This window comes from Mytilus trossulus, chromosome 7 (genome assembly GCF_036588685.1).
Source record: "Mytilus trossulus isolate FHL-02 chromosome 7, PNRI_Mtr1.1.1.hap1, whole genome shotgun sequence".
Taxonomy (NCBI): Eukaryota; Metazoa; Mollusca; class Bivalvia; order Mytilida; family Mytilidae; genus Mytilus; species Mytilus trossulus.
The window spans coordinates 82,067,037-82,211,215 of NC_086379.1; the positions used below are offsets into that span (position 1 = coordinate 82,067,037).

At 31.9% G+C, this 144,179-nt stretch overlaps 4 protein-coding genes, 1 long non-coding RNA gene and 1 pseudogene across 9 annotated transcripts; 5 read left to right on the forward strand and 1 right to left on the reverse strand.

Annotated features, from left to right (window-relative positions):
• The first annotated feature begins 371 nt into the window (after positions 1–371).
• Positions 372–28,294, forward strand: LOC134725980 (inositol polyphosphate multikinase-like). Of its 5 annotated transcripts, none has more exons than XM_063590324.1 (7): positions 372–488; positions 6,310–6,358; positions 15,492–15,605; positions 21,754–21,942; positions 23,002–23,174; positions 23,677–23,761; positions 24,809–28,294. In XM_063590324.1, exons 3-7 carry the CDS (start codon positions 15,512–15,514, stop codon positions 25,270–25,272), a joined length of 1,005 nt encoding a protein of 334 aa, XP_063446394.1. In that variant the 5' UTR covers positions 372–488; positions 6,310–6,358; positions 15,492–15,511; the 3' UTR covers positions 25,273–28,294. The 5 variants fall into 5 exon arrangements, with proteins under 5 accessions (XP_063446394.1, XP_063446393.1, XP_063446396.1 ...); XM_063590323.1 differs by lacking the exon at positions 372–488 and adding an exon at positions 705–771; XM_063590326.1 differs by lacking the exons at positions 372–488; positions 6,310–6,358 and adding an exon at positions 7,388–7,457.
• Positions 28,295–38,480: 10,186 nt separating this feature from the next.
• LOC134727292 (inositol polyphosphate multikinase-like) lies at positions 38,481–44,318 on the forward strand (annotated as a pseudogene).
• A 1,854-nt stretch (positions 44,319–46,172) lies between these two features.
• On the reverse strand, positions 46,173–65,175 carry LOC134725981 (synaptogyrin-2-like). The gene is made up of 4 exons (XM_063590328.1): positions 65,037–65,175; positions 59,222–59,441; positions 50,952–51,106; positions 46,173–49,396 (listed from the first exon to the last, which is right to left on the reverse strand). Exons 1-4 carry the CDS (start codon positions 65,148–65,150, stop codon positions 49,205–49,207), a joined length of 681 nt encoding a protein of 226 aa, XP_063446398.1. The 5' UTR covers positions 65,151–65,175; the 3' UTR covers positions 46,173–49,204.
• A 9,358-nt stretch (positions 65,176–74,533) lies between these two features.
• Positions 74,534–82,415, forward strand: LOC134725982 (E3 ubiquitin-protein ligase ZNF598-like). Its single transcript, XM_063590329.1, has 6 exons — positions 74,534–74,896; positions 76,531–76,773; positions 77,502–77,713; positions 77,998–78,233; positions 78,849–78,975; positions 79,527–82,415. Exons 1-6 carry the CDS (start codon positions 74,738–74,740, stop codon positions 81,508–81,510), a joined length of 2,961 nt encoding a protein of 986 aa, XP_063446399.1. The 5' UTR covers positions 74,534–74,737; the 3' UTR covers positions 81,511–82,415.
• Positions 82,416–92,824: 10,409 nt separating this feature from the next.
• Positions 92,825–93,259, forward strand: LOC134726717 (uncharacterized). The gene has a single exon (XM_063591133.1). The coding sequence runs from the start codon at positions 92,825–92,827 to the stop codon at positions 93,257–93,259; it is 435 nt and encodes a 144-aa protein (XP_063447203.1).
• A 30,414-nt stretch (positions 93,260–123,673) lies between these two features.
• On the forward strand, positions 123,674–125,890 carry LOC134725984 (uncharacterized). The gene is made up of 2 exons (XR_010108616.1): positions 123,674–123,822; positions 125,417–125,890. It is a non-coding gene; the product is annotated as an uncharacterized LOC134725984 (long non-coding RNA).
• Positions 125,891–144,179: the final 18,289 nt, after the last annotated feature.

The window sequence follows — 144,179 nt, forward strand, 5'->3', positions numbered from 1 at the left end:
TTTGTTATATAGTGTGACGGTCCGTTTTTATTTTGGATGAGGAAACCGGCCGGAGTTTGTTCAGCTTAAAAAAACCGACTTCTATTGAAAACTTATTCTATATAGAAATAGGAATATGTGGTAAGATGATCTATGATTGCCAATGAGACAACTATCCACCAAAGTTCAAATGAAGTGGATGTAAGCACTGAACCGATAGATAACTTTATTCAGTACATTATATAAAAAAGAAGATGTTGTATGATTGCCAGTGAGACAACTCTCTACAAGAAACCAGATGACACAGGAACTAACAACTATATGTCACCTTCAACAATTGTAGGCTAGTCATTCATGTAAGATTGAGTCGAGCGCACCTGTCACGTGCGGGAAGCGGCCCGAGTAAACTCACCACTGCTCACTTGTGCCCTAACAGGCTATAATATTGACCGTCACACAGTAGATCTGGGACATAATTTTTGCTTTCCCAGAGTAGATGAGACCACTCGGTCACTATTTAATTACTCTTTCTTAGCTATTTATATATTATCGCATTTTTTTCTTATAGAATAAAATAAAATATACAATATCCCAGTTTGTAGAACAAAGTTGTAAATAGATTAAACCGACGACCAAATCCCCACCATCCCATCTCCCAAATAAGTAACTGAACGAAATCAACATAAGAAACACTCTACTTATGATAAAAAAATCCATGCACTTGGATAGCAAAACCACCGGTTATTGGTCAGATCATGCACGAGTTACTTCCCATGTCCAATGTTCCCGTTGGTAAGCAAGCATTTTCTTTCTGTCAATCTGTGTGATCTTTATTTAATTTATTTATATACATGCATCCTGTTTAATAGATTGAAAGGTTAACAAAAGTAGTTGAATATTATGCACAACTGTAGCACTCCAACTTGTGCCTTAGGTAGATCGCAGGCACTTGTTTCTATCATGGGAAGACCTAGTCCAAATAATTATTACGTCTTGAAAGGCTACTATAATTTTTTTCTTTGACGCCTCACTTCGACGATGTAAGGCGTCAAAGAAAAAAATTATAATAGACTTTCAAGACGTCATAATTATTTGGACTAGGGAAGACCCACTAATAAAAAAAGCACTATCAACGTACATGTACGAGTTGGTCTTCCCACGGATAGAAACTAGTGCCTGTGAATCTTCTTTTCTTCGTAAATTCCTCCGCAACGGAGCACCCGTGTCACACGGTAGTTAAAAAAATAATAGTTCCTATATTCTAATGTTAAAAGAGTATTAGGTGAAGGGATATATTTACAGGCCATTATTTATCTTTTTATTTAAAATTTAAAACACTAAAAAACAAAACATTTGCTATGTTAAATGAGTTTTAAATAGGATGTTGATTAGATAAAAGATTTAAAATGAATACGATTGGTGCTCAAGAATTTACAGTGATAATGTTTACATCAGTTTAAATAATAATTATTGCATTATTTACATGTATATGGTAACTCATAAAATTTAAAGGTGATTTATTTTAATTGGCTATATCCTTAAAAATGGTTACGAATGGTTGTAAAAGATAAAAAAGAAAATAAATAATAATAAAAGCTTCCACAGGTTTGGTCTTGATATATGTAAGTGTCCTTAATCTGTGGTCCTTATCAAGCCTTATATTACATGATTTAAACTTTTAATGCTTAAATTCATTAAAATTTAAAATATAAAATTTAGTATAAAAAAAATTTACAACCATTAGAGTTTGTGTCCATTGGGTGATTACCATTTTATAAAGTCTTAATCCTCTTTTGTAGCAGTATTCTGTTTGTATGAGGTCCATAGCATAGATCTCTGCTAATATTTTCAATTTGCACAGTTGTCTCTGGACTAAAGTTCATTTCATTGGCTACTTTTGTGCAGTCGATAATTATTTGAATTATTAAGGACTGGTTCCCTTTGAAAGTATCATTCCATTTGTTATCTCCAACAGACTGTATAATGATTTTTTTCAAATCAGGGAAAATGTTTTGCCTTTTTTCGTGCAGAGCTGGGCACTTGAGTAGGAAGTGTTCTAATGTTTCAGTTTCAAGCTGACACAGAGTACAGTGTGCTTTTTCTTGTTCCCTTTTGAATTTCTGTATGTCACATTCTAAAAGGTATGTACCAGTCAGTAATCTGGCTTTGATTTGTGCCTTTTTTTACCTCAAATGTTACTGATGGTAGAGAGTTCCATACTGGGTGAGTCTGGTATATTTTGAGATCTGTTGTATTGCAGAATTTCAAAGTGGATTTTTCCTTCATATCGGTTTGTAGCTTACTTGTCCATTTATCGGCTATGGCTATATTAATTTGTTTTTTCCATTGAAATTTGGTTGGAAGTTTTTCTTTTAGCTCGTGAATTGGAGTTAAGCTGTAGTACTGTAAGATTTCTTGCACCCTTTGAAAGAAACTATCTGGATTTTCTGAGTTAACAATCAGTTGTCTTTCCATTAGATTCCTCAGTTTGGTGTTTTCACTTGCTAGGATAGAATATAGCAGGCTAAGATTCAGTTTTCGTATCCCAAATTTACATAAATTTCGAATAATTTTTTTCAGGATAAAATAAATTTTACTTTAGTTTCTAAATGTTCCAATATCACTTCACAATCTGTTATGATAGTTATTAATCTTCATCAGAATTTTTGTATAGATCTCTGCTGTATCTATTTTGCTGGTGATGATCTCTGGTAGTAGATGTTTAAACTTCCTAGTCCAAATAATCATGACGTCTTGAAAGGCTATTATAACTTTTGCTTTGACGCCTTACCATGCTTACAGTGACGCTTATTATTTCAACTATAATCTTCCTCACCCACCTGAGCTGCCAATTAAGTTCAGACTTAGTGAGGGAATGTGTAAAATTTTTGGTGGACACTAAAAATGTGAAAGGCTTTATATACTTAATGCAATAATTAAGGCTGCCGCATGAAAAAAAACTATAGGCAGTGTATATTTATTATTGATATAAATTGTATAAAAAAGTGGATGTACAATTGACTAAAGGTGATCACACTTGTTTAAAAGTTCTGAATCTTGACCGACTGATAATATTCAGACGTTACACAATATGTGCTGCACATTGACAACCTCTTTATGATCTAGACCTAGTGTCCCGTTTTAAATGATTTCATCCTTTTGGTCGAGCAAAAGTCGCAGAAAGTTGACATAGGGATCGTAATCTGGCAGCAGTGGTGGTGACTACAGTTTTTGACCTCCACCTTTTTGCGTATTTGACTAATTACTTAAAAAATTATAATAGATATAAATATAGCTCAACATGCAGACTTTTTATACGTTCAGGTATTTCACATCCAATTTTTTATGGAAATATTCTTTATAAAGCACAAAGGTGTCAGTATTCACCTCAGAAACTTACAAAACCTTTAAATAGACTGATTAAGAAGGGATATAATTACGATACTGTTGTCAAGTCATTAAAGATTGCATATTTTGGCGTTAATATTGAGTCACTGATAAGGGATTTGCGTCGGAACTAAAAACATTTATTCTAAAAACAGTTGTTGGCATGACACGGGTAATGTTCTTCTCATATATGCTATGATGGTAAGATACTAAACCCCTAACGGGAAGGATTGTGCCTGATGTTCATATGATGAAATCAATATCTTTCAGTCAGTTTAATTGAAGTCTGGAGCTGGCATGTCAGTTAACTGCTAGTAGTCTGTTGTTATTTATGTATTATTGTCATTTTGTTTATTTTCTTTAGTTGCATCTTCTGACATCAGACTCGGACTTCTCTTGAACAGAATTTTAATGTGCGTATTGTTATGCGTTTATTTTTCTACATTGGTTAGAGGTATAGGGGGAGGGTTGAGATCTCACAAACATGTTTAACCCCGCAGCATTTTTGCGCCTGTCCCAAGTCAGGAGCCTCTGGCCTTTGTTAGTCTTGTATTATTTTTATATTAGTTTCTTGTGTACAATTTGGAAATTAGTATGGCGTTCATTATCACTGAACTAGTATATATTTGTTTAGGGGCCAGCTGAAGGACGCCTCCGGGTGCGGGAATTTCTCGCTACATTGAAGACCTGTTGGTGACCTTCTGCTGTTGTTTTTTATTTGGTCGGGTTGTTGTCTCTTTGACACATTCCCCATTTCCATTCTCAATTTTATAAACTTAAATAAGCAATGATTAAGACTAATGGAGGAAATTGTCTTAAAACTCTATATTGGAGTTATTGCTTGTTAATGTCAATTAATGAATTTTTATAAATATTTTTGCATGTTGCCTTAAATGAAAAAGTTATAACAGTTAAATAAAACTTTTTAATAATGTAAATGATCAGCAAATCAAGATGTAAAAACAAATAAAATTTTGGCAATATAGTTTATAGTAGTCTAGGCCATGGAAAATTAATTGTTGGTTTCCCCTAACATGGGAAAATTTTAAAGACCTAGCTGGCAGGCAGGCTTTTTTTTTTTTTTTTTGTAACCATGCATAATTTTATATCTATATGTATTTTTTTTTACAGTGGAACTTTATTCTTGCATATTTCCAACACTTTTTAGTTGTCTCTGCTTCTTTTTTTAAAAAAAATTTTCACAAAAAAATTGAATGACCCAGCAGTAAAACAGTGAGCCGGTCGGGTTAGAGGAAACCTATTTTCCATATTTCCATGGCCCTTCCACTCTTCATTGGAGTGATTGCACTTAAATGAGGGTTTTTTTTACACACTTTTGTGTTTTGAGCAAAATCTAGAAAAGTCTAGATAAAAACAAAACAAACAAAACAATCAGCAGTAGACATGGTAAAAGATCAAGTTCAACATAAAATTGAAAGAGATTTTTGTCATGAATTCTCTACAATGAGAGTGTTTTTTTGTTGAATATGTACAAAGACCAATTTTTAGTGAAAGGCTCTAGATTATTTATATATCTTAGTCATTTTAAGTCACATTACAATTGGGTTTAATTTGCTATTGTAACATATATATATACATTTATTTTTATCAAGGTTATTGAAATAATATGTAAGTGTACATGGTGTATAATATCCTAATACATGTACATGAAGGCTGTACGGTGACCTATAATTGTTAATGTTTGTGTCATTTTGGTCTTTTGTGGATAGTTGTCTCATTGGCAATCATACCACATCTTCTTTTTTATACTTGGTGCCAACCAAACATTCGTTGTTTCGGTTTCGTTTAAAATTTAAACTAAAAACTTCTTCAGAATTATTTTAAACATGTGAAAAACAATGGAAAAGGGAAATCAGATTTTTTGACTCAGTTTTAAACTGTGAAATAATTAAACTCAAAGTTTTATACAGTTTTTTGTCTGGATGTGTTTCATGATGTTTTGAATTTGATTCAATGTTTTTACCCCATTAGATATATTTTATAAAGCAGTGAATCTTATAAATTATTTGGTCTGATTATTTCTTTCATGTAACTGAAATTAAATAAAATGAACTAACATTTTTAAAACATTTAATGTACCTTGCTATTTCTAAATTAGTAAAGAAGAATATGAAAGCAAATAATTTTATCAAAAATATAAGGAATAACATTTGCATTTAGTTTTGAGTTTTGGTCTTTATTTAATTCAATATAGTACTGCAGAACTCAAATCACGATATTGCCAAATCAATAGTCAAAACTCAACTAAAAAAAAATATGCATAAAAAAGAATGAAAAAGGTAAAGCTCACAAACGAAGAAAAATTACTTTTTCGATCTATGAGTTTGAATGTTCCTCTGGTATCTTTCGCCCCTCTTTCACTAGCTGCTATACACATGATATACATGTGCATGATGAATCAATTAAGTCGAAAATATTTGATAAATGAAAGAGTCCATGTAATATCATATATTTGACCAGGAGATATACATGTAATGAAAACAACTGCATGTTTTTCTGTTAGGATGAGGGGTGTATGTATCACGATTTATCCCCTAAGTCACAAATTATACATTGTCATATGATACTACCAGATAGTCATAATAGTTAATTATATCCCATATTAATTAAGGATTGACTAATTTAGGTCTCAAAAAAGTCCTAGGGTTACTTTTTGATAATTAATATGTCATTTGTCATGTTTTGCGTGCTAGTTTGAAATTGAAAAGAAAGCAAGCAGAGAAAGAGCGTCATGTTATATTGAGTTATCCACGGTATCTGTTCTAGAACTCTTGTGATATTTGTTTCTGTGACAGAATTAATCATAATCTTATAAACTTGAAGGTAGAAGGTTGTCTTGTTTAATCAGCCTGTCAGTAGGGTACAGAGGGTCCATCAGATAGACTTGTCACTAATTAATTAGCGTTATGTATATTTCAACAGGTGTGGGAGTACCAATGTAATTGTAGAGTCATTTGTAGGATAATAACAGGTATGTGAAATTATGTTTATAACATCCAAAACAATTGTTTATAATATATATATATAAAATCAATATTTATAAATGTAGCTATGTGAAGTATTTGAAGAATGTAAATTGTTACTAAGTTTTATTACTCTATATATACATGTAGGATGTCTGATTTTACTTACAAACTGGAACAGGATCGTTATGACTAGAAGTGAACTTAACAATAAAGAAATTTTGATCAAGAAAAAAGCTGAAAAAGCAAAGGTTCTTTTTTCGTATAGTTTTTAAAATTTTGTTTGGTGTGCCTTGTGTATATATGTTATAAAAAAAAAAGTATTTACAATAGACTTTGGATACTTAAATAGCTTACATGTGAATCATTTACATGATGACTTTTACACGTAAGAAATAATACGAAATGTTTATAAGTTAATAAATTATGTCAAAATTGGCTTTTCTCTTAAATAAATAAAGAAAAAAGTTCAATGAATCACAGAAAAAATTGTCTTGTGATGGTACAATGGAAGTTTATTTCTCCCGGAAATATGTAGGTTTACAATATATTTGTTAAATTGTGTATCTACATTCAGTCTTATTGTTGTTTACAAGTTTCATATTTATCACTAATCCTTAATCCTCCTTCTACACTGACTTTTAGTTTTAGATATCCTTCAAATAAGTTTGTCTTGTATTAAATATACTGAGATAGGTTATTGATATAAATTGTAATTGTACAACATACAAACAAGGATTTGTATAGTTCGATCTATTTTGACAAGACCTACCTATTGTATTTATTGTGAACTTAATCTCGTCCTGAATATGCATGAAATATTTGCCACTGGACGTTAAGCAACCAACAATCAATCAATATAATTATATGATAATATTGAAGAAAACTTTTAGATTACAGTCATGTTTTTTTACAGAATTTGAAGAAAGTATATAGTTGTCAATAATAGTTCAATTTAAAATTTCCTTATAAAAACCAATTTAAAGTCAACTGATTTGCACTTCATATGATAAAAATCCCATAGATGTGTTAAAATAAACCAGGAACTACTTGTGAGATTGAACACCAGGATACTATATTAGTATTTATAGGATAAAGTATATGAATGTAAGTTAAAGTTAATATATATATAATTATATCAATTTCAGCATTACAGGAAGATTCACATGATCGAGCACATTATAGTCCAAGTAATATTTCCACTTGATTTGTGTATTATATTAATATTAGTCAATCAAATTGTAATGTTCTCCAGGTGAAAATACTCTGTTTATTTGGCTGTCACCAGGTCAACTTTTAGGTAACACAATTTTAAATGACTGATTATTTTTCATTGTTCGTAAGTGGTTTACACATTACACAGGGATTTTAATGTTTATACATATATAAGAGGTAATATCTTACAAAATTATAACGCAATAGTCCAGATAAAAGTGGCAATTTTTACAGTGAAAATTTGCAAAGAAGAAAATTTATATTTCTTATTCATTGTTAATTATAATATAACAGTTATGATGTAAAATTGTATAACTAGACTTAAAACTGTTGATCTTTAAAATTGGCCTGAGTGCCTATTTTATAACACTGCATGGTCTACAATTTGCACATAAAAAGTTTAAGATGCATAGATGTTGAAAGTGCATTAAGTAATTGGTTGGTATAAATAATGATTTATAGCATATTTAGTTAACATTGTCTGGAAATATAAAAATATATTTGTATATGAGTTGGATAAGCTGCAATCTTGTTCTCTGTTTCATAGCTGTTACTAATATATTTGTTATGTATCATTCTGATCGTGCTAGACCCTCACAAACAGTAATTGCCGTAAAACACCCCCTTGTTGTTATAATTTATCATTCTGACGGTGCAAGAACTTCACGGTTAGTCAAGGATGTTTAACACCCCCTAGTAGTTATACTTATCAATTTATCATTCTGACCGTGCTAGCCCCTCATGGATAGTCAGTGTCATTAAACACCCCATTAGAAGTTGTTTATTCTGTATTTTCTCAAGGTTTATGGAGATATATAAAGGAGATGAGATATACATACATGTATTAGTTATTTGTCGACTTTGCAAATTAAAGTTTAGTATATGGTTTGATTTGAAGTCTTTTTTTCCATAGAAAATGGGAATGTTAAAGAAACCAACTATCAATCAATCCATAGACAATGACTTTGTATGAACATGGAATTGTGACCTAAATAATTGGAATAATACACTTTGCTCATTTTGAAATACCTAAAAACCTCAATATTTGTATTCTATACCTTAGTAAAGCTATATTTGTATTCTATACCTAAGCTATATTTGTATTTTATACAAATATAGCTTAGGTTTGTTTGTTCACCTTTATTTGTATAGAAGAATAGTAAAACAGATGATTGCAGGATAAAATGGTGTATAAGGTTTATGTTTAAGTTGAAATTTCATGGTTTTTCATTGATAAGAGAGCTGATGCTAAGAAATGAATAATCAATCAATGTTTGATAAGATCCCTTTTTCAGATAAATAAAACATGTAAATCTCTCTATATTTACTGTTGGTTAATCAGGAAGTTTTGACTGGGGGATAACACTTTTTATATCAATTAAAAGAAGAGAAAATACTTCCTTTAAATGAAGGAATAAGATTATGATACTTTATTAAATGTTTATAATTCTATCCAATGAAATATTGATTTGAACTATGAAATTGTATAAAGTGCTATTGATTTGATATTATTGCCTTCCGTAACTTAGTACAACATATATATGTATATTATTATTCTATGGACTATGTACACTCAGTGAAGTAAGTACAAGCCTAGGTAAAGTCCAATGAATAGTTTGGGTTTAGGGGTTCTTTATTTTGTTGTCCTTAGTAAATTTCATATAAATTGTTTGGTTTGCACTTAGACATGTAAGACTAGGGTGTAAGAGATAAATTATAATGAGATTTCATGCTAAGGATATTTAGCTTGTAAGAAATTGTTGACTTTGATTCAGTGATTTAGTTTATATTATGGACTTATAATGGAGACAGAAGACATGAGCTGACTCTAGGAAGTTGTTATTTGAAGTAATATAATGATTGGGCAATTTTACTTTGAAAAAAATATTTTGCTAGTGGAAAGATAACCATTTACTTGTTAAAGGTTCTACTTCCTTCCTTGGAATTAAAAAAAGTTCAAGACTTTTTAAAATTCTTTGTCATATAAGGAATTAGAAACAAATAGACTTTAATAGTTTTGTTTTGGGACTGTACTACAATATAATTAACAAATGATTAAGCAATATGTTAAAACTAAAAGACAGATGGAAATTGGTCATTGCCCCTAAGCCAAAACAAACTTATAAATTTATTTTACATGTTTATAGGATGTTTATTTAATTATAGATACGTTTCATGACAAAGTGAAATCCAGCTTGTTGATTGATATTGTAAAATATAATGAAAACTATATTATGTGTAACAGGTAAAAAAAACTTATTTCACCCTGTACATAATAGTACTTGGAGTGTTTTTATGCACCTCCATTTCTAAAAGTAACTCTAATATTCATATGATATATGTTAAAATGATGCACTGGGCAAATATTACTTCCATGGTGTAACTGACTTTTCTAATTTAAGATTTGGTAAAAAATCAATTCCAGATTAATAAAGAAATTTTAATTCATTAATATTTGACATTAGCCCAGTGCATCATTTTAACATATATCATATGAATATTAGAGTTACTTTTAGAAATGGGGGTGCATAAAAACACTCCAAGTACTATTATGTACAGGGTGAAATAAGTTTTTTTTACCTGTCTGTTGATCATATCACTGACTATTAGCGTGATTATTGTAAAGGTCCAGTATTGAATCAGTGTTTCCTGTAAAGTCTGTGCTAGACTAGAGGTTAAAGTCTTTTTAACACAGGGGCGAATCCAGCCATTTTCAAAATAGTGTGTTACCAACCCAGGATAAAGGGGGAAGGGTTTCCAATCCCTTGACCCCCACCCTGGATCTGTCACTGTAAGAAATTTAAAGAGACACTTGAGCCAAAAATTCAGTGATATGTGTTTTTTTGTCACACCTGTGACAATGCAGGACAGGGATAACCATCCTGTGGCAATGTCAGCAGTGTAAACTTATTGTATAATGCTATATATTTCAGATGGTAGAAAAACCTAGATGATTCACATAGTGTACACTAATGCCTTATGTTAAAAAGTTTCCATCTTCCATATGTATGAGTCCTAGATTTTTAAGTAAGGAAATGTGGTATAATTGCCAGTAAAAATGAAGGCCAAATGACAAAGATAAAAGCAATTACAAAAATGTATTGGTCACCCTCAACAATCTTTAAGACCCACACTTATAGTCAGTTATAATAGACTTTGAAATGAAAACATTGTGAAACAATTCAAACCAGAAAACTAATGGCCTAATACAGCACAATAAAAATGACAGACATGAACCAAAGACAACCTATGAATTACAGGCTCCTGACTCGGGAAAGGGCACATAAAGGTGGGTTTCTCAGACCTACAAGCAATAGGCTTATATATATAATTACTATACTTGATGTATGGTATGATTGGATAGTATTTTTTCCTTTCATGCTAATTTGCTAAGACCATGACCTTATTAACATGGATCATTGATTACAGACATTCAAAACAAGTTCAATCATGATAAATAAAGCAAGGGTTGTGTGAACACTTTTGTATTTTTACTTGACCAGATGTAAAAGTGCAGTAATTTATTGGTAGATGAGAATTGATTTTTAAGAGCCTTGAAGAAAAACCTTTATTGGCGTCATTGATTAGCTAGTACCCGTCTATCTGTAGTTCAATTAATATGAACTTTTTTCCTCCATAAATATTTTCCACTCTCTTTGAAAGCTGATCAGAGATTTGATTGAGACTATGGGGATTGATCAGTGGAGCATCATTAATGTATTTCTTATATACAAGCTATAAACCAATGAAATAACAAGTATTTCTGTTAAAATTGTTCCAGAATCTATTGGAGCTGCTGTGAAGATTTCAATTATTAAATATATCGTCTATTAACTGATTTTGTTATCAAATCCACCAGGAGGTACACTAACTGATTTGTTGAATCTGTTGAAATGTAAAAAAAAATATTTTATTTACCCGTAAGAAAATGTTTGTTTTGTCATGTTTTAAATTCAATAAATTTAATATGTTTACTATATTTCAGCCGATACAAAATATATATAGGAATAATATGTTTTAAATGTAGATTTATTTTTGTCAACCCTTTTTAAATTTTTAATGATTTTAATGACGCATTAGGATATGGTATTCATAATCTCAAGTTTTATTTCATTGATTTGTTTTAAAAATAACACACTGAGTTTAAGTCGTAGTAGATTTTGCCTATGGACTATCAAAATGAATCCTCCAATTTGCTGCAAGCACTTTACTAGATCATCAAGAATGCTCTGAGAGGCTAAAAGACGTATAAATACAAGTAAACAAACATGTACTTGTAGGAGTAGCCAGTTATTGTTTAATATGATTAATAGTGTTTTCAGTTCAAGAACAAAATGTACTTGCTGAGATTTCTTCAATGTTCTCAGCCAGCTTTTTAAAGAAATATTGATTCTGATTTCTGATTGAATTGAGGCCAATTAATTTGAAATTTTGTTAAAAAAAAGTATTTTCCAAAGGGTTATTTCGTAGAGGGTATATTGTACAAATTTGTGATGCACCAGTAAACCAGAAACTCCAGTAAACCAGAATAAAAACCAGGTCAAATGGTTTCAAGCTAATTGTTATAGAAATAAAATATAAATTAAAACCCCTCTGTCAATCATAGCAGATCAGTTTCACTAATTTGAGTCTAGCACTATGACAACATATTAAGGACAGTCTAGGCATAAAATAAACATTGATAATTATAAAGCTTGCATAGACATTTGATGGAACGCTTTAAAAGTAGGAGAAGATTATGTATCATGAGCATGTTGAGTAAGACAAAGAAATTATTGCATCTAAATTCAAAAGATTGAAATTAGTTTGCCTACATAAAATCTAAAATCATTAGAGAAACAGATTTCATCACCATTTCTCCTGCAATTCAATATTTTTTCCAATATCAACATTTAAATTCTAATTTTTTAAAAGCTTTAAACAATCACTGCATTAGATATTGAACATATATCTGTCAAAAATGGAGGAATATTGTATAATATTTGAATCGAGAAATTATTTCGGCATTTATAAATGAAAATGTGAATTAATCTGCATAAATGTCAGTTGAATTAATGGACATTTCAGGAAATGCTATCTACCACCAATACCATATAATACTTTTAGAATTGAAAAAAATAATTAATCATCAGAACTAACAATACATCACTATAAATACAGATAAATAAATCTCATGCTATGAAAATTAGTATCTGTACAGTATTTAAATATAAAATATGTTCATTTTATAAGCAAGAAGAAAAACATCACAAAATTTTCTAAATTCAGAGTACTTATTCAAACATGGGCATAATTCCAATGTGTACTTCTATAGGTACAATGAACTGTTATTATGATTATTGATTGGTCAATAATATTATTGATTATAAATACAAAAATATTTATCTTCAGGATTACAGAATTACTTGTTTATCCTCTGTTATGGTATGGCATAGTAATAATTGTTACTTCAAATATATATTGATAGATAATTCCAGAATTAATTTCTTCTACTTTAATTTGTAGCTACAAAGGGGTCAGATAAAATAGAATAAATATAATACTGTGACACCTCGAACATGAATACAAATAATTGTTGTGACAAATTGCATGCCATGGAAATTTGTATCTATTTATATATCAGATATTTGACTAAACTTTCTATATATAGAAGGCAACCACTGGTCGAATATGTCTGTAGATTGTCTTTAAAGCTACAACAAAAGCCAAGAGCGATGATAAAATTCAATAAAATTGAGAAAGGAAATGGGGAATGTGTCAAAGTGAAAACAACTCTACCATAGAGCACAATGTTTTGTTTCCTAGATGTGTTTTTTTTCATTAACTATTGAGTAAGTTTCCCAGATTAATAAAGAACTGTTTATCTGAATTCTGTATCTAATCAAATTACAGATCTTGTGTCCAAAAATTAGTAAAATCACATAAATACTACACTCTAAGGAAATTTCAAAACGGAAGGTCCTTTATCAAATGAATGGAATCAGTGGCGGATCTAGAAATTTTCATAAGTAGGGACCTACTGACTGCTTAAGAGGGGACAGGATTCTGTCATGCTTCAGTGATTCCCTATATAACCAACCAATTTTTTTCTGAAAAAGGGGGGGGGCCTCCTGAGCCTCCCCCTAAATCCGCCTCTGGGAATATTACAACTGTCATATTCACAACTTTGAACAGGCATTTTCTTATGTAGAAAATAGTGGATTTAACCTGGTTTTATAGCTAGCTGAACCTCTTACTTGTATTACAGTCACATAAAATTCCATTATATTGAATACAATGTTAATTCAAGGAGATTATAATTCAGAGTTCATTTTGACATTCATTATGAACTAGTATACATATTTGTTAAGGGGCCAGCTGAAGGACGCCTCCAGATGCGGAGGTTTTTCACTGGATTAAAGACCCATTGTTTGTCTGCTCTATAGTCACGTTGTTGTCTCTTTGACACATACACCATTTCCAGTCTCAATTTTATCTATTTTGCTTTGCATAAGAAGACATTTTCTTGGTCCTTAGATTTTGTATAAGATATAATACTTGCCTTTAATGAACTTGAATACAGAACTTTTATTTCTAAGCATAATTAGATATCAATATAGAAATAAGAATGGAACTCTGTGAGATCTTGGTCAGTAGAACATAATAAATATAGCTGTATTTATATCATAGTTTTCATTCTAAACTGGAAGTAGATTTTAAAGAAAATATTTGTTTCGTTGCTAAATTAATGCTTTACTAGTATTGCAAATTAAGATTTTATTGACATTGTATATCAGCAAAAATCTTGTTTGGGAATTACTGTCTTTTGGTTTTATGATTTTACTACATGTATTTGATTTCTGTTTTTGTACATACTTTTAAATCTCTTTGGTAATTAGTTTTAATTCATACCATACAATAAAGAGAGGAATCAATGAGCAATATTAATTCCTATATATGCGGGAACTCCTGAAATAGTGTTATGAAGGAGACAGGAAATTACACTTTTTAAGGTAAGGGTGTTTGGAGACTGGATTTGAAAAGTTTAGAACTTCTTATAGAAGAGGTTAAAAGTTTTATACTGTGAAATTACTGCTTAATTGTACTTGTGACACAATCAATAGACTGAAACTAACCACTAAAATGGATTATAAAATTGACTGATTTGGATATAATTTCACATATATAAGTTTACAGTGCCAAAAAATCTTAATTATGAATTTGTGAAAATATTTAAGTTTTCAACCAATCACAACGTTTTGGTGTACGTTTTGAAAATTTTACCTAGAATGCTTTAGATTCTGAAACGTCGAATTGAATATATTGCTTAAATTTAACATAACAAATTGTCACAATAGAATATTTCATTGAGTCCTCTTAAGCCGACCTGACCAAAAAGGCAATTATCATCTGTTGCGATCAAAAACATTTGTTGTTGTCTTTCATTGTAATATTAAAAAAATCTTCTTCTTTCTGTTGATATTGATATGTGACACTAAACAACTAAATTCTTCTGTGTTATTATTAAAATACTATTACTGGGAACACATTGGAGCCTTAATGTTGTTAAAATACATGGATAACACATGAACTGCGTTTGTTCCTTTATCATGTTTATGTTGTTATTGACATACATTGTTACACGTGAATCACATACATGTTATGGACATACATGGTTATACATGAAACTAATATTTTCTTATGTAGTTATTGACCCAGACTGACACATGAGTGTTTTCTTATAGACAAGTTTGTTGATCACATTGCATTACCTGTTTTGCTGACACTCAAAAACAAGGTTATTTTATAACTAGGTAGGAACATTTAGGTTAATAGTCATTGCAAGTTTTATGATTTACAGAAAAGAATATAATGCAGACTACTTATATGGCTAGCAGGTTCAAAGGAAAATTCTGTATACACTGCATGTTTTGATTTCTTTTTCAGACAAATAAAGAAATGCACTGATGTCTAAGTTTCTTAACTCTCCACAGTTGCCTCCTGGGACAAAACCTCTGCCTACTCAAGTAGCAGGACACAAGTATGGAGATGGTAAAATAGGTATGTACATTTATATTAATGTCTCCACATAGTTACTCCATCTGGTATATGTATATTAGTGAATTATTTACTCTGAAATTGCTGTAATAGTATTCTGATTGTTACCTTTTACATGTTTAAGTAAGACTAAGCCAAAAATACTGTATATGCAATAACATGTAACTCCTCAGAACAAAACAAACAGAAACAACAATGAACAACACATGGTCCAAATAACCTGATTTGGTACATGCATCGAATGTGATGGGGTTGACCCAGTTGAACTAATATACATGACCTCCCATTTTGCTCATCTAGAGGATAGATTGTAAAAGTATTAAAAGTATGCCTTTAGAAGCCTTCCCAGTGCACCTATATCTACAGGATCAGGGGCGGATGCAGGAATTTTCGAAAGGGGGGGTGCTAACCCAGGGCAAAGGGGGTGCAAAACATATGTCCCGATACAAATGCATTGATCGGCAAAAATAAAGGGGGGGTGCGCACCCCCGGAACCCCCCCTCTGGATCCGCCACTGAGGATGACACTTTCATTATATCAAAACTGTTCAAGGACCAAAAAAAGAATAACCAGTTTTTTTAAAGGATGCCAGGTGGAATTTCCCTTTAAATTACTTGTGGGTGTAAAGTTAGTTTTAGTTAAAGGTAAAATCTGCAATAACTTTTAGATTAAAAGATTTTGGATCACGAACTAGAACTAGAAAGTCCATTGATTCTGGGACAGACAAACTTAATGAAACTTGACCCCTAGGTTTAGAGATCTTGATTAATGATCCTTTTACTTTATGTTGTAAAATCTTATATGAGAAAGCTTAACATTACTTCTAAGTAATAAATGTGGTGACCTAACAGGTTTTTCACTTAATTGACTAGACTTCATGACAGTTATTCAGTGACTAGACAACCTGTATGTTTAAAAGGTCTAGCATCCTGCTAGACAGAAGCATCCGTGTTAAGCTGAGATATACATCTTTATGGTTGATTAGTAAACCATACACTGCACATTAATTTCAACATTAAAAAAGAATTAACATATTTAGAACATATAATGGAGACATAGACTTAAATGCTTTTACTGCATTAAGTACCAAAACTTTTTATAGAATAATTATAGAAAGTAGATTTAGTTTTGGGTTGAATCTAAAATGGAAGATGTGGTATTATTGCCAATGAGACAACTCTCCACAAGAGACCAAAATGACAAAGAAATTAACAGCTATAGGTCACAGTTCTGCCTCCAACAATTGAGCAAAGCCATACCACATAGTCCGCTATAAAGGACACTGTGGGAGAGTTGTCTAACAGTATAACATAAGAAGAATGTATAAGAATCAGTTGAAAAAGGCTTAACTCATCAGATGGATAAAAATACAAATAATACAAATACAATTGGACGTGGGTGGGTACTTGTGCATCCCAACAAGTTCGTAACACATGAATTAATTTGCCAAACCTTCATATAATTCATGAAATGTTAACAATGCTATTTATGATTAAGAGATAATGTCTGATACAAAATAAGTGATGTTTTAATAACTTTTATGCTGTATCAATTACATATTGGGTTATACTCTTTTCTTTAGAATTTAGAGTTCATTTAGGGATGCAGTTTTATTTTCTTGTAAACTTTGTCAGAACTATTACTAGCTGCCTTATAAAATCAGTAAAAGGTCAATGTAAAAAAAAATTAACTATTGGTGTTACCAACAAATCTGACCAAGGATTTAGTAAACCTACAGTTTATGAGCTTCAGACAATTTTGTTTTTACATAGACTTGATATTGGTTATTATTGGTGGTCCAAACCCCGGGGGGATACTTCCTAAATTTTAGTGGTAAGAGAGTGCTGCAAAACAGGGTTAATTTTTCATGCTCTGCTGGTGAGAACAGTGTCTTTTTTAAACAAAATATTTGTCTAGAACAGCATGGCTTGTTTAACTGTTGAAGTTGCAGTCTAGAACCCAGATGTAGAACAGCATTTATTTTATTTGGTCTAGAACAGGTTAGACATTTTCTGAGCTTTTCTAGATGAGGGTATGTTTTTCTTTATATCTGTTTAGAACAGGGTATGTTTTTCAATATTTTCTGGTTAGAACAGGATATGATTTGGCAAGTGCTGTCAGCACAGTTATACCCAAAACGATAGTCAGTAACCCCCCAGGTTTCGACCCTCTTTTTCACTTTGCTCAGGTCATGATAAAATTTCAAAAATGTTATATAGATAATAAGGATGTAAAATTTGCCAATACCTCAGTCAGGAAATATGATTATCGAAATTAACACTACAAGTCATATATTAATCATAGGATTTATAATTTAATTGGAGTGTTATTTAATTATTTGATTATAATCTAAAGTATTTGCTGATCTTGATATAGTTTTTCATTTCCGGTTATACATAAATGTTGGATTAGTTATGTTAAAATTATTAAATGTTTTAAGTTATTCACTACTTGTAGACAGAAGATATTTAGAGAAATAAAACAATGTGTAATTCTTTAATCAGATTAAAAAAGTGTATATTTTTAATCAAGCTTTGTCAGATACCAATATTTTATATCCCCTAAAAGTATAAATTGCATATATCCCTTGAAATAATATGAAAAGTATTTAATTTAACCCGACACATTATTTATGTATGTGCCAGTCCCAAGTCCGGAGCCTGTAATTCAGTGGTTGTCGTTTGGTTATGTGTTACATATTTGTTTTTCGTTCACTTTCTTATATAAATAAAGCCATTAGTTTTCTGGTTTGAATTGTTTTACATTGTTATATCTTGGCCTTTTATAGCTGACAATGTGGTATGGGCTTTGCTCATTGTTGAAGGCTGTACGGTGACCTATAGTTGTTAATATCTGTGTCATTTTGGTCTCATCTGGACAGTTGTATCATTGGCAATCATACCACATCTTCTTTTTCATATTCAGCACTTTTAATTTTTTTTAATACATTTACATGCAATTCATTTTTACCAGGCTTTGTCAGATAACTTTTATATTACATATCCTTATAAAGTATATATTGTATTTATACATGGAAATAATATAAAAAGTATTTAAATCTTAACAGTAATGGTTGCAATAGATTGCTGTGATTTTTCAGTCAAATAGAATAAATATTTTCACATGACCCAAAAATCTTGTAATTTAATACCACAATTATTGTAGACAAGGACTTGTCAGTTGCTTTGCAACAAAACAAAGTTGGTACTCAACATACCAAAAATATGATACAGTCTCTTGCATTTCTGCATTATTTACATTAATAGTCAATGTGATAAAAAGACTTACTGATCCCAGGTTTTAAATATTGTAAATGTATAACTCAGTACTTAACAACAGTTATAATTCAGTCATGTGTTAATGTACATTCATGAATTAACGTGTTCAGTCACAATTTCAATCTTTTTTTTACTACTGACTAGACACTCTTTAATTTAAACAAGAACAAAACATGCAAAATATTCTTCATCCCTGAAACAATTTACTCCCTTCACAAGGGTTTATAAAAAAATTGATGGGGTATGATTGCACTTGTATGATTGCCAATGAGACAATTCTTCACCAGAACCATTTTAAAAAATGACATGGAAGTTATCTTTAGAAATCCATTAAAATGAATAGCACAATATTAAATAGAGTATAAACTAAATTAATTTTGAATTATTCTCAATACATGATGATTTTTTTGTAGATTGTTAAATGTTCTAAATACATTATAGTGTTATCACTGTAAAACTTTCATTTCTGACCTTGTTAAAGTACATTTTTAAACCAAAATAAGTATTCTAAAAAATATATTTTAAAAACATCAGATTCAATTCCTATTATTTCAACTTGAAATTATTATTAAATTTATCTAATTCTTTCTTTTTTTAGTATTTCTATGACCTCTGAATTTGTAAGAAGAAGATGACATTTAAGATGGTCTTCTTTAAAAGATATAAATTGTCAGGCTAAACATTTTATTTAACAGGGGGGTTGTAGTAACCTCCAGAATGTATTGACGTCATACAGTAAACATTGTCTTAAATAGGTTATCTCTATAATAAACCATGTTATATTTTGTAAACCCTTCAAAACTGATCATGTATTTCACTTCAAATTCTAAATATATACCTCTATATGGTGTCATTAAATAGTGCCATTGTTATTTATAAGCTGTCTTAGATATGGTTTCTTTATCAAAAACTTCTTGTACACAATAAAAGAGCACTCTGAATTGCCTTATAGATTTATAGTCTACTTTTTGTTTGCTGAAAGTCAAATGAAATCGTGGTATATCTACAAATTATTTACTCTTATATAAAACCGTCTGGTTATAGATCTAAGCTCTTCATGGGAGACAATCACAGATAAATGAGCACTTGAATGAATGTTTGTTTTCCCATAATTTTACATATGGTGTTTACTGAAGTGAATATATTATAATTTTTTGAAAAATAAATTTGACTAAAAATAAGAGACAAATTGCTTTTCTGACAGATCAAAAGTTTTTAGGAATTAATTACATGCAATATCTGAAGTGAGAGTTGAGGGTGTTAGCACTAATGAACACATGAACTAAATGTGTAATTTAATTCAAAGATAGAAGTATGTTTTTTTTCTACAAAAGACTTGCAGTGGCGGATCCAGAACTTTTCCTAAAAGGGGGGGGGCCTCTGACTGACCTAAGAGGGGCCCGCTCTAGTCATGCTTCAATGAATCCCTATATAATCAACCAAATTTTTCCCACAAAAAGAGACCCCCCTGGATCCGCCTATGACTTACAAGTGACACTCAAATAAAAAAATAAACTGGTCATGAAATAGTAGTTATTTGAAAACTGAAATGAAAGATTTGTGGTTCATGTTATAGTGAATAAAATAATAATAAACAAAAACAATGTAGTACAAACAATGTTACAAATCCAATATCAACTAACATTAAACCCTTCAGAAAGTGCTCTTGAAGGTAAAACATAGTCTATTTTGTTTTGTATAAAATAAAACATTTGAAGTGGCCTGTTTTCATGTTGCAAAGTTTCACATTTTGCTGAAACCTGTTAAAACTTTTTAAAATCATTAAATATGCACAAACATCATGAAAATTTACTGAATACTTGGCATGCTTTGTGGGAATAGGTTTCAAATCATGACAAACACTTATAGTTTCTAAATCAAATTGATCTTCCAAAAACTGTTCAAGAAACATTTTAAAAAAATGCCATAGAATTAATGGATTTAATTATTAATGTTTTTTGCGTCTTATTCTTTCTTTTTGTTTTTTTCCAAAACAAATATAGCATATGCATATTTTCTTAAAAGGACTATAATTACATTGGGAAAATTAAACAGACCAGGAAATAAAAACATTGATTTTACAAAATTTGTTAAAAATTCATAATACGTTTAACAATGCTCATTTGAATAAATTTTTACAAATACTGTTAAAATCTTTTTTAGTATCTGTTAAAGGTATCAGATCATTTAAAAGCTTTGTCTAAAGGTGTCTGGTTAACCACCATTGTATATTGGTTGAATTGTGTCAAACTCAAAATCATTTGATATATCTTGTTTATTTGTCTGTTATTGTATGAAATGACATGTTATTGAAGAGATCAATAGGGTTATGGTAAAAGATTTAGATCACATATTGTGGTGGCAAAAGAAGAATTACCTTGATTGTAAGAGGTATCAAGGGATCAGAATGTTTATGTTTACATAAGATTCTATCAACACTCTTATGAGTCCCCCAAAATTATTGAAAGATTTGCAGTCCAACCTTCTCTCTGTAAGAAATTTGTGTATCTTTTTATGTACCTGTGACAAAATGTTGAGGGGGCATAATTATTAAACTTTGCAATTCTGTCTGTCTTTTTCAACTGTCCGTCTGTCCTGATTTGGATACATTTTTTGTCTGGCTATCTCCTCCTACAGTTTGAGGGACATCATTTGTCTTACAGACAGAGTAACAATTTCAAGTTGTATGTTAATGTCACTGTTTGTCAAATCTAAACATGTGGAACTCTACTCATGCATACGACAGAACATACAAAGGGGGGAATTGTCCATATCTAGTTTGACATTGTATTATAGTTTTTGACTAAAGAAAATCAGTTTTATTAACCTGTGATATTTGCATGTTGTATACCATATTAATTTATATTTTTCAGGATGTTTAGAGGTTGATGATGGTACCATACTTAAACATGTGCAGCGTCCACCTAAAGGTCAGAGAGAGTTAGACTTTTATGATGAAGTCTTCAAATCAACCGACGACAACACATTGATAGAACTTAGACCATTTGTACCAGAATTTCATGGTGTTATCAATGGTGAAAAAAATGGGGGTGTAGCCAAACGTAAGAAAGAAGACCTTTTTTATTATCTGTTGTGCAGTCTTTCTTGTTTGTCTGAAAGTTACAGGATTTAATATTCTTCTGCTACCATAATTTGATCTGTTTTCTGTATGTTAAACTAATCTTGATTGATATATAAGTCATAGTTAAAGGACTATCATGTGTTATCAAGCTTATAAGTTTTAAATTACTGTCATGTTTAAGTTCATTTAAATTATAAAGTCTGTTTTATACATGATATATATACCGACTTAAATGTAAATGAATTCAATTACAGCGAGTTAATCAGTTTAAGTTCAGAAATTAGGGCTGTTCTATATCTCATCTCTGATATAACTCCCTGAATGAAAGTTTTGAAAAATATAATTATTTATTTGGTAAATATCAAAAGAATAATCATTTACACTGATGTTAATTATGGTAACTGTAAGTTATGTTAAATGTTGACCATGGTAATATCCTGTGACATTTAAAGTAGATCATGATATATATTTATATAGATAAGAAGATCTTTCTAACTTATGTAAATGACAAACTTCTAGATATGTTTAATCTTACAAAAAAAATCGAACCTATTCCTGACAATCATGAAATATTTGCCACTGGAAATAACAAGTATATACCAATCATTAACAATCAATTTATTAATGGAATAACACAAGAGTTTTTTTATTGGGTTTTGTTTAAAAACCCTCCTCTTAATACTATATATAGCCCTGAACTTACTTGAAATATTTGCCACTGGATGTAAACTTAATAACAATCAATCAATCAGTTTCTGTGTAGATTAGATATGTTTGTAATTTTTCCCAACACCAGAAAGGGGTCATTAAAAATTGTGCTCATATAGCTAGCAATTAACATAAGCTATTGAATTTCTTGTCCCTAAATAAACTGATGAGATAAACTTTCTTGTTACATACACTTACCATTAAGTTAAAAAAAAGACTCGGCAAGTGTGCCAAGCATCAACGAATTAATGTATTTTGGAATTCTTTTATTTTTTATGTTTTCCATGCCAATGTAATAATTGTGAAATAAGTCTTTACCTTTATATTTTAGACCAGTACTTGAAGTTAGAGAACTTGATAAAGAAACTTTCCAAGCCATGTGTTTTGGACATAAAGATGGGGAGGAAGACATATGATCCGGAAGCTTCACCAGAGAAAGTAGCTTTAGAAATAGCCAAATTCCCTCCTGTTATGCAGCTTGGCTATCAGTTCTCAGGAATGCTGGTAAAATACCATTGACTGTATAATTATATATCATCAGCTCAGTAGTGAGGGCTTCAATACCTACATGATATAAAACATATTATCATAAACTTTCACATGGATAAATTGAGAAATTACTAGATATAAAGCTGACCTTTTGAGATTTAGGCTTTTCTTTGTAGGTCCATTTTGGTTATTAAGCTTCCAGCGTTTCTACATATTGATACATCCCTTTCCTACAAGTGCTTAGGTTAGATTGTTCAAAATGAAAGTAAATCAAGGATGTGGCCTCAGGTGAAAACGAATTATAAAGCGTTATTTTCATTTGTATATCAAGTACCCAAAAGGACATTAGGATGTTACTGACTCTATCTACAAGTTGAGCCTTACATTACTTTTCAAAAGAGGAGATCCATTGCTTGTATTTAAAGAAAACTATAAGATTTGATCCTAATTTAAAAGACAAAAAAATCATAAAAACTATTAATAAATGCTTATATATATATATATATACATTTTTCAGAAATTTGATATAGACAAAAACAAAATGGTGAAATATGATAAATATTTCTGTAAAAAGTTAACAGAGAAAACAATGACTGTTGAAGGTGAGTGGTTTACTCTTGTTTTATATGTGACAGATTGAGTGAGATGTATACATATAGTGTCTACATGTGCTGGATGTACTATTTTCTGGTCTTAGTTAAAGTCAGGTTTAGGACCCAGATACTTAAGGTGTAAAACTAGGGATATAACATTCTCTTGCCTTGCTAAAAATCATAAAACAGGAGGTCCCAGACATAAAAAAAGATAAAACGGTTCAAACCTATAAACCAAATGGATTATTTAAATACAATACAAATTATAACAAAAATCAATAGGAAAAATACAGCAACCAACACCCTCTGAGGCTTCTAAGATTGGAAGGGCACATGTGGGTGGGATTAATAAAGGCACCAGTAGTATACCGCTGTTCAAAACTCATAAATCCAGGGATTAAACATGCTAAATTTCAACCCTCATCTTAAGTTTTGCATAAAGGCAGAAGCAGATTGGTGTTCAACAGTCATAAATTGATTGAGTGAAAACAAATCCAAGTTACATGTACAAAGCAAAACTGAGGGAAACACATATAAAAGGAACCAAAGGAACACTGAAGTGCAGCAAAAACAAACCGCCATCATACATAGAAATGAACGATTTAATAACAACTGCCATATTCCTGGCTTGGTACAGCACATTTTAAGAAAAATGGTGGGTTGAACCTGGTTTTATGGCTTGCCAAACCTCTCTGTTATATGACAATGTTTAAAAATATAGCTAAATGACTACATTATCTGACAGTACTCTAGTGGCGTTCAAACTGGATTTAAGTTATAAAATTAGAACTAAACTTGAGTATCAGTACTACTTAAGTGATCAGTCATCTATCATTCAAAGTGTGTGTTATAACCAGGAACTTTAGATCAGAATGGTTGATGTTTAAAATTTCTCTAGTCATAGTCTGAAGCTTTTTCAACTGGAAATTAAGCAAACAAAAATCAATAAGTCTTAAAAAGCTGTGTTTTATAATATTGTGTATGCATCTGACTTATTAAATCATACCAATGCCCCACCATTCTTCATATTAAGTAATAAAGATATTTCTTTTTTAGGATTAGGTGAATTTTTTCGTCAAGGAAAACATTACAGAAAAGACTATATTCAAACAGTTATAGACAAATTAAAATCAATAGAAACCTGGTTTTTAAATCAGAAGAAATATGCATTTTATGCAAGTTCATTGCTGTTTGTGTACAATGCATCTGTGGACAGTACTGAAGGACAAGATATAGTGTTGTGTTCCGAAGGAAAGGAAGAAAAACTGGACAGTAAGGATGACAAAACAATAGACAAAGAAAGTGAATCAGACAATAATAAAACTGACGATCGGCTCAGGGAGGAAGGAAGTGATGAAACTAAAAATACGTCTAGTAACCATAGCAATCCAGAACGAAGTTTTGTAGATGTACGCATGATTGATTTTACCCATGTGTTTCCGTCAGAAGACCGAGATGAGAATTATATATTTGGATTACAAAACTTGATAAAACATTTACAATCTCTACTCGAGCTGTAATTGTTTTTTTTACCAGAAATGTGCAAATTTGTGAGAGTGCCTTAATGTTTTCAGGTCAACACTATGTGTAGCTTTTTATTTTGACTTGCACTAGATATTTTATAAGAGGTGTATTTTTTTGTACAAGAAGAATTCTTAACATGCTTCAAAGATCTCTGACATTATAATTCATAAGGCATTGAGAAAAAGGTATAAATTTTTCAATAACCTAGTCAACCCTATTATATGCACCTGTCTCAAATAATGAAATAATCTCTATTTTTTTCCCTGGCATATTTTTTTCAAAAGATCTTTCAACTTTAATATAGACTTCAAGAAAGTTTTGATTTGCACTGCCATTTGTTGATACCCTGGCAAATTCATATATCCATGTTAGATCTGATTTGTCTTTCTCTGCATTTGACAGTTGTTGTACTGTAGTTTTATTTTTTTAAAACTTTTAATGGCCAATTTTCAATTTTTCCGTCTTTCGTGAAGACTTTTACTAAATCTGTTTTAATGGGTCATTCTCTGAAGACTTGAATGCCTGTAAAGTAGAACTTCGGAGGAGTTATTTCCCTTTTTTAGTGTTTTATTAATTTCTCATCTTAGCTACCCATACATAGAAAAAAGCTTCCTGGAATGGACAGTCAATCAAATTATAATGATTTTTCTCAGGTGATAGTAAACCGCATTGTTCAAAATATTAACATAAATGTAACATTTTCAAGCTGATGTGTTCATAGGTATATTTAAGGTGTCTAAAATCTCTTCATATTGTTTGGAATTCAAAGATGGTATTCAGGGATTACAGTTTTTCAAGAAGACTGTGCTTGAATGAACTACCATGAGCCCAAGGATAAGATATATACCGAATGATTAAGTCTAAGGGACAAAAATTGATTTCTGATAAAATAGCAAATTGTTTTTGAGGGGTGAAACTTGATGCAAGTTATCCAACCTTGATTTGTTTTGTTGAAAAAATATGTATCAAAGTATAAAAGACATAGTTTTTGACCTTTCAAACAAATAAAAGCCATCATATATTATGTAAAGATCTGTGTAAACATTCCTTTTTGTCATCTGTAAAATATTCATTTAAATTTTTGTCACATAGGGAATAATATTTTGCTATTGTATGTGTTTGCTTGAGTATTGTATTGAGTATTGCTGTATAGGATAACCTGAAACAAAGTACTGTGTTTCTATAGAAGGATGCATTCCTATGATAATGTCTAGAAGACTGATCTTTTGTGCAGACAATATTAGATCAATATCTTTGTGGTAGCTATGAAAGTTGGATAGATAATGCTTTGGAAAAATTAGAAAGAAAATTTAATTGAGTAATGGAACATGTGAAATATTATACAAACCTTGATCAACTGATGTTGTAACAAACAAAACCACAAACGGTGCATTAAGTGTGAAACACTTTGGAGTTATATCATTAAAACATCATTAGTGTATATTTCATGTGAAATGAACTAAATCACCTTTTGTTTGTTGTGGTGTAGCAGTTTGACACATTGGTAATTACATATATAGTTATAAAAGGCTCCTTACAATAAAACTGTATGTAATGTAAACTGTGGTTTAGGAAAAAGGATTTTTGCACCTCACTGACAATCCAATAATAATCAGAATTAGTGTAACTTCTAATTTGAAACCAAGTCAAAAACACACACCCCAGTAATAGTGTACAATTACCAGTCAAACCAGTTCTATGTGCCACAACCCCTTCTCCTTTTACAGAATGAATTCCTTCTCTTTATTTTTTATCTGTTTTAAAAGACACAAAATATAAAATACAAAGAGGTCATAGTTGAGAAATGTAATGAATTAATGTTTTCATACATATTCATTGCTTTCAAAGGTAAGCAGTGTTTTTAAATGTTTTCCAAAGTTTTATAAACAATTACTTTCATTTAGTAAGATACATGGATTAAAACCACCATGCATTTTATATTTACCTATAGAATATCAATCAGTGATCTCTTTGATTTCTCTTAGGTCAAGTTGAACCTGGTATCCTATAAAAATGATTACTTATATTGACAGTTTCCTCGGTCTGTCTGGAATATTTTTTAAATTTTAAATGTTTAACATAGGTAGAAAATAAAGGTAGATAGGAAGACATAACTAGCAAGCAAATATTGTTCTGTAGACAGTATTTATTTACATTTTCCATGTGGTTTTAGGTGTACATAAAGTAAAAGGTTATCTCCCCTTATTATAATTCAACATAGTGAATTATTTAGACTCATCTTAAAATTCATGGGAAACAAATGAATCTTGGGAATTTTAGTGGTGATTAAAACCATTGCACTAGTAATCAGTAACAAGCAACACAGAAAATGACATTTTGTTCCAATCTGCACTAACTAATTTTTGTTTGTGTGTGTTTTTATTGGAAAATCAGTGGCATTATTCCTTTATAAATTAAAAGATTTAAGAAAAAACAATTACATGCTGAATTGTTTTTTTTTGACAAATGAAAGTTTATATGTCTGAAGGGACGGTACATTGGATCAACTGAAATGCTAAAACAACAGTTTACTACGTCGAGGGCAGTTTGGACCAACATTTATCAAATTATACCAAATTGACTTTCTGGTTAGGTTTTTACATCTTTGACAATCTCTTTTCACAAGGTTGTTAATCAAATGTTCCCTTTTCAGGTGATTTTTTATCTTCCATTCAGTTTTTAAGGGAGTTTCTTTTTATTTTTTATAAAAAGATGAAATTCTGAATCAATTTGAGTTGCAAGGGAGATAATAACCAACACTTTTAACCACCAATCAAAAGTAATTGTTAACCATATTTATAGAAGATTTCAGAGTAATATTAACTGGTGGTACAATCAGTTTGTCTATTTTCTATAGAAAATTGAAATTGTTATATTTTATATTGTATCTATTTTGTAATATTGTGCATGCTCTATGAATAACGTATGAATAATAACTGTGATAAATTATAATTTATATGAATATATATTTATATTTTGTCAAAATTCTTGTTAATGCATAAAATATCTTTCAAGCTGTCACAGACTTATTGTTTTGTCATGCTGACCACAGACTTATTGTTTTGTCAAGCTGACAACAGACTTATTGTTTTGTCAAGCTGACCACAGACTTATTGTTTTGTCAATCTGACCACAGAGTTATTGTTTTGTCAAGCTGACCACAGACTTATTGTTTTGTCAAGCTGACCACATACTTATTGTTTTGTCAAGCTGACCACATACTTATTGTTTTGTCAAGCTGACCACCGACTTATTGCATTGACAAGCTGACCACAGACCTATTGTTTTGTCAAGCTGACCACAGACTTATTGTTTTGTCAAGCTGTCACAGACTTATTGTTTTGTCAAGCTGACAACAGACTTATTGTTTTGTCAAGCTGACCACAGACTTATTGTTTTGTCAAGCTGACCACAGACCTATTGTTTTGTCAAGCTGACCACAGACTTATTGTTTTGTCAAGCTGACCACAGAGTTATTGTTTTGTCAAGCTGACCACAGACTTATTGTTTTGTCAAGCTGTCACAGACTTATTGTTTTGTCAATCTGACCACAGACTTATTGTTTTGTCAAGCTGACCACAGACTGTTTTGTTTTGTCAAGCTGACCACATACTTATTGTTTTGTCAAGCTGACAACAGACTTATTGCATTGTCAAGCTGACCACAGACTTATTGTTTTGTCAAGCTGACCACAGACTTATTGTTTTGTCAATCTGACCACAGAGTTATTGTTTTGTCAAGCTGACCACAGACTGTTTTGTTTTGTCAAGCTGACCACATACTTATTGTTTTGTCAAGCTGACCACAGACTGTTTTGTTTTGTCAAGCTGACCACAGACTGTTTTGTTTTGTCAAGCTGACCACATACTTATTGTTTTGTCAAGCTGACCACAGACTGTTTTGTTTTGTCAAGCTGACCACATACTTATTGTTTTGTCAAGCTGACCACAGACTTATTGTTTTGTCAAGCTGACCACAGACTTATTGCATTGTCAAGCTGACCACAGACCTATTGTTTTGTCAAGCTGACCACAGACTTATTGTTTTGTCAAGCTGACCACAGACTTATTGTTTTGTCAAGCTGACCACATACTTATTGTTTTGTCAAGCTGACAACAGACATTTATTGTTTTGTCAAGCTGACCACAGACTTATTGCATTGTCAAGCTGACCACAGACTGTTTTGTCTTGATTCATCTAAAGGCTAAGCTGACCAAAGACTTTGTGTTTTGTCTTTAATGGTTTGGTTTTGGTGTTGCTATAATTCTGTTTTGCTCTGGTTAAACAGTATTACTACATTGGACAATAAAAGATAAGTTCACCAAGAATTATCTGTATTAACTAGTGTCACAGTTTTAGTTACATTCAAATGGTAATCAAGTGGTGGCTTTCTGTTTTGTTGAAAGCTTATATTACAGAGGGGAATTTAATTTAAAGATGCATAAAGGTCATTATGTTTCATCTGATACATGTTCTTGGCCTCTTTTTCATGGTCCATTGACAACATAAAAATTCGCAGACGATGTTGCTATCCTCGCAGAGTAGCTTAAACTGTTTGTATAAAACTTAATATTTTAGAAAGGAGAAGAGCTGGATAATTCCTATATTTTGCATATTCTTTATTTTGTTGATACATAAAGGCAACAGTAGTATACAGCTGTTCAAAACTCATAAATCCATGGACAAAAAACAAAATCGGGGTAACAAACTAAAACCGAGGGAAACGCATTAAATATAAGAGAAGAACAACGACACAACACTGAAATGTAACACACACAGAAACGGACCAAGCATCAGACAAAATGCCACAAGAATAACAAACATAACATCAAAACCAAATACATGAATTTGGGATAGACAGGTACTGTGACACGTCTTATCGTAATGTGAATTTACACTCAAAAATAAGAGAAAACAAACGACGCAACGTTAAAATGTAACACACACAGAAACGAATAATAATATAACAATGGCCATCTTCCTGACTTGGTACAGGACATTTTTAAAGGAAAAAATGGTGGGTTGAACCTAGTTTTGTGGTATCCGAAACCTCGCACTTTAATGGCCATGTTAAATATAACATTGAAATGACAACATGATATTACAGGACTACAATACAAATCAATAGGAGAACATATTAGACAAAGAAACATATGATTAATAGATAACAAAAAGCATCAGGTCTATAATTCAATACGCCAAAAAACGCGTCTCGTCCACACAGTGACGCCCAGATATAAAAGATCTAAAGTGAAAAAAAGTACAAAGTTGTACAGCACTGAAGATCAAAAGTGGAAAAAAGATTGTGTCAAATACGGCTATTTTTTTATGCTTGGGATAAGAACATCCTTATTATTTAGAACAATTAATGCTATTGTAAACAGTAAATTTTAACAAATGAATATAAAAGAGATATACATAATGAAACTAAAGTATTAACTAATTACAGAAAACTAAACCCGAATACATAATGCTAAGACCCACACAGAATATACACACCCGACACAGTCCTGGCCTCAACGCAATAAATCATAAAAATGACGTCACATACGATGGCGAAAAGGCACAAAAAAAACCATCTGGTGCATATTTCCAAGGTTCTTACTTCTTTATCAGGAATTTTGACTGGTTAAGTAAAACTTTTTTCTGATGAATGAAGAATACCACAAGATACAAGAGAAATTGATGTAATCCGCTTGAGGTGAAGTAACTGTGTAACAGAATGTCTTGATAATATTGGGAATGTGTCAAAGCAACAACAACCCGACCATAGAGCAGACAACAGCCGAATAAACTTGTATGAATAGAGATAAAATTTTCCTTTGGCATGTGTTAGTAGTGTTTGATCCCATTTTCATGGTTTTTCAGTTGCTTTTTATACCCCTGCTTTAAACCATACCTTAAAAATGTGGAGTTATACTGAATTTCTGAAATTTGGCTTCAGGGTTCATTTAAGTCAGCTATACCTTGTAATGCGTTTGTAGATTCATTCCTCATGCTGGAACTGTGATAACTCAGTAGTTGCCGATGGTGCAAATTTTTAAGTCAATGACTTGTAGAAACTTTATACACCATTTCGTTGGATGTGCTTTATCATTTGATTAGGAAATTCATTTTGAATTTTCCTCGGAGTTCAGTATTTTTGTGATTTTACTTTTTAATTATCAACTGCACTTTTGTTTATTGTTCTTAAATTAATCAAAAAATTTGGGGAACAACTTATTTATATACTTGTTATATAGTTCCTTTGTAAATCAAAACTTACATTACAATTGTTATTATAGAATAATTAAAAAAATATATTATATATCAAATTTAAGAAGCTAATAAAAATCTTCAAAGTGTTTTATCATTGTCTTATGATCCTGTAAGCCATTGAACAAAAAAAGGTTAAAATGTATGTTGATATCAATTGATTCCTACACTTTGGCCAAAATCATTATTAGGGTATCCATTTTAAAAGATGTGTCTGGTGTGTCGGCAAACCAACCAAAATGGTCGCCATGGCTAAAAATAGAACATTGGGGTAAAATGCAGTTTTTGGCTTATATCTCAAAAAAAGAGCATTTAGAGCAAATCTAACATGGGGGTAAAATTGTTTTGCAGGTCAAGATCTATCGGCCCTGAAATTTTCAGATAAATCGGACAACCCGTTGTTAGGCTGCTGCCCCTGAATTGGCAATTTTAAGGACATTATGCTGTTTCTGGTTATTATCTTGAACATTATTATAGACAGAGATAAACTGTAAGCAGCAATAATGTTCAGCAAAGTAAGACTTACAAAAAAGTCAGCATGACCAAACTGATCAGTTGACTTCTTTATGAGTTATTGCCCTTTAGAGTCAATTTTTAATCATTTTTCGTAAATCTTAGTAATCTTTTACAACAATCTTCTCCTCTGAAACTACAGGGCAAAATTAAACCAGACTTGGCCACAATTATCATTGAGGTATATAGTTTTAAAAATTTGTCCGGTGACCCGGCCAACCAATCAAGATGGCTACCATGTCATAAAATAGAATATAAGGTTAAAATGCAGTTTTAGGCTTTTAACTCAAAAACCAAAGCATTAAGAGCAAATCCAACGGGGTTAAATTGTTTATCAGGTAGATATTTATCTGCCCTGAAATTTTCAAATGAATCAGAGAACTGGTTGTTGGGTTGCTTCCCCTGAATTGGTAATTTTGCCGTTTTTTGTTATTATCTTGAATAATATTATAAATAGAGATAAACTGTAAACAGCAATAATTTACAGCAAAGTAAGACCTAAAAATAAGTCAACATTACCAAAATGGTTAATTGACCCCCTAAGGAGTTATTGCCCTTTATAGTTAATTTTTAACAATTTTCATAAAATTTGTAAATTTTTACTAACATTTTCCATTGAAACTACTGGGTCAAGTTCATTATAGATAGAGATAATTTATGAGCAGCAAGAATGTTCAGTAAAGTAAGATGTACAAACACATCACCATCACCAAAATCATCATATATTTGGTAAATTTATGTAAATTTTTACCAAATGTTTTTCTCTGTTACTAATGTGCAAAGTTCATTATAAAATATAATTGTAAGAAGCCAGAACGGTCAGTAAAGTAAGAACTTCAAACACATCACCATCACCAAAATACAATTTTGTCATGAATCCATTTGTGTCCTTTGTAGAATATTCACATAGACCAAGGTGAGCGACACAGGCTCTTTATAGCCTCTAGTGTCTAGTTTGATATGCTATTATACCCAGTTTTTCATGAGGCAAATGAGACTATTGCTAAAAGACTAGGATGAAAAAACTACCACGATTTTCAAACAATTACTCGAAATCGAAAGTGTGAGTATTGATTAGATTAAACTCAGCACAAAAGTAGTCTCGATTGACCACACTTATTTTCATACAATATGTCATAACAGTTTATAATCATATTGGTATAGATTTAAAATAAATTGTGCATTAATTTTGTTACACATCGTACTAGATACACAAAATCTTTACCTCAATAGTTATAAGTTAAAATAAGTGTCATAATCATCTGACATAAATTAGTTACAATTATCAGTAAATTGGTTGAAGATATAAAGCACAATTGCATAACTGAGCATTTTCTGCAATAAGTATATTTGTAATTCCTCTTTATAATTCTATTTAATGATAATTGGAACTATCTCAGCATTAGGTAAGTATACAGGTATATCGGATATGTTCCTTACGTCGTAACTACAATCCCCTTCCCTTTCATGAATGTGACCTACCGAATTAGACTATTTACCGGATTTGATATCACATAAGCAACACGACGGGTGCCACATGTGGAGCAGGATCTGCTGACCCTTCCGGAGCACCTAAGATCACCCCTAGTTTTTGGTGGGGTTCGTGTTGTTTATTCTTTAGTTTTCTATGTTGTGTCATATATAATATTGTTTGTCTTTTTGATTTTTAGCCATGGCATTGTCAGTTTGTTTTAGATTTATGAGTTTGACTGTCCCTTTGGTATTTTTCGTCCCTCTTTTTTAACCCTCTAGTATACCACAATACCACAATACACAATGAGAAATTGAAAAAATCGTCAAAAAGAAACACCCACTATAGTCTTTTCAACATAAAAATGGAAACATTAATGCTATAAATTTGATATCAGACTCGGACTTCTCTTGAACTAGATTTTAATGTGCGTATTGTAATGCGTTTACTTTTCTACATTGGCTAGAGGTATAGGGGGAGGGTTCAGATCTCATAAACATGTTTAACCCCGCCGCATTTTTGAACCTGTCCCAAGTCAGGAGTCTCTGGCCTTCGTTAGTCTTGTATTATTTTAATTTTCGTTTTTTGTGTACAATTTGGAATTAGTATGGCGTTCATTATCACTGAAATAGTATATATTTGTTTAGGGGCCAGCTGAAGGACGCCTCCGGGTGCGGGAATTTCTCGCTACATTGAAGACCTGTTGGTGACCTTCTGCTGTTGTTTTTTTATTTGGTCGGGTTGTTGTCTCTTTGCCCCATTTCCATTCACAATTTTATTACTTATTTATAATAGATAATGAGCTTTTTTAAAATGACGATGTGTACTTTCTTGTCCTAGATACTTGTGTAGATGGATGTTCGTCTGTTAAACAACAATGTAAAATTGTACGTTTGTTTGTGTATCGCACGATAAAACTAGATTATTATTAAAGATTAGTAAGAATTCGCCGAGTTGACATCCCTAAATATATGCATACGTATGAGTTTGACTGTCCCTCTGGTATCTTTCGTCCCTCTTTTAATTGTACTAGATAGATTCTTTTCAAGAAAACCTTTTGTTTTAAGTCCTGTTTTACTGAATTGAAAGAAAGCACATAGAACAATTTAAAGGTTCATTTTAAAACATGTAATTATAAGTTATATTCATATGATTTCCCCTAAGTGTCATATGATTCCTAGAATTATGCTAAGATAAACCAGGAACTACTTTTGAGATTAACCTGGGTAATGTGAGTTATATTAATATTTGTTTGATAAAGTTTAGGTAAGTAAATATGCATATATATCAATCGCAACATTACGTGTATGTATATGATTACATTAAGATTTACTGTATGTACCACCAAACTTTCCACTTCATTTGATTTGCGAATTGATGAAAGTCAATCAAAGTAAACTATTCTACAGGTGAAAATATTATATCACCACGTCAACTTTTAGGTAAACCATAAACCACTTTTTTAAATAACCGATTATTTTTCATTTTCATAAGTGATTTACACAGGGGATTTTGATTTTCATACATACTATCGTAGTTTTTGCCGATAAAAAAAGGCAACAGTAGTATACCGGTGTTCGAAAGTCATAAATCGATTGAGAGAAAACAAATCCAGGTAACAAACTTAAACTGAGGGAAACGCATCAACCATAAGAGAAATTCAAAAACAACAAAACAAACGAAACACTGAGGTGCAACAAAAGCAAAAACAATGCAACATACATAGCTAAATCTGTCTGTTTTCATTTTTCATAAATGATTTACACAGGTAATTTTGATTGTCATACATTCTATCGTAATTTTTGCTGCTAAATAAAGGCAGCAGTAGTATACCGCTGTTCGAAAGTCATAAATCGATTGAGAGAAAATAAACTTAAACCGAGAAAAAAACATCAACCATAAGTAAAAACAACGAAACAAATGAAACACTGAATGCAACAAAAGAAAATGACAATGCAACACACATAGCTAACTCTGTCTGTCTAGCAAAGCAATGCAAAATTATTAGATCCAACCTAAATGCGCGTCTGGCGCAAATACAAAATTTCAGTCCGGTATATATGATGAGTATATTCAAAACGGCCGTCAATTTTGATGTCTCCTGCCTACACCATAGGTATTGTCTATTTGACTTCCATATATTTGCAGAAAAAAATCTATATAAAAATTCATTTTTATGAATTAATATTTTTCTCAATGTATGTCAATATATGATATATACGAACTCTAACTTTTAATTTCATAATTTTTGGTCAATAATTAAAAAAGTTTCCCATTAGGTCTCTATGTTAAATTTTTTTTTGAAGTGTTGATTACCAGATGGAGTACGTATAAGTAGTGCAACGGCCTTCAAACCAGAACAAAAACAACAAGCATTTGCTTTTAATGGTTGTTTGTTCGTACCATGTGACTTATATTAAATATTAAGATGACCTCTACTGACCATCAACAAAACTTAGATTTCATGTCATATGATTGTCATAATTGTTCTATATATGAAAGGCATTTTCTGTTTAAAAAAAAATATTAGATATAGTATAAACTAGTGAAATAGTACTTTATAGGAAAGGATATGAAAATGAACATTGATTTATATGTTTTCTTCATATATAAAAAAGAAGATGTGGTATGATTGCAAAAGAGACAACTATTCACAAAAGACCGAAATGACACAGACATTAACAGTTATTGGTCACCGTACAGCCTTTAACAATAAGCACAGCCCATGCCGCATAGTCATCTATAAAAGGCCCTGATAAGACAATGTAAAACAATTAAAACGAAAACTAATGGCCTTATTTATGTAAAAAAAAATGAACGAAAAAAAAAATGTAACACATGTTATGTAAGTGGACATGAGTTATGATAGAATTTACCAACTATAAAAAAAAAAAATATTTTCCAAAATTGTTTGCTTCCAAGCAAGATGTGCATTTTGCACATTAATAAATAACTGAATGTACATTAATTTAATAAACTTTTCAGTGCCTCTTTGCATTGTTATACAACTCACCATGCTAAAATCATCCAAAGCTTGTGTATGGTAAGTTAAAAAAAAAGAGGGACGAAAGATACCAAAGGGACAGTCAAACTCATAAATCTAAAACAAACTGACAACGCCATGGCTAGAAATGAAAAAGACAAACAGAAAAACAATAGTACACATGACACAACATATAAAAATAAAAAATAAACAACACGAACCCCACTAAAAACTAGGGGTGATCTCAGGTGCTCCGGAAGGGTAAGCAGATCCTGCTCCACATGCGGCACCCGTCGTGTTGCTTATGTGACTACAAATCCGGTAAATAGTCTAATTCGGTAGGTCAAATTCATGAAAGGGAAGGGGGTTGTAGTTACGACGTAAGAAACATATCCGATATCATTTGCGAAACGGTCATTCCATAACGGTCAACCAACTCGTGATGGCGTCCGTAAAATTTACGAAGGGATGATTTCAACTTCACCATTTGGAACTCTTGGTTTAATAGCTTCCTTGTGAGCAGTAACCCTCTATCAAGAAAATCATGATAGGAAACGCAAGCACGGGAATATCGTATCAATTGGGAGATATATACCCCGTATGCAGGTGCTGCTGGAATGTTGCTACTTAGAAATGGAAAGTTCACAATTGGAAAGCTGAAATCATCACTTTTGTCGTAAAGTTTTGTCTTCAACCGTATAAAATTTTGTATAAAATCAATAATAAAAACTATAAAGTGATGATCATTTTCATTGGTGTCCTTTAATATTCAAATCGGTATAGTCACATGGTACAAATAAACAAACATTAAACGCACATGTGTGTTGTTTTTGTTTTGGTTTGAAGGCCGTTACACTACTTGTACTTACTCCATCAGGTAATCAACACTTCAAAATATAAAATTAACATAGAGACCTAATGGGAATTTTTTTTTAATTATTGACCAAAAATTATGAAATAAATAGTCAGAGTTCGTATATATCATATATTAAGATACATCAAGGAAAACAATATAAATTTATAAAAATGAATTTTTAAGAATTTTTTTCTGCAAATATAAAGAAGTCAAATGGACAATAGTGTGGAGTGAATAACCCATATACAAAACTATATGTTTAGTAAACTTCTGGAACAACTGATATCTTTACATATAGATAAGTGATTTTCTCACTGCAATGAAGATCCATTTGTGGCCTTCGGCTGTTGTCGGCCTTATGATCGGGTTGTTGTCTCCTTGAATCATTCCCCATTTCCATTTTCAATTTGAATGTTCTGACAACTATATAATTCAAATGAGAACGGTGCTACTAAAATACCATTATTTCTTGTCCTGAATTCTACAATACAAATAAATCCAAGAGATGCCAGATTAACAGTTAAATGCACTGATTATTACCTCTTGTTACGTACCCTGGAATCCTTCTTGTAGATCAAATGTAAGTACAGCAAAGACTGACGAACTTGACCAGGCTTTGGAATTTATTCATATTTTATCGGAGTAATCATTCTAAGCAGGAAGAAACAGTTTATCATGTATATCTCTTATTGAAAAAAAGTGTTACAATAAATTAATATCCCAAATGGTCTTTAAAATTTAGCTTAAACTAAAAAACCAAGTGATCTATTGCAATAAATTGCCATCTCTTGTTATCAGTGATCGTAAACTTCAAACTAAAATATCTTTCGTCTGTGTTAATATCGAAGCACATTACATGGACAAGTTAGACTCATTTATGTTGTAATTGAAAAACATGGATACACAGGAACAACATATGTTTCTATATCATGTATAAAAGAGGGACGAAAAATACCAAAGGGACAGTCAAACTCGTAATGTATATGTTGTCATTGATTTGGAATATTGCATGATGGTTTTTTTTTATACACATACACAACTTTGGTGCTCAAATAACATAATCTGTTTTGATAAAACACAGACATAGGGGAATCTTTTAATGCTTACTTTTGTTATTAACAGAAAAGAAGATGACCAAAAACTTAATGGCTATTGGTATGGCTAGCAGATTCTAAAAACAAGTTTTGTCTTATTTCAGACCAATAAGATAAAGGCATTGATGTCTAAGTCTCTTAACTCATCCAAATTGCCCCCTGGGACAAAACCTCTGCCTACCCAAGTAGAAGGACACAAGCATGGAGATGGACATATAGGTATGTAAATAAAAAAATATATATTGATGTATCTCCATAAATGAGAACCTCATCTGATATGTTTGTGAATTGAATATCAAAATGTTGAAGTCATTTTTTTTTTTAGACAGACTGAGTGCCTTGTGCCTATTTGCTTTTCCCCTTGAGATTCTGCAATGAGTGCCATTGCCATTTTTTCTAGCAAGCATGTCGTTTATCTATAGTTGATTGGACATGTTTTATACTACACACCTGTATAGAATATCTTTAAATGATGATCATTTGATGCAGTTTGTGTTGATATTTCCAATGGTCTAAACATATCATAATGTTATAAAAGTAAATCTATTAATCCCAACATATACGTACATTATATAATAAAATTAACGGTACCAATTTTCTTGCATCAGATGCGCATTTCGACAATACATGTCTCTTCAGTGATGCTCGTGGCCAAAATATTTGAAATCCAAAGCTTATATAAAAGATGAAAAGCTATAATCCAAAACCTTTATACATAATATTTGATTTGAAGAAAGTCTTAAGTGTCTTATATTAATGGCCAATTAATTCGACTTGAAGTGTATTTAACTCATTATTATTTTTTCTGATATACCTTGAACCTACAGTTATTGAGATAAGCGATGCAAAGTATAGAAATCATCTCTTAGTTTCACGGATACACTAACTTACAAAATAAGTTATGATCAGTTTTTCAAGTTAAGGTGTTGAACTAAATGTATATTGAAACTCATAGAAAAATATCTGGCGCATAATTTTGTATGCCAGACACGCCTTCTTGTGATATTTGATAATAGTTTATTTGTTTATTTTCAGGATGTTTAGAGGTAAATGATGGTACTATACTTAAACATGTGCAGCGTCCTCCTTATGGCCAGAGAGAGTTAGACTTTTATGATCAAATCTTCAAATCAACCGACGACACATTGATAGAACTTAGGTCATTTGTACCAAAATTCCATGGTGTAATCCAAGGTGAAACAAATTGTGGTGTAGCTAAACGTAAGAAAGCAGACCTTTTGTATTATTTGTTGCAAAATGTTTTTTAGTCTGCATGATAAAGGATTTTATGTCATTTTCTATTACCATTTTATCTTTTGAAGTTAGTTTTTCATATTTTATATTCTGACTTTGTAAAATGAATTCATATTGCAAGTAGATCGGTTAAGGTTACAATTGTACAATTCTATATCTGTAATCCAACTTACTAAAAAAGGTTAAAAATAATGAATTGGATTAATCGCTGTCTCATTGGAACTTATACTACATCTTCTGTTATCTATAAACAATAGCACACAAACACAGCATAAAAAATAAATATTAAGTAACAAGAACTCTACCAAATTTTATGAGTTGATCCAGGTGCTACATAACGGTAAGCACATCCTTCTCCACAAGTGGCATCCGTCGTGTTGATAATTTTAGTACAAACCCAGTTACAAGTCTAATTCGGTGGGTAACATTTACGAAAAGGAGACGGGATTGTTGTTACGACATTAGGAACGCATCCACTTTCATCCTTTGAAACGGATATTCAATAACGGTCAACAAACTCATGATGGTTTCCATAAAGTTTACGAAATAATGATTTAAACTTTACCTTTGTTTACTTACTAAATAAATCCTCTTCGTGCATTGATGCACATATATAAAACCTTTTTTAACTCCTGGTTTAATAGCGTCTTAGTGAGTATAAAAAAATCATTTATTAAAAGCCCGGAGTATCGTATCAATTGGAAGATGTATACTCCGTATGCAGGCGCTGCTGAAATGTTGCTACATAGAAATGGAAAGTTAAAACCTTTATCTCGAGGTTGACGGGATGCGTTCAACATAGTCACCACATTTTAGTTTATTCAATGAGAGAACATAATATATATAGCGGAATTGTAATTTATCCCATCAGTAAATGGTCATAGCAAGATTGTATATATAGATATATCATTAAATAAAAGGTCTTGAAATCGGACAGATGATATAATCGTTCATGTTTAATAATGTTAAAGTTTGCCACCACAGACACTAGTCTCAGAATTTGTTTTCCTATATAAAATTGAGAATGGAAATGGGGAATGTGTCAAAGAGACAACAACCCGACCAAAATAAAAAAACAAAAAACCCACAACAGCAGAAGGTCACCAACAGGTCTTCAATGTAGCGAGAAATTCCCGCACCCGACGGCGTCCTTCAGCTGGCCCCTAAACAAATATATACTAGTTCAGTGATAATGAACGCCATACTAATTTCCAAATTGTACACAAGAAACTAAAATTTAAATAATACAAGACTAACAAAGGCCAGAGGCTCCTGACTTGGGACAGGCGCAAAAATGCGGCGGGGTTAAACATGTTTGTGAGATCTCAACCCTCCCCCTATACCTCTAACCAGTGTATATATTATGGTATATAGGATATCTTTCTGACACAAGTGCCTGTGTTTGCCATGCATCAGTAAAATAAGTTTTTTTTTATATCTAAATGGCAATGTAATAATTGTGAAATACATCTTTACCTTTATTTTTTAGACCAGTACTTGAAGTTAGAAAACTTGATAAAGAGACTTTCCAAGCCATGTGTTTTGGACATAAAAATGGGGAGAAAAACATATGACCCAGAAGCTTCACCAGAAAAAGTAGCGTCACAAACAGCCAAATTCCCCCCTACTCTGCATCTCGGGTATCAGTTCACAGGAATGTTGGTAAGATAATGTTGACTGTATAGTTATGTATCATCAGCTCGGTAGTCAGGGCTTCAATGCTGAAATAATTTACACAATTTCCTAAACTTCCACATTGATAAATTATGGAAATTACTGCATTGAAACAGAAAGAAAGATTCAAACTAATTCGGGTCTGGTCAGACCGAAAAAAATCAAGAAAATACTAAGTGTTTTAAAGAAAATATTACCCATAGCTGTAACTTTGTCAATAAGAAAAATATATCTGGGGAATTGTAGAATCAAATAGAAACTTAATAACTTGGGATAACTATAGAACCCTTGTTGACATTTTCCAATGTAATATATTTAACAATATGAAACTATAACTATATGTCCCATACGTCATGTTATTTAGATCAAAAGTACCTGTCTTATACTACCGAACTTCTGTGAGCAGTGCTCAGTAATTTGTAGTGGCATTATGCGATTTTTAGTATAAATTGCAGAAAGCATTGGGGCTATTCGTTTTCTTCCATAGAAGTAAAAACAAAATACAAAGGACTTCATCTTATAAATCTACTGTAGTCTTATCATATAACTCACTCTACCAACAATTGAACTCATTCTTTTTATTTTACAAATGTAGGAGATCAAGCCTTTTGATTAAAAAAATAATATTTCATATTTTAATATGGAACAGATTTTTTCTTAAATAATACATATCCATTTTTAGAAATTTGATATAGACACAAACAATATGGTGTATAATGATAAACATTTCTGTAGAAAGTTAACAGAAAAAACAATGGTGGTTGAAGGTGAGTATCACACTTTTCTTTTATATGATAACATACAGATAAATGTAGCGGATTTATACATATATATATATGCATGTGCTTGATGTACCCTTTTCTAGTATTACTTTAGTGAGATGTCCTGATTTGGTTTTTAATTGTAAAACTCAATTATCCTCTTCTTGTAAAAGTCGTGAAATAGAAAAGGCATCAGCGTCACAAAATGGGAAACAATTCAAAGAGAAAACAAACGGTATTAGTTTTGACAAAACAATAATTTAAAGCAAAAAACAAATATAAAGACTACAACCAATGGCAACCAGTTAATTACTTGCTACTAGTTGGTACAGGCATTTTCAGATTGATGTTGGGTCACTCAAACTTATAAGTAAAAATTAAACATGATTAAAAAGCAACAACAGTATCCCATACAATACACAGAAAACTAACGACCAAGCAACACGAACCCAATAAAAACACCTCAAGATACTCCGGAAGGATAAGCATTGTGAAAAGTTTTATAGAATATAGGCATAGTGCATAAAAAAAATTACGCTTTTCAATATCACTGAACTAGTATAGATATTTGTTTAGGGACCAGTTGAGGACGCCTCCGGGAGCTTTTCGCTGCATTAAAACCTATTGGTGATCTTCTGCTGTTGTCTGTTCTATGGTCGGGTTGTTGTCTCTTAAACACACTCCCCATTTCTATCCTCAATTTTATACTGCAGATCAATCATCTATCATTTCAGGGAAAATTCCACATCTTTTTAATGGGTTACAATTTAACATTTTAGAACAGTAGCGAATTTATCAAACTTTTCAGTTTTTAAAGAATAACACAGCGGTGTCAAATTATGTCGGTGATGATTACAAAATTACAACTTTTTCAGCTTAATATACTTAGCATTCTGCAAGTCACGTTTGTCAAACTTGGGTTTTAGTTAGGAAAATTAGATCATGTTATGTTTATCTATAATTTTGCTAAAACTTACCTCTTTCATAATAATCGCTGAAACAGATGACGGACTAATCAATGAAAATGCAAAATTATTCATTTTATTTTGAAATTGTTACTGTGCTGCCCAAAAAGATATATTCGAATTATACCTGCATTACAAATTATCCATGAATCTAACGGACCAGAAAATGCAAGACATTTCTCTACATGTAACAATGCAGATAGACAGTTGCCGAACTCAGAACGATTTGTGTCAGCTTATTAGCAGAGTGCATACTTGTTCTGAATATGTATGAAACGTTTCAAACTAGATATCAAGGATTAAGAGTAAACAAAAATCAATCAATCAATCGAAAAGAATGATCATTTTGACACTTGCATCTAATATTTTACAACAGTAATATGCTAAATAAAATTACAATTGATTTGTATGCATTTGACTTACAAATCATACCAATGTCCAACATTCTTTATAATATAACCATGATTTGCTAAATGTAATTTCATTTTTAGGGTTAGGTGAATTTTTTCGTCAAGGAAAACATCACAGAAAAGACTATATTCAAACAGTTATTGACAAATTAAAATCGATAGAAACCTGGTTTTTAAATCAGAAGAAATATGCATTTATGCCAGTTCATTGCTGTTTGTGTACAATGCATCAGTAGAAAGTACTGAAGGGCAAGTTATAGTGTTGTGTTCTGAAGGAAAGGAAGAAAAACTGGACAGTATGGAAGACAAATCAATAGACAAAGAAAGTGAATCAGACATTAATAAAACTGACGATCGGCCCAGTGAAGAAGGAAGTGACGAAACTGAAAATACGTCTTGTAACCATAGCAATCCAGACCGAAGTTTTGTAGATGTACACATGATTGATTTTCCCCATGTGTTTCCGTCAGAAGATCGAGATGAGAATTATATTTTTGGATTACAAAACTTGATAAAACATTTACAATCTCTACTTGTGCTCTAATTTCCTATTTTTTTTACCCAGAAATGTGCAAATAATGTGTGAGTACCTTAATGTTTCCAGGTCAACACTATGAGTTTTGAAACTTATTTTTTTGGATTATCACTAAACAAATATAATATGGAGTGGAACTTTTTGTACAAGAAGAACTGTTATTTTACATTAAAGGTATTACAATCAGGATTCAACTTCATCAAAACAATCTCTGACACTATTACCAAAATGATTTTTAAAAATCGAAAAAAAGGAAGCCTTTGTAGAAATAATGTGCTGTTGATTTAGCTGTTGAAAACCGATTGATTTATCCTCATAGCATCATTACAATCCTTATAATTATGTCAGTTGTATTCTAACATGTTTAACCCCACCACATTCTGTATGTATGTGCCTGTCCAAAGTCTGGAACCTGCATATTGTTAAGGTCTCTTGTAAAGAGCTGTCTGATTGTTTTCTGCACTGGTACAATGAAAAACTATATTAATAGATATAGGAAGATGTGGTGTGAGTGCCAATGAGACAACTCTCCATCCAAATAACAATTTAAAAATTAAACCATTATAGGTTAAAGTACGGCCTTCAACACGGAGCCTTGGCTCACACCGAACAACAAGCTATAAAGGGCCCCAAAATTACTAGTGTAAAACCATTCAAACGGGAAAACCAACGGTTTAATCTATATAAACAAAACGAGAAACGAGAAACACGTATATATTACATAAACAAACGACAACTACTGTACATAGTATTAGTTGTGTATTAATATAACAAACAGTAAGAAAACAACATGTACTACCATTATAATCACACAATACAAAGTTAATTGGTGTCTATCAAGGGGAACTCATTCTCCTCGAGTTTCTCAAAAAGTTACTGTGAATGTATAATCTGTTGTATAAAGTTTTTCAGATAGTAAAACAAACAAATAAATCTAGATAACAGTCAGTATGTGTCAATGAAATCGTAACAGATTTAACAACTGAAACTGTATAACAAATATGCTCTTGTTGTTCAATTTTCTAGAAAAGATATTAAGTCATTTTCATTGTGTATGTGAACATGTTATTCTACTTTAATATGACATTTGTATAGGGAAAGAATAAGATGTATGTGTGAACTAATCTTAACAGTGTGCTCTGAGATGTCTCAATAAAAGTCAATATTAACAAGTTGCCTAACCATATTTGGCTTCAAAACTTTTGGCTATCAACCCTTATGAAGGTTATTCTAAAGATATTTCAAATCTTGACAATGTAAAATATTTTATATCAATTTTGACACGTTTAGGTCTCTAACTTTTTATATCTGTCTCAGAAAAGTAATATACTTTAAAACCTTTTTCTAACAAAAACTAAACATAAAATATAAAACAAGGTGCACAGCAGGGTGCAGCTTCATTCAACTCAGAGGTCGAACCCTGGACAATTGGGGCAAGCATGTACACAACATTCAAGCTTGATACAGCTCTGAATTTGAATGGTGATCAAATTTTTGACATAATATGAGTTTCTGACACAAAATAAATGTTTAGATCTTACAAATCTATGGTGCAATATTGTGCAATTGAAGATTTCTTCTTCAAACTTTTGAAAAATTTGGAATTTAATAAATTTGGGTAAATAATTTGAAAAAAGCTACCCTTCTGCCCTCCCTTTTTTCTTCTTCAATTAGTCCAAAACTTGACATTTCTTTATACATGATTTACAAGTGTAAGGGAGGTAAATCAGAACATACCAAACATTGTAATGTAAAATGTTTTTGAGTTACCTCTCTTAAACTTAAAATTGTCTAACCAACCCTTCATGATATGGAAACTTGTGGTATAATTTCAACGAGATTCATACACTTAAACACAAGTTATTGTTTGAAAACTACAAAAATGCTTATAGTTTTGGCCCCCTTTTTGGCCAACTTATTCCTAAACTATTGGGACAATAACCCCAAAAACCAATCCCAAGCTTCCTTTAGTGTTATTGAACCTTCTGGTAAATTTTTTTAGAGATTCATTCACTTAAACAAAATTTATTGTCCGTAAACAAAATGTGTCTTCGGACAACAATGCAGACAACGACGACATGATACCATTATATGACGCAAAAATTGTATAAAATCAAAACAAAACTGAAAGAAAGCAACTTTTATTACCAAACTGAGTAGACATAAAAACATTATAAATGTAACTTCTATTTAACAAAATAAACAAAGGTAAATAAGATTGGAATTACAATATCTATAATAGTCCATTAGTCTTCAGAATTAAAAAAAATAAAACAAAACAAAACAAAAAGCCATTAAGCACAAAATGTATCAGCAAAAATAACATAACACGAAAAGAAATGTTCATAAATTTGCAGCTAAGTTTAGTCTGATTTTAGACAAAAATGAAGCATTAGAATAAAATAAAATATAACTACATAAATATACCATTACCATTAATCAGGCATACACCTGAATGTCATTTGAAGCTTACAATCATTTAATTTTAACACTCAAGCAAACTTTTGGTAAAATGCATGGATTTCTTTGAACAATACAAAATCTATTTATAGAGGTGACAGGACCTTTGACTTTTATATATCACATTAGTCAGTGTACTTTCACTAACATTTTAATTCTTCTTATATAATGCTTAAGACCAAACCCAAGAGATCAGTAACACATGTTAGTACATTTAACAGTTTTTTTGGCAAATAGATTTTTTTATGCAATACTTAAATATAATATTATGCAATGAAAACATCAACAAAAAGTGTTAATCTTTAATTTTAACCCTGACACAGATACAATTGACTTATCATGAGTCCTTTAAACCTCAGCTACATCCCTTTACTAACCCAACTAAATAGAGCATGTATTCACTACTATCTAAGGCTTTTGAAATATCCCGTTACTTTCCTGTAAGTCTAAAGCTTCTTAGCAATAAATTAATTTTGACATCAGATTTAAATAACAGAAATTCAAGAAATTATTGAGAACAAAAGTATATTGGAAAATATCACATTTTTTCTGAAGAAATATAAGGACTGGATAATATCAAAATTGACAATCAAAAAATGTTTTTTCAGCATAAATTTTGGCATTTCACTTCTTATTAAATTGAATAAGTAACCATTTGAAATCTTTTTCTAAAGTCTGAAGCTATAAAAGAATTCATGGCCAAATTTTCTTTTTTTTTGGTTTTACATTGAATAAGTATTTTTTTTAAATGTATACCAAATCTTGAGACCTGAACAGGAACAGAGGATTTCTGACACCCTTAGTAATTCAATAAACTTTAATAGCATACAAAAGCACTTGTATATATATATCATTCACATGTAAATGAAAACAAACCAGCTGGAATGTGTAGTGACAAAACAAAATATGGAATGATGATTTATATACAAAAGTATGAATCACTCATTTATAACCAAGTAACAAAATATTCCCTTTCAATTAAAATCTCTAACAATCAGAACAAAATTTGATTATCACATTAATGGTAATATCAACTATATATACATAGAAAATAACTGTAGACAGACTTGGTAATATAGAAGAACCTAAATGCTTGGCAATAATCCAAAGCACCCAGTGTATTATATCTCTAAAATAATGGCATTATTAGCAGTTAGACATGGTGTTTTTTTTGTCATATTAAAATATTTGTCATACAATAAGTTTATCACAAAAACATTGTGACAAATATTATCTATAGTGGTTTAAATAAGGTGAGCATTATTCTACTTTGCACAACTTTCCTCTCAGTATTACTTATAAGAGCAATGACTCTTCACATTACACTGACTATCTTTCACATCTTAATATTTATTTCTGATTAAAAAAACATTCAGCATATCATTTATATTTTGTTTAGACTGCAAGCATATGTTATTGTTTTATTTTGTACTTAATCCCTTTCTGTTATTTCAAGGGAAGAATCCCTGTTTTTAGTTAGATCTGATGAATGAGTATCTGTCATTTAATACCAATAAAGTTGTATATGGTGTAAAATAAAGTGATAACAATGCTTCTTACAACAGATTACCTTAAACATTTATTGCACTATCTAGGACATTTATCTCAGGAATATAGGAACTATTTTGTTACTATTCTCTATAATTCTCTCCATTTATATATACCTAAAGTATATTTTCTACAGTGGTGTTTTTTGTAAACGTCAATTACAGTGATGTATCTAAATGTAATGTAAAAAAATCTCTATGTATACAATATTCAATATATTTTAAACTCAAAATATAAAAGAACAACTAAAAAATAGCCTTGCAAATGTCCCCACCTGAAGCACATATATTTTATCAGCAATTACTCCAATAATTTTGTTTTGATCTTTTGAACTCTTTCTCAAGAATCTAGTGTCATGATAATTCCAGCAGTACAATTTTCAATATATCTGACATTTCAAAGGATAAATCTTTGATAAAAAGTCATCAAAATTCACGAAGAAATGTACTTGTAGGTTTGAGAGTTCTAATACTGAAAAGTTACATAGATTTTCATTGGCAATAATGGGCATAACTCCTTAAACAATAGTAATTAGGTGTTGGATTTGTTAAAACATTGCTAGTATATCCCATCGAAATAAATTTCTTAAAATTTCTTAAAATGTGATATCACTTATAACACTGACAAATGCTTATGTCCATGGCTTCACATGCAACAGAGTACCAATAATCTGAATGGTACCAGACAAAAAATGAAGCATTTGTATTCTATGTATCTCCTGATAGTTCAGTCTATTTGTATCAATAAGATTTGAATTTATATTATATGCTGGTTTAACTATTTATCAAAGTTCCTTTTTGCTTCCTTACAAGACATATTTAAATTAAGTACAAAAGAAAACAAGTTCAGAGATATATTTTTTGTGCATGTGCAACTGTGAACAAATCTGATATGAAGCTTGCCATTCTGCACAATTCTACATGAAAATTCAGCAGATAATACACAATATCCATTCTTTGTTAATTTTGATAAATTTGATAAATAAATTAATAATGCACAACCTCTATACTCATACATACAATAAATAAGTACGCTAGTGACAGCACCAAATCATTGATAAGGTTCCTTGCATACATACACAGTTATATTTGGTGCTATTGTCACAGACCTAATGTATCTAACACATATATCTCTAAGTTATACAGCTGATCAGTATGTCGGAGGTTGATATTCAGGAGCCTCTTTCTGGCCTCCAAAAGGTGCCTGGTAAGGATCCCCAGTGTCACTTCCTGGGAATGATGAGTATGGTGATGAGGCATTCTGCTCAGGATTGTATCCCTCTTGGAAGGTTTCTGTCACACCCTCACGGTATCTTCTTACAGCAAAGAAAGTCAGTCCTCCCTACAAGGCACAATAAAAGCAACTCAATCAAAAATGTATCTCTTTAATGAGAGTAATAAAATTAAACTATAATGCACATTATTTATTCTGGTACTTTAAATCAATTTATTTTATTTTCAAATGCCAAAGAATGTCACTGAATCATAATGCCAATTTTTTCATTTAGATAATTTGTTCAGTTCTATTCATTTCAAAAATTCAATATTATACTTTTGGTTACCATGGTTATTGTCTGAATACATTGGTTGGTCAACATGGTTAATCAACAGGCTAGTATACACTGGTAAATTTCAATCAATTGAAATTCCCACTTTTCCCACTAATACCACATGCTCTTTGTAGAATACTTATTGTAATACAAATTTATGAAATTGACCCATCACATTATCTACTTTGACCTTATAAAAAATTTTCTGAGCCAGCCGGACATTTCATATCTGATCCGAATTTTAATCCCTAAGACAAAGTCACAAAAGGCAATTATGGTAATCAGATGGCCATCCCATTGACATTAAATTAAAATCGATATTAAACTTTACTTTGATATGAATTTGATGTTCTGACATAAAATGTTAAAATTGACATTGCATCATTCAAAGTGTGCACATCAACGTGCTCATATCTGCATAAGACTCTTTATTTGTGCAAAATGAAGTTGTCTAGAACTTTATTTTCGTTTTTAAAGTCAAATTTTTCAAAACCGGATGTTGACTTGACAATGGTAAAACATGGACCATAAACGGATACTTAAAATCTGTGTACGTTAACATAGAACTACTGAGCGAAGAAGCTCTTTCCATGTTATTTCTTCAACAAAACACTTGAAATGAACATTAGATACAGGCATTAATGATAGTTTTAGCATTTTTGAAGAAATGTAGGATGCATAATTGAATTTCCCACCTGTGCACATGCGCACACGTGTTCTTGTTCATACAACGTAGTTCTGACGATTTTTCATTTAAAACCTATTTTAATGATTTATCAAATCATGTTTATAAATGTATTTATTATATATTTTAAATCAATTAGATACAAGCTGCTGAAATGTACGAAAATAATTGGGAATGGACCGATTAATTTATACAATGTACGGTACTGAAAATAGTTTACCTGTCACCTGAACAGGTAGTTTTCAGCTGTCCAACAACTAATTAGCCTTGATTAAAATTAGAAAGTACTAAAGTAGGGGTTGTTTTGATAGTAATTAATCATCATGTCACTTTTATGACCGGAAATGTATGGCTGTTAAAGGCAAATTGTTGGGTCAAAAAGATCGTGAATTTATATGTTAAAATGACCGAAAAAGCCTTTGAAACTAAAAAGTATATGACCGTTTCATGCTTTGCCCAGCCGGTCTTTTACCGGACATTATACAAATGACCGGAATATATGACCGTTTTGGAAGCCTTGGTCCATCTGACTTATAATGCTTATATATTTTGTGTCTTTACTTATATTTCATGAACAACAAGTTTCCCTTTAGTAAGTTTACAATTGAGCTTAAAATCCAATTTATCTAAAATGATATAATTTGCACTTAACCTAAACATACCCAAGTTATTATAGAGAAGAATGAAAATGCTATTGCAGCTTGAACATGGTCCTTGCCATAACCATTGGGGGCTAAATAGGGAGCACCTTCTTCAGTTCTCCTCCATGCATCAGTCATATAACAGAATCCAACAAACCATAGGAAGGTCCATAGTGCTGAAAATATAATATCAGTATAAACATAGAGCTCTCAAAACAGTCATATAACAGAATCCAACAAACCATAGGAAGGTCCATAGTGCTGAAAAAATAATATCAGTATAAACATAGAGCTATCAAAACAGTCATATAACAGAATCCAACAAACCATAGGAAGGTCCATAGTGCTGAAAATATAATATCAGTATAAACATAGAGCTCTCAAAACAGTCATATAACAGAATCCAACAAACCATAGGAAGGTCCATAGTGCTGAAAAAATAATATCAGTATAAACATAGAGCTATCAAAACAGTCATATAACAGAATCCAACAAACCATAGGAAGGTCCATAGTGCTGAAAAAATAATATCAGTATAAACATAGAGCTATCAAAACAGTCATATAACAGAATCCAACAAACCATAGGAAGGTCCATAGTGCTGAAAATATAATATCAGTATAAACATAGAGCTCTCAAAACAGTCATATAACAGAATCCAACAAACCATAGGAAGGTCCATAGTGCTGAAAAAATAATATCAGTATAAACATAGAGCTATCAAAACAGTCATATAACAGAATCCAACAAACCATAGGAAGGTCCATAGTGCTGAAATAATAATATCAGTATAAACATAGAGCTCTCAAAACAGTCATATAACAGAATCCAACAAACCATAGGAAGGTCCATAGTGCTGAAAAATAATATCAGTATAAACATAAAGATCTCAAAACAGTCATATAACAGAATCCAACAAACCATAGGAAGGTCCATAGTGCTGAAAAATAATATCAGTATAAACATAAAGCTCTCAAAACAGTCATATAACAGAATCCAACAAACCATAGGAAGGTCCATAGTGCTGAAAAATAATATCAGTATAAACATAAAGCTCTCAAAACAGTCATATAACAGAATCCAACAAACCATAGGAAGGTCCATAGTGCTGAAAAAATAATATCAGTATAAACATAGAGCTCTCAAAACAGTCATATAACAGAATCCAACAAACCATAGGAAGGTCCATAGTGCTGAAAAAATAATATCAGTATAAACATAGAGCTATCAAAACAGTCATATAACAGAATCCAACAAACCATAGGAAGGTCCATAGTGCTGAAAAAATAATATCAGTATAAACATAAAGAATCCAACAAACCATAGGAAGGTCCATAGTGCTGAAAATATAATATCAGTATAAACATAGAGCTCTCAAAACAGTCATATAACAGAATCCAACAAACCATAGGAAGGTCCATAGTGCTGAAAAAATAATATCAGTATAAACATAAAGAATCCAACAAACCATAGGAAGGTCCATAGTGCTGAAAATATAATATCAGTATAAACATAGAGCTCTCAAAACAGTCATATAACAGAATCCAACAAACCATAGGAAGGTCCATAGTGCTGAAAAAATAATATCAGTATAAACATAAAGAATCCAACAAACCATAGGAAGGTCCATAGTGCTGAAAATATAATATCAGTATAAACATAGAGCTCTCAAAACAGTCATATAACAGAATCCAACAAACCATAGGAAGGTCCATAGTGCTGAAAAAATAATATCAGTATAAACATAAAGAATCCAACAAACCATAGGAAGGTCCATAGTGCTGAAAATATAATATCAGTATAAACATAGAGCTCTCAAAACAGTCATATAACAGAATCCAACAAACCATAGGAAGGTCCATAGTGCTGAAAAAATAATATCAGTATAAACATAGAGCTCTCAAAACAGTCATATAACAGAATCCAACAAACCATAGGAAGGTCCATAGTGCTGAAAAATAATATCAGTATAAACATAAAGAATCCAACAAACCATAGGAAGGTCCATAGTGCTGAAAAAATAATATCAGTATAAACATAAAGAATCCAACAAACCATAGGAAGGTCCATAGTGCTGAAAAAATAATATCAGTATAAACATAAAGAATCCAACAAACCATAGGAAGGTCCATAGTGCTGAAAAAATAATATCAGTATAAACATAGAGCTCTCAAAACAGTCATATAACAGAATCCAACAAACCATAGGAAGGTCCATAGTGCTGAAAAAATAATATCAGTATAAACATAAAGAATCCAACAAACCATAGGAAGGTCCATAGTGCTGAAAAAATAATATCAGTATAAACATAAAGCTCTCAAAACAGTCATATAACAGAATCCAACAAACCATAGGAAGGTCCATAGTGCTGAAAAAATAATATCAGTATAAACATAGAGCTCTCAAAACAGTCATATAACAGAATCCAACAAACCATAGGAAGGTCCATAGTGCTGAAAAAATAATATCAGTATAAACATAGAGCTCTCAAAACAGTCATATAACAGAATCCAACAAACCATAGGAAGGTCCATAGTGCTGAAAAAATAATATCAGTATAAACATAGAGCTCTCAAAACAGTCATATAACAGAATCCAACAAACCATAGGAAGGTCCATAGTGCTGAAAAAATAATATCAGTATAAACATAGAGCTCTCAAAACAGTCATATAACAGAATCCAACAAACCATAGGAAGGTCCATAGTGCTGAAAAAATAATATCAGTAGAAACATAAAGCTCTCAAAACAGTCATATAACAGAATCCAACAAACCATAGGAAGGTCCATAGTGCTGAAAAAATAATATCAGTATAAACATAGAGCTCTCAAAACAGTCATATAACAGAATCCAACAAACCATAGGAAGGTCCATAGTGCTGAAAATATAATATCAGTATAAACATAGAGCTCTCAAAACAGTCATATAACAGAATCCAACAAACCATAGGAAGGTCCATAGTGCTGAAAAAATAATATCAGTATAAACATAAAGAATCCAACAAACCATAGGAAGGTCCATAGTGCTGAAAATATAATATCAGTATAAACATAGAGCTCTCAAAACAGTCATATAACAGAATCCAACAAACCATAGGAAGGTCCATAGTGCTGAAAAAATAATATCAGTATAAACATAAAGAATCCAACAAACCATAGGAAGGTCCATAGTGCTGAAAAAATAATATCAGTATAAACATAAAGAATCCAACAAACCATAGGAAGGTCCATAGTGCTGAAAAAATAATATCAGTATAAACATAAAGAATCCAACAAACCATAGGAAGGTCCATAGTGCTGAAAAAATAATATCAGTATAAACATAAAGCTCTCAAAACAGTCATATAACAGAATCCAACAAACCATAGGAAGGTCCATAGTGCTGAAAAATAATATCAGTATAAACATAAACCTCTCAAAACAGTCATATAACAGAATCCAACAAACCATAGGAAGGTCCATAGTGCTGAAAAATAATATCAGTATAAACATAAACCTCTCAAAACAGTCATATAACAGAATCCAACAAACCATAGGAAGGTCCATAGTGCTGAAAAATAATATCAGTATAAACATAGAGCTCTCAAAACAGTCATATAACAGAATCCAACAAACCATAGGAAGGTCCATAGTGCTGAAAAAATAATATCAGTATAAACATAGAGCTCTCAAAACAGTCATATAACAGAATCCAACAAACCATAGGAAGGTCCATAGTGCTGAAAAAATAATATCAGTATAAACATAAAGCTCTCAAAACAGTCATATAACAGAATCCAACAAACCATAGGAAGGTCCATAGTGCTGAAAAAATAATATCAGTATAAACATAAAGCTCTCAAAACAGTCATATAACAGAATCCAACAAACCATAGGAAGGTCCATAGTGCTGAAAAAATAATATCAGTATAAACATAAAGCTCTCAAAACAGTCATATAACAGAATCCAACAAACCATAGGAAGGTCCATAGTGCTGAAAAAATAATATCAGTATAAACATAAAGATCTCAAAAACCATAATAATTTGTTTATAGATATCAATGTTAAAAAAATATATGGGGAATATGTCTATGATGGGACTCAGATGATGCTCCTTCTTGTACATACATTGTAACTTTATAAAGGAGCATAACACTAGAGAGGTTAAATTAACGCCATCCAAATTCAAACTTGAAATGTATTTTTTGAAAATAATCACAATGTATAAGTTTCATAACATTTGGTTGATGCAAACTAAAATTAGAGAACAAAATCAATTGTGGGAGGTACAGACTAACAAGGCTAAAACTTAATGCCCCCTCCTATACAGTAGGGGCATAAAAGAACTTACTTCAAACAGACTGTTACAGAGAAAAGGAAGATCAATAAAGCTGTAAAACATATAAATAATCAGTTCAGAAGTCTATAATGTAGGACAGATTTAACAAACCATAGAAAACTTCACAGTCCTGGCAAATACAAAATCATTTTTAAGGACTGTCATGACTTAGAGACTATTGAGAAATGACAGGAATTTTATTTAACTTTTGACATCTTACTGTCACTAACATACACCAATAAACCATATATATATAGATAAGGTTGGCAAACCAATATTTTATTAATATTGTATTTGGGTGATGCAAAGTTTCTTAACATTTAATCCAGGCAAACTTAAGTTAGAGAACAGAAAAACAAATCTGCAATTTTTGTTGTTGTTACAATGGGTAAAGGGACACAACTCTAGAACAGTAGAAGTCATACCACCAAAAATTCAAAATTTATCTGTGATTTGTGTAATAAGCAGTGTGTATAAGATTCATAACATTTGTTGAGGCAAACTTAAAATAAGAGAATGGAAAGAAAAAAATCAGCATTTTTTCTTTGTAAAGGGGGCATAACTCTTGAAAGGTAATAGTGACACCACCGAAATTTGAACTTGATCAGTCTTTTGTGAAAAATAAGCATGTAGTGTTACATTTGGTTGAGGCAAACCTATAAGTTAGGGAACAAAAAAAACTTTCAGGCTGGACATACATACAAGGGTAAAACTCAATGCCCCCTTTCAATAGACAGAACCTAAAACATGACACAATACAGAAAAAGACAGTGAAATGTTTTACTTCCCACCAGAAATGCACAGGCTTGACGAAAATGTTAAGAAATTATTTATTCATCAGCTGTTAAATAAAACGCAACTATAAGAAGTTACATTTATGGTCAAGAAACAGTTATGATCATTTATAAATCTGAAATATTTTGACTCCTTGTACTGGTATCAGTCATTTATCAAAACTGGAAAGTCATGGTACTGTTGATTCATTATTATTTGAGATAAATATTTTTATTGAACCATCAATTTACATATTCAAATAATTACAAGTTTTCCATGGCCTGTATGCTGACTTGAGCAAAACTACACCTTTTATAGCTGACTATATGCGGTATGGGCTTTGCTCATTGTTGAAGGCCGTACAGTGACCTATAATTGTTAATGTTTGTGTCATTTTGGTATTTTGTGGATAGTTGTCTCATTGGCAATCATACCACATCTTCTTTTTTATATATAATGTATGAAATCAAATATCCATGAAAAATCAATGTATCCTTAATCCAAGAAAAAATTGAAAATAGGAACAAAAATCATTTTTGGTTCAGTCCATTGTTTTGTAAAAAATTATCTTTTCAGATTCTAACTACTAAAAAAGTCTAAAATGTTTCAAGCATTTAATTGACCAAAATGTTGGAATATGTACAAAAGGTGTAATTCACTAATTGGTCAATTATACTATCCTTAAAAATAAAGTCCAGCTTCCTTTTGTGACAAGATCATTTAATATATCTGATTTTATTTCACAGCCTTAATTCAAAAGAAGGATAACAAACCATCAATCAATGACGAAATCCATTCCTAACAAAATCAATGTTGCTCTACTATAACATTGTACAAACTCTTGTGAATCAACTTAATCAATAGGGAATTCTAGAAGATATATAGTACACAGATTAGCTACTCAGCTTTCACTCAGATATATTTGATTTTTCAGATTTTCTTAGCATTATACACTAAAATATAATGATGAATATACATGTACAATGTACATTTTGTATGTATGTCAATAATTCTATCATGTCTACATGCATGGCTAACATTTTAAAATGTGTTAGTCTTTAGATGCAAACAAGCCTCTTTTTAACCTTAAACTATGTAGAAACCCAAACACATGTGTACATGTTGCTTAACCTTATTAATCATGCAGAAAACAATTTATCTAATCAATATACAAGTAAATAGTTTGGTGAAAGTTGATTGGAGATATTCTTGTAATACAGTATACATATAGATTCTTACATTGATACCAGTGGATTATCGGATTTATCCAATCTCGATAGTTAAATTATCAATTTTAAAGTCCGAGCCGCCTCGGCGAGGACTTTAAAATTGATAATTTAACTATCGAGATTGGATAAATCCGATAATACACGAGTAACTATGTAAGAATCTGTTTCTCTAATGATTAAAAAGACATTTTCTCTTTTTGTTAACCGAAAAATCCCCTTCGAGTGCCTTTCACATTGCACGAAGTTGTCAATTTCATTAACACCTGTTATCGTATTTTCATTCATTCAGTTAGCTAAAAAGGTCATGACCCTCAAAATCATCCAATGATCTTTTGAGATCACCAGCAACCACACGTTGATTAAATTTTTTTATACAATGGGTTAGGAAAGGGATAAATTTCCATAGAGTTAGAGAAATGTATATATACCATTTGATAAACTCTATAAATGCTTTACAAATGCTTTACGAGACAAGTTACAAAATAGACCACTATGCAAGTATGAACAAGAAATGAATTGTCAAATGGGGTTTCCTGTATTTAAAAAGTAACCATGGTAACAACTGCTGAACAAAACAAGGGTAGCTAGTCATGCTAGTTTGTATAAAACTAATAACTAGGATAAATCTTGAATTGTTTGTGTCATTTGATTTCATATACATTTTTTTGCTTTTGTGCAGTACAATATGCAGTTGCAAATTGAGCTTCCCCCCAAAAAAAATGTTTTAACCCTCCCCCTTTTCTTTAAATTTTGAATAAGATTTGAAGAAATTTTCTTTTTAGTGTCTGAAATCTTGAGAACAAATGAACAAATCCCCCAATCTGTTTTAACCCCCCCCCCCCCCTATTCTTTTTTTCTTTCTTTCCCTCAAGATATGGTCATAATGAATCTAAAATGCTGTGTTTGAATAACTTCCCTTACACCGTTTTAAAATTATGTTTATTGTCCATTAACCAGGACACTCTTGTTTCACCCCTTTTTTTGCCACTAATTCCTTAACAGTTTGAGTTATAAAGCTCCAAAGATAATTTTTATCATTCATTTGTGGTATAATTTCAGAAAGATCCATACACCATTCCACAAGTTTTTGTCTGGAAACTAGTAAAATGCTTATTTAAGCCCCTTTTTGGCTCCTAATTATCTAAACTGTTGGGACAAAAATCAATCCCAAACTTGTGTTTAAATTTCAAAGATTTTTTGTTTTTTTATACTTAAGTTATCGTGCGAAAACAAAATGACTTATGACAAATACAAAGATGTGATACCAATATCATGAATGTATACAAACGCAAAATTATCATACAAAAAATGAAGTATTTCTTTATTTGAAAAAAAGATAAATTCTGCACAATTTTCAATTTGTTTAGCAACAGTGCAAATTTAACAAAGACTTTCTGCTGTTTTCAGCTCTTTGGTTGGGTTGTTGTCTCTTTGACACATTCCATATTTCCATTCTAAATTTAAATAGGGGAAAAGCAATGGTGGTATAACACCTTTTACTTGCATGTGACATCACTTATATGCCCAACATCATACATGTACATTATTTTGTAGGTGCCACTATGGAGCAGATTCTTGTCACCCTATCTTACCTTACATATCTTTAGTAGAGATTTCACCTGGTTTTGATGGGGTTTGAGTTGCTCAAAGATTAGTTTCTGCTGTTTACAAACATGCTGGTATTTTTTTTTTAATGTACACCCATCCATGAAAATTGGGATCCCATAAAATAAAAAGTGGAATTCCAATTTTACAAATCTTCTTTTTATGCCACAGACCCAAAGCTAAGATCGATGCTAATTTTGTACAGATTTTAGTTACCTGTATGACAGCAATTATACAAACTCTGCAGGTTGGTATATCATTGCTTGTACCTGCATGTAACATAAAGTAATAGATGATCATGACTGCATATTCATAAATCTACTTTGAAAACCTATTTCGTACAAAATGAACAACGTTATATTTACCTGATAATCCTAAGTCACCTATGACCACATATTTCCTATGTTGTACACTGCTAATGTTTTCAAACATGGCATCTATTACAAGGAATATTAAACAGATTAAAAATGCTATGATGCCGATTCCTGTCCCATATCCACATGCATTATTGTCACCATGCATTTGACACATATCTCCGTGCCATCCTTCTGCTATGATACAACCAAATACTATAATGGACCATATCTATAAAGTAATAATAATTTTGGTCAGACAAGAGCTTTATATATGCATGTGCTTTAACTTTTGGTGAGACTATTTTTAGGTTTCTATATGAATAAATACACATTTCAGAATGAGGCACTTTGGAAGCCTTGCATGGTCATGAATACACATTCATGTTTTTGTTAAATACTTTGGTTAATGCAATGTGAAGCGAGGTTGGTGAGTTTTGTCTTAATTTCCACTAACAAACTGTTTTTTTCTGTAAATAAAAATTAACTGATATTTCATTTTTTCGGTAAAAGCTGTAAGGACCATACATATTTCGGTATTCAAATTAACTAACCATCTGACAGTCATGTGACTTAATGACATTGAAGTTAACTTTACATGCAGAAAGACATCTGCCATTAGTTTAGAAAATTTGTTTACTTTAAACCGATTCTTTTGGAAGGTAAAACTAGTATTAGCAGTCAGAGCTCAGACATAAATAAGTCTGAATCTGCTTTTGACTCATAGAGGTCTAAATTTGTAAGTTTTAGGATTTGTCTCCCTTTAATGTAAGACAAAATACGACTTCAATAAGTCCAATATTGTTAAACAAGAAATGATTGACCAGAATCAACAAGTTGTAAATATCCACTCCTACAAGTCGATGAGTGATCAAAATTGGTTAACTTCAAGACCCATGCATATTTATAAGGAGGTCATGCATCTAAATCAAATAATGACAACATTGAAAGCCTATGCTTTGTCTTCTAAAGAAAAATATGAATGAGAGTCTTAAAAATCGGAGATAATTTTAATTAACCTTACAATGCAACCACCTGGATTAATGGAGTAAAACATCTGTGTTTAGTAAGGATGTTCAATTATATAATTAAATATAGATACATCAGGGTTTCCCCTGTGTCAATTATTTTTTTCGCCACCTCTTTCGCCAAAACAATTTATTTTTCGCCACTTTATTATTTTTTTCGCCAAGAAACACAATTATATTTTTTTTCACATTTTCCTTTTTTCCAGCCCCCCCCCCCCCCCTAAATAGGAAGTGTTTTTTACAACAAAACAAAGAATTTCATCACTAGGAATTGATCGCTCGTGTAAGGTGTAGTCATTACATTGAAGGGTTACTCTCATGCCAACCTTTTGAATAGATTTCTTCATAACGACAGTTTTCTTCTCTAGACCGGCATCGTAAATAAGTAAAAAAAAATGCTTGAAACACGTGTGTTACTGAAACGACTTTGAAGTTCCAATTCAAATCAATGACCTATATGAAAGTTAAATGAAAGAGTTTTAAATCAGAGACCTTTCTTGCTTTTGAACATTTTTCGTCATAACAACAATTTTCTTTGCTAGACTATGAAGCGTAAAAATTTTGCTTCAAACACGTGTGTCGCAAAGTGGTTAATAAATCCCTTTTGTGACATGTGACAGAAGCCATTTAACAATATCGTTTTGTCATATCATACAATCAACACCTTTATTAATTAGTCCTTTGATGTCGATAGCTATAAATGCAATCAGCTGATTATTGATTTTCTGTCAAAATCTTAACAAGTTCAAGGTTAATTCCGAGTATTGTCTGATCGGTAAAGTCAGAGAAACCCGAAAAGAAGTAGATAAACAAGATGGCTGAAAATAAATCGTTATATATTTCTTTCGCCAAATTCTTTCACCAATGACGAATTTTAATCGCCACAATTATAATTTTTTCGCAATTTGCGAAAATGGCGACCGCCAGCGGAAACCCTGATACATGTAGCTCAAGTCCTTGCAGTGTTCTCCCCAGGCCCTTAAAGGACCACGGGCCCGCGATGTATAATTTTCTACCGCGGTGGTATCGTTCTTGCCGCGATGTATAATTTTTCTCCGTGGTGCTAAAGTTTTCGGTAAAAAAATTGTATCAAAATCGGTAAAGTTTCAGATGACTTCAACTTTCAGTCAGGGTTAAATTTACATGAAAATTGACCAGTTCTAACCAGTTTAATCCAGTAATTGACAAGTAGATTGTTTACACCACGTGATCGATTTACCTGTTGGGGGGTCTCATTGGGGGGTTCCGATCCCGGATCCTGCTTAGTGTTTTGTCAGATTCCCGTATCCCGGTTACACTATGTCCGTAAGCAATTCTCATTTTTTTTGTCATTTCCCGGGTCACGCAAGACCTCATTTCCCGTTTTCACGACACAGTAATTTGACTTTCACGTTTCACGCTTACAAAAAATTGGCAATCCCGCGTCACACTTAGACCCCAATGAGACCCACCTGTTGAGGTTAACCTTGATGATTGGATTTAATCGATGTACTACATAATTCTCTTGTGTTTTAATAAATTAAGAGATCATAATTTTAAAAACAGACTTGTAATAGGGGACAAGCAGACATTTGTTAATGAACTCTATTACGCCAGTCTTTTGTCAAAATAATTTGCCGGTTAGAAATTAATTGTAGAGTTACTTCCCCTGATTTTGCTTGCTCCTCACATATCATTTCTCATTGAAAATTAAATAAAGTATAAATTGAATACAAAACTATATTAGAATGTTACATTAAGGATAAAAACTTTCTTAGAACATACCAACAAAAATGTTTTGCAAATTATTTTAGAGAATCATACCTTTATTGATACACAGACATTTGATATTAAACTAGTAGTATATTTAAACAGAATTAGAATATTTAAAGCTCACCAAACGCCTTCGGGCACCGAGCCGACCGTGCGAGGGCTGAAAAGCCAGTCAAGGGCGTTAAACACTTCCATATATACAGAACCGCCACTACTTGTTCCTGACCCATGGCACAAAATATTGCAATGCTCACCAATCGTCTTCGGGCACCGAGCTGACCGAGCGAGGGCTGAAAAGCCAGTCAAGATCGTTAAACACTTCCATATATATATACAGAAATTGGTTGAAAAGCTTAATGCCTAAATTTATTAAGAATGTAAAATTGAAAATTACTTTTACAATTAAATTTGTTGATGTTAAAAAGAATGGAAAATAGTTTTTAATTTACTGAAGGTTCTGTATCAAAAATTAATCTTGTTCAAAGTTCATTGTTATGGTCAAATCTAACATGGGGAATGTGTAGTGTAACTACAAGTATTGGGACAAAATGGCTTGATCAAAATATAAGAAGTGACTTTATTTTAAAGACTAATTGTGCATTCTTTTCTTTTTCAAAGATATTAAAGTATACAAACTGTTTTATTGATTTACTTTTTCTACCAATAATGTTCTGACCCAAAGTCTATATAACACAGTACCACAGTTAACAAAACAAAGGCAAAAAGGTAATGACAAAAACTAACAAGAAAAAAATAAGCGACGCAACGCGACACAAAATATTGTAAATTTCATTTCGTCACGCGTTACTCTGGTGCTATCCAAAAATCCTTGGGAGAACACTGCCTTGTGAACTCTCATACATGTTTTGCTGTCATGGGTGCTGTAGTTTGGCCACAAAGTAACATTAAGTTTTTTCACCAACATAAATAGACCTAAACAAGTCTGTCATTTTCTGACTTAGATAAGGCCATGGAAAATTAATTGTTGGTTTCCCCTAACATGGGAAAAATTTAAAGACCCGGCAGGCAGGCTTTTTTTTTTTTTTTTTTGTAACCATGGGTAATTTTATATCTAAATGGTTTTTTTTCTACAGTGGAACTTTAATCTTGCATATTTCCAACACTTTTTGTTGTCTGCAAACAATTTTTTTTTTTCTTTGTCCAGAAAAATTAAATGACCTGGTCGGGTTAGGGGAAACCAAGAATTATTTTCCCATGGCCTAAGTCTAAAATTGAAACTACATTTTTATAATAAATACATGTTTCGACTTATTTTAGTTAAAAACAGAAATTGACTTGTTTATGTCTGAACTCTGACTGATTAGCAAAAGGGTACAAAAATGTGATATCAAATAAAAAAATGTAAATACTTAATATTATCGCTATTATCTGTAATTTTCCTTTGATGTTTTTTTGTGATAATTTTCATATCACTCGTGTAGAGTGAGAATGAAAATTATCGCTAGTTTCTAAGGTCCTTAGCAACAGCGAATTAATCTAATGCATGCCCTAGAGTGTCGGCCAATCAGAAAAGATAAGCCGGAACTATACAAAAAATGTTATTGGATGGCTGCGCGCTAAAATATCAACTACAAAAGTAACCCGAATAATTCAGTCGTTTTAATCCGCACATCTACGAGGGCTACATATTTTACCGTGAATTTCACCGTTAAATAATTTATTGGAAGTTAATAAAAGTAATCAAATCATGTTTTTAACAAGTAAAAACGTCCTTTTTTACAAATGTCGACAAATCATCGTAGGTCTGTCTGCGTGTACATTTCTTCATACATGTATATTTCTTCGTCTGCTTTGAAAATACATTATATATTCAACCTTTCGCTTCATTTTGATACGTAGAAACACCAAATTACAGCTTATCAACAGTGAAAATGGTCTTCGCAATATTTGAACACGCCGGATGGTCAGATGAGACATCTTTTTTCAAATGAATGAAATACCTGAGCGACTACATATTTATATCAAATAAGCCTCCGCCAAAAAAAATAGTACCACAAAAGAAAATGCATTTTCATCGTATAAGATACATTTTTTTTACTGAAATTTAAATTAAGTGATATTCGAAAATACAAATAATAGCGATAAATAGATTATTTATGTTTTTTTTAAACTCGATGCATTTTCTCATTCACATCTCATCTCAGGGCTCCGCCCTTCGATGAGATAAGAATGAGAAAATGCATCTCGTTTAAAAAAACATATATAATCTATAAATAGTAACTTTATTTGAAAAATCTTCACCACACGTGGTATCATTTGCTATTGTTACTAAGTATAGCTGCCGAATATGACATCATGCGGGTATGTGCAGCGTAGTGAAAGTAGAATTATGTTGAAAACATGAGACGGTCTAAAACACAATATGAGACGATATAGCCATAGTTAAGCCTGCCAACTGATATTTTATTGTGTTTTTTTTCTATGTTGTGATGTTAAGCTAATGTTTCAGAAAAAGGAACAAGGTTTGGTACCATTAAAACGTTTAATCCCGCTGCATATGTTTGCAACTGTCCTAAGTCAGGAATCTGATGTACAGTAGTTGTCGTTTGTTTATGTAATTTATGTGTCTCATTTTTTTTATATAGATTATACCGTTGGTTTTCCCATTTGAATGGTTTTACACTAATTTTGGGGCCCTTTATAGCTTGTTGTTAGGCATGTTCGGTATGAGCCCAGGCTCCGTGTTGAAGGCCGTACATTGACCTATAATGGTTAAAGGTTTACTTTTACAAATTGTTATTTGGATGGAGAGTTGTCTCATTGGCACTCACACCACATCTTCCTTGATATCTATATCGACTATAATGATCTACCAAAACAGCTTAGTCTTAAAAACAAACACTGAAACAGAACAGTTCATATTCAACGGGCTACGGACTTTCTGTCTGTCTTTATCCTTGAAAATGAAAATGTATTGTTTATACATTCTTCTTATTGACAAGGAATTTTTACAGGGTTGAGATTGTGGGTTGTACTACCGTGTTTATACTGATTATCAATTTAAAAAAGTTGGAATACAATCGTACCAAACTGACAGCTCGCAATATGACTTGTGGTTTCTTGATAAATTCTAATGGATCAAAGGGGGTACCAGCTTTACCAGCACCGTACGCACCCCCACTACCCTGTGCCGTCGACATTTTACGAATACAAAAATCACGAGGAAATGACGTCACGAACATAAACAGGGGTCTTAGGGGTTACACTAATGACTGGACCGAATGACAGGACCGAATGACAGGACCAAATGAAAAATGCTAATAACTTTTTCGTTTCTTGAAGGATTGATCTCAAATTTGAAATATAATAAGGTTTCATCATTTGATATATAGATTTAAGAATAAAAAATTAAAAAATTGTAAGAAACTTTAGAAAACGTGACATGGCCAATTCTGATAATGACAGGACCAACATCGAGAATGACAGGACCAAATAAAAATGCTAATAACTTTTTTATTTTTCAAAGAAATTATCTCAGATTTGAAATATAAAATGGTATGCCATATTTTGAAACAAAAATGTTATAAAAAATATAGGTTTATTTTCAAAAACTTTCAAAAACGTGACATGACCATCGCTGGCTGACAGGACCAACCTCGACAATGACCGGACCAGATAAAATTGCTAATTTCTCTTTTATTTCTCAAAGTATTTATCTGAAATTTGAAATATAATAAGATTTTATCATTTGATAAATAGATTTAAGAAATATTTTTTTTAAAATATGTAAAAAACTTTAGAAAACGTGTATGACCAACTCTGATAATGACATGACAAACTTTGACAATGCCAGGACCAAGTAAAAATGCTAATATTTTTTTTATTTTTCAAGAGAATTATCTCAGATTTGAAACATAAAATGATATGTCCCATTTTGAAATATTTATGTCATAAAAAGTATAGATTTATTTTCAAAAACTTTTAAAAACGTAACATGACCATCGCTGACTGACAGGACCAACCTCGACAATGACCGAACCAGATGAAATTGCTAATTTCTCTTTTATTTCTCAAAATATTTCTATGAAATTTAAAATATGTGAAGAATAGATTATACCATTTTATACATACATATAAGAAAAGGGTATAAAAAGCTTGCTGAACTGTGACCTGGTTAATGTTGTCAATGACAGGACAATCCTCGCAATTAATGACAGGACAACATAAAAATGTTAATTATGCATAACATTTGTCAGAATATTCCCCTCAAATTTGAAATAATGACAATTTAGACCATTTTCCACATCATATAAGAAAACTATAGAAAAAAAACGTATTGAAAGCTTGTGGTTGTGTGACCTGACTAACATCAGCTATGATCTGGCCGAAGATGTCTTGCTTAATCGAAAATGAATCTTAATTAAATTGGTATCGTCTCTGAAAAGTTATAGGTAACTTTTTTTCTACTGTTTTTGTTGTCCAAGAAAAACAATATCTGCTGTACATTTTTCATGTGAATGGTAGTGAGTAATGCCATGACATTGAGTTCCATCTGAGTCACATTCATCATTAAAATTAATTTGAATAGCCTTAATTTGTTGTCGTTGATTGTGTGCCATTTTAATAGCCACAGATGATAAAAAATCGTTTGGAATTGCTTTGCAACCCATAGGTACCAACATGTTCTAAAACAAAACCTATAGGTAGCCCGTGGGTTGTCTAAGTTTTAACCAAGGTTTACTTATTTTCTGTCTATAGGTTACCTATAGGTAGATATCCAAACACACCCATAGTTAGATAAATAAACATATAGTTGTGCTAACCAGTAGGATAGACTTTCACAGAAATATATAAATCTACAAAGTTTCTCAAGCTCAACAATTTACCAATAAAAAGTTCAAATAACGCGTTGGGCGTTCGCAGACCTAACATTTCCCTTATTTTCTTAAAACTTATTCATTCAATTTCGATCAATGTGTGCTTTTTTTTATTATAATAATAAATTTCAACCAGGATTTCTATAGAAAAACTTTAGTCATTTCACGTTTTCGCAAAATTGATGTATTAAAAGATGAGATCTTATTATATTTTAAATCTGACATAATTTCTTTTCAAAATTAAAAAGTGAATAGCATATTTATTTGGTCCTGTCCTTGTCGAGGTCACATTACAGCAAACGTTTAATATTTTTTTCCTTTATTATTCCTATCTTTATCTATAAAATGCTTAAATCTGATTATATCTCTAATTTCAGAGAGAAAAAATTTAGAAATAAAAAGTAATTAGCAATTTCATCTGGTCCTGTCAATGTCGAGGTTTGTTATGTAAGTCAGCGATAGTCATGCCACGTTTAAACTTTTTATATTTTTTATAACATTTTTGTTTCAAAATATGACATATCATTTTATATTTCAAATCTGAGAGAATTCCTTTGAAAAATAAAAAAAGTTATTAGCATTTTGATTTAGTCCTGTCATTGTCGATGTTGGTCATGTCATTATCAGAGTTGGTCATGTCACGTTTTCTAAAGTTTCTTACAATGTTTTTTATTTTCCTTTGTCTCCTTTTTTATTTATTTTGACCGTTGAACTGCTGGCAATAAATATTCGTAAGAACAACCATATATCAGGTATAAAAATTGGGGATACTGAAATAAAAATTTCACAGTTGGCTGATGATACCACTTGTTTTTTGAAAGATGTATTTTCTGCGCAAATTTTATTAGATTCCTTTAATGATTTTGAGAAGTGTTCAGGGTTAAAAGTCAATTTTTCGAAAACCGAAGCAACATGGATTGGAAGAAATAAATTTAACAAAGAAGGTTCCCTTCCTATTAAATGGACAGATGGTTTTAAAACCTTAGGTTTAAAATTTAACGCATTTGATGAAATGGTTTGTTCTAACTTAGATACATGCATAGAAAAAATGGAATCAATTATTAAAATGTGGAGGATCAGAAACCTTTCCTTGATCGGTAAAATCGTAATTCTTAAATCACTTGCAATATCGAAGCTTATTTATGTCATTTCATCTACACATGTACCAAGATCTTATGTAATTAAAATACAAAGGGACATTAATAACTTTTTATGGAATGATAGTACTCCGAAAGTTAAATCGGAAGTTATTCAAAAGTCTCCTAGCGAGGGGGGACTGAAAGCACCAAATTTTGAAGTACAGCTGTTATCCTTTCGTATCATGTGGGTAAAACGATTTTTGTCAGAACATGACTCTAAATGGAAACATGTTTCCAAAGCATTCTTCTCCCTTTTTGATTTAGAGGATTTATTTATGAGCAGATGTGAATTTGAGTTTTTAAATTTAAAAGCACCTCTTTTTTATATAGAAGTGCTATCTGCTTGGAAACGTTTCAAGGGTATTTTCATCCCGTTAAATGCATTTCATGTTAGAAAAGAATTTATTTGGTTCAATCCGTTTATCAAGGTTAACAGAACGAGTATTTTTTACAGATCTTGGTACACGAAAGGCATAAGGTTCATTAATGATATTGTAGATGATAAAGGCGAATTTTTGTCTCATGACGCTATTAACAAAAAATATAATTTAAATGTTACTTTTGTAGACATTCTTTCTATTAAACTTGCTATACCACGTGACTGGAAAGATTTGTTATTACAACAACACATGTCACCTAAGAGCAACTCTTTTGGATTCGTTTTTGAGCATGAGAATAAAAAAATGCCTATTAGCAAATTATATACTAAAGATGTATATTCACTTTTTATCGATCGGGTAAGTGTTTCTCCCATTTCACAACAAAGGTGGGAAGAAAGTTTTAATATAGAAATTAGTGACGAAAAGTGGAACAATATTTATTCACTAGCTTTTAAATGTACTATTGAAAGCAAACTACAAGCTTTTCAATATAAAGTGTTACACAGAATAGTCTCACATAATTATCTCCTTGAAAAATATAAACTTTCTTTAACTAATGAGTGTGCCAGTTGTAAAGAAATAGAAACTATAGAGCATAAATTTTTTGAATGTATAGAAATAAAACGATTTTGGAGAGAATTTTCTAATTGGTGGCATTTAGTTTTTGGAGTAAAAATATTTTTAAATAAAGACAGTGTCATTTTTGGTATATTGAATTCTGATAACTTAGTGTTAAACTATTGTATTTTACAGGCAAAATATTACATTCATTATGTAAAGTACACACAATTAGACAGATTGTTTATATCTGTGCAAGCTTTTCTCAAATTTTTGAAAAGACGTCTGGAGATATTAGAATATTTATATCTTTCTAAAGACAAGCACGAGTCATTTGTCGACAGATGGGGGGAATTTATGGAAGTTATTAATTAATTAAATTTTATTCTCGATATGATCATGTATATTTAATGTATTCCAAAGTATCTTTTACTTGTATCATATACCGATTATTCAAATCATTTACTTGTATTTGTTTTTACTATGTCTTATTCGTAAAATATCAATAGTATGACTATGCCATATGTCAATCACTTATATATTGCAAAAATGTATGTATGTATGTATGCACTGTAGCTTGAACACCAAAAAGATCAATAAAAAATAAAAAAAAGAAATACTTTGAGAAATAAAAGAGAAATTAGCAATTTTATCTGGTCCGGTCATTGTCGAGGTTGGTCCTGTCAGCCAGCGATGGTCATGTCACGTTTTTGAAAGTTTTTGAAAATAAACCTATATTTTTTATAACATTTTTGTTTCAAAATATGGCATACTATTTTATATTTCAAATCTGAGATAATTTCTTTGAAAAATAAAAAAGTTATTAGCATTTTTATTTGGTCCTGTCATTCTCGATGTTGGTCCTGTCATTATCAGAATTGGTCATGTCACGTTTTCTACAGTTTCTTACAATTTTTTTAATTTTTTTTTCTTAAATCTATATATCAAATGATGAAACCTTATTATATTTCAAATTTGAGATCAATCCTTCAAGAACCGAAAAAGTTATTAGCATTTCTCATTTGGTCCTGTCATTCGGTCCTGTCATTCGGTCCAGTCATTAGTGTAACCCCATAAACAGGGAAACATCAAAATACGGTTAGCGATCCCGGTCACAATTTTTTTAACGGTTTTATCTAAATCTTTGATTACACTTGCTCGAAAACTAGCTATAGTACACATTGTTTTCTATTCATTTGTCAAGATGAGATCAGAAAACTTGAGTTTGATTCGAAGTGTTTTAAAAGTACAAACAGAGACCTGGGAACTATATATAGTAGTCTCAGATATAACATAATTATATAATCTTAAATTATAACTTCAATTTACATATTTCAAATATTTGCTGGGACTATACTTACCACTATGATTATTATAATAGTCCCAGATATTTGTAAAAAGGCTGCAAGGCAATTCAATTTTTGAAAAGAATGGGGAAAAACCTCTAATCCAACTCCTAGCTTGTACAATAGGCGTTGACCAGTGTTGAACTTGTGACTTCTTCGAAAGCTTTGCAAAATCCAATAATATGATATCAATCTGAGCTCTCTTTGATTTCAGTTTTTCTTCTACTCCTTGGCTTTTTGATATCAGCTGTGATTCCCATGATCGTTTGGAGCGGAATCCATCACGTTGGCAATCTGTCAGAATATTGAAGTTATCTATAGATGTCTCATGATGAACGAACGAATAACATGTTTAAGAACTTTACTAATAACTGATGTGAGGGACACTGGCCGGTAATATGATGAGACATTGCGCTCTCATTTCTTTAAAAAAAATATGGTGCAATGACTCTCTACAGTGTGTGTGTGATGGTACTATCTCTGAGTTTATGGAGTACTGATTTTATATAGGTCCTGTATTATTCTTAATATTTATTAATGATTTGCCTTTATGGAATCCTAATCATAATACTGATCTTTTTGCTGATGATAGCACTATTTCTATATTTGATAAAGATAAGTCAGACACTCAATGTTGTATTAGAAAATATTTGTCATTGGCAGGCCTGGGGTAATGGTAATTTGTAATTGTAATGCATTGTAATATTACTTTTTTAGGATGTAATGCCAAGTCATTTGTAATGCACATTATCTGCATAACAATTACATGTAATGTAATGATTACTTTAGTTAAAAATTGATGTAATGCCTCCATTACAGTACATTACTTTTTATTACAAATTGGTAAAATATATAAAATTGAAAAATATTGTATAATAAAAATAAAATATTAACAAAAACAAAAGAAAGTATGGAATAACATTTTTGTCACATGACTCATTGTGTTGATAAAAACAAAATTTTAGCTATAGTTAATGTGTCAAAAACTAAAACAATGTGTATAGGTTCAAAACATTGCAATAACACATTAAATGTATCCATTAATGGCCAACAAATTACTGAAAGTCAATGTGAAAAAGTCCTTGGTATTTTAATTGACGCCACTCTTTCCTAGAATGATCAAATTAATCATATAATCAAACCAGAGGCTCTAAAGAGCCTGTGTCGCTCACCTTGGTATATGAGCATATTAAGCAAAGAACACAGATGAATTCATGACAAAATTGTGTTTTGGTGATGGTGATGTGTTTGTAGATATAACTTTACAGAACACTCTTGCTATTAACAATATATATATCTATAATGCACTTTTTTTGCCCAGTAGTTATAGGGAAAACATTTTGTAAAAATATACCAAAATTTACAAAATTTAGAAAAATTGTTAAAATTGACTATAAAGGTAAATAAATCCTTAAGGGGTCAATTGACCATTTTGGTCATGTTGACTCATGTGTAGATCTTACTTTGGTGAACATTGTTGCTGTTTTAAGTTTATCTCTATTTATTATAATATTCAAGATAAAACCCAAAACGGCAAAATTTCCTTAAAATTACAAATTCAGGGGCGACAACCAAACAACCGATTGTCCTATTCATTTGATAATATCAGGGCAGATAGATCTTGACATTTTTACCCTGTAGATTTGCTCTATATGCTTTGGTTTCAGAGTAATAAGCCAAACTGACATTTTACCCCTTTGTTCTATTTTGAGCCATGGCGGCCATCTTGGTTGGTTGGCCGGGTCATCGAACACATATTTTTACCTAGACACCCCAGTGGTGATTGTGGCCAAGTTTGGTTGAATTTTATCCATAAGTTTAAGAGGAGAACATTTTGTAAAAGTTAACAGAAGACGACGACGGACGACGGACGACGGACTCCAAGTGATGAGAAAAGCTCACTTGGCCCTTCGCGCCAGATAGGTGTGCTAAAAATTCAATTCTTCATTAGCGTTATAAAAAAGAAGCATGCAAATATACTTGAAGCACCATGAACGAATTCTATTTTACAATGCGTATACGTATATTCTTCCACATTTGGATTCACTGTTGTTCAGTATGGGGAAACTGTAACAAGATTTTAGTTGACAGTTGACTAAAATTGCAAAAAAGGTCAGCTAGAATTATTCTTAAAGAACACGATATTAGTAACCATCTATTGAACTATTTAAGAATTTCGGAATTATTCCAATTACTAAGTGAGTACTTTACCGCAGGTCATTATTAATGTATAAATCAAAACATGAAGTGGCACCAAAATATTTTTTTAAACTGCATTTTTTAACGATAATAAAAAGACTACAAAAAACTCTAGACCATAGAAAATGACTGATTGCTGTAATTTTATTGGGTCATTTCCATGTAATTTTAATAGATCATTTCAAGGATACCTTGTTCCTGTTAACGCGGCATTCGATTTTTACTTTACTAAAATTTACAAGTATATGCCCTGAATGGCACCAATATAAAAAAAAAGTGGTATGATTGCCAAATATAAGACAACTCTCCACAAGAGACCAAAATGGCACAGAAATTAACAACTATAGGTCACCGTACGGCTATTAAACGAGAAAACTAACGGCCTTATTTATTTACAAAAAATGAACGAAAAACAAGTATGTAACACATATACACAAACGACAACAACTGAATTACAGGATCCCGATTGAAGAAAGGCACATATATACATAATGTGACGGGATCAGACATGTTAGTGGGACCCCAACCCTCCCTCTAACCTTGGATAGTGGTATAACAATACATAAGAACGAACTATAAAATCAAAAACTATAGACAAAAAAGTGGACGTGGCCGGGTACTTGTAGATCCCAACATAAAAAAAACACTCAGGTACTGATCTGAAAGTACTCGCAGTTAACTGACATATATAGTTCAAAGCCCAAGACGGTTAAACATTCTCAAATAGATAGAGAGGTTTCTAAATACGCTTGGAAGGTTAATGTCTTTCTAATCAAGTAAACTCTTTCTAATTTTAACAATGGTCACTCGTGCAAGTTGGCACTACCAAACTCGGTACCGATACAAAAATAATCTTTTCAAGTAAAATTGAAATAAGAAAATGGTCGCATGTTATCGTCAAAGACTATCATTTGTTTGTTTTGGTCAAAATCTAGCTACTAGCAAAAACAAAACATCAAAACATTCTTTAAAAATATGGAGAATAAAAACGTTGTCCATTAGCGTATAAATTTCATCGTGAAAAACAGTCGTTAATGATTTAATCAACCCAAAAGGCACTGTCTGAGGCACAAATCAAAACCAACAAACATTAGATAAATGTTATTCAAGACACCGATAATAGAGTACTCCCAGTTACTGAAAACAAGTGTTTTAAAAGCCAAGTACAACCAATAAAAAACGAACAATGCTATAACAGTCGGTATCAATCATTACACATCCTACGGATTTAGGTTGACGGACTTCGTAAAAAGTCTAAGAAATACATAACATTGTGCAATGCCAAAAATACATGTATATAAAACCGTTATCAGATGGATGTGAATCATGGTAACTCATAGCACATATATAGCAAAAAATATATACGTATTTTTGGGTGGAAAACAAAACCAATTATATTACAAAAACTAAAAGAAAACGTTATTTAAAGTTTTTTTCAACAGTGTAAAATTGATTATCTTTAAGAATAAATTTCTTCTTAGTTGGTATGATCTGTTGTGTTTAATTATTTTTATTTTTTATTTTACGATATTTATATTATGTGTTCTAGCATGCTTTGACACCATTTTCGTCATTAGAACATGCATTGTATGTTGAAACATGTTTTGTTTACATCACTTTTGTAAACAAACGTATGTAAGGGACGACATCAAAAGTTCAATGAAGGAAAAAAAACTTAATTCACATAGTGTTTTCACTGACTTCTAGACCCCCTCTTAACTTAATTTGGGAAAATTGATTGAACCATACAGATATATGTAAAAATCAATGTCAGATAATCAAATATTGCAGCAGTTCAACCGCCACCCCCAAACTATTTGAATGATTTTTTTTTTGTCTTACATTGATCTTTTGATCTTTGATGTCGTCCCTATAAAGATCATGTAATATTATCTTTCAATTAAGGACCATGTACGGGATACGAGACATAATTTAATTTATAATTTTCGAAAGAAGAGAAAATATGTTATTTATCAATATGTATATGATTATAGTTGTTTAAAACTTTATTTTCCGTTCCAATGAAGTTATTCACTTTTAATGTTTAAATAAAAAATAAAAGGAAAAAGAAAAAAGAACACAGCAACTGATGACGTAGTAAGATATTGCACAATCAAACCGAAAGCTGGGTCACTGCTTCTATTTTTGGTATCAATTTTCTATAAAAGACTTTACAAGTTGCACAACCCTATTAGTTTACACAACTTAGATTGTTCAGAATTGAAAGAGAAACTTAATTAGTTTAACTTTAATCTAGTAACATCACCTGATTGACAAACTTTGAAGAAATGGAGTCCCGTATGTCCTCCTGTCCTGTTTGCCACGAGGGCATCGATGTGTTTGCTGTTGGTTGCTGTGATCATGTCATCTGCTTTAAGTGTTCATGTCGAATGCGTGTACTCTGTGAACAGTTCTATTGTCCTATATGTCGTACAGACCTACCACAGGTTAGTCTCTCTAAAAGTAAAATCAACCAGATGGTGAAGGGTGAGATTTCATTTTGACATTTATATAATATCAGTTTTCTTACACAGGCTCTGTGTATCTCTTTCATTATATTTGTGTGTATGTTCTTTTACATTATTTTACAATAACAGTCAGTCAGGGGTACTACTTGTACAAGTTAATTTTATTAACTAGAAGAATTAAAAAAATATATAAGTACATATAATGTGTGGATAATCTCCCCTTTTTTCTCTCAAAAATTTACTTGTACAAGTAAATTTTTCTTACAATCCCACAAAATCCTAAAGTTTTTAGATATAAAATCATGCTTTTACTGATTTTTCCCAGGTTTGCTCATTTTTTTTATATTATTTAATGTTCAACGGATAGCTACTACAATGTAGCTACATGTATATAGTCTGATGCCCCAGACTAGTAAAATTTCATTTGGACAAGTAATTATATAAGTTTTTGCAAAACTTAGTTTGGACCAACCAAAAAATTGTCAGGATATTGGTCTTCGGTCTAGTAGTTGAAAAAGTTTTTGGTGCAGACTGTCTTATTAATTCAACAAACATTCACAAAGAATCTGATTAAGCAAAGATCTTGCATATTTGCGCAAGCCCTTCAAAAATTGCTCCTTTGGGACTTGTAAATGAGCAGTGTTATGAAGATAACCATGATAACAGACAAATGGGAACCCCACCAAAAACTAGGGGTTATCTCTGGTGCTCAGGAAGTGTAAGCAGATCCTGCTCCACATGTGGCACCCGTTGTGCTACTTATGAGATAACGAACACGGTAAATAGTCTAATTCGGTAGGTCACATTTATGAAAGGGAAGGGAATTGTATTTACGTATGGAACATATCTGATAACATTTGTGAAACAGTTATTCCATAAAGGTCAACCAACTCGTGATGTCAGCCATAAAATTTACGAAGAGATGATTTCACCTTTACCATTTGGAACTCATGCTTTAATAGCTTCGTTGTGAGCAACAAACAACCATCTATCAAGAAAGTCAACTTGCACCATACTAGCAAACATGCATGTATTATGTCAACTCTTAACACTGCAAATTTGTATCATTATGAACATGTACACCTCTGTAAACATGTGCGATTAAAAATATATACAATATACACATGTTTTATTAATTGTTTTCACAAATCTCATTAAACAATTATTGTCTTTCTCCATATTCAACATTGCTCATAGACTTATATTGTTTGTATCTTTATATACATGTAACCTTCTGTTACCATACTAGTTAATCATTTAATTTAGGATGTAACACATCTTTTGATTGACTGACGTTATGTTTATCAGCTCATAAACCTATTTTTTTTCATATGACCATGACGTCATCAACATTTTTTCATGGTTTACTCTGGTTTAAAATGGAATTTACAAGTAGAATTGAATTATAAGAAATAACTGTAATAAATTATATTCTTTTATTGTGTGCATGATTATGTGCTTAATCAACATGATTAATTTTACATCTTTGATCCAATTATTAAATTGTGATTGGTATCATATTGTCTAACACATTTAACATCTTGAAATTCATTGCATATATACATTTTCAAATGTACAATGTTGTTACTAAGTCGTTATGTTTTCTATTGTAGGTTTATCTGATAAAGGAGGCATTAAAATTTAGTGAAATTCCTAGATATGGATATATTCCAAATAGGAGGAACAAGATCTTTTTCCAAAATGAGGATATTAAACACTCCTTTGATAATATTCTGGAGAATCGCTGTCAGATCTGTGCCCATGCCAGGCCTGAAAGATCCTTCAAAGATTTACAGAATCATTTAAGAAAACAACACACTTTGTTCTATTGTAACCTTTGTGTGGATCATTTAACGGTAAACATTTACAAGTTTTGAAACTTTAGACAACTATAAGAAAGGAGCAGTAATAGGATAGTCTATATGACAACTTTCCACAAGAGTCCTGACGATGTAAGCAACTAATAAGTATGGCCTTCAACAATGAGCAAAATCCATACTGCCCTACTATCATGACTTTATCGCACCACAGGAAAATTATCACGCTTTGAGTGGTTTAATGTGCCACGTGGTGACCCCCTATGACACTGTAGGGGTTAGTAAATTTCATAGGGGGTTCATGATGCGTTAATGGTGACGTCATCTATTAATGTTGTTGTGTTTCATTGTTTATTTTCCAACAAAACTCAGCAGAAAAAGTGTAGCGTGCGATAAATTTGTTATAATGCCTCACCCCCTTTGGATTTTACTAACCCTCTATGGATTCGTAGGGGGTCAGTAGCGAACCACAAAACTTATAATAGTCTTCCATAAAAAGCCCTGAAATAAGATTTCTGTACAAACAAACATTGGTGTAAAAATTACCATGAAATCAACATTACACTTACTGATAAAATGTACACAAGTTATTTTAATTGATGGATTGAAACATGTATAGGCTATTTTCTATTAGTTTAACAGTTACTTATGTTTAACATGTTTAAGGAATAAAGTGATCAACATCTGTTCAGGTTAAATGAAAGTAGTGCTAAACAAATAATCAATTAAAATCTCTGTTTTAATTTAATTTTTGAACTCTATTTCAGTTATTGCCATCGGAGAGAAAGTTTTATAATCGTCAAGATTTAGCCACTCATCGTCGTCAAGGAGACAAAGATGATAAATCTTATAAAGGTCATCCTAATTGTGAATTTTGTGATGAAAGATACTTTGATAAAGACGAGTTGTATAGACATTTACGTAAAGATCATTATTTCTGTCACTTCTGTGACCCAGAGGGATGTAGTGAATTTTATAAGTAAGTCAAACATTTTTTGTAATCTCCTATAATTCATTCAAAAGTTTCTAGATTTCAGAATGTGTCTAGTTCACACATACCCTATTACTTTATAAAACATGCATGTATAACTATAGTGTTTTCTGTAGATATTTCATATAGTATCCTGGCAACAAAAAAATATATACTTGAAGCTTTGTTATTGTTATGTTGCAAAGAAAAAAAAACACTTTTCTTTTTGATGTGGATTTACAATGATTAACTGAAACTTTGACCATTGATCTATTTATATACCATCTTTTCAGTGACTATCAATCGTTGAGGAATCATTTTGGAGAGAAGCATTATTTATGTCAGGATGGAGACTGCGCTGGTGTAGAGGTGCGTCTGACTCATGCTTTCCGTTCCAAGATAGATTTCCAGGCTCATACAACAGCAGAACATGCTAATAACCTAACCAAAGCTCAGGCTAAACAGTTACGTACCATAGACATAGATTATCAGTTACCAAGGAGGGAAACTCAGAGAAGGAGAGATAGGGGTAAGTCATCATCAAATCAATTATTAGAATTATGATAGATCTATCTGACAACATGTTAATTTTTTAAGGCATTTACATTCTTTCAACATTATATTATGCTCTATAACATGTCTAACAAATTTTAGTATCCTTTAATTGATGATTTCTTTAAACTGATTATAAAATTTGTTATAATGTGTAAAACGTATAAATTTAATTATTTCTGAGCTATTTGTTATTTGGGATACTTTTACAGATCTATCACATTTATTAAAACTGTTAATTTAATTCTTCTTAGTAATAATTCTTTTACAAGTTTACAAAATCACAAATACCAATCTCTTGTTGTTAGTTGTAAATATTCACAATAATAAATACTTGATATGAATTATTGATATGATTACACAGAAAACACATAGATTTTTTGGACAGGGTCTATTATAGCTGACTATGCAGTATGGGCTGTGCTCATTGTTGAAGGCCGTACAGTGACCTATAGTTATTAATGTCTGTGTCATTTTGGTCTTTTGTGGATAGTTGTCTCATTGGCAATCATACCATATCTTCTCTTTTATATTGTCTCTTTTAAATATTCCCCATTTTATTCTCAATCTTATATTTTATTGATAATTTTAGGTGGTGTAAATACTGGTGATTATGAAGATGTTCGACCTGTACAGACACAAGTATTCCATAATAATAGAGGCTCCAGGGGGAGACAAAGATATGAGGAACCTAGAGGGTATAGAAGAGGAAACTTCAGGTAATACACACATGTAAATAACAGGTAGATATATAACCTAGAAAACAATACACAAAACAAGATAACTTAAAAGAAATGAGACAGATACATCCAATAAAAGATACCAACTAAGACAACACATATTTAGCTTTTGTCAATACAAACTTACAACCTAATCAAAATGTAGAGTGAAACTGACCCCAAAAAAAATGAATTGGAACACATTTTCAATAAAACAGAAGTTTCAGTTGCAAGAATATATTATTTTTCTTAGGAAGTTTTGAGGAATCAATTCTTTTAGCCTTACATAAAAGTTTTGGGCTTTTTTTGTGTAGTATATATACATAAACATTCTACTGATTAATAGTATAAAAACTTAACAATCATTATGACAATTCTCTTGTTGCATGCAAAATATCATGATTGTCTGGGAGATTGCTCTAGATGTACCTGGTACCTCAAATAAAAGGGAAATTAAATATATGACAGCATCTTAAAACACATTTATGTTTTTATTCTACTATCAGTTAGATTTTAGTGAGGTTTAATTATATTTTATTTCTTTTTAACAGTGAAGAAGATGTTCAGAAAGCTATTCATGCTTCTTTAGATGTCATGAAAGAAAAAGAAAAAGTGGAAGAACAACCAGAAAAGGAAGAAGAAGAAGAAGTCAAAGTTTTACGTAATACTAAGAACTTCCCTGTTCTAGGTAACAAAGATTTACGTGTGGACTCGCCTGATGATTCAGATCATAAGGATTCTGACTCTGAAGCGTTAGACTTCTCTATGGCACAACAAATAGCACTGAAAAACAAAAGATCTGTTCAAGTTGGTAGACTTATATCAGAAGAATTTCCCTCGTTATCTGGAGAACCATCTACCAAAGATAAAACTGCTGAGACATTAGAAAAGAAACCAGCAAATGTTAAAACATCAAAACCAGAACCTATTGTTAAATCACAACCTGTTTCTAAATCTGTATCCAAACCTGTATCTAAGTTCACAGTTTCTAAAGGACCGGTGGTGGATGATTTTCCTGGACTGCCCACTAAATCATCCAGTATCAACAGTGCTTTAGGTTCAGCCAAGTGGGTTCCTAAACAGACTGCCAAAGAAACAAAACAAGCTGCTGCCATGCCTGTACAAGTTACTATGAATGTCTCCGCTAATAACCAAAAATCATCAAAAAACAAAACAAAATCATCTAATAAGGCATTTCAAGATGAAAAAGACTTTCCATCTTTAGGAGGACAGCCTAAGTCAACAAGTGCATCAGATATGAACTGGTTACAAAAATCTGCCAAAGTGAAGAGTAAGCCTTTACAAGAAAGGAAACCTATCGACTGGTTTGATGCAGATAATGACTTTGATTTTAGTATTGAAAATGTAACAAAATTATCTAAACCTATTCTTACTGATGATAAAAATTCTAATACTAGTGATTCTAAAAAGAAAAAGAAGAAGAAAGACAAATCTAAACCGTCCGATAATGATATTATTAATGATTCAAAGCCTATTGGTGGTTCCAGTTTAGATAGTATTGCAAGTAGTCTATTTAGTTCTAAAGAAGTTACAAACAAGGAACCAGTCAAAGTTGAAAGTCCAAAGGTTGTCAGAAAAGAAGAAAGTGATAGGTCAGCAAGTCCTGAAAATTTCAAAATAGTTCACAAGAAAGTCAAAACTGCAGATATCCCTGAAGATGACAATAAATTTTCAATACTCAGCAACGAAACTGAAATAAAACCCTTTATTGAGAGCAAGCCAAGATTTGTACCAAAACAGAATGATAAAAATCTTAAATTAGATGATTTCCCATCACTGGGATCGAGTAATCAGTCCAAAGCACCACCACCAGGATTCGCTAAACCTCTGCCATCAAACAGCAGTGTGTCATCAGCAAAGCCACCAGGATTCAATAATGTCTCTTCCTCTAATAGACCTCCTCCAGGCTTTGCTATGCCTACATCCTCGCAAAAAAATGGTCATTCAACATCGGAGGAAAAGTCCTGCACTTTCACATTGAAAAATATCATGCCGATGATGACCGAAATGAGCAACTTTGATTATGTGGCTCCAGAGAATTCTAAAGTAAGAAATCAGAAACTGATTGGCGATATTAGGTTACATTTAGGAGAAGACATGGAGAACTTTGATCAGTTTAAAACTGTGTCTGCATCATTCCGGCAAGGAACAACAGATGCTACTGAGTATTACAAACAGTGTGAACAGTTGATAGGGAAGGACAATTTTGACATTATATTCCCTGAACTTCTGGTCCTTCTACCGAATATAAACAAACAACAAGAACTTTTAACCACCTACAAATCTATTCAGGAGAAAAACAAAAGTGGTCATGTGATCAGGATTTCTGGTAAGAGTGCCGACGCTCCTTGGAAACAAACATCAAACTTTCAGACCTGTCCGACATGTCGACAGGTGCTCCTCTCCTCAGATTACAAGGAACACACTTCTATACACGGTAGTGCCTCAGACTTCCCTTCTCTAGGGGACGGAGGTGGAGGACATTGTCTAAGGTCATGGGTCAAAGGAAAATAAATTGTGTCACCCTGCTAAGTATGAAGAGAAAACAATTAACTCACATTGTTTTATGTATTTAATTTGTATAACAATAGTTTTAGGGCAAATTTTAGAATAATATGGTTGTCACATTATCAAAGCTTCAAGAGATTGTTTGGTTTGTAATTTATTGTTAAAATAATATCATCACTTTATGTTTGTTTATAAGTTTTCATTCCTGATGTCCTTTTACATGTTTTAAAAACCAATGTTGTTATACAAATTGTCAATCAGGGTACTAGAGTTATGTCCCCTTGAAAATATTTTTAAAAAGATGTCCATTTGGATGATAATCCCTAAATATAGACATGCACTGTTTTTGGAATGTTGCCCTTTTGCCTATATAAATACTTTTTCACGTATTTTATAATTTGTGTTACTCGTACTATTTATGGCCTTCTTTAAAACCATTTTGTTTATGATCTTGTTGTTAATGAGATTTGCCTTCTCAAATATAATTTAATTTTTGGGTCTACCTTATTATGTTATTAAAACAGAATGAAGTTTGGTTTTGATTTTTTTTTCAAATTGAACATATTCATTTTTGTCATTCAAAAGTTTTTTAAACTAAATATTTTGATTCAATAGCTTTCAATCATGTTTGTCAATTAAGAAGACTTGAAAAAACAAGCTTAAAATTATTAAAAGACAATGTCATGGATATTTTCCCCATTGAATCTTAATGAACTGCATGAGCTGATCATGTGACTAATGATAACAGGTAGCTTATAATACATATTTGTACTTCATTGTTGTGCTGATAAATTTAAATAAGATGAACAATGCATTGTTATGTAAAATTAAAAACATCAGGAACATGATCAACCTACAATTCTTTGAAGAAGCTTGATAAAGCTAATAATAAATCTTAATCAGAATCTTGAGTTGCTGTGAATTATTATATGACCACATACATGTATAAGTGTAATACCACCAAATCATAGTATGTTACATCCATTGCATACGAAAATGTTACATCCATTGCATACGAAAAAGGGTTGTAAACAGATATTATCAAATTTGACATACTTAGTATCAGTGCAGTTCTGAGTCATAAACATAAATATTTGGTGATTTTCAAAACACCATTCTTCTTTATTTTGGAGATTTCATAAAGTATTTTGGCAACTTGATCAGGTTACATGGGTACTTCAGCCTGTCCTCAGGAAAGAAAGGGATGGAAATTGGATTGGTTAACTTCCAGTGATGGTTATTTGTCTCTTACTCAGTGACAAAGTTGAAGAGGACTTTAGGTTTGCACTCTGTCCCTCTGTCCATGAGTCAGTCTGGCAAATTAGGTATCCAGACTTTTTTTCTTCATGTTTGAAGATATTGATTTGATTTTTATACGACCGCAAATTTTGAAAAAATTTTCGTCGTATATTGCTATCACGTTGGAGTCGTCGTCGTCGTCGTCGTCGTCGTCGTCCGAATACTTTTAGTTTTCGCACTCTAACTTTAGTAAAAGTGAATAGAAATCTATGAAATTTTAACACAAGGTTTATGACCATAAAAGGAAGGCTGGTATTGATTTTGGGAGTTTTGGTCCCAACATTTTAGGAATTAGGGGCCAAAAAGGGCCCAAATAAGCATTTTCTTGGTTTTCGCACTTTAACTTTAGTTTACGTAAATAGAAATCTATGAAATTTTGACACAAGGTTTATAACCACAAAATAAAGGTTGGGATTGATTTTGGGAGTTTTATTTTCAACAGTTTAGGAATTAGGGGCCAAAAAGGGCCCAAATAAGCATTATTCTTGGTTTTCCCACAATAACTTTAGTTAAAGGAAATAGAAATCAATGAAATTTAAACACAATGTTTATGACCACAAAAGGAAGGTTGGTATTGATTTTGGGAGTTTCGGTCCCAACAGTTTAGGAATTAGGGGCCAAAAAGGGACCCAAATAAGCATTTTTCTTGGTTTTCGCACCATAGCGTTAGTATAAGTGAATAGAAATCTATGAAATTTAAACACAAGGTTTATGACTATAAAAGGAAGGTTGGTATTGATTTTGGAAGTTTTGGTCCCAACAGTTAAGGAAAAAGGGGCCCAAAGGGTCCAAAATTAAACTTTGTTTGATTTCATCAAAATTGAATAATTGGGGTTCTTTAATATGCCGAATCTAACTGTGTATGTAGATTCTTAATTTTTGGTCCCGTTTTCAAATTGGTCTACATTAAGGTCCAAAGGGTCCAAAATTAAACTTAGTTTGATTTTAACAAAAATTGAAACCTTGGGGTTCTTTGATATGCTGAATCTAAAAATGTACTTAGATTTTTGATAATTGGCCCAGTTTTCAAGTTGGCCCAAATCGGGGTCCAAAATTAAACATTGTTTGATTTCATCAAAAATTGAATAATTGGGGTTCTTTGATATGCCAAATCTAACTGTGTATGTAGATTCTTAATTTTTGGTCCAGTTTTAAAATTGGTCTAAATTAAAGTGCAAAGGGTCCAAAATTAAACTAAGTTTGATTTTAACAAAAAATAAATTCTTGGGCCTCTTTGATATGCTGAATCTAAACATGTACTTAGATTTTTGATTATGGGCCCAGTTTTCAAGTTGGTCCAAATCAGGATCTAAAATTATTATATTAAGTATTGTGCAATAGCAAGTCTTTTCAATTGCACAGTATTGTGCAATGGCAAGAAATATCTAATTTCACAATATTGTGAAATAGCAAATTTTTTTTTAATTAAGAGTTATCTTTCTTTGTCTAGTATAGTAAGCAAGAAATATCTGCAAGAATTTTTTTTAATTGGAGTTATCTTTCTTTGTCCAGAATCAACTTAAATCTTTGTTATATACAATATACAATGTATATTCACTTTTTACTACCAACTGATAAATTTAAATATTCTTTACCATTCAGTGATAACAAGCAGTTTTTTTACATCATGTATTTAAATGAGTAGTAATTGTTGCAAACTCCATTAGAATATTTTAATTGAAATTAGTTTTGGAATAAGGGAAAGGGGGATGTGAATAAAAAATTGGGTTAAATTTTTCTCATTTGAAATTTCATAAATAAAAAGAAAATTTCTTCAAACATTTTTTTGAGAGGATTAATATTCAACAGCATAGTGAATTGCTCTAAGAGAAAACAAAAATTTTAAGTTCATTTGAATACATTCATTCTGTGTCAGAAACCTATGCTGTGTCAACTATTTAATCACAATCCAAATTTAGAGCGGAATCCAGCTTGAATGTTGTGTCCAAACTTGCCTCAAACGTTCAGGGTTCAACCTCTGCGGTCGTATAAAGCTACGCCCTGCGGAGCATCTGGTTATTGATGTATTGTTTTATTATGACAAGAAACAGGTTAAGTGCCATTTTCACGATTTTAGATTTTCTCCTTGTTCAGTCAAAGCGATTTCCCTAGCTAGAATTAATTTTTGTTTGAAAAATTTATTAATTACTAGATTTCTGTTTAAAGGGAAAACTCGTTTTTTAAAAGATTTGTAAAAAGACATCGTATTTTGATAAATGCCATTTTGGAATTTTTCCCTTTTCTTTAGTAAATTGTAAATTGTTGGAAGAATTTAGTGGTAAATTAATTTGTTATTTTATGTAGTTATATAGATCAAGTTAGAATTTCATTCAGTTACTATGTATTGCAATACTCACAGAATGCTTGTAATCTTATAAATATGCATTGAAACATTATGTGAAATTTTGTCTGTAGTACCGGACAGGATAAAACTTTACTGATGCCAGGTTTTTTATACGACCGCAAAAATTGAAAATTTTCTGGTTGTATATTGGTATGACGTTGGTGTCGTCGTTGTCACAAGACATTTTGTTTTTGCACTATATTTTTAATATGAGCAAATAGAAATCTATGAAATTAAAACACAAGGTTTATGACCATAAAAGGAAGGTTGGGATTGATTTTGGGAGTTTTGGTCCCTACAGTTTAGGAATTAAATGCCAAAAAGGGCCCAAATAAGCATTTTTCTTGGTTTTCGTACAATAACTTTAGTATAAGTAAACAAAAATCTATGAAATTTAACATAAGGTTAATGACCACAAAAGGAAGTTTTAATCTCAACAGTTTAGGAATAGGGGCCATAAAAAGGTCCCAAATAAGCATTTTTCTTGTTATTTGCACAATAACTTTAGTATAAGTAAATTGAAATCTATTAAATTTTAACACAAGGTTTATGACCACAAAAGGAAGGTTGGGATTGATTTAGGGAGTTTTGGTCCCAACAGTTTAGGAATTAGGGGTCAAAAGGGTCCAAAATAAAACTTTGTTTTTGTTTGATTTCATCAAAAAAATGAATTATTGGGGTTCTTTGATATGGCAAATCTAACCATATATTTAGATTCTTAATTTTTGGTCCTGTTTTCAATTTGGTCTACATTATGGTCCAAAGAGTCCAAAATTTAAGTTAGTTTGATTTAAAAAAAAATATTGAATTCTTTGGGTTCTTTGATATGCTGAATCTAAACATTTACTTAGAATTTTGATTATGGGCCCAGTTTTCAAGTTGGTCAAAATGGAGGTCCAAAATAATAAACTTTGTTTAATTTAAACAAAAATTGAATATAAGGGGTTCTTCAATATGCTGAATCTAAACCATGTATTTAGAATTTTAATATTTGGGCCCGGTTAACAAATTGGTCCACATTGAGGTCTAAAGGGTCTAAAATTGAACATTATTTGATTTCATCAAAAATTGAGTTCTTTGGTTTCTATGATATGTTGAATCTAACCATGTATTTAGATTTTGGATATTGGACCATGATAGGTAAATGTCCAATTTAAAATTTTAAAGTTTTTAAGTTCTTAGACCACATTCATTCTGTGTCAGAAACCTATATTATGTCAGCTTTTTAATCACAATCCAAATTCAGAGCTGTATCAAGCTTAAAAGAGGGACGAAAGATACCAAAGGGACAGTCAAACTCATAAATCTAAAATAAACTGACAACGCCATGACTAAAAATTAAAAAAGAAAAACAGACAAACAATAGTACACATGATACAACATAGAAAACTAAAGAATAAACCCCACCAACCCCACCAAAAACTAGGGGTGATCTTAGGTGCTCTGGAAGGGTAAGCAGATCCTGCTCCACATGTGGCACCTGTCATATTAAATGTTGTGTCCATACTTGCCCCAACTGTTCAGGGTTCAACCTCTGTGGTCGCATAAATCTGCGCCTTGCGGAGCATCTGGTTTAAATTTGAAATACAAATAAATTCTGTACAATTTTTTGAAAAGTGCAAAAGACTAATAAAGGAAAAACAATGGTAGTATTACATCTATACTGAATATAGAGTATTACATTATCAATATTTTTAACTTCGGCATACATATTTCTTTGTTTTCTAGCGATGTACATTTCCATCAATATCCATATACTCAAAAGTTGTTCATATCATTGTCCTTAATTTTTTGGTGAAAAATCATACCACATCAACATGACAACATCTTCGGTAGCCCAGGGTTATGATCCACACCCCACCTATCCAGTTCATAAGAGAAGAGAAGAGAAGTCGATCGTAACCCTGGGCTGGAGAAGATTCCAAGACAACAGCTGATTAATTTTTATAAGGAACTATTTTTCTGTTTCCAATCTGGAATTCATCAATAATTTGATGCATATGGAGACTACATCTTTACTATCTTGTTTTAAGAAAAATATTATAGTATTGAAATGTAGCAACCTTTAGACAACCATCTGATTTGATAGAGGGATGAAGTTTTTTTCAAGTAGGTGTAGACTGTGTGTAGATTTAGCATATGAGGATATCATTAATAACAGAGCCAATTGTCACAAACCTAAATCTTATCCATCATCTGAGCGTTTACATTAAGGTTAATATACTAGTTTAGTCCACCAGCTATGCATGCAGCATGAATCCCATGTTTAAGGGGGCAAAGTGAGATCACAAACATACTGAACTCCGAGGAAGATCGGTAAGTTCCTTATCAAAGTAAAATCACAAACACTGAACTCAGAGGGAAATCAATTTGGAAAGTCCATAATCACATGGCAAAATCAAAAAACAAAACGCATCAAACGAATGGATAACAACTGTCATATTTCTGGCTTTGTACAGGCATTTTCTTATGTAGAAATGGTGGATTGAACCGGGTTTTATAGATAGTTAAACCTCTCACTTGTATAAAAGTTGCATCAAATTCCATAATATTGACAACGATGTGTGAACAAAACAAACGGACATAATCGATAAAAATTTCAAAAGTTGTACAGCAGTCAACATTGTTTTAAAATCTTAATAACAATAAATGCAAACAAATATGTTACAAAGAAGCACAAAAAGGCATATAGACAAAGAAAAAAATGAAAGACAAGAATACAAAAATGTACTGTAGCACAATTACACAATGGCGGGATGTATAAGGACAGAGCCATTTCATGTGTTCCAAAATGCAAGTGATTCTCTTAATATTTTGAAATTCAAGATATGGATCAAATCTTACCTGTGTGAATAGAAGATATGTAGCAATTTTATAAGAAGTAGACATCCAATTTCAAAGACATTTAATGATAAACGTACAAAAGACATGCACATTTTAATACACCTTCGGTCTATAAATGCTATGTATTTAAACGATTATCAACGATTTGCCATCGACACCCCATCTCCTGAGAAAGTAGAATAACTATGTAAACAACCATCAGATTTTAGACTTGGAGCAATTGATTATTTTTTGGGTGCTGCAACCGAAACAAGTAGGATATATGAGACAGAGGAATGTTTTAAATCAAGCCTTTAACATCTCAACAGGAAGAGATGGTCAATACCATAATGTGTGTAATAATGGTGCATGTGTTGACAGTTGTCCTTGTTTAATAAGAGACGAGCCTATTGTTTCTTTCATCATAAAAGTTTCCCTGGTAAGATACGTTGTTCATTTACTATAAGATAATAGTATAATAGCTTTAACTTACTTTTGTCTATGTAATAGAAACACAAAAACCACCGTGCCATGTTTTTTAATGATATAATTTTGTGTTTTGTGCATATAGTTTAAAGCATATTAACATGGGTTCGTTTAAAGGGTGTTGCGTACTGGTAGTATAAATTAATGTGAGAATAGTTATTTATATAAGAACTATAGAATCTTTGTTAGGTGTATATGTATTAGTCAAACATTGTTAACATAAAGTCTAGAGCAATTGGTCCTCAATGCTCTTCAACTTCGTACTTTATTTCGCCTTTTTAACTTTTTTAGGATTTGTGCGTCACTGATGAGTCTTTTGTAGACGAAACGCGCGTCTGGCTTATATACAAAATTTTATTTTGGTATCTATGATGAGTTTATTTACCTTAATTTCATCTTTCAATTAAATAGACGATGTTCCGAGTTCGTCTAGTAGGGATCGCAAAACACTAAACATGTCCGTTTAGGAGGGTCATAAAACATTGAAACATTGTACACCATAACGGATTTATAAAATATTGAAATGTCTGTTTTAAAGGGGCCGTACAACATCGAATTTGTCTGAAGTTATCAAACCTAACCTATGCATGACATTGTCTTTCACACAGTATAATCCATCACTTATCTCCGGAATACTCTCACTGTAACAACATTTTTTTAGGTTTCATTTATCGTTGTCCATAATCCGCATGATATAGCTGTAACATACAGAATATAAGGGATACTAATGATACACATGACTATAGTATTCGTCCCATTAACAGGACTAGCAGATTTAAAGACCAAGCCATGTCAGTATAACATTGATGGTTATTCAACATACCTAATTGATATATGGCCAATACACGCCAACAGAGACAGTTAGACCTAGCTACATCGTTACATAAATTTAAACCCAGAACAGAAATAATAGGCTTAGGCATATATTGTTATCAAAAGACTTCAACAGGAACCGCAATTATTATATCTGCTAGAACTGACACTTGAAGAATATATATGACCATGGTGAAATACTACCCTTCTTTATGTATAGCTCCGATTCCTTTCACGGATTTGGCTATACTTTTTGGACCTTTTGGATTAAAGCTCTTCATCTTTTATATAAGCTTTGGATTTCAAATATTTTGGCCACGAGCATCACTGAAGAGACATGAATTGTCGAAATGCGCATCTGGTGCAGGAAAATTGATATCGTTAATGTTTTTACTACAATGAATATAAGGATACCACAAAAGACAGAAGAATGCATCATGGAGAAGTTGCAGAAGACAGAATCATTTGGTAGTGCACATATTGACGAGAGGATAGGAAGAAAGAAAGTATTTCATGTATTATATTCATATCATAAGACATGTTTAAGTAACCATGACAACAGACATTTCGAAACTTTATCACGGAAAAAAAATCACACTTTCACCAAAACAGGTATTTCAATATATATATCGTTCTTTCTGATTATGGTCGTTTTTATTAGCATCCATGCATATCAGTACGAAGCAGAATGTATTCAATGCCATAGTTTTGAGTTAAATGATTCCTAAATTGATGGATTGATGAGTGATTTTAAAAAGCACAGCGGCAAACATGTAACGCATATTTATATCTAGGCATAGAACCACTTAATCAATCAGGTCGGTTTTGCAATGAGGGTTTACCGGAAGAAGGAAACACATTTAAAAACTTACTACACAATTTGGTTTGCTGGATAGAGACAGTGGACCCCTTAATGATTTGCTGCAGGCCAAGGACTATTTTAAAGTAGAAAAGCTATGAATTCAATGTCTCCATTCTTACCAGGGATCCATATTTATACAAAGTGACAAAATGCTGCGCTTCTTTTGCGTCGTTTTAGTAGAGAAATGACCATATGTGTATAAAAAAGGAAAATTACAAAAGTACTTACCTTCGAGGAACATTCAAAACGGAAAGTTCTTATCAAATGTCCAAAATCAAAAGCTCGAACACATCAAACGAATGCATAGATACTGTCATATTAATAACTTGGAACAAGAATTTCTTATGTAGAAAAAGGTCGATTGAACCTGGTTTTATAGCTAGCTAAACCTCTCACTTGTATGACAGTCACATTAAATTTTATCTATTGACAACGATGATTGAACAAAACATACGGACACAATAGGTAAAAATGTCAATAATATGGGTACAGCAGTAATCATTCTATTATAAACTTGATTACTATAAAAACAAACAAATATGCAACAAAGAAGCACAAAAAGGCATAAAAAGTTTGGTACTATATGGTTCTTTATTATATAAATTAATCTATAATATTATACGTCTCAAGCTGTCTCGTATACGTTTAGTAAAACATAACCTCCAGCAAACGCTTCATTTTTGTTTTGGTTAACTATGTGAATTTCGTGTTGCCTTTTGGTATCGACCAGGAAGTTTCGGGATACAATACATTAGTAATATTATATAACAAAGTATATAGTACTTAAACTTGGCAGCCGCAATGCACTTCAAAGACCAAATAGTCAGTTGAGAAAAGAGATAGTTGACGACAAACATGTCAACATTAGTTTTGACCACCGTTTCTGTTATTCTGTGCTGTGCATTATTCATGTCTGTGGAATCAAGAAAATCGTACGAGGAATTTCTTTTAGCTAGAATTGACCAAGATGTGCACACGCTGCGATATCGACTTAGTGGAACAGGTATGATATTATTAAACCAATCGGCATCGTAAATCGACCGGTTATGATATACGAACACTTAGATGTAACATAAAAGGACTAAAAATAAATTATAAAACTGAATGGTCCTTTGAATAGAAGGTTACTTTTTTTTATTTGATCCAACTTATATAAAGCCCTCAGTAAAGAAAAAGGAAAATATTCTCCATGGATATAATTATACTTACAGGAACCGAAAATTTCTCCTTGACAACATCTCTGTACGATTTGGTGATAAAGATTATAAACACGTTCCAGGTCTTCAGATCTTATGGGCACAAAGTCCTCTCCGATAATATTCAACGATGTCTCCTAGTTCCTTCTTTTGTGTGTTGGACTTACATTTTGATGGTTTAAACGCAAAACGTATTGGATCTAAGTTTAAATAGAGATTACAGATTCATATGATCTTAATATAGGAGAGTTAAAAAATCTTTATTTATCCAAAATAGTGTTTCAAGGTTATAGAAAATCATCAACCATTTCTTTCTGTATAATCCTTTATCAATCAGGTTCTCTGTGAACGAATGTGGCTCATCAACGAATTCTGACACGAGTCACGCGACAGGTAACACTAGTTGCGTAGAAATTGCTGACCATTTTGGGTCACACAAGTTCCACCTATATTTTGGTTGGGTTTGTATTACCAGTTTCGTCGTTTCTTTTGTGTTAAATTATTTGATGCTTTTCCATTTCTGTCATTTATTGATAATTAGAGTATATCTAACAAATAAATGTATTTTTAGTGCCAACTGTAACAACTAAAGAATTAGGATCGACATACATCCGTTGGGGCCATAACCGATGTCCAACAAAGTCAACTATAGTTTATGAAGGTATGTACGCATATCGGTAATGATTAAAGACAATGCTAAAACCATTGTTACAAACCTTGAGTCTCTAAAACTCAACCATCTATACTTTTTCAGCTTAGTACATGATTTCATCCTACAATTTATATACGATTGAACGTTTAATTAACTGATACCCAAGCGTTGCGTTGATTCTTTTAAAAAGAAATCGACATCGTTGAATGAAGTTTGACAGAAACAGTAATTTGATACATTACCCGTATTTATAATAAATTTATTTGCATCTCAATACTGCCAACGGCACAAAAAAAAACAACCCCAAACATACCATTGCATTCCATGGAAAACGTTCAATACCAGTCTGACCATTCCCTCATTCTATGGAAGTCAACAGGCTTTCGATAATTTAGGTTTTTATGTTTGCCCCGAATATATAAATTTAGTTTTTTACTTCAAAATATATTTGCTTATATTAATTATTTTGTGATGGAATTATCAACTCTTTACAACTAAATTTATTTTCCTAATATAACGAAGATATAACCATGAATAGTAAAATGAGTGATTGCATTAAACGTTTAACATTCTTTTAAAACTAGATGAAATAAACACAAATTTATAGCAGACCAGTGTCCTGTGATTATGATGGAATCACCTACTAGGCAATCATGGGACAATTTCTTATAATAATTTAAAGTTCGTGACTAGACAATTGAAAATCAGTGTATAATAAAACAAAGACAAGTGCGACATCAAAATCCTCTACCCAAACGCCTATGTTTGAATGTTTATTTGAACAAACATCAATGCTCATTTTGTTTTTAATACAGGTTTTGTTGCTGGGAAAAAGCATAATATTAATGGGGGGCGGATCTAATTTCCTGTGCTTGACAAAGCAACCGGAATATACAAATCTACGATCACCTAACATTGCAAAGAATTTGTATGGCGTGGAAACCGACATAAATGGATTCAGTCCAAGTATTGCTGACAAAGATATGACGTGCGCCGTTTGTCTCACACAAAAGTCGTCTGTCTTAATGGTACCTGGAACAAAGTCCTGTCCGAGCGGCTGGAATATGGAATATTGGGGATATCTGATGTCACATGGTGTTGGTGGAACTTGGCAGCCAACACAGTACATCTGCACAGACAACAGACCTGTAGCAGTACCTGGTGGCGATCGTGATAATGGAGAGTCGGTGGTTTATTTAGTGGGAGGTGTTTGTGGATCTCTGAAATGTCCTCCTTACATCAACGGTAAACCTTTGACATGTGTTGTTTGTTCACGCTAATAATATCAATTCTGTATGTAGTTTGTAGTTAACATCTAGAAATAAATTATTGTGAACCATACTACAAATGCCCTCAACTGTCTATTTTGGTTCTAATTGCTCTTCAACTTCGTACTTTATTTGGTATTTTAAACTTTTTTGAATTCGAACGTCACTGATGAGTCTTTAGTAGACGAAACGCGCGTCTGGCGTATATACAAAATTTAGTTCTAGTATCTATGATTAGTTTATCTACATTCATAAAAAAATGAAAGGGTAACTGAAAGGCAATAAAAAAGATCACAAATCAAGAAGGACACTTGCCCTTTGCATAACAAGACGAAAAGTAACACAAAAGTAAAATAAATAGTTGACCTCCAGATGATTGTTTTTGTGTTGGGTGCAAGCATTTTATAGCTATAATTTGTCTAAATAAATTCTGGGTTCATCCTTGATTCGTAACTATTTCAAAATGAAAAGTCGCATTAAAACAGTTTGACTTAAGCTCTTGATATAACGAAGAGTAAGGTCAAATGATTTTTATTGAAAGAATCATTAGAATAATGTGCTCTACAATTTACTACACAACACAAGTTGTCTCATTTTTACTAAAAGCAATTACATTGTATCAGGTGAAAAAACATTTTTTTGAAATATTATACACACAAAAAGCTACATAAACACTGTCAATCTTATCATTTACAATGTACCATTTTAAAACTTTGACCTAAACATTACTGCTTTAAATTGAACAAAACATTGGAAAATCAAACCGATTAAAAAAAAAATATGATCTCATTAAAGATATCTTTCAAATATGAAAATATGCATAGCTGAATAGCATGCATATCTGTGATACTAATATTTACGAGAATAAATGTGAATTATAATGATATTTCTGAGCTCACAGTAAAACAAAGTAAAGAAGTCAATTTCAAATAGACAATGTACTTTATCATACAAAAACAATGACAAAAAAAATGTATTTCTCAAAATTTTCACGATATGCACACATATATAAAACACAGCCATATATAAAAGGTAACAACAACGTATACATAAGTTCTTCGTTGAAGAGTACTTACAGATTGATAAAAATAAGATGTACATTAAACTAATTAATATACAAACATTAAATCTATTTGTTACATAATAAAATAAAAAAGAGAATAACATCATCTACATAAAGCACTCGAAAAAGTTTATCAATACTGATTGAAACAGATTTACATAAACAGTGATGCATTTACAAACTATAGACATATGAAACACATTTCTTTTAAATAATATATCTTGACAAATTTTGGCAGTGTAAAATTGAATAATACCATTTTTAAACATACGTATAAAGTTTTCCATAAAAGTTCGTTAAAATGACTACCATGATTCAAAAATTCTATCCCGTTTATCTCATTGATATACCTATATGGAGATAAGTTCTTTCAGAACGATAGGTTAATGTTTTTTGTTGTTGTACGGCACATCTTGGGTGTCAAGATTGTCCATGGACAACATTAAAAGGAACATGCGCAGAACTGTATTTGATCATAATTTTGCCTTATATTACCGTTATGGCATAACCGTTTCACAAATGATATCGGATATGTTCCTTACGTCGTAACTACAATCCCCTTCCCTTTCATGAACTTGACCTACCGAATTAGACTATTTACCGGATTTGTAATCACATAAGCAACACGACGGGTGCCGCATGTGGAGCAGGATCTGCTTACCCTTCCGGAGCACCTGAGATCACCCCTAGTTTTTGGTGGGGTTCGTGTTGTTTATTCTTTAGTTTTCTATGTTGTGTCATGTGTACTATTGTTTTTCTGTTTGTCTTTTTCATTTTTAGCCATGGCGTTGTCAGTTTGTTTTAGATTTACGAGTTTGACTGTCCCTTTGGTGTCTTTCGTCCCTCTTTTAAACTATCATTATTGAGTAAATAAACTAGAGATGTTGTGTGACTGCCGATGCAACGCCTATAATCGTTAAAAACTACCTATCAACTCAAAGCATTTATAAGTATAAGAGTACGTAAGTAACGGTACGTTTTTATTAGTAAATTTAAGAAAACACGAAGGGATAAATAGTGACCTGGTTTTAGTTAAAAGTATTAAACGAACAAAATTGATCATTTGCATGGTTTATATTTGTTGATTGGGTTTTTATGAAAATTTATCCACTCCACCTAAGGAGTGGGAACCTAGTTTTGACAAACGTTTTGATCAATTCTCTAAAGGTCCAACACCAGCCAATATAAAAAAAAAATACATCCAATGTATGAATAATTCTCTATATCGCAAATTTCCATAATGTTTCAAAAAAATCAAAGAAAACCCAATTGCCTCTCCATCAAGTCCATGGAAAATTGGATTTCCTGTGCTTATGTGTTGTATTTCATCGGGAATTGTTTGTTTGCAGGAGCAATTACAATCAGTAAAAACAAAATGACGCTGATTGTACATGCTTATTAACTTTTCATTATCTAGTACCCATTTTATATAACCAGAAGAAGAACCGGTATTAGAAGGAATACATATAAGCAAAGTGGCTCTATTTATAGGTTTGAGTTCATTCAATAAACGTTCTAGTTTAAACATATGACAAAAGAGAGAATAGTAATGATAACATTTATTGTTACTTCTCCATGCTGTGTCATCATTTGTTAGGGGACTGGAGATAATAAAAGTGTTTTCCTTTATATGCTTCAGTGCATCGAATCCATCTTCTAAACCTTTATTGGAACATGTTGTTTCTGACGGCTCAAAATATATGAGTAGTTTAGCTTTCTCCTTTTTTCCTGTCAAGATTATAATATCACCAGCTTCCTGAATTATCTCCTATAGAAGAGAAAGAAGAATAACAAGTTAAAAAAAACATAAAGTCCAAATTACTGTTCGTTCCTAAAATGTTCGCTTGCTTTAAAAACTCCAGTTACATTGAAAATAAATTTTCAAGATTTTACATTTTGACGTTTGTAATGACTTTCCTTTCATTTTACCAATGTCGTACTCAGATTACCACAGGCAATTTTAGGATTAAGCTAACTGTCTACACTTAAAAAAACCGGATGTTTCATAAGAGTAGTATATATATAAAGTACAGAAAAAAGAGACCTTGATTAGATTTCATCCAAATTGATTGACGCATAAGTCATAGCATAAGCACGTCTTTATAGTGGCGGGCATGATATGTTATCTATTTGTGTCTCTAACTGGACTGTGGGAATATCAAACAAAGCATACTTTTCAAAATTGTAGACGAGAATCGACCATGACAAAAATCTCTTTTTTGTTGATCTTGTATTACAGATCTTTAAGTTTAGTTTCTTTAGATTATTTTAAAATAGATTTTGCATTGCTGATCATTTTTGAGATTTAGAGTATTTATATAGATATATTTATCTATCATGATGAGGCAAAAGAAACCAAACTGTTTCTCTCTAAATTTTATAGTTTTCATGATTAAAGGAAAAAATGAAAACAAGAGCAAATCGTAAAATGTTTTGTTTATGGGCAATTACTTCTATACGAATATATACGAACAGTTTTGGCGTATATTTTGACAATTATAGCTCATTATTCTGAACAGATTTATAAATTAAAGAAGGTAAATGGGGAATGTGTCAAAGAGACAACTTATTAGATTCTCCTCTACAATTTTCTCTATTTATAACGGTTTAGAATATAATAGAAAAAAACTTGCTTTGGTATTTATGATTAGTTTATTTACAACCACTGGGTCAATGCCGCTGCTGGTGGAGTTATTAATTCCTCGAGGGTATCACCAGCCCAGTAGTCAGCAGTTCTTCTGTGCTGACATAAGTTATCATTGATATGGTCATATTTATAAATTAATTGTTTACCAATTTTTGAATTTTTAAAATACTAAGGATTTTCTATCTCCGAATATATTACTTTAAAATGTATTAAAATATACACATGGAAAAGAGTATTGCAACACCTTGATTTTTTAAAACTTGAAAAATCAGACGACAGTATCTTGTTCTGGCTTGTAGAAATTTCTCACAGTCTTTAGATTTTGTTATATAGTTAGAATAAATATTAAAGGTACCAGGATTATAAAACAAAAGTTAACTCCTTGTTAGACTTGTAATGGCTGTTGGCGGAAAAATTATCAGTTGTATGATTAAAAGGGCATGCCTGTGTTTGTGGAATAAAAAGTTATTAAAGGTACAAGGTTTATATTGTTATACGTCAGACGCGCGTTTCGTCTACACAAGACTCGTCAGTGACGCTCAGTTCAAAATAGTTATAAAGCCAAAAAGTACAAAGTTGAAGAGCATTGAGGACCCACAATTTCAAAAAAGTTGTGAAAGATACAGCAAAGGTAATCTATTCCTGGGATAAGAAAATCCGTAATTTTTCGAAAAATTTATAATTTTGGAAACAGGAAATTTACAAAAATTACCATATTATTGATATATGAATCTTTTACACATCAAACGAATGGAAATCGCAAGTCATGTTCCTGACTTTTAAACCAACGTCTGATATGATATATATAATCTTATAAATCCGTTGATAATCTTATTTTAAGATAATAACACTGAACAATAGCTGCGGATCTTTGGCTTTTTTGTCGATAAAAAATATTGACGTTATCAAAGGTACCAGGATTATAATTTAGTACGCCAGACGCGCGTTTCGTCTACATAAGACTGATCAGTGACGCGCATATCAATATATTAATTAAAGTATTACTCATTAATCAAACATCGCTAAGTTTTATTGATATACAGCTGTATGTACATATACAGTTCTTCTTCGTGTTGATACTACAATTTTCCCATTGCACGAGACTATTCATCACGTATTTACAATAAATAGATTTGTTTTGAACTGCTTGATATTTCATGGTTACATGGTTAATTTCATAAGTAGTAATTTGCTTTGAAATGGTTCTAAAATATTACATTACCCTGTATACTGTCAGGCAAACCCGTATTATCTGTGAGACAAAAAGCGAATATAGAATTCCTTTCATCCTGTTCTCTTTCGTCTGCTGTCCACGGACTAGAAATTATACAGAAAACATCCCTTTGTATAAAATACATTACAAAATTGCTACATTCATACAATGCGTTTTTTCACATTTCTCTAATGGCCCAATGTTTAAGGCTGCTTTAATTTAAAACTCAATTTTATAAACATTTTCGTCGGTTGATATATGCGCGCAATATTTTTATCAGGGAGCTTTAAAAGGGCATCTGCTGTCAAGTTCAAGTTTAGAGATTTGACTCAAAATTCTCATATTTGATTGATAACATACCTAAAAGTATGTTCAAATTATATACACACAACTTTCTCATTATTACAAAATGTAAAACACCTACAAGACAATGCAACAATCACTGACACAAGAGTAGCATCAACTTATTGCACACTTGTCATAGAATTTTTGAAATACAAACTATATATAAGACTGTCATTTGAATTCAGAACATTTGTTTTCTTTCCTTTGAAAGTCTTTTGTTAAAATTTTAATATGTGTCCAAATTTAAATAATTTTTATATATAAAATTGACTGATTGATCTACTTGGGATATTCGCAATGATTTTGTTTTAAATAATTCTTTTAGTTTAGACTATTTTTTTTAACAATTAAAAAATACAATATAACATACACTAAAAACAAAAAAAGTCTGAAATGGCCTATATCCGTACTCGACTTTACTGATTTTTACTCGACCAGTCTGAATTGGTCTGAAAGTTACTTGATAATACTCGACTGTAGTCTGAACCATACTTAACAGTCTGAACTTGTACTCGACATTTACTCTACCAGTACTTAACCATTTAATATGAGTTTGAACCGTGCTTAAAGATGGGTTCACACTACCGATCAGGTCAACTCGATGATCCTGATTGTCAAAATTTTCTACGACCTAGCTCAAGCAAATTCTTGATCGGACATGTTTTCGACTTCTACCCAACCGCCATACGACTGTACACAACCTTAACACGACCATTTACGACTCCTTAGTGACTCCATTACGACTCTATCCCGACAATAAAAAGAATACTTATTCGATTTTTCTGATCAATTCACGATCTTAACTCGACTATCTAGATCAAATCAACTATTCACGATCTCAGCATGATCTGTACCAGACCAGATCTAAATAGGTCGTAGGAATAATAGGGAATTGGTCGGGTATGCACATTTTTAGTATAAAAACGTTCGAATTTTTCCCCCTGCCGCGTCGGAGTGGGAATTAAGTTTTACCCTTGTCCGTCCGTCCGCACATACGTCCCAATTTCACCCTTTGTTATGTTATATATGCTATTTGGGGCATTATTGGTGTCAGAGGGACACAATATCCGTTTACTGCGAAAGTACTTTTATTCGTGGGGTACCAATTTTCGTGGTTTTCGTGGATGACCTCATCTAACTTTTTCTTATATATATATATATATATATATATATATATATATAAGAAAAAGTTACGTAGAGTCCGTATGCTGGTAACATATAAGAAAATTATTAAAAGATAATAACGGTTTCAATGCATCACTTTTTTACTAGTACTTTCACTGCTTCCGCAGATCTTCAGGTAATGTGACTTGTATATAAATAAAACAATTGATTGACGTTAACAATAGTATGACGTTAACAAATACAAGGGAGACTACTTATGTCATAATGTCATTTTAAGATTTTAAAATGTTATGTTAAAATTAGAATATCATTTATCATTTAATCCCGGGTTGAGAATGTTTATGAATAATTCTTCCTTCTTCCTCCGGAGAAAATCATTTTGACGATTGACCATATACAATGGAAATATTTTAAATCGTCCATTAGAACAACGATGGAAATGGTCGTTTGCCCTGATGAGTGTTAAATCTTCATGGTTGGTTTGCTGTCTATGTAAAGTCATTCTAGTCCGCATTCTAGTCAGGGCAAACGACCATTTCCATCGTTGTTCTAATGGACGATTTAAAATATTTCCATTGTATATGGTCAATCGTCAAAATGATATTCACATAGACGAGGATACAATTGGATATTTAAAACCAGTGAACGCCAAGCCTGGTCGATTGTATCTTCTTCCTAAAATACACAAGGTTAACAATCCTGGTAGACCCATTGTATCCGCTAACGGCCACCCGACTGAAAAAATCTTGGAATTTGTAGACTTTCATTTAAGATGTCATGTAGAAAATCTTCCTTCTCACATTCAAGACACTACAGATTATCTTCGCAAAATGGAATCCATGAACCCTCTTCCTCCGGAAACCCTCCTTGTCACTTTAGATGTCACCTCCTTGTATACCAACATACCTCATGATGACGGAATACAATCGTGTAGGGAAATATGGGACTCTCGCAACACTTTAGAACCACCAACCCTCCCCCTATACCTCTAACCAATGTAGAAAAGTAAACGCATAACAATACGCACATTAAAAATTCAGTTCAAGAGAAGTCCGAGTCTGATGTCAGAAGATGTAACCAAAGAAAATAAACAAAATGACAATAATACATAAATAACAACAGACTACTAGCAGTTAACTGACATGTGTCTATCGAGATAAGTTAATTGTGCAGTGAACACTTTTTTTTATTAATGAAATATAGTATATGTAGCTGAATCAATTGAAAAAATGACACCTTTGTTTTGTTAAACCAAGAATTGCATATTATCATGAAAATAGAACTTCCGTAGCAATCCTTGATAATCTTTTAGAAAAGGAAATGACTTCTGTGTTCCAAAACTGCAATACAAATTTGTTTCAATTAAACTTAAATATTTTGTCAAAATAACAGACATTGCATACAAGAAGCACTTTAATAAGGTTTAATTACCTCAGTACATGTGTGTTTTACGATGATGTGTTTATTTACAACCACTGGATCGATGCCTCTGCTGGTGGAGATTTATTTCCCAGAGGGTATCACAAGCCTAGTAGTCAGCACGTTTTGTGCTGACACGAATTGTCATTGATATGGTTATAATTATAAATTAACTGTTAACAAATTTTTGAATTTTTCGAAAAACTTAGGCTTTTCTACTTCAGGCATCGATTACCTTATCTGTATTTGGCAAAAAATTTAGGAATTTAGAACCTCAATGCTCTTCAACTTCGTACTTTATTTGGCCTTTTTAACTTGTTTGGATTCGTGCGTTACTGATGAGTCTGTTGTAGACGAAACGCGCGTCTGGCGTATATACTAAATTTAGTCCTGGTACATGTGGTATCTATGATATGTTTGTTTACAGGTAAAAAGAAAGCCCTTTTTTTTTTCTCAAACTCGTGTATGACTTATAATAAATATCTAATGGATGCAAAAGGCTTTATGATTTAGGATAAACAGGATGTTGCAATTTTGAATGAATGTTAGTTAGAATTTAATACTCTCTGACCCGGTGTGAACTTCTTAATAAGTTTGCCTCAAGCAGGAGGTATTTCCTTACACTTTACCACTAATCAGTAGAACAATTTAATGAGTTTCTTTAACTTGTTATCCCTTTTTGATACATATTCTGAATTATATATCCCAAATTCTAATAATAGATATATTTATAATAAAAGAATAAACAATTTCAGCGATTTGTTGGCTGTTTGTTGGATTCCAGCGTTACTGATGAGTCTTTTGTAGACGAAACGTGCGTCTGGCGTAAATGCAAAATTTAATCCTGGTATCTATGATGAGTTAATTTTCAACCACTGGGATGATGCTACTGCTGATGGAGTTAAATTCCCAGAGGGTATCACCAGCCCATTAGTCAACACTTTAGCGCTGACATGAACTATCATTGATATGGTTATATTCTTAAATTAACTGTTTACAAAATTTAGATTTTTTTAAATCCTAAGGCTTTTCTACCTCAGGAATTGATTACCTTAGTTGTATTTGGCAAAACCTTTAGAAATGTAAGTCCTCAATGCTCTTCAACTTTGTACTTTATTTGGCCTTTTAATTTTTTGGGGTTCGAGCGTCACTGATGAGTCTTTTGTAGACAAAACTCGCGTCTGGCGTATATACAAAATGTAATCCTGGTATCTATGATGAGTTTATTTGGTATCTCATTACTACGATCATTGTATAATTATTGTATGTATCCATGAAACCTATGAAGTTTTTATTTAGAAATTTTGAAAAATTAAGTTTACCTTCAGTAAAGGTGCTGTTTTCAGGTAAACGAACATCTTTTATTTAACAAAACTCTAAAACTTTAATACTAAATAACTAAAATCATTAAAAATAAATGATCATATAAAATAATTTTATTTAACTATCTTTGTTTTATTATTCTGAGAATCATGTTAGAATGTAAAAATCAGTTTTTATATATATCTTTATTTTATTGTGGTAATTGACAGTTGAAAAGAACTTTATTCTAACAGTGAACATTCAAAACAGTAGAGGTTATTTGGACAAGCATTTTTCAGACTGGTCGAGTATTGTTCAGACCTTTGGTTGAACCTGGTTTAGACTGAAAGAAAATTTTGGTCGAGTACAGGTCGAAAATTGGTTAAAACTGTTTCAGACTGTTCGATTAATAGTTCAGACTATTTTCAATAGCAAAGATAAGTGTTTCTAAAGAATAAAAGTGGAGTAAAATTCATACCAATTCAGACTGGTCGAGTCAAAATTAATACAGTCGAGTACAGATATAGGCTATTTCATACTTTTACTGGTTTGTAGTGATAGTTTTCAATTGGATTTGAAAACAAGTTTGGAATAACTGGTAGAATTTCGTCTACCAAAACATTCAATTAGGCGAACACTATGACGTTAAAACAGCATATACTAATTCAGGTAATATAAATTTGAATAAATACCCTTAAAAGTACACTTTTCCAATTTGTTTTAATAAAATTGTGGTATAACTTAACAGTCTACAAATTTCATTGCAGTTTATCGTAGAAACTCGCATATTTTTATGGATTCCATTAACTTCAGACATTACCCAACTCATTAGTAATTCGACGATTTTGAAAAACTAATTTTATTTGTCATTTACAATACATTTAATATATATATTTCAACAGAGACAATGTTGAATTCTGGACTATTTTATTAAAAAGTTAATGTTTGTTAACCACTTGACTTTTCTAATACAAAGATGATTGCATCAAGTTGAATATAAAGAAAATAATACCAGTTGACGATTCTTGCGTCATATACGACGGGTTCTTCTAACGTCATAAACACTTACGGTATCTTTTTATGAAATGGTTTATGACTACATAGAGACAATTGGCTTGGACAGACAAAAACCAGATCCGGCGCTGTTCAAACTAATTGTATTCATACCTCTTTTTAAAACCACAATACGGTAATAGTTTCGATTCCGAAATAGCATTTTATTTTATTTATCCTAAATCACATCAACGAATGAGAGCCTTATGGACAGACCTGTTTTCATAGTAATACACAAACCAGGAAACAGCAGTTCAAATATAAAAGGAGTGTATGGTTTTTCAAGCCTGTATACCAAAAATTACTAATGTAAAATTGAAAAATCCAAATTGCTTTTCAACATACAAATGGTAGCATACGCTTTACATGCATTTCTTAAGGATACCACAACGCATATTTTGTTAAAAGTGAACAAAAAGGTAAAAAAAATGCTACACAGAGGAGCAGGTGCATCAGCAGTATGCTGGAGTTTCTTATTGCCAACATATATTATATAAATTTTTCAAATCAATTGTCGGCATTCCTATGGGAACAAACTGAGCACCTCTCCTTGCCGATCTCTTCTTAACGTCAATTGAGTCGCAGATCTGTTTTACACTTATCAAAAACAAAGATCAAATAAGCCAGGTCACTTAATTTCACATCCAGATATATTGATGATGTTCTTTCCATTAACAGTCCTTACTTTTCTGATTGGGAACATTAACATATCCGCCTGTACTAGAAATTAAAGAAACAACAGACATTGCTTCCGCGTCACATTTTCACGTATATTTCGAATTTGACATAAACGGTCATCTCAGCAGCAGAATCTATTACAAACGAGAAGATTTAAATTGAAAAATTATCAATCAATTTGTATATTCTTGACTTTGTTTTTGTTCTTTGTCTATATGTCATTACTTGCAAACAGTAAATATGTTTAAACTAATACTTAAAAAAGGTTTGTGTTGCTTAATCTTTATTTTTCATATTGTGTGTTGTGTATTATTGTTTGTATTTTTGCCTTTTTGTTTTTAAGTCATGGTATTGTCAGTTAACTTTCGATGTATGTGTTCGAAAGTCCATCTGGTATCGTTCGCCAATTTTTTTGAGTAACCAATTCTTTTTATGTTTTTATTCCTTTTTTTAACTCATGCAACTTGGCTTAATGTGTGATAAAGTACTTACTTGCTTTCCTTATCCAATATTTTGTAGTTGTACCATTCATCGTACTCAAAATTTCTTTACAGAGAAAGGGAAGTATGACCCGAACGATAACGCTGTATGGAGTTTGACTGAGTACATGTACTACAGTCAAGTTATCTAATACATCTATTGCACGAACCTCTCTGTAAAGAAGCGTAGCCAGATGTCACCACTGTTTCGGAGTTTGGTACTCAGTAGGTGTTTTCTCTCAAGATCATATTTATTTTTATCAACTTTTAGAATTTTTTTAAAGGTGCATATCATTTCTTAGACAAGTGAAAAAAAATTAGCCTGGCAAATATTCGGAAATCGGTAAAAAAATGCTTCCTTATATCTATAAAATGCACTAATTGTACTATTTTTTGCCCCTTTAACTAAAACTGACCAAAGTAGACTTATATTCCGGACAATAACTTTAGTTTAAGTGTATAGATCTTTATGATTTTTTTCAGAAGGTTCAATACCACAAAAAGAAGGTTTGGATCGATTTTGAGGATGATGGTCCCAACCGTTTAGGAATTGATGAACCAAAAGGGGCCCAAAACAAGCATTTTATAGTTTAAGGATATAATAACTTGTGTATAAGTATTTCAATTGCTCTGATATAGTATCACAATGTTTAAAACCACAAGTAGAAGAAGTTAAGAATTAAGGGCCAAAAACAAGCATTTTTCTAGTTTCAAGACAATTACTTGTGTGTAATTGTATGGATCTCTCTCAAACTGTACCACAATGCTCCATATAACGAAGGGGAGGCATGGATTTAGTTTTGGATTAATTGTCCAAAATATGTAGGAAAAAGGGACCAAAAAAAGGGCCAAAAAGAAGCATGTTTCTAGTTTCCAAACAATAACTTGGGTTTAAGTATATGGATCTCTCTGTAATTGTACTACACGGTTCTATACTAACAAGGAAAGGATGGGAATTTATATATTTAAGGGTTATTGCTTAAAGGGGGGTTTTAAAATAAGTTTGGGGGGGATTTGTTAAAATTAATTCAAGGGAATTCTTTTTTTTTCAAAATTTTCAAATTTCAAATTTTGAAAATTTTTAAGAAGAAATCTTTAATTGCACAGTATTGTGCAATAGATTGTTGATCTTTGACCACATTTATTTTGTAACAAAAACTTTATTTTGTCAAAAATTCAATCACAATCCAAATTCAGACAGCATCAAGCTTGAACATTGTGACCAAATTTAATTTGCCCCAACTGTTCAGGGTCCAACCGTTACTCACAGAATGCTTGTTTTTATCAAAAATGAATTCAACTCTGATGCTGCAAAATTGATTAATATCTAGTAAAAATAGATATTGATGACTTTATAATGTTAATTTTTTTCAGATCTATCAAACTTTTACTCGTTTTTGCTAAAACCTTCATCATGTTCGTTTTTGACTAAAACTTGTATTAAGACCATTTTGCACATTTTTCTTTACGGTAGACCACCATAATATTACATTTTTACCATTTTAATGACAAAAAACAAAGATGTGGTATGATTGCCAATGAGACAACTGTCTTCAATTAAGAGACCGAAATGACACACACATTAACAACTATAGGTCACTGTATGGCCTTCAACAATGAGGAAAGCCCATACCACATACTCAGCTATAAAAGGCCCCGATAAGACAATATAAAACAATTCGAATGAGAAAACTAACGGCCTTATGTATATAAAAAATGAAAGAAAAACAAATATGTTACACATTAACAAACGACTACCACTGAATTGCAGGCTCCTGACTTGGGACAGGCACATTCATAAATAATGTGGCGGGGTTAAACATGTTAGCGGGATCTCAACCCCCTCTAACCTAGGACAGTGGTATAACAGTAAAACATAAGAACGAACTATAAAAATCAGTTGAAAAAGGCTTAACTCATCAGATGGACAAAAAAACAAGTGGACTTGGCCGGGTAATTGTATGTTTGCTCAACAGTTTAACCATTTATCTGTGTATATTTGTTTTTATACAACCACAAACATTGAAAAAGAATTTGGTCGTATATTGGTATGACGTTGTTGTTGTCATAGTCGTCCAAAGACATTTAGTTTTCGCACTATAACTTTAGTATAAGTGAATAGAAATCTGTGAAATTTTAACACAAGGTTTATGACCATAAAAGAAAGGTTGGGATTGATTTTGGGAGTTTTGGTCCCAACAGTTAATAGGCGAGTGACATTTCCAGAAAAGACGCTTAGTTAGTGACTTTAATGCACCCACCTAACACACGGCTGAATTTTTTATATGCTATAGTATAATATCTGAACTTCCTTTTTTGGTCGGTCGTAAAAAAATCGTACGGTGCAATTTTTGTAAAAATTGAATTTAAATCGAGAAATGATTCAAAATTGAAAAATGACCAACAGTGTTGAAGCGTGAAAAAATTAACATGCAACTGTAGTTTCTGTTGTCACAATGCAAAAATTATGTACGTTTAACATGTCAATGTATAAAAAAATACTTTTCAAAAATAAAAGAAGTAATCTTCCCCCCAAAAAAAAGATTTTTGTAACAATTTTGGATTTTTTTATAAAAATGGTGCCAATTTTCATATTTTTTTTTCCATTTCTTAGATACTTTCGGCTCGAAACCAAAATAAATGATGCTCGTATTATTCAAGAGTTTATTACTTGTTTAAAACATATCATTATCACTGTATTATTCTGGATTTTATACATTTTTTAAACGCTCCCCCTTTTCAATCAAATTTCCGAAATCGCTTTTACTGTTAATTTCCCTCAAGTTAATGGACCTAAACGCTTCGAAAAAGAGTATGAATAATCACGAAGGCAATTTCTTTGGTACTAATTTTTACGCAAAGTATAAAAATATAAATTAAAAGGACCATAGAAGCTGAAATGTCAACGTTTTTTTCTTGGCCGAAAACCAATATCTTACTGTTCTTAGTCAATTTGCACTAACAAAAAGATTATGAATAACTATTGAAAAATACTGCTAAAATAAATAAAAATAAATCTCGCTGATATTTACTTGTTTATTATTTCATTGCTGATTATTTTATAACTTAGCTGTTTGATTATAATACTAATGTTGATTTAATATATTGATGCTTACCAGAAAACAACCCTGGATTTCTGGTATTAACAAACAGGGACTCTTCACTGGTATGCTGGACTGGTGAGGTATATTGTTAACAGCAGAAAGTGCAATTTGTTGTTGAATAAAAATAAAAAAGAAAAATACTGCTTTCTCAATTGGACCAATGCACATTTTAGAGGAAGCATAGCGTATGTGCTAGGGCCACGTCAAGAACCTGTATGTTGACATGCTATAAATACTTTAATATATGGGGATATCTATTCATTCAGTGGGCAATTTTGAATTCTTCGTAGATATTTGAAGAAAAAAAAATGTTCTACGTCAGGGGGTATATATTACTCAAGCTGTATTTTATATAGAATTACGTGTTTTTAAATATTCTTCGAAGTTTTACTTTCAAATTGATTTGTTATTCATTATGGTTGTCGTTAGTTGCTTTTTATGATTTTTGCCTTTGTTTGTAGTTTTGAGCATGAATCAAGCTTTTGGGTATCTAATTAAAATGAATTTAAAACCTTTATAGTTTATACGGTGTTGGCTATTGCTTCTTGTTTTAGGCCATACGATAAGCTATAATTGTTTACTTCAAAGCATTTAGTCTCTGGTATACAGAGATCATAGTGTCCTTTTAAGCATACTTATCAAAGGTACCGGGCTTATAATATGATATCACCAGGCTTCTTATCCTAAATTCTAAATACGGATTAACAATTTAAGAGGAGTAATGTCAGAGGGTCGACGATGATCTGACACTTCGTTGTATTGTAGACATGGAACAATTGTGTGCTGTTTAAGAGTTCTATAACCAGTGTGAATTATGGTTGGCGATGCACCATGTTTATTGTGCATGTATAGTTTCTTTTATTAAATAAATGTACCTTTACCAGCAGTTCATGCTCTTACAAGTTATATAGCTCATCATCTATCTGTGTTTCTAAGAAAACTCTTTTTTAACGTTTTCGAAATCATCAATAGATAGTGGGTGTATCACAAGTTAAACAAAATTCATATTGACATTAAGATCGATGCTGAAAGAAAACTCTAAAGTGTCCGAAACCAAAAATACGTATGTTTAAGTCTAATCAAGACGATTTGAGCAAGCTACATAATATCAGACTTCAAAAAAGATTGCCATCGTGTCACGCCTACCACCAAGTGCATCATCATTCAAACTACATGTTCTGAAAGCTGGCAAACAAAGACATGGCGTCGTAACAAACTAATACGGCAGTAGGTCTACCTTAGTATGATTACGGATGACAAAAGTGGTCTAAATACGTCATACTTTCTTCAGGATTTAATAAATTTGTTCTTGTGAAGGAAAAACATATGCATTAGGGAACTTGTACTGGTACATGTACTGACATCATTGTAAACATCTGTTACACAGAATTATGTCAGTAACAGTGAAGTATCAAAAATTGTTCCAGAAAGGCAAAAGCTTCACAGGCTCAGTTTTAAAATATAAATTTCGACTGTCTTATATTGTTAAAAATCACAAAATAGAAAATTGCATTATTTGTAAAAAAATAGATTTATTTCGTTTAATAGATTATTCACAGAAAATCCCCCAGAATGACAAAAAAACTATATATAGGTTTAGCCGAACTATATCCTGCAAATTCATATTAGTTGATAGCAATCTATATATAATATCTAAGTTTTGAATACTGGTAAGACATTAATGCTTGCATTTATAACTGCAAAACTTTTGACTGCACAAACGTGAGTGAAAATAAATGCAGTCGTAATAAAAAAATCACGTTATGAAATTAAAGTGTTTGTAAAGTATATAATCCCAAGTGTCAAAACAAGGGTCACCGTGGGACCTAAGTTTAGTTTGTAAATCACCGCATTCTAGTTTTGCATCTGGGGTCAGTTTCACAACAAATCTTACGACTTAAGCTGGTCGCAAGTCATGAATAGTTAGTTTACTTGCGATAAATCTTGTCTTCAGTTTTTTTTGTAAAACCGACTTCTGTATCTGAAGTTTGGTAAATATGAAAAAAAAGAAGATGTGGTATGATTGCCAAAGAGACAGCTGTCCATAAGAGACCAAAATGACACAGACATTAACAACTGTAGGTCACCGTATGGCCTTCAACAATGAGCAAAACCCATACCGCAAAGTCGGCTATAAAAGGCCCTTGACAATGTAAAAACCTTAGTTTTGCAGCTATATATGTCGCGGACAGGACTCCATTATGATTGGATCCATATCATAGTGACCTGATTTTAGTTTATGACCATCCCCTATTATATGATGTATATGCATACTTAGTTGGGAAAACCCTGGTTCAACGGTTCAAAATATATGGACCGGACACAAACCAGACAAGAACGAATCAAACAATGTTTGAAAACTTGACGGCTCAAATGTCAATGCCACTGCTAAAATAAACTGATTTAATTTATGAAGAACCACGTGCCATCCCATAATACATCTCTGAACTAAGTGTGTTTAACATCAGTTCTATAGTTCAAGGCAATGCATTTGATAAGGTCTTTGCATCGGAACTAAACACATTTATTCTAAAAACAGTTGTTGGCATGACACGGGTTATGTTCTTCTCATATATGTTATGATGGTATGATACTAAACCCCTAACGGGAAGGATTGTGCCTGATGTTCATATGATGAAATCATAATCTTTTAGTCAGTTTAATTGAAGTCTGGAGCTGGCATGTCAGTTAACTGCTAGTAGTCTGTTGTTATGTATGTATTATTGTCATTTTGTTTATGTTCTTTGGTTACATCTTCTGACATCAGACTCGGACTTCTCTTGAACTGAATTTTAATGTGCGTATTGTTATGCGTTTACTTTTCTACATTGGTTAGAGGTAAAGGGGGAGGGTTGAGATCTCATGTTTAACCCCGCCGCATTTTTGCGCCTGTCCCAAGTCAGGAGCCTCTGGCCTTTGTTAGTCTTGTATTATATCAATTTTAGTTTCTTGTGTACAATTTGGAAATAAGTATGGCGTTCATCATCACTGAACTAGTATATATTTGTTGAGGGGCCAGCTAAAGGACGCCTCCGGGTGCGGGAATTTCTCGCTACATTGAAGACCTGTTGGTGACCTTCTGCTGTTGTTTTTTTTATTTGGTCGGATTGTTGTCCTTTGACACATTCCCCATTTCCATTCTCAATTTTATTTTATATCTTAAATCATTGGTTTTTGTAGCAACTGTATATCTGTATACATGTTTAAGTTACCTGATTTAATTCGACACGGGCCACATCACAAGTGGGGACTGACGGACGAACAGACTTAAAATGTGATTGATATATCCTTTTAAACTTTGCTTGTGGTTGTATTAAACATGTTAGATAGTGATTTCCGATCTTGACACGGTTTGTAGGCTGTTAACAAACAAACGACTATTGTCACTATTGATGTGACAAAGACGTCTACTTTTTACTCTCTTTATTGCGTTGTTTTCTCTCCCCTTTTCTCGTCCAACTCAAATATTTCATCATATTTTTTTTATTTTGCATGGCACACCATCAATTATAGCAAATATTAACACATCTAAGGTCAAATACTTGTTATTATACGTCTTTTTTGTAGAAAGTACCGTTTTACCTATAGCATCTAGTGAAAACGTCAAAATGACGTCAATTATCGACAAACCATGAACGATATGCACATAAGAATCATAAAGACGTTATCATAGTATCGTATAAAGTAACATTTGAATTAGCTATATCACCAGCTGCTTCAAATAAAACAACAATACTGCAAAAGTGTTTTTCTTTCATTTTTTTTATGAATGACCTTTGACCCCAATTTAAAAAAAATTGCACCATATTTCATTTTTACGACCGGGAAAAATGGAATCTACACATTTTTTCCTTTCGAATGATATATAATATAGCTGTGTGTTAGATAGGTGCATTAAAAATATTTTTTAGGTCTGAATGTCACTCGCCTATAAGGAATTAGGGGCCAAAAGGGCCCAAAAAAGCATTTTCTTGGTTTTTGCACAATAACTTAAGTATAAGTAAATAGACATCTATGACATTTTAACACAGGATTAATGACCGCAAAGGGAAGGTTGGGATTGATTTTAAAAGTTTTGGTCCCAACAGTTTAGGAATAAGCGGTCAAAAAGAGTCCAAAATTAAACTGTTTGATTTGATCAAAAAATGAATTATCGGGGTTCTTTTGGGATGCCAAATCTAACAGTGAATTTAGATTCTTAGTTTTTGGTCCGGTTTTCAAATTGGTTTACATTAAGGTCCAAAGGGTCCAAAATTAAACTTAGTTTGATTTTAACAAAAATCTAATTCTTGGGGTTCATTGATATGCTGAATTTAAAAATTTACTTAGACTTTTTATTATAAGCCCAGTTTTCAAGTTGGTCCAAATCGGGGTCCAAAATTAAACTTTGTTTGGTTTCAAAAAAATTGAATATATAGGGTTCTTATATACGCTAAAACTAACCATGTATTTAGATTTTAAATACTTGGGCCCAGTTATCAAATTGGTCCACATTGAGGTCTAAAACTGAAAGTTTTTAAGTTTAAGTTCTTAGGCCACACTCATTCTGTTGTGTCAACTATTCAATCACAATCAAAATTCAGAGCTATATCAAGCTTAAATGTGTCCATACTTGCCCCAACTGTTCAGGGTTCGACCTCTGCGGTCGTATAAAGCTGCACCCTGCGGATTATCTGGTTATTACATGTGGTTATGAAATAAATTTTATTGCAATTTGAAATATTTGTGTTTGTCTCAGCTGGTAGTAATAGGCCAACTGTATTTTACATGTCTTATTCCCAAGCCTCAAATTGCTAGAGATTACATTCTAGGAGGAAACTTAACATTACTGTTATGTCCACTGTTCTCTCAAAATTGACATAGGAATAACTAACTGGTTCGTGTCAGCGACACAAAATTTCAGTTGCAGGATTACCAGGAACTGCTAGGAGTAGTCTCTTTATATTTGACATAAAGCTTTATCACAATATACAAAATATAGAACTTTTCTAGGTAAGAGGCACAAATCTATGAAATTCACAAAACAATAAAATGATCCTCTTTACAGGAAATAGATAACAGGAATGTACAAGGCTGTGCAGTTTGTACAATTTTGTCTACATTTTTAAACTATTTTAGAAAAGAAAATACCCTCTGAATGAGACGTGTTTAGAATTTTAAGTACTTTATGATATATAGTTTGTTTTGTCTTGATTGCAAGGGGTTGCATTTATGTTGAGTCTCTTATACGTTAAACAGTTTTATGAATCATTATCAAATACAACATGAACACTGGACACTTTTAATTTGCAAAACACTCATTTGCAAATCCGCTGCCGCCTCAAACAAAAGCTACAATATCATGTATATAACCAAAATGTGCGGAATTACATGGGATTCAATAATTTCTTTGGTTTTCTACTGTTTATTGTTTGGTGGTATAGTCCACTTTTTGGTCATTCAGCACAGAACTTTTGACATTATTGTGGTTTCAATATTTTTTTGTATTTAAAAGAACTTCAAATCATTGCCTGAGTGATGAAAATAATAACTGATCCAACTTTTGTCTTTGAATTTATTCTGGTCTTGTTTCTATGTTTTCTCCATTTATTCTAGGTGGTGAATTTCAATCCTTCTGAAAAAGAACCAATAAAATCTAAAGTAATGTATTATACAAAATTGTTTGCATACATGTAGCAATAATATGATTTTCAATAAAAATAGCTATGCGGTATGGATTTTACTGATTGTTAAAGGTTGTCCAGTGTCATCAGTTGCTAACGGCCTACATCCTTTGGTCTCTGATGGAGGGTTGTCAAATTAGCAATATACCACATCTTCCTATTCTAATACCATATAACAATCAATTAATTTGTTCTTCTTTATAACATTTGGGTATTTTCCCAAGTTATATACATAATATATATACTGTTAATTCGGAATTAATGCTAGTTTTTTTTATTGCGAAAAATGCAACAGAGTTGTAAACGCAATAATTTAAACTCGCATTATGAAATATTTTATATATATTAAACAGGATTTTTCTCAAAATCATAAAATTTAAAATCGCATTTCAGTCTAAAATGACAGAATCGAAATAATAAATGCACGCAATAAATTGTGAATTTACAGTATAAAGATCAATGTTAAAACTTTAAACAACTATAATAACATTCCATTATTCATAAGAATTTGCAATATATTATACAAAATACAGACAACAGAAACAATATTTATTTCAGCTTTTGAAGTTCAGACAGATTTCAATTTGTGTTTTATTTCAATGAAAAAATACCTTGAACTCTTTGAACATATTCGAAATTATAGCATTGATACAAAAAAAATATGTATGTTTCATCCTTATTTTTTGTGTCGTTGGCTTGCTGTCTCATTTTAATATACATTTATACATACATCAATAATCTTCTTCTTTATTAAAAGTAACAAGAGGCTCTCAAGAGCCTGAATCGCTCACCTTAATTCTTTTGGTTAAATCTCTCATCAATGATTATTTTGGCTTTTCAATTTATTTAAATGTTCTTTGGATCGTCCTATTTTCTTCAAAAGCCAAAACAAATAATCATTTTCTCCTATTTTCTATTTTAGCCATCGGAGCTATGTTTCTTGACATACAAGGAAATAAAATATAAAATTTATACTAGATACTCTGAAACTCATTTAGCCTAAGTTTGGCTGAAATTGATACAGCAGTTTCAAAGGAGAAGATTTTTTAAAGTGAGTCAACATGATGAACAAATTGTGAAAAAAGTCTTTAAAGGGCAATAACTCCTTAAGGGATCAATTGACAATTTTGGTCAAATTGACTTATTTGAAGATCTTACTTTGCTGAACATTATTGCTGTTTACAGTTTATCTCTATCTATAATAATATTCAAGATAATAAACAAAAACAGCAAAATTTCCTTAAAATAATCAATTCAGGGGCAGCAACCCAACAACAGGTTGTCTGATTCATCTGAAAATTTCAGGGCAGATAGATCTTGACCTGATAAACAATGTCAGATTTGCTCTAAATGCTTTGGTTTTTGAGTTATAAGCCAAAAACTGCATTTGACCCCTATGTTCTATTTCTAGCAATGGCGACCATGTTTGTTGATAGATCAAAACTTCGGATACAATTTATAAACTAGATACCCTAAGGAACATTCAGTTAAAGTTTGGAAGTATTTGGCCCAGTAGTTTCAGAGGAGAAGATTCTTGAAATAGTTTACGACGACAGACGACGACGGACGACGACAGACGATGACGACGGACGACGACAGACGACGACAGACGACGGACGCCAAGTGATGGCATAAGCTCACTTGGCCCTTCGGGCCAGGTGAGCTAAAAATGGGATATTTTTGATTTTGATATCCCAAAACATTATAGTTCTATCAAATAACTTATTTCCAAAAACACCAATGTGTTTGATATTAATTTGAAGACATGTATAAATGTTCCAGACCATATCAGTATTTGGATCTTACGTTTACGGTCCAGAACTTACAGTCCCACCATATGTGTACAGTCAGACCATTTAAGTATACTTGTACTGTCTGGTACCAGCTCGACCAAACCTGTGTTTTTATTTTAACTGCAATTAAACTATTTGTATTAATCTATTAAAGATTTCAGTTATGTTGATCTGTACTGTACATTTGTTTCTAATAAACTTGACCAACTTCTTAAAATTGGGCAGACTGTATGCGTACAGTCCAAATACTTGTATGTTCTGGAACATAAACATGATTAGCAAGCATTTGGCAGGATGTCATGCTAAAATCTCATTAATATAAGTACTAAATTTTGAGTATATACATGTAAATCCACAAGTTACTTACTGAAATTCATGGCAAACACTCACCAAAATCTTAAAGAGGATACAATTTAGAGGAAATACTGGACAGATGAATGCACTAACACTATCAAAACAGAGCATTAAACTTACCTAAAAACAAGATGTTTTACATTTATCCAGGAGCAGGATAATTGAAAAGTTGTTTTTTTCTTTCTCTGCCGTCCATCATATAACCTTTGAATTTATTCATGCAAAATATGAAAATCTGCAAAGGTAAGACCTTGAACCTCAGCTTATCCACATTTTGAATTTTGAACTGCATACTTGTCCTTTTCATCTTGCTGACAACCTAAACATAAAAAAATGATAAAAACATAATTCTAGATTGACTTTGTTTTTATTTTTGTTGGTACAAACAATTTTCTCAACTTTAAAACGAAAACATCATCACCAAAAAGGAGGTCATACTAACCTCCGAAATATTTAAACAATCCGAAATTATTACTTGATTGAAGATCTTGTCGTAAATTAATGGCATAGATACTCTTATTTTTGAAAACTTGATGTCTATTGCATACTTATATTCCTTTGTACGAGAGTATGCATATTTAGATGGACTCCATGGACTTAAATGTTAAATAAGCATGATTAATTTAACAGTTTTTCAGCTCTATTTGTACATTTTGAGAGAATCTTGCAATACTGTATATTCTGATATTCAGAACTTATTGTGAGGTTTTTATTAATACAACTGAAAGCTGTATCTCATTTTCATTTCTGATACATATTAATGAGCTGAAGACCAGTGCCGAAATTTTCTCACTGCATTGAAGACCCATAGGTGACCTTCGCCCGTTGTCTGCTCTTTGATTGGGTTGTTGTCTCTTTGACGAATTCCCAGTTTCCACTTCGCATTTTATAACATGTATGCTGATTTTTCTTAAATTACAATATTCAATCATGCAATTTTGTCCATTATTTAAAATACGGTAGCAAAAATAAATGCACAAAAAATTTAAAATTGTTATACATGTATAATGATATATGTAAAAGGCTTTTTTTTTTAATTCAAAACAGTTGCCTACACTGTCAACATGACTGTTAATTTCCTTGTGTGAATTCATATTTTTAAAGCCTTTATAGCTAGCCAGATGGTATGCTGGGGCGGATCCCGCCATTTTAAAAAGCGGGGGTTCCCAACCCAAGACAAAGGGAATGGTCCTATATTCATTTGATTTATTTTATTGTCTCATAGTCATACAAGAATATATATGGTATGATGGTGGGGATCAGGGATCTAGAATTTTTTTAACCTAACCACTGGGGATCTCAACCATTTAAAAGTTTCTCAAACATGTGGGGGTGGGGTGACCCCCATGGACTCTCCCTATATTTCATTTGATTTGTTTTATTGTTCTATACAAGAATATATATATATGGTTTAGAGGTGGGGATCTTGACCCTTTAAAAGTTTTCAAACAAGAGGGGGGGACTTCCCTTTTATTTTATTTCATTAATTTTATTGTCCCCGACAAGAATATATATGGTTTAGGGGTGGGGATCTGGATCGTTCACAAGATAATAGCACATTCTCAAATTGAACGGGGTGGGGGAACCCCAAAGACCTCCTTTTTATTTCATTTCATTTATTTTATAGTCCCATTCAAGAATATATATGGTTTAGGGATGGGGATATGGACCGTTTACAAGATAATAGCATATTCTCAAATTGAAGGGGGTGTGGATTACCTCCCATGGACTCACCCTCCCTTCTTTCTTCCGTCCAAAATACCTTTTAATAGGTCCCAATGCACAGATAGTTTACATTATTTTCCCTTGATTTACACTTTAGAATATACACTATACAGGGGTAATTTTTTTTTAAAAGATAATACAACTGAAGACCACAGTGGTTGATCCAGAATTTTTCATAAGTGGGGCCCACCGACTGCCTAAGAGGGGCCTGCTCCTGCAATGCCTCAGTGATTCCATATATATTCAACCAAATTTTTTTTCCAAAAGGGGAGGCCCCGAACTCCTGACCCCCCCTATTTTCCCTCATTTCAATCACCCTGATATAAATTTAGTTTTATCACTTACAATATGAATGGTTTGAATTGCCCAATAATTCTTATATACCCTTAATATCAACATATTTCATTTTTGATAAATGAAAGGCAAAACTTTTCTATGGTAGAAATGGATAGTTGGAAGCTTTCAGATTCACACCATTCCGGTGGCTGTGTTCAAAGTGCTGGGTTTTTATGACCCTCGTTGTTTGCGGACTAACTATTTAGGCCAGTGGTTGATAATAGTGTGCGTGCATTAATCTTCTATACCTTCTTAAACAATATATTCAAATACTGACGGCAAGTGTTGTAATGTATCAATGTCTTATTTGAAATTCCGTGCGTGCTATTTACACGTGGGATCGAGAGTGCAGGGGAAGGAAACTTGTCAATTATGTTTATCTCTAAGCCAAAATAAAATGAGCCGCCGTAAAATTAACCTTTGGTAATCCTCAAATTGGTGCAAGAGGCTTTACGGGCTGACTACTTATACATGTCTTAATCTCAAAATAACTCGGCAGCGTCAAATAACAGTGCATGTAAGGCTCGTCTCGGAGGGGGTTTCTTTTTTCTGTCTTCTTTTTTTTAGTTATATTTTTAATAACTTACACTTTTTTTCCATTATTCTCTTTCTTTCACTATTCTTTATTCCTTTTTTTTTCTTTGTCCTTTGTTCTCTATTTTGTTAATTCACATCCATACCCTCTTATGTGGACTTACGGTAGTTTATTTTTTAGTTCTGGCAGAGATATTAGATGCAATATATATGTCTCTGGTTCTGGTATTATCAAGTCAATTTCTTTTCCATGCAGTGTCATGAAATATAATGGTTTTATGCATATCAGCCAAGATTGTGCGTAACATTTTAATAAACAATTCAACACTATATACACGTTATTTGAAATTTATTAAAATCGATGAAGAACATGAATTTGGCAGCTAGTGCCCCATAAACAGGTAAAGTACAATTAAAAAATTCTGATCTACTAGCATTCAACACCAAATTACTAGTCTTACTTGCTGTATATCGATAAATGTGATTGTATATTGTCAATACCTCAACATCGAGAATACGTCATGTGAGGTGTTGGTCGCTATGTTTGATACGGGGTCACCGGTTGCGGCTTCGAGACTGAGAAAAAATCCAGGTAAAAAGATGGTTAAAAGTGTAGAATTTTGTTTTTAAAAATTTGAGTTGTAAATTTTCCTAAAAAAGTACTTATTTCATCTATTATGGGTATAAACAAAAACTGAACAAGAAAAGTATTGGTAAACAGACTGGAGTCGTTGAATTAATCATTTTACAATTATTTAAATATGTGAGAGAATTAAGGCGAATTTTCTTTAATTACAGATAAATGTATTTTAAGTTCAGGAAATGATTTATTCTTCGGGACGGGGTACGTCTAAACAACCGCTCAGGACCTCCTGAGTGCACTCATGACATACAAAGTGCACTCAGGACCCATTACCAACATCGTATCTGCACACATGATGGATGTTTATATTCGTTATACGCTTCTTATTTTAGAGTTAAATTTTGGTCGAATTTGAAATCGTAGGGGCGGATCCAGCCATTTTAAAAAGGGGGGCTAACCCAGGACAAAGGGGGGTTCACCTACATGTCCCCATTCAAATGCATTGATCGGCCAAAAAAGGGGGGTTCCAACCCCCCGGACAACCCCCCCCCCCCCCTCTGGATCCCCGCCTGAATCGAACTTAGATATGTTAATTTTTATAAAATAATGAGGGCACGTGTCACTGATTACACAACTACTGAGCCATGAATTATCCAATCAACAAAATTGATTGGATTATCTTTATTGGGTTTTTTAGGAATTGTATCGTTAGTTCAGTTTTACCTTTAACATGAATTTGCATATAGAAAAAATAAAATATCTCATTCGATGTACTTTTTCAGTTGATTTTTCATGATGACGGGTAAATTAATTTGTTGTGTTTTGCAGTTCACGAATAAAGAAAATTATTTTATAGTTGCGTTTTTTTTCTGTAACAAGTTCGATTTTTGTTTCTCAGTGTAATTCTTCTCTCTCTCTCTCTAAATCAAGTTTTTAAACAAACACAATGTTGACTGAATATCAAATTTTATTGAATTTGTATATCTTTATTCTCAACAAACCATTATACAAGAGAAGACAATGTACAATATTCAGTTTAACCTTAGAAGACTTAGTTGTGGTTTGAACGGATTTCGTGTCAATAGACTGTCTTCGAAAAAGTCTTTCTCGCTGTAACAAAAATCATTTTTTAAATAAAGTTAAGAATCTTACTACAATCTAACTTACATATTGTTAAGAAATAATTATACCCAAAATATCATAATTTTCAAAAAACGGAGAGAAAAAACTTAATAAATGCGGATTTCTTAAAACAATCGTATAACTCAAAAGTAAAATTCCTGGACAAGATCGATAAAATGAGAAATAACATCTAACTACATGTATATGAGTTTGATTGTTTGAAAAGTACGGCTTTAATTACAGTTAAGAACGGATTCCATATACAAAACTCTAATTAATATAAATTCTTTAAAAGTATGAACATTTTGAAAATCGTACAAAGAATTAATTACTGGTCCAGGTCAGGATAATAAATTTAAGAATAAAAAATAAAAATTTATGGAACGAAATTTTAATAAAATACGAAAATCTTAAAACATCGTGATATTCATTTTAAACGTCACAATATTACTTCCCGCGTGGTCACACTGTACTAACAACACAATCTATAAACAACAATAAAGATAATCAAATCAATTTTGTTGATTAGATAATTCATGGCTCAGAAGTTGTGTAATCAGTGACACGTGCCCTCATTATTTTACAAGAATTAACATATCTATATAAGTTCGATTTCATATTCTACCAAATTTAACTCTAAAATAAGAAGCGTATAACGAATATATGCATCCATCCTGTGTGCGATGACTATAAAGGGTCCTGAGTGCACTTCGTTTATATGTCATGAGTGCAATCAGGAGGTCCTTCAAGCGGTGTTTAGGCGTACCGTTATTCTTCTGGCGTCTTCAAATTTTTTTTTATTAATAACTTATACACAAGGGGACATTTTTTTTTTTTTTGACAGCACAAATTAAGAAAGAAAATCGTTTACAATTAAATTTTACAAAAGGAAAAAAAGGGGGGGGGGGGATAATAAACAAATTTGATTTACGCTCACATACTTCTAAAAAAGATTTGCATATGTAAGCTGTCTATAGATAATGCTAAATTATTTCAGGAGTTTTGAAAAAAGAATATATAGTTTAATTTCAACTAAAATAGGGATTCTTTTTATAGATTTGGTACCTCTGTTTCGACTCAACATTTCTTTTTGAATTGTTTGATGGCAAACTCTTTAGGAGAATATTGTATCTGTTCTTTATGTAATTATGGTGATATTGGCGATAAGATTCATTATATTATAACAAGGCCTTGTACAAATCCTTGATTGTAGAATGTTTGGCAATACAAAAAGACGAAAGTAGACAAACCCTAATTAAGCAGGGTTTCACTTCTATATGTTTTTAACCATCACCAGCGACATATTCTCTGCCATCACCAATTAGTCCTAATTATTAAAGATCAATTGACCAAATTCAAATGATGATTGGTATATCGTATTGAATATGACCGTCGGTCATCCGTGACGTATCCCAAATAATGGCGCATGCCGATAGATATATAGTTTATTATTAGCGTCTCGCAATTTAAATTTCATCAAGGGGACTTAATTAAACCAGAGACATATAATACAATGTATTATATGTCTCTGATTAAACCAGTTACTATACAAATCTGGAAAAAACGATGTACATGTACTTTTTAATGAGACACATGTATTATATGTCCATGTATAATATATGTCTCAATACATGTATTATATGTCTATGATTTTATCAAAACAAAAATTACAAAATTATAAAATAAGTTATCAATCGAATGTATACCTTGAACTCTCACTATTATATATACATGCCCTAAGTTACTTAATGTCCTGTGTGCAACCAGGAGATCCTGAACGGTTTTAAGACGTACCATTATTTTATATGCATATATTTAAAGCTGTTCTTGGTTATATGCATACTAGGTATCAGTGGCGGATCCAGGGGGAGGGTTTCAGGGGTTGAAACCACCCCTATTTTTTAACAATCAATGCATTTGAATGGGGACATATGGTTGGAACCACCCCTCCCCCTTTTGTCCTGGGTTGGGATCCCCCTTTTTCAAATGGCTGGATCCGCCACGGAGGTATATTAATATATATGTTTATATATATGTGTGTATCAGACCAAATGACTTCCCAATTAGCAGAGGCGAATTTCGCCCCCCCCCCTAAGTCTTGGGAAACAAATGGTAGATTATATACGGAATCACGGAAGCATGACTGTACGTGACCCCTCTAAGGCAGTCAATGAGTCCCCACTTATGAAAATTTCTGGATCAACCATTGCTTAGTTCTAGCATGGAAGTATTATATTGACAGGAACTCCAACAAGCAGACTTCAAACGTTTATAGTGCGATGCCGCAAAATCTTTAAGTATCTGTTAATTAACTCGACATGTCTTATGGATGCATGGGATCCTATCAAATTTTTGGAACCTCGTGAAAGATCGTAATTACGGAACATACCGAAATAAACGGATGTGTACTTAATTGTCAAGGAAATGACATTAACTGACAGTGTGAATGACAAATATGTCAATATTTACTGGTTTTGCTGCTTAAAAACAAATAAAAAAGAAATGAAACGAAATTCTGGCGACGGTTTTCAACACATAGAAAAAAAATATAGTAAAAATACTCAGAAGCATTACACATTTAAGTATAAGTACAAATGTAACAATGAATATTAAAATAGTAGGATTTTTTATTCATAAGAGGGTCGTTGGCTAATCACGCGTAACTGTATATTTTAAGCTTGATAATCATAAAATTTTCATGTAAAACAAACGGAAAAGTTATCAGTAATAATTATTGATATTTCGGAACTATTTAGCTTTTTAAAAAAAACACCAATAAATTCAAATGTGATTTCCATGATAAAAAAAATAACTGCTCATACCCAATTATAGTGATCGTTCTTTAAATGCATTCAGAAATATTTAAAGCCATCCGTAAAAATAAATCTGTCAAACATCAGATTATTCTCGGACTAGGTTGAAATAACTGAATGTTAAGATTTGTTTACAACGAATTATCATAAAAGGTGTAAAAATTAATCTGATTGACTCGTAACCTGATATTGCTATATAGAGGACATCACATGTGTGTAATTATTAACATCTTTTAGTCTTTAAAATATATTTGATAAGTAAGTTAATATCATTTTACGATATTTTACGATAGAGAAACCCATATATCTTTGCGTTACACTCGATAAGAGTTTACGGTCTTTTACTTGAAATTTAAGTTATCTGGCGCCATCTGGCACACTTCACGCGCATCACATTATTTTCTGCTAACACTCTACTACAGACTCATTTAATTTTTATAACACGATATTTTCCGATTTTCTAGTTATAATGATAAAAATATATCTAACAAAACTAAAAATAATCTTAACTTCTTTCCAAATATAGTTAATTTTCTTTTGTCATTCTGTGAAATATGGACCGATTTTTTAGATTGTTTCAGCTGTAGTTTTTATTTATTGAACAGAAACAGGTGTCGTTGCCCATGTAGCGATTCGCAAAAAGCCCCAGGAGTTTCCGTGTTTATTTACATTGGTAGGTAGACAAGCCCTTCGATAACAGATCACGTGATAAGATCAGTTTCTGTAAACTTTACAGGCGACAGCGGCATCGCAGATACCCCACAAAGGAGTTATCACGTACTTGACAAACTGAGTCGGAAGCTTTTATTTTGTTAAAGAAATCCTTGGGATCCGAATGTGTTAATTTTTCGTTGGAGTTCCTGTCAATATAATACTTCCATGGTTCTAGCATGGAAGTATTATATTGACAGGAACTCCAACAAGCAGACTTCAAACGTTTATAGTGCGATGCCGCAAAATCTTTAAGTATCTGTTAATTAACTCGACATGTCTTATGGATGCATGGGATCCTATCAAATTTTTGGAACCTCGTGAAAGATCGTAATTACGGAACATACCGAAATAAACGGAAATCACTTGGCCACCGGAAGTGCTTGGGATTATGATGTGACCTGGGATGAAGGAGGATCGAGATGAGAAAATTCCGCCATTGTTGTAAAGAGAGACGATACGCTTACAGATTTTTTTTCTCGTTTATGTCAATTGCTTTCACAGCTAAAACATGTAAGTATATTCAATAGATACATCTAACTAGTTCCACCGATTTGTTTATCCTATAATGTGCTGAGATGATGATAATAATCCAATGCAGACCTATTTAAATTCGGTCCATTCAGCTTCCCCTCTTTCAATGCTGTAGATCCGGTGTGGCCCACCATTTTATTTTCATAAAACTTAGAAATTTACGATAATATATCCAATTTTATAGTGTTATTCTACTCCCGATTGTTATCCCGTTAAAATGATACTATTATCGTTTATTTTGATCAAATAGTGTTTTCATAAAATACGATCAAAGGTGATTTATTTATTTTTCACATTAATACTCAAATCCAGCTATGCGAGAACTACCTGTTTTTCATAAAACTTAGAAATTTACGGTTATACATGCAACTCCATAGTGTTATTCTTTTCCCGATTGTTATCTTGTTAAAATGATACTTTTTTCGTATACTTTGATTAAATAGTGTTTTCTTAAAATACCATCAAAGGTGATTTATTTTGTTCACATTGATACCCAAACCCGGCTATGCGGGACTTACCTTTTTTTCATAAAACTTAGAAATTATAGAATAAATATGCATTTTAATGAGCCTGTATTTATTCCAAATGTTTTCTTGTTAAAATAAGATCAGCGGGGCATATATTTGTCTTACCATGGATATGTAGACATTCCCAATTTATTTCTCTTTTCTCTGTAAATTTTCCCCATCATTCTCTTTTCTTTATTTATTTTAGCACCCCATCATTCTCAAGTCTTAATATTTTGATAAGATGTTTCCTCTTGTCCTTACTTCTCTGATTTCAAATATGCAGTTATTCCGATACTCTTTTGTATGAATGAAGGACAGTGCCAAAAAGTCACAATTCATTTTTTCTGATTATTTTCCTTGAACAAAAACACTTATTTCTATTCTTGAACTATTGTATACAAACCAACTTTGTATACAAAAATTATCACAACATATCAAAGATGATCAAACAATTGTTACAAAAAACAAAATGTCAAACTGGTTTGGCACTTAAATGGCTTCATGGTGCCAATAAGTCTTTCTTTTGTATTATCAAAATTTAATAAATCTTCATTTTTCAAATATAATAACACATTTCGTAACTTTAATATGAATATATGTTTTAAAGATATTTCTCTTATATATACAAACAATTATCAAAAGATTATTGGGGATTTTTTTTGTCTTATGACTTTTTGTTCTACTAAATTTGTGACTTTATGTCCTGTGACTTTCAGTCCTTTATGCTTTTGTAAACCCCTTCTAGACCCTCATGAGAAAAATATGTAGAAGCAGAGACTAAATAAAGTTAACGTTGATGTCAGCAACTTACATTGTATGTTCACGGTACCACGTTTAACAATTGACAAACATATCAAAAATGTGTACCTATAGCAAGCTTGAAAGGTCCGAACATGACAAAATTGAATTTTAAAATAGATTTAGCCAGAGACATATAATACAATATATGTCTCTGATTAAGCATAATAAAAACCGGCAGAATGTTGTATGACATACATGTAGGAAGTAAAGTTTACAAGTAAGACAAATAGTCTATTCAACTCCATCTTTTTTTTAAAATTTAGAATGCCAAAGAGGAAAAGATGTAGAAATTAACAAATGGAGTTAAAAAGAGAGTAATCCTCGACCATGCACAGCTGTTGGTACCAGTATGGAGGAGACATCTGTTCCAGTTTCAATCCACACTGAAGATGGAAAGAGAATGAAAAAATATGAACGCTTAAATTTGATTGTCATGCTGTTTCTTTTTCTAGCACCAGTGAAAGGCACAGAGAAACTGATTGCACAAGAAATTGAGATATTTGCAGTGAATGAGACACACAATAAAGATGAAGAATCTTGCCATCTCCCTTTCACTGTATGCAATTTATTACAAGTTACCATCGCTGATACATGTATATATCCTTAGCTGTACAGATACCGAAATTTGCATAGTTGAACTGTACCAGATCAGTTGCAGGGAAATGATCATAAAACTCTCAGTTATTATTGACATGCAGTAACATTATGAATAAATGATTGATAATAAAAATATTATTCATACCTGGAATTGTTTTTGTTCTCTCACATTTTGGTTTAGTTATTGAAAAAGGATGGAATAATGTGTAGTGATATTCTAGATATATTGTATACATAAATACATGTACATGTTCTGATTCTCATTCTGGCTGGTCCTTTTCATTTCAGAATACTGGGATGTATGTAGGTGTTTTTTTACAGATGTAATTTGATTTATTCAAACGCCACACACACCACATTAATTTGTTTATAGGTTTTATTAATATGATTACTGTGGGGAAAAAAACAACAAACAAGAACATAAAATTGTACGCTCGTGATTATGGTTACATCTATTATCATGCCTTTATTATGCATGTGCTTTCCCAAAGTAAGGAGCCTGTAGTTCACTGGTGTGTTGCTGTATATATCATATTTGGATTTTTTTCTTATTTTGTTCAAAAATAAGACAGTGAGTTTTCTTGTTTGATGTGTTAAACCTTTTTCTTAAATAGACCTTGTATAGTTGACAGTGCAATATGAATTTTACGCATTGCTTAGAGCCTTTTGGTCACCTTAAAATGTTGATGTCTGTATCATTTGGTTTCTTGTGGAGAGTTAGACATTATGTTGCATATACTGTTCAGAAAAAAATGAACGTAATACACTCGCACATCAATATGTAAAAAAAATATGAAATATTTGTCACTGGACGTAAAGCAACCATCAATTAAATCAACCTGATCAACAACAACAAAAAATGAAATATTTGCCACTGGACGTTAAGCAAGCATCAATAAAATCAGCCTGATCAACAACAAAGGAAGACACATTTTCGTGCAGTTTGTATAAAGTAAAGTTTTAACTAACAATCAAGTCAAAATGATGTTTAAACATTCACACATGTCCATGTCTGTTTCAAATTAAAAAGGAGATTTTAACTAGTCTAAAAGTAAATAAAAAAAGAAGGGAAACATGTACATTACGCTTACAATATGGTTAATCCCTTTATATTCGAGGTCAAATCCGTGAAAAGGAGAAACCATAAATTTACCGACAATCGTAAAAACAACTGAATGCAAGCTCATAATATTTCGAAAAACACATTGTATTATATGTCTCTGTGTGAACTAAAGCCAATGGGTCTTTTTAAACACATCTTAATTCATACATGTATACGTTTTCTCACGGATTTGTTCATGCAATATTGAAATTATGTTTACTCAATGCGTAATTACTGAAGTTTATATTTGCTACTTTTCTTCTTAATTTCATATAAATTATTTTTTAATTTATTTTCGTCGAAAAATTAGTGGTAGTGAAATAGGGAATTGACAGTCACACAGATACCTATTATCACATTTAACAAAAGAAATGTTGTATAATGTCATCAATCTGTATTACACGTAGACAGGATGTTCTCTAGAAAACTATAAAATTATACACACCCGAGAATACACGCACTGTCTTCATTCCTGACTTAGACAAGTGCAAACAATTGCAACGGATTTAAATGTTTTTATGTTACTTAAACTTCACCCTTTTCTGAAACAATAGTTTAACAACACAACAAAGAAAGAAACACTATAAAAGCAAAATCAGTAAAAAAAACCTGAACTCTGAGGAAAATTCAAAACGGAAAGTCCGTAATCAAATGGCAAAATCAAAATATCAAACACATGACTTGGTACAGGCATTTTCTTATTTATAAAAATGGTGGATTAAACCTGGATTTAAAGCTAGCTAAACCATTAAATCAATTGAAATGGTTTCACGCAATAAAAAGACATATGAACACAATGACAGTTTTTCCGAGTGTGAAATTCATTGCTATACAACGTGTCTCGGTAATTGTACATCCAACAATCATGTATTAAGTCATGATGTTCGAGTTCAGTTGGATATAATGACATGTCTTATCGTTAGTAGTTGGATTTATGGATTATGGTACATCTCACATATTACGCTTTTGTCATAGTCGATTTGACTCGCATTTACATGGATTAATTGTTGCGTTAGTCCAAATAATGATAACGTCGTCACAACAATAATTTACAATAGCCTTCGAGGCCTTCATATTCCTGATTATTGTTTTGAACTTATATTAATGAAGTACTTTTTTCAATATCGTTCCCTATAATTCTGTAAATTTCGAGATGATATGTGCGTCATAGTTTGTTGTGTTCTGTTTGTTGTAAAGGGAAGATGCGTGTTTTTACACTGCGGTTTACATGATGTTATATACTATTATATCATATGTTTATGCGATTCTTGGTGCTTGGTGTTCTTGCGTATGATTATACTGTATTCCTGTGTCATTTAAGCGATATAGTTTTAACACAGCCATATACATAAACTCATCATAGATACCAGGACTAAATTTAGTACTGTGGATTCATTTATTTTCGTGAGTACCAATTTTCGTGGATAGAGGAACACTTGCATATTCGTGGGTATTTAAATTCGTGGTTTTGACAAAGTTCACATGCATTTCTTTAGAAAATTTGCATTTCGTTGAACATTTAAATTCGTTGTTTCCCTATACCCACGAAACCCACGAAAATTGATATCCAACGAATATTAATGAATCCACAGTATATACGCCAGACGCGTTTCGTCTACAAAAGACTCATCAATGACCCTCGAATTCAAAAAGGTTAAAAGGCCAAATAAAGTACGAAGTTGAAGAGCATTGAGAACCAAAATTCCTAAAAGTGTTGCCAAATAAAGCTAAGGTAATCTATGCCTGAGGTAGAAAAGCCTTAGTATTTCAAAAAATTCAAAAATTTGTTAACAGTAAATTTATAAATATAACCATAAGCGGTACGTTTGGCTGGCCATAACACCAGGTTCCATCCACCAAGTTGTCTTAAATTAACTGTACCAAGCCCAGACTATTGAAGTTGTTATTAAACAGTCCGTTTCTATGCTGATGTTAGCTTTCTATTCTAATTTTTTCCTCGTATAGTTACAGCATTTGTCTCGTTTTTTAGCTCACCTGGCCCGAAGGGCCAAGTGAGCTTTTCTCATCACTTGGCGTCCGTCGTCGTCCGTCGTCGTCCGTCGTCGTCGTCGTCGTCCGTCGTCGTTAACTTTTACAAAAATCTTCTCCTCTGAAACTACTGGGCCAAATCAAACCAAACTTGGCCACAATCATCATTGGGGTATCTAGTTTAAAAAATGTGTGGCGTGACCCGGTCAACCAACCAAGATGGCCGCCACGGCTAAAAATAGAACATAGGGGTAAAATGCAGTTTTTGGCTTATAACTCAAAAACCAAAGCATTTAGAGCAAATCTGACATGGAGTAAAAATGTTTATCAGGTCAAGATCTATCTGCCCTGAAATTTTCAGATGAATCGGTCAATCGGTTGTTGGGTTGCTGCCCCTGAATTGGTAATTTTGAAGAAATTTTGCTGTTTTTGGTTATTATCTTGAATATTATTATAGTTAGAGATAAACTGTAAACAGCAATAATGTTCAGCAAAGTAAGATCTACAAATAAGTCAACATGACCAAAATGGTCAGTTGACCCGTTTAGGAGTTATTGCCCTTTATAGTCAATTTTTAACCATTTTTCGTAAATTAAAGTAATCTTTTACAAAAATCTTCTCCTCTGAAACTACTTGGCCAAATTAATCCAAACTTGGCCACAATCATCTTTGGGGTATCTAGTTTAAAAAATGTGTGGCGTGACCTGGTAAACCAACCAAGATGGCCGCCACCGTTAAAAATAGAACATAGGGGTAAAATGCAGTTTTTGGCTTATAACTCAAAAACCAAAGCATTTTGAGGAAATCTGACATGGGATAAAAATGTTTATCAGGTCAAGAACTATCTGCCCTGAAATTTTCAGATGAATCGGTCAATCGGTTGTTGGGTTGCTGCCCCTGAATTGGTAATTTTGAGGAAATTTTGCTGTTTTTGGTTATTATCTTGAATATTATTATAGATAGAGATAAATTGTAAACAGCAATAATGTTCAGCAAAGTAAGATCTACAAATAAGTCAACATGATCAAAATGGTCAGTTGACCCCTTTAGGAGTTATTGCCCTTTATAGTCAATCTTTAACCATTTTTCATAAATCTTAAGTAATCTTTTACAAAATCTCCACTGAAACTACTAGGCCACAATCATCTTTGGGGTATCTAGTTTGAAAAATGTGTCCGATGACCTGGCCATTCAACCAAGATGGCCGCCACGGCTAAAAATAGAACATAGGGGTAACATGCAGTTTTTTGCTTATAACTATGAAACCAAAGCATCTAGAGCAAATCTGACAAGAAGTTAAATTGTTAATCAAGTCAATATCTATCTGCCCTGAATTTTTCAGATGAATTGGACAACTGGTTGTTGGGTTGCTGCCCTCCAATTGGTAATTTTTAAAGAAATTTTGCCGTTTTTGGTTATCTTGAATACTATTATAGATAGCGATAAACTGTAAACAGCAATAATGTTCAGCAAAGTAAGATCTACAAATAAGTCAACATGACCTAAATGGTCAATTGACCCCTTAAGGAGTTATTGCCCTTTATAGTCATTTTTTAACAATTTTCATTAATTTGGTAAATTTATGTAAATTTTCACCAAATATAGTTCTCTGTTACTAATGGGCAAAGTTCATGATAGATATAATTGTAAGAAGCAAAATCGTTCAGTAAAGTAAGAACTTCAAACACATCACCATCACCAAAATACAATTTTGTCATGAATCCATTTGTGTCCTTTGTTTAATATGCACATAGACCAAGGTGAGCGACACAGGCTCTTTAGAGCCTCTAGTTTTTGTAACCGGCATTAGTCTTTCCCCAATCGATAAATGACTTTAGAACTGCGGTTTTCTATTGTTGCCTCTTTTTAATTATCGTAAAATTATTTTATTACATTGGTTGCAACGAATTACATTGATTTCCGAGTTTAATAAAAACCGATAATTTCACATGTGAAATAAACGTGGTTATTTCACTCTATGACGTCAAACAACAATAGGCGTTGTCAAGACGTCGATAACGGCGCATGAAAACAAATTGTGAATGCGTAGAAAAAAGATATAGTTCCTTACATGTTTTACATTAATTTCTTTTAACAAAGAGCAATTTGCCAATTTAATAAAAAGAATAACTAATTAAAGAATTCAAATATCGAAAAATATTCAACTCGTGACCGAACAAAACTGATAATTAACTCATGCACTACGCGCACATTCGTGAATTAATGTGTTGTTCGGTCACTCGTTGAATATTTTTCTCTATTTGAATTCTTCGATTAGTTATTCTATAAATAACAAAGTTTTTGAAAAGTTATTGTACTTAATGTATCTTTTTATGCCTTAGTGATGCGTGTTTTCAATGTAAACATCGGTTGATAACGCACAGAGATGTTCAATATAAAAATGGAAGCTTCTCAATATATGCATTCGTTCTCTAATTTCAGTTACAAATCACTGTTATTTGTAAAAAGGATAAAATGAATGCATGGATTTATTAAGGAGGATATGTCATCTTTTAAAAATAATTACTATGTTTATAAATCACAGATGTAATTTCACAGGTCAGATTATAATATAGCAAATGATATAACTTGTGAGTGATTATCTGACAAAGGTTCATAATATGTACAATCTTTATCCTTTAGATAATGATATCTCTGCTAATGATTATGTATTTCCGTGAATGTATGCATTTGATATTTGATGTCGATATGTTGCCATATGTAGTTCATTAGAAATTTTGATCTATTTATTACTAAGTTTTCATTATTCCTAATATGTATGAATGTTACATAGAAGACATTAATATTTTTGGTACCCATTACTTTATCGTCAGAACTAACCTTTACCGACCGAAAGAAGTCAATGTTTTTAAACATTCCTTAGTAGTAGTTCTCACTCAATATGCTCTTGTGTTATTATGAGAGAAAGACATTTTAAATACATTTATGTCATGTAAATCACAAACAGACTGAAATCTGGAAAGCAATTTACAGTTTTTTGATAGTATCTATGTATTGTACTTTATTGACTGTTTTACAATATTTAGTTGTCGCTTAACATCATTGCAGATAAGGTTTGTGTTATGAAAGATACATGTGAACTGTCATGCACATAATACATCCTGATACCCTTTCGCTTACCATTACAACTCCGTTACGACATTGAAAGTTAAAAATACACTTATGTCATTTATAATGTATTCAACTTTTCAATAAAATACTGGTGGTTTCATTTAACAATAAGTGTTGAAGGTTTTTAACTTGTGAAAATAAAATATCTCTTGTTAAATACACGCATGCCACAGTTTTTGTAAATTCATCAATGGTTGACAGCTATCCATGTCTTTTTTTAAGATCTATTATCTAATGCCCTGACAAATACTGAACGATTTAAAAAAAACCCAATTTGTTTAACTTCTTTTTTAAATGAGAAACACAAAACAATTTAATGACAGGGTTAACAATCTCTTTCAGACTAAAGGCAAAAATAGAAATAGATGAAAACCCCTTGCAAAAATATCTTGTTATTTTTTACAAACAGAAAACGAAAGTTAATGTTATAAATAGTATTTTCCTCGTAATATACATTCTCTCTGGATATTTGTTTTTAACATTAGGGATCCTTAAATAAAATTGCGATTTTATAAAACAAGTACATATTTTTGTTTTTATCTTTTTCAAACAATTAGGCGAATATGGATTTAAGTGTTACCCTTATACTGTCAGTCAGTCCGTCACAGCATACGTCCCCAAAATTGACTTCCGCTCTCTTACCTTAGTTGGTCCCATTATATAAAACTTTAACACAATTTGTTTTAACACAAAATGAACATCAATTTTGAAATTGGATGTACATTTAATATTTTGTTGTTACGTTTATCTTTCATGTGTTATGCCCCTTTATACTCTTTATTGTTGTTGAATTTCGTTAATCAATTAGTCTCAACCCAATGTTATGAAACTTATATACATATGTTTAACTACCAACAACAGATCAAATTGAAAATTTTAGGCTGTCACTTTTACCTTTCTGGAATTATGCCTCTTTACAAATGAGAAAAAATGCTGAATTGTTTGATTTTGTTTCCTCTCTTACGTTTGCCTCAACTCAATCTTACCAAATTTATATTGATGAATTGCTTCTGGGTGTTTTTATTCCAATTTTAAGCGCCACTTTAAGACTATATCGTTGCTGCCAGTTTGAATTGGTGGAGGACCCCGGTGTGCCCAGAGAAAACCACCAACCTTTAATAGGGAAATTTACCCTAGTTAATTAGGATAAAACTTAAATTATACACATAACTTATTACCACAAAAAAAAACTGAAAAAGTTTGATTTTTGGTGGCGCCACTTTTAAAATCTAGAGTTATGCCCCTTTACAAATGAAAAAATGCTGATTTTTTGTTCCCGTTCTCTAACTTAGGTTTGTGCAAACCTAATTTTATGAACTTAAACCGAATGTATTTTACTACGAAACTCAGATTAAGTACAAATTTATATATCGCACTTTAATCGTTCTAGTGTTATGTCAATTTATAACGATATAGGTTAAGTAGGTTCCATGAACACATCCCCTTTAATATGGTTAAGCATTAGAAATGCAGAGAATATCTTAACGCAGCTGTTTACTTGGCGTCAGTATCGTTAATTTCTTTTTTTACATACATACAGAAACTTTGATTCGACTGTTATAGTGAAAGGTTTAGCTGTCTATAAAACTAGATTTTATCCAGCATTTTCTACATAAGAAAATGATTGTAATTACCAAGTAATTGATGTAACAGTTGATATCCATTTGTTAGATGTACTTGTTTTTTTTTCGGTTTTGCCATTTTATTTACGTTTCAATTTTCATCGTAGTTCGTTATTTTACTTTACATTACCAGTTCAGTTTTCTAACAACCTTTCTGCTTTCAGTATATATGTAACCAGAGAGGGTTTTATATCATATGTCTCTAATGGTACAAATTCATTATATAAATATTTTTCACACCCTATGGCTCTGTTTTATGTTGTAATTGTTTTTTTTATTCAATTCTAGTACATGCATCCCATTAAATTACATATAATCAGTTTACAGACTTTGTATACTTGCTTTTAAATTTCATATTTTATCATCGGTATAGATCTAGGATGTTTTGCAATATTAAGTCATTTGATAAACATGATTGGGAATTGGGTTTTCGGTTGGAAATTCTTAGTAGCTGTCACACTCAGAATTGGCCATAACTGCTATTGCATATTTATTTACATATGTTCTATAAAGAAACTTGACATTTCTGCGAGAGACTTAACGTGCATTTCTTTTTATATTTCTTTACTCAGAAAAACACGGTATATATTTCCTTTATCATATTAATAAGCTGTCATCAAATGTATTTATTCTAGAAAAATATAAAATCTACTTTATGTTGTTAAATACAGCCATGACAACTCAAGGGGACTGTATGTGTATCCATGTTCTTTGCTTAGATTTATTTCTCCTATTAAATGTTTTGAATGATTTTTAAAAAACAGAATATGTCATTAAATAGTGATTATCTTCTGTAATACTTTCTCTCAATATGCCTAACTGGTGTTCTCATTCCAATGATTAATTGTTACTTCCAATGTATTTTTCATATTTACACACTGATATATTATTGGATATAATACATGAGAATCACTCTTTCACTTACTAAACATGAGTGAAATGCTTATTTCTCTCGCCTCTGATCAGCCGTCCCTGCAACGACTTTTCATTCGAGTTATCTTTCTTTGGCTTGTCGCCAGAGTTGGTCCTGTTTAATTGACGCAATGCCCTTTAGCCTGGCGATTTTTGATAACAATAGGCATATCATGTTAATAAAATCAGGAGGTATCATCCCTCTCAAGGAAAATGCATTACCATTCTCTGTGTCATGTCAATTTACTAAGAAGTGTCACGGCTGCGGCACGTTTTTGAATCTCCCAAACAAATAATAAAGGAAATTCAATTTGTTCATTCTTAAAAAAATAACGTAGTTAAAGTTGAAACCTGCCGTATTTAATGATGTATTTGGTTAAGCATGATAAATAAATAAAATAGTTTACGCCGTCGATTTCGTTGTGGTGTCATTGCCGTTGCTAAAAATTGCCATTTCTTGAACTGAAAATCACGTGACCAGAATAATATAATCGACGCCATTATGGGGTTTGCTTTCAGGCTGTGTCCTTGGTTTGAAAAGGAAAATTCTAAATCGAACTTCATTTTAGCCAAGAAGAGTCGTCATAGCTCTGCCGTATGACCACTGTGTATCATTGAACAGCGGATATAGATACTAACCAGGCGGACGTGAGCGATTTTGATCTTACACGGTAACGAAAATCTTTGTTTTGTTCACATAATATCATTGTGTACTTCAAGCTGTTTTAAGAAAACATTTGGTCGATCGTAGTTTGATGATTAGAGATGTTTCATTATTTTCCTTAAACAAAAACGATTACTAAAAACATGTGCAAATACTTTTCAAAGAAGTTTGCCCTCGTCTCATCCGAAATAATTCTATATTCATTGCAACTCTTTTTCTGATAGAAGGCCACTGTGTGTGTGTAATAAGTATAGCTGTTCAATAATTGGCATTGAAATCTTTCATACATATGTTATCTTTCGATGTTTTATCCCGAAAGAAGCGTTGTGTACGGTGTTTAGCTGACCACACAAATCCTTATGTACGGTGCATAGTTAAGTTGTTGTACACCGTACACAAACACTTTATTTTCATACTCGTTTATTACCCAAAATATTTCAAGGAATAAGTAATCACAGGTATGTTTATGTTTGTTAACTATTACGTTTGCCCTGTTTTAGGTTTCTTTCAGATAACACATGTAAATGTCCCAACAACTTATCGAAATTGAAAGTTGGTGTTACATTCACAACTATTTGCGCATGTACAAGTTAATTGTTCTTATTAGAATATCAAAGTTGTTTTATGAATAGGAAAAAATCGATGCGAAAATTATTTGGGAACAGGAATTTCAAATGTTGAGAAATGTACATTGAATATTTATTAAGCAAAACAAAGATCTTTGTAACCGTGTAATGTAAAAATAGATCATGCCCGCTTAGTAACTACCTATATCCGCTGTACTGATGATACACGGTGAACTATGCTATACCAATTTTTCAATAATGATTACCTATTGTAAAGAGCATTACAATTATAAATTATTCACAACACTACGGATTTTATACACCAAAGGCATATATTACCTTATTTGGCATTTTTTTTTTGATTTTTGGTTGTACGGCGCATTTGCTTTTTTTTTTATCTTGCCCTTTCAATTATTTCGATTCGAGGCTTACATCTAACTCTGAGTACGCTTAGAACGAAACTTTTTTAATATTGAAATTTAAATGAAATGTTGGATTTTTTTCCTAGCTCCGAAACACAGGACTATGCAGTCTGTTTCAGAAGACCCACTCACAGTAGCTGAAATGATCATAACTGTTTTAACTCCAATCTTTGGCGGTGTTGTGATGATTGAAACCCTAATGACAACAGTTTGTAAAGAGATGGAACGGACACCTACCTGTGATGAAAGCCGCCAAAAGCTGGAAAAGTATAAGAAAGCAATAAATGACTAATCAGTTCTCTTTTCCCCCATTTGTATTATATTTAAATTTAGAAAATGCTATTATTTTATGTTTCCCAAATATATTTATACTGAATCACATAGAGGATACGGTTGGTTTCATTTCTTTTTTATTTTGTGTTGAAATAATACATCTAATTGTATTGTGCCTAATGTTTCCCTTGTTGGTGACTGTAAATGTGTGTAGTAGAATCTATTTTTACAACTGATTCATATGTCGTGTACAAGTTGTGATTTTGTACAGGTTATAACATGAAACAAAATGTTGTACATGTTATAACTTGTATAATGCAAACATACAAGTTATAACATGTACGAAAGTACCTCATACATGTTATAACCTGTACAAAATATTGCTTAAAAATGATTTTAACTTGTACAAAATTTAAGATAAATCTTAATGAAGTGAAATATACATTTAAATTCACCAATGCATAAAGAACAACAATAAAAAGGCCAGAACGTGTCTTTTTCCGTGGAGGACAATGATCACAAAGTTTCAGGAATATATGTTTCATGACTTATATTGGCAAAATGTGTTTTCATATAATTGTATGTTTTATGCAGTTCATCATGGCTTAAATAGGTGTGACACTATTCACTATAAGCTTGCATTTCCTAAATGACAATTACATTAAATACTTGTTCTAGCAACTAAGTTCTTCCAACAGATTTAAGAACAATGCCTAATAACTTTGGGTAATATTCCCCCCTCTCGTTGTATAGCATGCAAGGACTTCAACAATGTCTGATATGCTTACTCTGTAAAAGCAAGAGATAGCTTAAATAGTTTTTCATTGGACCAAACATCATTATCAATGTCTTTGGATCTACTCTTCAACATTTTTGGACTCACTTATGTAAATTTTAAACTCATTTTTTCTATATACTATAAGATCATTGCATGAGGCGAACGACATTTTGATGTTTTAAATATATATCCTCTACTTTAAAAACATGTTTTTGTGGCATTTGGATGTTGTCTGCTCCATGGGCGGGTTGTTATCTTTTTGACATATACCCCATTTGCATTCCCAATTTCATTTCTAGACACATCTATCCTAGATATCCTCTTATGTCTTTTAGTGTCAACTAGAATGAAAGTATTTTACTATTGCTTTTAAAGTGGATACTCCCAATTATAATTCATCAAATAAAGATATGACCCTAGATATACATAACAGGATCATAAGACATGTTCTAAGATATATCATAAGATATGTCCTAAGATATATCTTAAGACAGGTCTTAGGAATGCTTCGTAATACTGACCCCTGGCCATTAACTGTATCAAAAAAGGACAAAACACACTAACATGAAGGAATAATAAAAAAGTAATGAAAATATTATTGAGGTTGCTAACATCTGTTGCGATAATAGAAACATATCCTTATTTTTCGATTTTGTACAAGTTGAAATCATTTTTAAGCAATATTTTATACAGGTTATAACATTTACGAGGTACTTTTGTACATGTTATAACTTGTATTTTTGCATTATACAAGTTATAACATGTACAATATTTTTGTACATGTTATAAAAGAGGAACGAAAGATACAAAAGGGACAGCCAAACTCGTAAATCTAAAACAAACTGACAAAGCCATGGCAAAAAATGAAGAAAACAAACAGAAAAACAATAGTACACATGACACAACATAGAAAACTAAGGAATAAACAACACGAATCCCACCAAAAACTAGGAGTGATCTCAGGTGCTCCGGAAGGGTAAGCAGATCCTGCTCCACATGCGGCACTCGTACACAATCGCAATTTGTACACGACATATACAATGCATAACAAATCAATCCATGTGTTCGTAGATAGTAGATGTTTTTGTGTCCTGTTAAATTGTTCCTTTTAAAAGTTTTGGATTCTCATAAACTCTATGTATAACTTTTGGACTAGTTTGAATCTCGGTCTATTTCTGTAATTTATTCTTACTTACTTTTGTTTTTTTAACCCTGGCGTACATTGCCTATGTAAATTTTAAAATAGTTTGTATGCACATTGAACGACAAATTTATGTGACGTATATAATTTTTCTGACGTCAGACACTCAAATCAATCCATGTGTTCGTAGATAGTAGATGTTTTTGTGTCCTTTTAAATTGTTCCTTTGAAAATTGTTATACGATGATGACTGATGTACCCATATTTTGACTATTTTATTAATTGTGACTGTTTATTTAACGCATCATGTAAATGTAGCGGAATTTGATGAGACTGCTATTAAAGTGAGAGGGTTAGCGCTATAGAACCAGGTTTAATCCACCATTTTCTACATTTGAAAATGCCTGTACCAAGTCAGGAATATGACAGTTCTTGTCAATTCGTTTTTAATGCGTTTTGTTTTTTGATTTTGCCATGTGATTATGGACTTTCCAAATTGATTTTCCTCTGCGTTCAGTATTTTTGTGATTTTACTTTTTACTGTTTTTAAATAAATGATTCTCGACAAATATGATATTTCAAAACAGGTGAATAAACCGAGAGTTATTTATGTTTTTTTTATATTTAACAAATGATTTTTTGAGTTTTTGACTTAACAAATGTTCTTCATAAGTGGATATCTGAATACTCATACGATTTTTGTTGACGGAACCTTTTTCGTAACAGGAATTTCCTGAATCTTTTAATGACAATATAATGTGATACAAAAATTTGCCTTAACCTAAAAACTAATATTTGACCGTAGACAAATGGTAGAACACGTTTGTATACCGATGATAAAGTAAATATGTTTTTTGAGAACGTGAAAATATATTTCATCAATTTTTTAATCCGTCCTGCATAATTTTTATTAAAATGGCATTAAAATTTCTTAAAAGTTTACTTTAACATTGTGAAATGTGTACATTGTAATTTTGATATTAAGTCGTTAATGAATTTTTATATTTATTAATTATGAAAAATACGACAGTCTTACTATGAAGGATTTAAAATTTCGAAAACGAAAGTTATTTTCACCGTATTCCTAAATCTTTCAATGACAATATTAATGTGATACAAAATGTGCCTTTACCTGCAAACTAATTTTTGACCGTAGAAGACGTTTTGTATACCGATTTTTTATTCAACGTTTTTAATTATATTTTTTTGAGATGTGAAAATATATTATTTCCTTTTTAATCCGTCCCGCATAATTCTATTAGATATGCAAAAATATTTATAAAAAGTTTACTTTTACAATTAAATGTAGCCATTGAAATTTTTGATGTTAATAGTTATCAAAGGTATCAGGATTATAATTTAGTACTTTAAGTCGTTAATGAATTGTAAAATTTATCAATTAGGAAAAATACTTACGAACTGTTAAAGGTTTTAAATCTTAGAACATACTCACCACTTCTCGTCCAATGAAAAGTCATTTTGTTGCCCTCTACTTTTCATAGTTCATGGTTTTCCATGCACTATGAAATGCTATACATGAATGACTTTTTATTGTAAGTTAATTATGAAGTGGACTATTAATAGCTGCACTAACGAAGTGTACAATCCCCTAAGGCATTTTCCATGGGAAAATAGCCTACTGATTTAAGATGAAAGTGCAAAGATTAGAATAAAAACATTTTGAATTTTGCAAAATTTCATGCATTTTCTAATGGTACCGTATATAGAATAAAGAAAAATAATTGGGTTAAAATAATACTTATTTGATTTGTTTACCTGACATTTGAGGGATTTTTTTCTCAAGAAAACAATGCCAGACTGCTGATAAATAAAGCAAAGAATTTTTTTTGGATAAACACAAATACATGTGAATTTATCAATAAAAGTAAGCATTTAATGTTGAATGGTCTGAATTTATATATTTATACAGAGAGTTTTATATTTATAAAAAGAAAAGTAAAATTTCAAAAATGGGATTTATATAACATTGTGTTTCTTTTTAAAATAAAAAAATCTCAAGATGTATCAGTATTAAATTTTACCTTAAGCAGAAGAAAAACAATTTATCCATACGGTCCTCACAAATTATGTTCAAGCTTTTTCATTCCATCCATTAAAATGATGATTACCTATGTTTTACATTTAGTTCATTATAAAAAATAGACTCTTATTCAGGTTTGAATATTACAATTGGGAAAGGATAATTTTGTAAGGTCACTCGAAAGTGTGAATATTTTCTAAATTGGTCAGACAATACTTGTAGTGGAGTGACAAATCACGAAAAAGGTGCCTAGTTTACGAGTTTAATGGACCGGCATACCTGCAGGCTGAAAATTATATTTTTGCAAAGCCAATACATTAATCTAACTTTTTTGCCCGGTCGTAGACATTTCGTACGGTGCAATTTTTTTTGAGAGTGAAAAGAAATTGAATTTTCGATTTTAACTTGAAATGCATTCCAAAAACATTTTTTAACATGATTTCATTTTTGTAATCCACAAACTCTTAATTTTGGATTTTATTAAGAGAGTAACTACACATGTATATTATAAAATGAAAATTTGTTCTATTGAACCTTATTTTTAACTTTTTAATCCCCTTTGAAAAATGCATACTCTTTTTTTTTTAATTTGAACGGGGAGAGGTTACAAAACTTGTAATTCATAATTTATCGATATATTATAAAGTTTTTTATGCGAAAAGTAATAAAACTTCATTTTCTATACTTATGAGACCAACTTCAGCTCATTCGGATGAGTATATCTATAAACTATAGATGGTAAGAATACCTTTCACTCAATGGCTAGAGCTGTCTTTCAGTATAAAAATGACACATCCAACGCAAGTTTTAGTTCCATTAAGGTTAAACGTGGAACAGAAAGATCTCTGACGTTGGATGATTCTAATACCAAACTTATGGCACGCTTACCTTACGACTAGCCAAAAGAACGTTATTCCTCCCCCTCCCATGATATGCAGATGCTTATGACAAGATTCTGTCGAGCTTTATTGATTCAAGACTAGATGTTTCTGACATGTCTTGGGTATATATTCCTTCGAATACTGTCGAGACGCAGCATTGATCTTATGAACAAATTGTCCCTTTTTGGACCGGTTTCTACAAAAGATAATCTGAATCAAAATATGAATTTAAGTTTGTAGCCTATGCTCCAGTCATTGACGTCAAACCTAGCGACATGGCAACAGTACATACCACCATGAAACAATGTTTTGATATGTCAAATCGTGCTGGTCAACAATACGCTGTACAAACTTTTGATCAGCAATTATATGCTGTCGCCCGACAGGTGAAATGGTCTATGCCGGATGTGTTTTACTCCCATATAATAAGACTCGGTGGGTATCACGGGCTTTCTTGTTTTATAGCAACAGTTGGTAAGTTATGGGCATCAGCTGGGCTCTGTGACTTACTTGTAGACTCTGGAATTTATGCTTCAAATACAGTTGATCAAATGCTAGTTGGTAAACAGTTTAATCGTGGTGTTTGAGGATTATCATTGGCCTATGAGGCTCTTATGGTTCTTTTGTTTAAGGCATTCTTTAATTGGTGTAGAGATGAAAACCGTATGAAAACGATTCAACCAAATGTGTGGAAGGTGTTCCTTGACTGTCATAGCTCATTGCTGTCCCCAGCACACCACAAAGCACTGAAGATATTGAGGAGTTTTGAAGAACATATATTACCTTTGTTTGAAGAATTCAGAACACATTATTGTAGTATATCACCAACCTTTGCATTTTGGGATATGTTTTTCCTGCAGTTGAAATATTGTTACAGAATATAAGAGCTGAACGGGATGGTTTGTGGCTTTTACATTTGAAATCAGTGTCTGCAATGTTGCCATACTTCTTCATAACTAACCGGACAAACTATGCTAGGTGGACTCCAGCCTACGTTTTGAATATGTTAAATTTACCAGAAACGTTAAGTCCTCCTTTTTGTCAGGTGAGTTTGCAGTCAGACAAAAGCCTGGAACTTTAATGGTTAAGTCTTTTGTCGAAGGTTGCTTTAATGAAGGTGAAACCCGTGTTTTCTACAGTCCTATTTCGAGGTCTCCGCTAAAGACATTTAAAAGAGGGTATGACTAAGACTTCGATACTCAAATGTAAAACAGGTGACTTGGTGAAAGCCCATATTAACCCAGATATGATATTTCGTCGCGCTTTAGCCCTGGCTAATGTTCGAGAAGATGTTACAGTAGTCAAGATCTTGGCATATCCTATTGGTTCAATACTAACATCACTTTTCCACGATGATGGTACCATGCGTAAGTGTTGCAAATCAGATATAATTCACCTACTTGATGAGGAAATCTGCTTTTCCTTCAACCTTCCAAGTTATGACACAGCAAATACAGTTTTGATACGTGATGGTATGGGAATTATTCAATGTATGGATGTCAAGAAATGCAACACATTTGGTGATCTGCTACGAAACTATGTAACAAAGCTTCTGACGTGTTTTTTAAATGCTGGAACAGTGGTCGATGTTTTTGATCGCTAAGATGCAAAACATTCAATCAAAGCAGCGGAAAGATTGCGTCGAACCTTGTCATTTGGAGCTCAAAGGGTTTATCAGTTTATTAAAGGAAGAGCAATGCCAGACTGGAAAAAGTTCCTTTGCAATCCAGAAAATAAACAGTCACTTATCAGATTACTTGGTGAGTATTGCGAACGGTATTTTGGACAGTCTCCTTTAGAGGGAGGTACCGAATTGTGTCTCGCGGGTGTTTTTGAAAACCCATAAGTTGTCAAGAGATTTTCTTGTTATGGCCTGTCAAATTGTACTGACTTATACAGCACACAAGAAGAAGCAGATACACAAATGATTCTTCATTCGGTGTATGCAGATGCCAATATTTTTTCGAATGTTAGAAAAGTCGTATTATTATAAAGTCATCTGACACTGATGTATTAGTGCTCTGTGTCCACTATTTTCCTAAACTTGAAAATAAAGAGGAGATGTGGTTACAAACTCGGTCAGTATCAAATTTGATAGATGGAAGGCGTTTTCTACCTGTTCACGATTTATGTCGCTCACTCGAACCCTCAATCTGTAATTTACTGCCAGCCACACATGCCCTCACAGGATGCGGTACGACTTCTTCTTTTTTTGGTCTCGGAAAGAAGTCTATGTACAAACTTTTGCAGAAAAGTGCAGACAATTTCCAATCCCTTCAAATAGGTTTTTCAACGGGAGATCAGGAATCCGCCATTCATGATGGACGCAAATTTGTTGCTTTGTTATACGATTCGAAGAGGAAATTCAGTGATTTACATGAAGACCTGAAGAAGTTAAGAGTGAAAATTGCCACAACAAAAGATGTGAATCTTGTTAGATTGCCCCCATATGAGGCGTCCTTTTTACAACACATCCTCCGTGCAATGTTACAGACGCAAGTTTGGGTGCATTCACACATTGCAAAACCAGCAACCAGACAGCCCAAAAACTCTGGTTGGCAAGAGGGTAAAAATGGTTTACTACCGATTTTGTTTGAAGGACCTATGACAGCAGAGTTCCTTCAAGACCTTATTTGCACATGCAAGGGTAAAAAGGCTTTGCGATAAAAATTGTGTCTGTAACCAGCAAAATCTAGGTTGTACAACTACTTGTTCGTGTGAAGGTTCTGATAGTTGTAGAAACTATCTTACTCACATTCAAATTAGTGAAGAAGATGACGATGAAAATGGCGTCTGATTGAATCATGTAAAGCTGTATATATTCATGACAATATTTTTAACAAAATGATTACAGTTGGTTTCTTTGTGGTTAATATCACTCCGACTATACGATTTTTTGAACCTGT

What these genes read in the sequence shown, in the direction of transcription:
- LOC134725982 (XM_063590329.1), top strand. Translation starts at nt 74,738, where the DNA reads ATGGAGTCCCGTATGTCCTCCTGTCCTGTTTGCCACGAGGGCATCGAT. An exon ending in TTTGTGTGGATCATTTAACG is followed by an intron (nt 76,774 to 77,501) that starts GTAAACATTTAC and finishes ACTCTATTTCAG; the next exon opens with TTATTGCCATCGGAGAGAAA. An exon ending in GGATGTAGTGAATTTTATAA is followed by an intron (nt 77,714 to 77,997) that starts GTAAGTCAAACA and finishes CCATCTTTTCAG; the next exon opens with TGACTATCAATCGTTGAGGA.
- LOC134725980 (XM_063590324.1), top strand. Translation starts at nt 15,512, where the DNA reads ATGTCTAAGTTTCTTAACTCTCCACAGTTGCCTCCTGGGACAAAACCT. An exon ending in GTATGGAGATGGTAAAATAG is followed by an intron (nt 15,606 to 21,753) that starts GTATGTACATTT and finishes TATATTTTTCAG; the next exon opens with GATGTTTAGAGGTTGATGAT. An exon ending in AAATGGGGGTGTAGCCAAAC is followed by an intron (nt 21,943 to 23,001) that starts GTAAGAAAGAAG and finishes TTTATATTTTAG; the next exon opens with ACCAGTACTTGAAGTTAGAG.
- LOC134725981 (XM_063590328.1), bottom strand. Translation starts at nt 65,150, where the DNA reads ATGTCGACGGCACAGGGTAGTGGGGGTGCGTACGGTGCTGGTAAAGCT. An exon ending in TATTGCGAGCTGTCAGTTTG is followed by an intron (nt 59,442 to 65,036) that starts GTACGATTGTAT and finishes ATTACTTTATAG; the next exon opens with ATATGGTCCATTATAGTATT. An exon ending in TCTTCTCTATAATAACTTGG is followed by an intron (nt 49,397 to 50,951) that starts GTATGTTTAGGT and finishes TGTGCCTTGTAG; the next exon opens with GGAGGACTGACTTTCTTTGC.
- LOC134726717 (XM_063591133.1), top strand. Translation starts at nt 92,825, where the DNA reads ATGGGGGGCGGATCTAATTTCCTGTGCTTGACAAAGCAACCGGAATAT.